This window comes from Ammospiza nelsoni, chromosome 12 (assembly GCF_027579445.1).
Source record: "Ammospiza nelsoni isolate bAmmNel1 chromosome 12, bAmmNel1.pri, whole genome shotgun sequence".
Lineage (NCBI taxonomy): Eukaryota > Metazoa > Chordata > Aves > Passeriformes > Passerellidae > Ammospiza > Ammospiza nelsoni.
In genome coordinates, this window is record NC_080644.1 from 7,702,741 (window position 1) to 7,824,636 (window position 121,896).

At 53.6% G+C, this 121,896-nt stretch overlaps 9 protein-coding genes across 11 annotated transcripts; 4 read left to right on the forward strand and 5 right to left on the reverse strand.

Annotated features, from left to right (window-relative positions):
- Window positions 1–11,349: 11,349 nt before the first annotated feature.
- On the forward strand, window positions 11,350–21,785 carry LOC132078748 (BPI fold-containing family B member 4-like). The gene is made up of 15 exons (XM_059481057.1): window positions 11,350–11,461; window positions 12,196–12,310; window positions 12,748–12,852; window positions 13,470–13,625; window positions 15,378–15,441; window positions 15,792–15,855; window positions 16,294–16,385; window positions 17,402–17,575; window positions 18,151–18,204; window positions 18,767–18,934; window positions 19,036–19,103; window positions 20,162–20,204; window positions 20,692–20,755; window positions 21,089–21,165; window positions 21,714–21,785. The coding sequence occupies exons 1-15, from the start codon at window positions 11,350–11,352 to the stop codon at window positions 21,735–21,737; spliced, it is 1,380 nt and encodes a 459-aa protein (XP_059337040.1). The 3' UTR covers window positions 21,738–21,785.
- Window positions 21,786–25,995: 4,210 nt separating this feature from the next.
- On the reverse strand, window positions 25,996–39,530 carry BPIFB2 (BPI fold containing family B member 2). The gene is made up of 17 exons (XM_059481128.1): window positions 39,492–39,530; window positions 31,757–31,829; window positions 30,822–30,938; window positions 30,521–30,611; window positions 30,155–30,259; window positions 29,886–30,023; window positions 29,418–29,463; window positions 29,108–29,168; window positions 28,763–28,854; window positions 28,462–28,638; window positions 28,073–28,114; window positions 27,787–27,951; window positions 27,172–27,239; window positions 26,836–26,881; window positions 26,519–26,582; window positions 26,341–26,417; window positions 25,996–26,064 (listed from the first exon to the last, which is right to left on the reverse strand). The coding sequence occupies exons 1-17, from the start codon at window positions 39,528–39,530 to the stop codon at window positions 25,996–25,998; spliced, it is 1,470 nt and encodes a 489-aa protein (XP_059337111.1).
- Window positions 39,531–40,915: 1,385 nt separating this feature from the next.
- On the forward strand, window positions 40,916–48,432 carry LOC132078813 (BPI fold-containing family B member 3-like). 2 transcript variants are annotated; one of them, XM_059481141.1, is made up of 17 exons: window positions 40,918–40,963; window positions 42,042–42,153; window positions 42,428–42,532; window positions 42,713–43,196; window positions 43,534–43,635; window positions 43,742–43,864; window positions 44,204–44,267; window positions 44,700–44,760; window positions 45,124–45,203; window positions 45,808–46,017; window positions 46,143–46,196; window positions 46,275–46,445; window positions 46,835–46,902; window positions 47,195–47,237; window positions 47,622–47,685; window positions 47,808–47,884; window positions 48,119–48,432. In XM_059481141.1, the coding sequence occupies exons 2-17, from the start codon at window positions 42,057–42,059 to the stop codon at window positions 48,191–48,193; spliced, it is 1,878 nt and encodes a 625-aa protein (XP_059337124.1). In that variant the 5' UTR covers window positions 40,918–40,963; window positions 42,042–42,056; the 3' UTR covers window positions 48,194–48,432. The 2 variants fall into 2 exon arrangements, with proteins under 2 accessions (XP_059337122.1, XP_059337124.1); XM_059481139.1 differs by having other exon boundaries at window positions 40,916–40,963; window positions 42,428–43,196.
- Window positions 48,433–54,568: 6,136 nt separating this feature from the next.
- LOC132078611 (BPI fold-containing family B member 4-like) lies at window positions 54,569–62,392 on the forward strand. Its single transcript, XM_059480859.1, has 12 exons — window positions 54,569–54,580; window positions 56,219–56,327; window positions 56,583–56,768; window positions 57,221–57,635; window positions 58,069–58,173; window positions 58,617–58,763; window positions 59,039–59,102; window positions 59,726–59,786; window positions 60,404–60,495; window positions 60,580–60,622; window positions 61,332–61,386; window positions 61,552–62,392. Exons 2-11 carry the CDS (start codon window positions 56,234–56,236, stop codon window positions 61,361–61,363), a joined length of 1,239 nt encoding a protein of 412 aa, XP_059336842.1. The 5' UTR covers window positions 54,569–54,580; window positions 56,219–56,233; the 3' UTR covers window positions 61,364–61,386; window positions 61,552–62,392.
- A 6,915-nt stretch (window positions 62,393–69,307) lies between these two features.
- CDK5RAP1 (CDK5 regulatory subunit associated protein 1) lies at window positions 69,308–75,888 on the reverse strand. Its single transcript, XM_059480794.1, has 13 exons — window positions 75,648–75,888; window positions 74,947–75,050; window positions 74,450–74,484; window positions 73,674–73,774; window positions 73,332–73,542; window positions 72,500–72,620; window positions 71,990–72,220; window positions 71,639–71,736; window positions 71,473–71,528; window positions 71,227–71,357; window positions 70,210–70,359; window positions 69,669–69,809; window positions 69,308–69,545 (listed from the first exon to the last, which is right to left on the reverse strand). The coding sequence occupies exons 1-13, from the start codon at window positions 75,886–75,888 to the stop codon at window positions 69,465–69,467; spliced, it is 1,701 nt and encodes a 566-aa protein (XP_059336777.1). The 3' UTR covers window positions 69,308–69,464.
- Window positions 75,889–76,909: 1,021 nt separating this feature from the next.
- On the reverse strand, window positions 76,910–83,749 carry LOC132078657 (bactericidal permeability-increasing protein-like). The gene is made up of 15 exons (XM_059480927.1): window positions 83,635–83,749; window positions 82,715–82,814; window positions 81,979–82,107; window positions 81,404–81,559; window positions 80,956–81,019; window positions 80,459–80,522; window positions 79,926–80,017; window positions 79,585–79,761; window positions 79,327–79,386; window positions 79,035–79,202; window positions 78,688–78,755; window positions 78,419–78,461; window positions 78,008–78,071; window positions 77,438–77,514; window positions 76,910–77,173 (listed from the first exon to the last, which is right to left on the reverse strand). The coding sequence occupies exons 1-15, from the start codon at window positions 83,747–83,749 to the stop codon at window positions 77,126–77,128; spliced, it is 1,425 nt and encodes a 474-aa protein (XP_059336910.1). The 3' UTR covers window positions 76,910–77,125.
- An 854-nt stretch (window positions 83,750–84,603) lies between these two features.
- On the reverse strand, window positions 84,604–92,008 carry LOC132078634 (bactericidal permeability-increasing protein-like). Its single transcript, XM_059480894.1, has 15 exons — window positions 91,894–92,008; window positions 90,974–91,073; window positions 90,163–90,291; window positions 89,415–89,570; window positions 88,999–89,062; window positions 88,501–88,564; window positions 87,963–88,054; window positions 87,622–87,798; window positions 87,364–87,423; window positions 87,072–87,239; window positions 86,725–86,792; window positions 86,456–86,498; window positions 86,043–86,106; window positions 85,473–85,549; window positions 84,604–84,866 (listed from the first exon to the last, which is right to left on the reverse strand). Exons 1-15 carry the CDS (start codon window positions 92,006–92,008, stop codon window positions 84,819–84,821), a joined length of 1,425 nt encoding a protein of 474 aa, XP_059336877.1. The 3' UTR covers window positions 84,604–84,818.
- Window positions 92,009–95,894: 3,886 nt separating this feature from the next.
- LOC132078530 (bactericidal permeability-increasing protein-like) lies at window positions 95,895–104,039 on the reverse strand. 2 transcript variants are annotated; one of them, XM_059480743.1, is made up of 15 exons: window positions 103,896–104,039; window positions 102,843–102,957; window positions 102,461–102,589; window positions 101,871–102,026; window positions 101,447–101,510; window positions 99,479–99,542; window positions 98,931–99,022; window positions 98,591–98,767; window positions 98,333–98,392; window positions 98,040–98,207; window positions 97,693–97,760; window positions 97,424–97,466; window positions 97,011–97,074; window positions 96,441–96,517; window positions 95,895–96,176 (listed from the first exon to the last, which is right to left on the reverse strand). In XM_059480743.1, the coding sequence occupies exons 1-15, from the start codon at window positions 104,008–104,010 to the stop codon at window positions 96,129–96,131; spliced, it is 1,440 nt and encodes a 479-aa protein (XP_059336726.1). In that variant the 5' UTR covers window positions 104,011–104,039; the 3' UTR covers window positions 95,895–96,128. The 2 variants fall into 2 exon arrangements, with proteins under 2 accessions (XP_059336726.1, XP_059336725.1); XM_059480742.1 differs by having other exon boundaries at window positions 101,871–102,029.
- An 8,393-nt stretch (window positions 104,040–112,432) lies between these two features.
- Window positions 112,433–121,547, forward strand: KIAA1755 (KIAA1755 ortholog). Its single transcript, XM_059480828.1, is given in 14 exon segments — window positions 112,433–112,478; window positions 112,481–112,629; window positions 113,118–114,405; window positions 114,514–114,678; window positions 115,218–115,341; window positions 115,641–115,758; window positions 116,389–116,475; window positions 116,560–116,676; window positions 117,006–117,104; window positions 117,345–117,493; window positions 118,373–118,511; window positions 118,782–118,904; window positions 119,505–119,696; window positions 119,776–121,547. Coding segments are annotated over 14 exon segments (3,783 nt in total). The 3' UTR covers window positions 120,763–121,547.
- Window positions 121,548–121,896: the final 349 nt, after the last annotated feature.

The following is a 121,896-nucleotide window of genomic DNA, read 5'->3' on the forward strand; positions in this document are numbered from 1 at the left end:
TTATAGCCTTTGAGTGAAATATTGTGGGGAATGTGTGCCCAGCTGGCATCAAAGGCTGCTTTGGTTTGGGAATCTGCTGACAGGGACTTGAACTGGCATCAGGACAAGCCTTTGTGAGCTTTTTGTGAAGGTTTTAAGCTGTTTTCCCTTAAGGCTTCCCCATTTCATCAGACAGGGCTGATGTGCTGACTGACACCAACAAAGCAGCGCTCTGGAGCTTTCCCCCAGCCTGGGTGTGTTTAATCAGCAGTTCCACAGATGGGAGCTCCTGGGACTGGTGTCCTCCCAGAATGGTCTGGAAGGTCTTCCCTCCCTTATCCCTGGGGACTGCTGCTCCTGGTTCTGCTCCTGGAGCAAACACTCAGCCAGTGTGTGGAATGAAGTGCTTGGCATTCCTCAGGCTATAAATATTGGGGGAATTTTTCCTCTCTCAGGGCAGGAATCCCAGTGGTGCCCAAACCAGGCATTTGCTGCTGCCTGGTCAGGATTTTTCTCTGCCCTCACCAGCTTTCCCTTTGCTCTGGCATTAAAAGAATGAAAACACCCTGAGTGGATCATCTCTGTCCCTTGGGATGTCACTCCTCACTGGCAGCTCTTGCTGTCAGGCCCTGCCGAGGCACCAGCACTTTGCAGCACGTGCTAAAACACCCCTGCCTCCCCTCCCTGTCCTGGTGCTGGAGTCTGGGAGCAGAGCCACTGAAGTGTCACCTCCATGAAGTGTCACCTCCATGAAGTGTCACCTCCATGAAATGTGTTTCTGCTCCTGCAATGCCTTCCTGTGTCCTTAGTGTCCCTGTGAATGTCCAGACCTGTTTAGCATCTCATCAACTTCTTGGCTTAGGAGATGTCCTCTGGCAGAATATCCCACGTTTTAATTGCTGATGTGAACATCCATTTCCTCCTGCCAGTTTTCCAGAAGCCCCAAATCCCACTTCTGCTGTGGCTGCCACAGTCCTGTTTGCTGGAGGGCTGGTGCCTCTGTGATTGTTTGATTTTGCTTCTCTTCCTGCTGCCCTCACCGTGGTGCTGCTCTGGGGTGATGGCTGCATGTACTGTACCCTGTACCCACTGTACCCTGGGCTGTCTGCAGGGCTGGGATGTGCTGCCTGTACCACTCCCAAAGACATTCCATCTTTCCATGACCCCTGCACCCTTTCCTTTTTCCCATCCCAGTCTCCTGGCAGCACTCAGAACACCCAAAGCTCCCCTGCCTGTTCTGGACTCTGTTGTTTCTGCAGCTGGATAGGAAGAGTTTTGTCTGCACCCTGTATCTGCTGCCAGTTGTTAAGCATCAATATTTATAGATTTTTTTTTTTAATACAGCTTCTGGTTTGTGCATTTTGTTTATAGGAGGAAAATTACAAATGAAAGAGTTCATGTCCAAACTTGCCACTATCCAGAGCTTGAACGTCCCTCTCCTATCTCTGCTGGGCTGTTAGGAGTGGGAGATTTGGTGGCTGGCTTCAGAGACCAGCTTTGGCTGTTTAGAAAACATACATTCAATAAATCATAAGGGGAGCAGCTGCCGTTCTCTGCTGAGCCAAGGCACATCAGATAAAATATTGCTCATTTATTTGGTTTGGTAGAAATAAAGTTGCTGTAGTGGAACATCATTACAGACTGTTCTTAATTCACCTCAGGGCTATTTCTAATAGCAGCACGCAACTCTCCTGTGACAACCTGAGTGAATGAGATGGGTGTTTTGATGTCAAGCTGAATGTAAGAAAGGTTTTAGGAATCAAAGCTTTGAGAGAGAAATAACTACTGTTTGTGCTGTGATACTGGAAGAAGTCCCTGTTTTATTATTAGCACTATAGCTATTGAAAGCCCTGACACTTGTTCCTGGGGGATTTGAAGCAATTCAAGCCGTGAAATACTGTTTCAGCTCAGCCTTTTACAAGTCACTGCGTGTCGGTGGAGCCGAAGGTGGCTTTGATCGCTGGTGGAGGCACCCAGGGCTGGCGTTAACTTAATAATATTAGTTTGATTTTCTCAGCTGTGTGGCAGCTGGGAGCCCTGCAACCACCCAGCCGTGGTGCACAGCAGAAATCTGCTGCTGGCCAAGCAGGAGGGCTGGGGAGAGGCTGTCCAAAGGTCTGAACTCAGACCTGCTGCTCTGCACAAAGGCAATCAGGGTCATGCTCAGTAATCGGGCCATGACATCTGTAGGGATGGTTCCTACTGGTCTGGAAAGATGCTGGAGACTGTTACTTTAAAAATAAAAAATAATCAAGTCTCAGGATGTCTTATCTCCTCCTTGCATCAGGGCTTGACAAAAACAAGTGAGAATCTTGTGGCTCTGAAATTCCCACTGTATTGCAGTGGGACAAACAGGCACTGCCATGGTGTTTGCTGTGTTATGTCCCTAGTACCCTGGGTGAGGCAGCAGGCATTTCACCTTTCTTTGGTGTGGAATGCTGCAGAGGGGAGCCTTGGATCCTGCTCTGCCACAAGTGTTGCTTTGCCCTTGCTTGTCTTACCTATTCTCTAAAAAATAGAGGAAATTGATGGAAAATGTGTATTTGCTCCAGCTCCCAGGAAAACAGCTTGTGTTTCTGAGAGTGTTCCAGCTCACAGTGCAGGAGCAGGGCTGGATTCCTGTGTGTGAGCTGTGTTTGGCAGCCAAACCTGTGCCCTTCACTGGGATGGAGGTGCAGTGCTGCTGTCACTGACACTTGGTCAAGGCAGCACCATCACCCCTCAGTCCTGGGGTTTCCTCACCAGTGGCTCTGGAGGGCCCTGTGTCAGAGGCACATGGGGAATTCCCTGTGAGTGACAGGATGCTCCTGGTTCCTGGGAGGAAATGGACAACAGGAGGGAAGGATTTGCAGGGTGCTGGTGTTACCAGAGTTTCACACACAGCACATTTCAGGTGCAGCAACGCTCCTGCTGCCCATGGCCATCCCTCCTCTGACAGCCCAGCCTGCCCCTGCTCACAATAACTTCTGCTGGAAGAGAAAAACCAATTGCATCCTGAAATAGCAAAGCTGGAGGAGCAGAGCTCTCCTGCTGGCTGCTGCCAGTGACCTTGATTCCGTGTGTGAGGCCTGCAAAGTGTCAAAATTCAATGGGAATATTTATACTGAGCTGCATGGCACAAGCTCAAAGATCCCCAGCTCCTCATTTCCATCTGACTAATTTCACATGGCCGATAGGGGAGTCAGGTTTTTTTATTCAGACTCTCTGCTCCGAGTAAACCTCCAGAGTGCTTCTCTCTACATAAAAGTTGCTCAAAATAGTGGTGATGGAGCTGTTTAGTTCAGCTGCATTTCCATGCTATCGGTGACTTTGTTAACAGCAGGCCCCTGCAGACACTGTCCCTTTGATGCTGGGTGCTGGATGGCACATTAAAAATCCTTAACTTGGTTCTAAAGCCTCACTAAAAACCCTAGTGGGACTTTGATGTTGAGAAGATTCCACTCAAAGCACCCAAAGCCTGTGAAGCTCCCCAGCCTGATCTCGGAGGCAGGACAGCGAGCGGCTGCCTCGGGCGAGAAAATATCAGTGGCAGCAAAAACGTGTAGTGATTATTTACAGTCTGAGCATCTGCAGTCAGGAGAGGCTGTTGGAAATTACCAGATCCTGGTGATGCTGTGAAAAACCCTGTTCTTCATTTTGAAGACAGTTTGGAGGGCTGCACGCCGTGGTTCACTGTTTGGGTATCAGGGTGATCAGCTGGAACACCTTGGTAGAGCACATGGTGATTTCACGTACAAATTCCAGTTGTAAGCACCTCTGCCCCCAAATGGTAACAGAGGGTGTTTCTTGCTCAGGGATGGGATGTTTAAAGCAATTGTGGAAGCTTGTTTAGGTTTTAATTAGCATTGCAGTGGGTTTTGCACCATGACACCTTCCTTGCTGCTGTGCAGGTGAGGGACACAAGGCTCTTTCCCACAGAATGTGGGGTGGCTGGGGCCTTTGGCATGGCTGTGCCAGTGAGTGAGTCCCTTTGTGCATGAGGAGATCTGCTGTGGAGCTTCTTAACCGATGTTGTCAACAGATCAATCTGTGCTATTAAGGTTTTGCTTTTAGTGTGTGAGTGAAATCATCCTCGAGCTACATTGTTTTTGTAACTTAGAATGGTTTGGATTGAAAGGGACCTTCCAAAATTATCTAGTGCAGCCCCTCTGCCATGAGCAGGGACATCTACTACACCAGGCTGCCCCAACCTGACCTTGAGCACCTCCAGGGATGGGGCAGCTATGGCTTCTCTGGCCAAGCTGTGCCAGTGTCTTACCAACCTTATTGTAAAAATAACCCCTCCTTATCTCTGGTCTAATTGTTCCCTCTTTTAGCAAACAGGCTCTGCTAAAATGTCTGTTCCCAGCACTCTGAGTGTCTGTGATGTGTAGTGTGAGTTACCTGGCCCTGGCATGTGTCCCAAGCCCCTGGGCTGTGCCCATGCTCAGGGCTGGCATTGCACTCCTTGCCATGGGTCAGGTCGATATCAAATACCTCTTCTTAGTGAAAGGGGAATTAAATGCTCTCTCTCTATTTTGTCTTTATTACGTTTGGTGCACAGTAATCGATCTGCTTGCACCGGGAGTTGCTTTAAGCAGCTTTATCCCCTTCATGAACCTTTTCCTGCGGAACCTTCCCAGCCAGTGCATTTTCCGTTCCAGCTCCAAACCCCCAGCGTTCCATCAGCGCCCTCCTGCCTGCCCTGCGCTGCCCCGCGCCCCCTTCCCTCCCTGGTGACCGGGGGCAGCCGGAGGTCCCTGCCCGACCCGGGGGTCCCTGCTCAGGCCGGGGGTCCCTGCCCGACCCGGGGGTCCCTGCTCAGGCCGGGGGTCCCTGCCCGCTCCGTGCCCCGGGGGCCGCTCGCCGCCAGCAGGGAGCGGCACAGCCCAAGGGAGCCGCCCTGAGCTGCGGGGGCCGCGGGTTCGAGTCCCGCGGTTCCAGCCCCACGCTGGGGTCCGAGCCGCTCTCCCGGCTCCCGGAGTGCGCTCCGCGGCCTTTCCCCGGCTCTCCTCTGCCCTACGTGGGTGTATTTCACCAGAAACCCTCCAGGCTTGTCCCCAGGTTAGCTCTGGGCCCGTGCACTCCCCACGCCCGTCTCTGCTTCTTTCCCCCTGCGAGAGCCGAGGTCCTTGCCCATCCTTTGCATGGGAATGGCTTTTCCGTGTGGAAGCATGGGGGCCCAGGGAGGATGTGTGGGAAATGTGGCATCTCCTCGGTGCACACGGGATGGGATGCTCACAAATACCGGCACCAGCTGTGGGTGTGAACTGGGATTCTGAGCCCTGTCAGAGGCAGGACAGCCGCCTACCTGTGTGGTGTGACTCTGTTCTTTGCCCTCCAGCCTGCTCGGGATTTTAATGCCTCTTTGTCCTTTAATGCCTTTTTGTCTCCTTTCAGAATCACGTTGGTTGTTTTGATGTTTCTGCCCCAAGACAGAATCGACACACCATCACCAAACTGATGGAAGGAAAACGGCACCTGGGTGAGTTAGACCTCATCCGTGCTTGTCAGTCTAATTAACTCATCAGCAAGGTTTGTTTAACATGAACTTACTCTCTGGTTTCAGCTGCAATTTCTTTAGAGCAGTCGGTGTCTTCCTAGATATAAGCATTTATTTCCATAACGCTGACTCCAAACCCTGCCTGCCTGCAGGGCTGTAATTTATCCCCCGAGGAGCATCTGGACAAAGCAGGGTACTAATTCTGCCACCTGTGCTGATGATGTGTCCAAAGAGACCGTGTCAAGTCTCTATTAAAAGCTGTGAATAAGACAGAAAGCCTGAAATCTTTGCTTCTAGAAGATGTATGAATGTAATATAAAGCTGCTGTTAATTCTTCCCAGGGATTAATGGAGACTATCAAGGACAATTTCACTCAATACTGCTTTTCTTTTTGTAAAGCAAAGCTTCCCCAAACCTCAGGCAAGGCAGAAACATGACTTTGAGTCTGTGTCACTATCCTTCAGTCAAATAGAATTAGCTGTCTTTATTTAAAAAGTCTTCACTGGCACCACAGTGCCAACACTTTCTGAGACAACAAAATGGACAGAAATCCATTTTCCAGACTGAGAGGAAGGCAAAAAAATAAATTGGAGGAATGAAGAGTGAGGAGGAATTGAGGCGTTCACAGCACTCGCAGTGCAAGTGATTGGAAGTGATGGGAAGAAAGCAGGAGAGGGATTCATTTGCTTAAAACATAGAACTGGAATTGACTTTGAGGTGCATGTTGCATCACTGAGGAACCCAGGCTCTACTGGGGGAGTGCTGGGCAACAGCAGGAAGGGAGGGAGGATAGAGAGATGCTGGTGTAGGTCAGCCACTGCAGAAGGCAGGGATGGCTCTGGCCATGCACCCCAAACACGGGGCAGACAGCTGGTGTGTGCCCTATGGTCCGTCCTGGAGGCTCCTGGCAGTCCTTCAGGAAGGTCACAACCTCTTCTGCTCACCAAGTGTGCCTTGTGTGGGGCCATCTGAGAAAGGATGCCCCAGAGAAACCCGGAATGGGCCAAATCTGAAAGTCCAGATGCAAAACACCCCCCCAGAAAGGTGCTCAGGGCAGCAATTTGGCTGCCCTGACAGATACTGATAAAATATTGCAAAACTTGGTGAGGCCAGTGCCTGTCCAAACAGCTGGGAAGGGATTTGCAAGGCTGCCTGGGCTTCCCTGGGTGTCCCTGTGAGCCCTCCAGCCTGAGCTGCTGTCAGTGTTGTATTGGGGAGCTCTGGGCAAGGTTTGAACACTGTCTGCAGAAGTGCCTCCATTTTTGCACTGCAGAGTGTCCAGTGAGTGATGGTTTTCTGTGCATTTCTTTTCCATCTCACTGCATCTGCCTGATGAAGTTTGTCCCTTTTTGCAGGCTGATAACATTATGCTCCTTCTGCTTCTGTCGGCGTCTCAGAAGAAGAAAATTTCCTGTCTATAAAATTCCTGGAGACATTGATTTGTGCTTATCTCATGGCAGTGATTTTACTCGCCTTTGCTGTTTATGCTCAGCATTGCAGATGCTTCCAGAAATCAATGCTGCTGCTCTGCCTCCTCCTGACAGGCAGCTCCTGGCAGCTGCTGCTTGTGCCTCTGTGTCCTTCTCCCTGTTTTCCCTGCCTGGGCTCTCTGTGTGGTTCTGTTCCTGCTTCTTGAGTTGCCCGAGTAGGAAACTGCAGGGCTGAGTGATCAGACACGGGCACAGCTGCAAAGGAGGGCTCTGACGTCTGCCCACGCACGCCCTGCCACGGCTCAGGGGTTTGTGTGCCAAGCAGCAGCCCCAGGTCAGCCTGGGCTTGGCAGGGCTGGCTGTGCTGCAGGAGTGATGGGTATTAATCAAGCTGCTCTGCCCTCCCGGGCTGCTGACAATGGGAGCTGCTAAACCAGCCACTGTAAATCTGGCCCTGGGGATTGTGGGTTCTGTCAATCCTGGGCTCAAGTCAAGTCCCAAAACGTGAGGAGGATTTGAGTCCTTCAGTTCTTGCTAAAACCTTCCAGGTCCTTTCTAGGAGATTCTAGTTTAAGTTTTGGCAAATCCTCTTGCTCAAAATTAGTTTTGGAGCCTGGCTCTGGGAAGATTAATCCATCCCAAACCAACCAGAACACAGGTGACTCCACAGAGACAGTGCTGCACTAATGCCATGTTCCTGGTGCTGAATTCAGCGTTTTACACTGCATTGGGGAGCTCAAAGACAGCTCCTTCCTTCCACTTCCCTGAGCAATTTCATTAACAAGAGCAGGAAAAAATCTCCCCTGAACAAACCAGCTCGCAGTGAGGCAGAGGAACCAGAGCAGTGAGTCACCCTTTTCCATTGCTATTTTCCAGGCTCTGGGCTGAGCTGCCCCTGACTGAGGTGCCTGTCCCCCTCCCAGGGCAGATCTGGTATGCTGCCACATTCCCCAGTAAAATCCTGGATGGGAAAAACAATTCATCACCCCGACTTCAGCATTCCAGAGACCAGGCTGCGAGTTCACAGCCCAGCTGCAGTCAGCACTTAAAACTTATTTTGTTCCCCCTGCCCTTTCCCAGTTTTTGTTCCAGCACAGCAGTTTGCTGCGTCATTTTCCTCCCCAAGTGCTTTCTCTTTCCCCTTGGGCTGCTGCCTTCTTGTTGGCATCAGGGAATTACTTCCATTGACATCTGGGCTGAGCAGTTCATTAATGTTCACAGCATCCCTTTGGAAGCAGTCACAGATTCCTAGGAGGTGTCCCTGAGAGGGAAAAGGCTGAACATCTGTACAAAGCAGCTCAACCCCAGGCTGCAAGCCCTACCACCAGATTTAGGCTTTTTACCTCAAGAGAGAGGATTCAGTTTATGTATACTCTAAACAAGGAGTTACTATTTGCCTCTTAAAGAATTTTAACACGCTGAGGTTACACATTTTAGTTTTAGTTTTTATTTGTCACATAGCAGTGAAGGAAAGCTGTGCTCCTCTAGCCTGCAACCTCTGAAATGTCTCAAAACCACCATCTGTCATTAAAATGTAGTGCAAAAATCCTGATTTTATTTCATCTTCAGCTTTGCTCAGTATTTTAATTTGACCTGTAGGGCACAATTCTCCTAAGTTTTCCCTAGGCTTCCATGGTTCTGAATATTAGAGAAAAAAATCAGTTAATAATATTTTAAAAACTATTACATTTAATTACTTTAATATTACTCTTCTAAAGATCCTGTTGCTTTTTAACCTGCCTTCTTGCAGAACCCCAAGCCTGGGGCAGTGCAGGATGCCAGAGGCTGCTGTGGAGCATTTCTTCTCTGTGGGTGTTGGTCTTTCCTTGAGCCCTTCTGCTTTCCAGCAGTTGTGTTGAGACAATCTCTTCTACAATTTCTTGCGATGCTTTATTTTAATATATCTTCCCTTGTCACTGCAGGACTGAATCCAGCCTCCTGGTAAGTGATATCTAAATCACTGCTGCAAGGAGAGGATGAAATATGGGTGCATGAGAGGGGAGACAAGGGATGTGACTGAGGAGGAAAAAGTCACAGAGCAAGAAGAAATATGGCCAGGGTGTGTAAAATGGGCTGTGTTCCTCACAGCTGCTGTCAGTGCCATGGTTCAGGTGTGGTGCAGGACGTGAGGGTGTGGAGATGGATCCCATGGAGCAGTGAGAGGATCCGATGGGATCCTGGCTCTGCTGGGCACGCACACATCCACAGTAGCTCAGGTGCTTATTGCACACACAGGAACACTCTGAAACCAGCTGGAGATCCACATTTGTTCATGCTCAGCAGCTGGCTTTTGGCAGCAGTGATATTCCTGCGCACTGGAGCAGTGTCATGGACACCTCACTGTGGGTGTGCTCATGGTGACTGCTCAGCCTGGTGCATTTGGATCTCTGAAAGGGGACACAAAAGGAGCAGCACGGATGGGGTGCCTGTTAAGATCATCTGGTTCATCCCTTGTTTTTGGGACTAGACTGCCACCAGCACATCAAATGCAGTGCTGGTTGAGTGTTAAACAAAACAAGTGTCTGTGACAAGCCAAAGTTTGCTCCATTGAGCAAAGGGCAGCACATGCTGAGGAACCAGTGCAAGCACTTTGCTGCTGCTCCTGAAACACACCTCGTGCAGTATTGAAGTGAATCTTGAGTGTATTTTTCTGCCTTCTGTATTCCCAGGGGACAACTAGCCTTAAACTCACTGTGGTGGTTGCAGCTTTCTCCTAACTTCAGCTTAAACATATCAGCCTTGTTTGTTCCTGTGCCAGCCTTGTCCCTGAGCCCAGGCAGCTCCACTCCCTCTCTCCTTCCTTCTCCTCCGCCGTGTTTGTGGAGGATGATTGTATCTCTGCTGCTCCCTGTTCCATGAGGCTGAGCACACCAGCCCCTCTGCAGCTCCCCAGCTCTCAGCAGCCCTTTGCTGCTCCCCACGTCCATCCCAGCTGAGCACGGGTGACCAGACCCAAACAAAGTGCCCAGATAAGATCTTCCCAGGGCCCTGCACAATGGAAACTTCTGCTATCCCAGCCAAGGCATCTGCTGAGGGGTGAGAGCCTTATTCCTGCAGGATGAGACTTTCCTTTGAAATCCATGCTGCTGCTACCAGTGTTCAGCTACCATAAGTGTTGCTTATTCAAAACTATGTTAATCGTTGGCTTTGTGCATTTCAATACAACTTCACTTTTTACATGGCACTTTACAGACCCATCTGAAATCAATCTAAATGCCAAGCTTTATCAGGTCTCTGCAACTCTCAGCATTGCTGTTTGTCATGAAAACAATTTCCCAGGAATCCACTTGAAACAGGAATGAGTCTTAAATCTGACACTTTGCCAAAAATAGATATTCTAGGTCTAAGTCGTCTGGAGCCCTGTTCCTGTGCTCTTTCTGTGCTGCCTTCCTGTATGGGAAGTTACATCAGCCTTCTGCTAGGAGTCTTCAGTAATTCTCACTATTTCCTAAAAAGGTTGTTTTTAAGGTCATAGGGTCTCCATTGGATGCACTTGTGCAGGGCACCCTTTCTAGAAGGGGATGGAGTGGCCCGAAAGCAGCATCTGGAGGCCGAGTGAGCAGCGACTCAGGGGTTGGTGATGCAGTGATGCTGCCTTGTTTCTAACAAGAAAATTGGTGTCTGGGTGGTGCTTTCCAGGAGCAGGAGCAAAGGGATGGCTGATCATGGGGCAGGGAGGCTGAGCAGAAGAGGTGTGTCCACTTGCTGCAGATTTTATATAAGGGATGCTACCTTCATCTCAGCTGTGGGGAACAAAGGGACATCACAGAGCCCCGAGGAGTCCAGAGGAGCCTGAGTGGAGCCAAGAGCCCATCCCAGCTGGCTGCAGCTGAGTCAGGTAACGTCCTCCAGGTGCTGGTGGTGTGGTGGCAGGGTGACAGCTGCAGTGGCAGGGTCCTCATGCTGGAAGTGCTTGACTGCTTTGGTTGGAGATTGTGCTGGGCACCAAGCTCCTGATCACCTCCCTATGTCTGCTATGTCATAATTAAATTTATGTTAGTAGTTATTAAGTTATAACTTCTAGCTGGCTTTTTTTTTTTTTTTAATCACTTGTGCTTTAGTTTATTGCTTTTGAAAGGTAGAAGGAGCACAGATAATCCTCAGATGCTTCCCTTGGCAAAGCCCCTCACCAAAAGACCTGTACCTGTGTATTGCAGGGATACAGAAATAGCTTAAACATCAAGTTTGGCTTCTTTTGTGTGAACATTTTGGGCCAGTCACAAGGGATGAGGAAAGTGCTTTTATTGACCCACACATGGAGCCTGTCCATGTGTGTGGACATGAAGAAGGTTCTCTTGCTCTGGGCTTGAACAGAGTCTCCTATGATCCAGATAAAGAGTAAAGGAGGGATTCCTTTCTTGACTTCTTTCCTCATAAAGACACTGGGGCCGCTTCTGAGAGTTTTTTCCTCACTGTCCCCTCTGATGTCTCCGTTGCCAGCAGGGGAATCTTCTGGAGATGAAGGTTTTGAAGCTTTTTGGGATCATATTTTTCTGTGGCCTCCTCTCACCCTCGCAGGAAGTCTTGTCTGGCCTGTCCTGTGCTGTGAGCCCGCGGGCGATGCAGAGTGGTAACTACAAAAAACACCTCCAAGTTGTGTTTGCTTTGAAAGCTCTGTGGGGCGTAAAACTTCCTGAGTTTTACTCCCCATCATCTTTATTTCATAATTCTCAGGGCTGCAGGCTTTGCTCAGAGCCCCTGAGAGCCATCACCAGATTCATGGGTCAGGGAAATCTCTGCTCCAGAACTGGGGCACGTTTCAGCTCCAAGCAGCAACACAGAATTTCAGGGCTAGATCTGGGTTATTTCCTCTTTTTTTCTCAGTTTCTCATTTCCATATTGGAGCAGCTGATGTTTGACAAACAGCTGCTGTGAAGTAGCAGACATAATAATATTTGCAACGTTCAGGCTTGTTTCAAGTTGTTTCTACTAAAAAAACTCCAAAAGCCGAAAGCAAAAATAAACAGGCAAAAATCAACAAGTAAGAACCTCTTTGACAAAGGGGAGATGAGTTGTGAGTGGAACCCAGCCTCTGAGTGGGGTCACTGGTGCTCCTGGCAGTGCACAGCCAAGCTGTGATGTTTGAATTGGAGTCTGGGATGCTTTCCTGTTTACTTCACCAAGGGCAGCTTTGGTTTGTTGCACCAAAGTTGTAAAATACCATCCGTGTGTTATTTTACTGCATGGAGACAGCTGATGTCTCTCCATGAGGAGTCCTGGGGAGTGGAAGGACTTTGGATGGGTCTGTCTGAGGGGGCAGAGGTCACTGCTGCAGGCTGGTCCTCACACAGAGATGTTTTCCAGTTCTCTCAGATGCCATAATTCATAGTGGGCTCATCCACCAGCACCTGCAGGGTCTCGTGGTTCCCAACATCATGGGTGAAGGGAGTCAGCTGAGCTCTCCCACCAGCATCACAGAGTAAGTGCTTCCCTGCGAGTGCTCCTTCAGCATCACTTCTGAACAAGACAAGCTGAGCTGTCCCTGGCAGGGTTGGCCTGGGCTGATATCCTTGGTTTATTGTGGTACTGAAATTCTGACCCAACAATGTTAGTGTGGTCCCAGCAAGGGACCCTGCAGGCTGTTGGTGCAGAGTGACAGCTCTGGTGGTGTTGTTAATGCCTGGCAGCACTGAGAAAGGCAAAAGGCACCACAGAGGGGAAAAAGCAGACAGCTCTCCAAAGTCAGCTTCCACCCCAGTCTTGTTCTAGGCTTCTTGTAGCCAGCTGTCCCTTACCCTTGTACCTCCATCTGAAGGTGTCTGGGGAGCTGTGGGTGCTGTGGGTCCTCCCTGGGTGCAGCTGCTCAGCTGCTGGGAGGTGTTTTTAATCTGTGCCAGCCCTTGCTGTTGTTCACAGCCTGCACCTCATCAAGGTCCGGGTGCCCAGGCTGTCGGTGGTGCTGCTGCCAGGGATCGGGGTCCAGCTGACCATCGGGGCAAAGCTGCAGCTCAGAGGCAACTGGTGAGTGGGGATTCAGTGAGGGAAGCCCCTACCCTGGCGTATTTTGCATCTCTTAAGGATTAACAAACACTTGTTTGTTACCTATAATAAAGTCACAGAGCAAAACAGACACCAAAATGTCACAGATGTGTTTTATGACAAATCCTTTCTTTAGGATTTTTCTTCCTGAGAAGCGGAGAGACCTCAGGAACAAAATACAAAAAATGGTTATCTGCTGCTGTGGAATGCAACAGGTGCATCTGGGATTGGCTCATGTTGGATGTTTCTAATCAATGGCCAATCACAGTGAGCCAGCTTGGACTGTCTGTCCGAGCCACAAGCCTTTGTTATCATTCTTTCTTTTTCTATTCTTAGCTAGCCTTCTGATGAAATCCTTTCTTCTATTATTTTAGTATAGTTTTATTATAATATATATAATAAAATAATAAATCAAACCTTCTGAAACATGGAGTCAGATCCTCATCTCTTCCCTCATTCTAAGACCCCTGTGAACACAGTCACACCAAAAGATGACCTGTGGCATTGCAGGAAATGGAAAAGTCTGTTTCTCCTGGCTTTGGTGAGTTTCTGTGTGTAGAGGCTGAGAGATGCAATAATCCCCTTTGCTTTTTTTGCAGCTTGGTTGGCCTGCTCTCAGAACTCATTGATATCTTAGTGGAGGTGAACATTACTGCAAACATTAAATGCACGAATTTTGAATCTGGCACGTTCCAGGTTGTCACTGAAGACTGCCTCTGCATTCTTGGGGCCATAAAGATCAAGGTCCTTTCTGGGTAGGTGCCCGTGGATTTATGTTTTTGTTATGTGCAATCCTCTCCTCTTTATTGACATGTGCAGTGTGCCAGGACACAGACAGTGCTCGCTGATACAGAGCCAGGCCTCAGGGATGGAATTTCCTCCCTATTGCCAATGCCAATTGCATCAGTGGGATGAGGGTTAATTTGCTCTGTTTGCCTGTGGAAATTTTAAGATGTGAAGCATGAGGTTTGGTACCTTTCCCAACACACTTTCTCTAGACTTAGCTGGAGAATTGATATCCAAAGGATAGGAGTAATGGGGCTGGGAGGATTCCAGGAAAACAGGACCATTACATTCCCTGGTTTTGTACTCTGCCTTTGGCTGCTGTCCCATGCCTGGCATGTGGAGTTTCCCTCTGACTGCTGTGGTTGTGTGTAATTCCATGCAAATGTCCCATCTCTTGCTCAGTCTTATTAAATTCTTGACAGCAAGGATTTGCTGACTTCATGTATTGATGAACTCAGCTGTAAATTGATAATGGGAAATATTTTCTTCTATTGCTTTTGAATTACTTACTTTTCAGGTTCATCTAAATTCTCCTAATTAATTTTTGCATTATGCATTATATTTCAATCAGTGCAGCAGCTGATTTGAAAAATGCTGTGTGAGTGAACAGAGGAACACAACTCACCTGCTCTGAGGGTCATGGTTTGATTTTTAACAGGATTAAAGTGATGATTTGCAGGAAGTGAACTCCTAGGGGGGTGAGGGAAATGTAGATATACACAAATGACTTCATGGCAGCTCCTCAGATCCATTTGTAGGCAGAATTTGGGCATAAATAAGAGGTGCTCTATGAATTCCTGCTGTCTGGGTCTTGCCAACTCAACAGTCCAGAAATATATTGATTATCAGACAAAACTGCCTCTGTGCTGCTGCAGGCATCACAGGTCCTGAGTGAGTTATTCAGCAGCAGTGTGGAAATGTCACACAGCAGATTTCTCCTCTTGTTATTCCAGATGCAAATTGTTTGTTCCCAGTAACTAACATGAAGATATTTCCTAACAGCTCCCTCTTCCCTTAACTACAGCACTGATTTAAATACCTGAGGGAGATACCAAGCACAAGGTTAGACTGTGAGAGGCTCACTCTTTTCATGCAGTGAAAGCTCCCTGAGAGCTGAAGGAAAAATTTGCCTCACAGAAAGGGTTGTCAAGCACTGGAACAGGCTGCCCAGGGAAGTGGTAGAGACACCACCCCTGGAAGTGCTAAAAAATGTGTCCATGGCACTTCAGGATGTGGTTTAGTGGGGAACATGGTTGTAGTGCAGAGCTGATGGTTGGACTTGATAATTTTAGATGTCTAGATGTCTTTTCCAACCTTAATGATTCTGTGATTTTCAGCAATGAGTGAAATTCTCTCCTTAGTGGGGTGAGGAGAGAATATATATATATATATATATATATATATATATATATAAATATATATATATATAACACACATATATATAACATATATATACATAACATACATATAAAATATATAAATAAATATATATAAATATATACATACATACACACACACACACACACACACATATATATATATATATATATATAATATTGTATCTCCAGCCCCTGCTCTGGTGAGCATCAGCCACAGCACTGGCCCTGAAGGGATGACTGAGGGTGTAGGAGAATGCAAAATGAAGGCTGGAGATCTTTTTGTCTCCTGTCCTGGAGCGTTGTTTGTGCTGATTTGCAGTTCTTTTTCCTTTTTTTTTCCAGCTTGCTCACCCTGTCAGTGAATGAGCTGGTGCTTCGCCAGCTGACAGCGACTCTGCCCGCTTTGGTATGGCTGAGGATTGTCCTCCTATCACAGCTGAGGCACAGAAATACTGGGGAAAACTGGTTAAATACTGGGAAATACTGGGAAAAACTGGTTGTGAGGCCACAGCAAGATCCACTGCCTCTCTGTGCTGCTCTCCCACATCACTGCTGTCTGTAGGGCAGTGCCTCAGATCAAAACTCCCCTCCAGTGTGGTCCCACAGCTCCAGGGATGCTCCAGTGCCCCAAGCCTTTCCCAGCACCCCAGCTGTGTCTATTGCCATGCAGCTTTTCCCCTGGTGGGGAAAGGAGGGCCTGTGGGCAGGGTCGGTGGTGAGCGGGGTGAGCAGTCCCATGTGTGCTTTGTGTTGCAGCTCTGCCCCGTGGTGGATATTGTGATGAACCTTGTGAACATCCATCTCCTGAGCACTCTCAATGGTGAGTTGCTTGTGGAGGGTGAGGCACTGCTGCCCCGTGTTTCCCACAGTGGGAACAAGACCCATTTACCCACACCAAGTCCATCAGTGCATCAGGAGAAGTCCAGCACTTCTGCAGGGCTGTTGGTGAGCCTGGAACTCACACCCCAGCATTCCAATGAACTGCTCCCACCTAAGCCCTCCTTATTCCATTTCTATGCATCACCTTTGGATTTTTCTTATTGTCTTTGATGCTCTTTTTGTGCTATATCCCAAAGGCAGATCCCACCAAGCTGAATTTGGGGATGTTCTGGCCTTTTGGAGTATCAGCAAGCACCCCTGAGCCCTGAATGCTTGGGCCTGTTTGAGGGTGTGGGGGCCAGGGGAGGTTGTGTTGTTGCTGATTTCCAGGTGCTGTAACAATCCTTTGGTGCTGTAACAATCCTTTTCCTGTGTGTAGCCGTGATCCCCGTGGGCACAGCGGGAACAATCCACTACCAGCTGGCCAGCATCCCCTACACCTCTGGCAAGTTCCTCGGGCTGGATTTAGATGTAAGTTAATGCTGGGCAGCAGGACCCTGGGAACCTGGCTGTGCATTCCTCGTCCCGTGGGAGCTGTAGAATCCCATGAGGAGCTGGGCTAATGATTTGTCCTGGAAATGCACCTCCAAATGTTTAGATCTTTATCCAAATCACCACCAAGTGATTGTGTGGGCTTTTCTTCTTGTGCTCTGTATGCCAACCCACCCTGAGTTTGCCCCAGGCTGTGTCTGTTGGATGTATCTGCTGGGATGAGCAGTTCTCCTTCTCATGGCATGAGTTGTTCTCTTCATTTCTCTTGCCCTGCAGACCTGCTGCTGGTGCTTTTTGCCTCTGCTGTTCAGTCTCTGCAATGGGTGAATGCTGAACCAGGCTAACAGATACATTTTTTACTTCTGTCTCACTGTGAGGGAAAAAAAACCCAAACAACAGAAAGCAAGCTGCTTGCTACCAGGAGAGCTTAAAAAAGTGAGCAGCTGGACAGAAGCCAGTGGGACATGAGCACTAAAGAGGAGTTTGTGATAGCAAACACTGCAGCCTGTGAAACCCATGCTGCTGAACTAACTTTGGTGAAATGACTTCATTGGGAGGAGCCTTTGCCCCCAACCCCCCCGGATGGTCAGAACCAGTCTCCCTAGCAAAAAGCCAGTGTCAGTGTGGATGTCTGTGCAGCTGGAGGGTGGCTGGGGCAGGTCTGGGATCACTGTGGGATCACAGCCCCATCACCCCTCGGTGCTTGGAGTGAGACCTCAGGGATGGAGTGAAGCACTGATTTGTGATGTGGACAGTGTGTTATTAGCTAATAATAACATTTCTTATTAGCTAGTAATAAATTTTCTGGTGTTAGCTAATGGCACCTCAGTTACTCTGGCTCACCCTTGTCAGCTCCTTCCATCTATGAAACAGAGTCACCTGCTCGAGTCTGGTGCTTTCCTGAGGGATGTTCATCTGGCACCACTGCCCTCCTGTGAGATCTGACTGTGCCTTGAGGCTTTCAGGGCTGATGCCTGTTTCACCTCTCCTTGCAGGGCGTGGTGAAGCAGGTGGGAGGCAGCACCATCCCCCACGACTCGTCCCCCTCTGCTTTGCCTCCCCTGATGGACCGACTGCTGCTCTTGGTGATGCGCCAGAGCTTCCTCAATGCAGTCCTGTCCCTGCTGCTCCAGCTGCCCCCACAGACCTTCCCCTGCACGCCAGACGTGGTGAGTACAGCAGGGCAGTGTTTCATGCTGGAACGAGTGACAAGGGACAGGTAACGGCTCCAGGGAGGGCTGTTTGTGCCTGTCCCTGGCTGTGTGCATTGTGTGTGTGCTGACCCCAGCACTGCCTCCCTCCTGCCCTTCTCAGAGAGCTGCAATAGCACCTGCACTGCCCAGCTGTGCTCTTGTCTGCAAGGACACCCCTGGGGACACCAGTGGAGAGCAGCTGTGCACTGCCTGTGCCGTGGACTCCTGCAGGCTGTCAGCCTTTCAAAGAGTCTGCAAAGTGCCACAGAGAAAAGACATTGCATGTCCATGTCTGCAGTGCCATCCCCTGGGTGTTTGCATTTCCCATGCCTCTGATCTGTGCTTTCCATGGGAAGTGTTGGGGTCCACACATGGCAGGTGTTGAAAGCCTCTGGGGAGCATCACCTTCCACCTTAACAACTACCAGGAGTCACCCAGAGAGCACTGGGGAGAGTGGGGGGCTCAGGGCACTGTGGGATGGGGTGGCCCAGCAGGATGGGTGTTGTTGGTGCTGGGTTGTTGATGGGTGTTGTTGTTTTCTGTCCCCTCAGTTCTCCGGTGCCAGCCGCCTGCGCGAGGCCGTGTGGACCATCGCTCCTGCTGGGGTGAGCAGCTTGCTCTGGCTCAAGGGTTTGTGTAAAGCTCTCCAGGATGCACCTGGGATGTGCCATCATGCCCCTCCCAAAGGTCCCCAGTCTCCTGCTCCCCTTCTCTTGCACCTGAGCCTGTCCTGCTGCCTGACCAGCTGATGGGAATGGGAGAGGGACTGGGGCTCTGCACAGCCCTGCCCTGCTCTCCTGTGTGCCATTGTCTGTTCCAGCCTTCTCCTGCTCCCTGAACAGGGGAAATCCTTCTCTCAGCCTGTAGCCATTGCCATGGAAAGCTGACAATTATCTCCTGTTTCCTGTGTATCCCATTTCTTGGGCACCCTCTGACACCCACAGCCCCCTCTGTGTCCACCTTGCCTTCCTCATCCCTTCTGCCCTCGGCATGGAGAGCTCATCCATGCTGCTGGACCTGTAATTTGGCTTGTCCAGGGTGTGTGTGACCTTGGGGAGGCCCTGTGGAGCCATGGGGCTGTGAGAGTCTGCCCAGGGACTGCCAGTCCCTGCCTGGCTGTTGTGTGGGGTGCCAGCAGCCACCTCCATGCGTCCCCAATTCCCACAGTGCTCCGCCTGCAGTGGGACCAGTCCTCTGAGCATCAAACTGGTGTTGAGAGGGAACCCGCTCATCCTCTTGGAAGAAAACAAAGCCAGTGTCAAGCTGTCAGTCCTGATTCAGCTGTTTGGTAACCACTTAGATGGATCCATCCTCAACTTCCTGCTGCTGAAGGCTGTAAGTGTGCATGGAGCTGCCTCAGAGGGGTGCAGCCAGGGTGAGAGGTGGCTGGGATGGGGATGTTTCCATCTGCTGATCCTCTCCCTCTCTGCCTGCAGGACCTTGCTCTAAATGTCCGTGTGTCCATTGTTGGGGGCAGGCTGATGCTGCAGCTGGCCTTGGGCAGGTGAGCTGTCCCCTCACACAGGTGGGGGCATTCTCTGTGCTGCAATGTTGGCTCTGGGGCTCCTGCCTTGAAATGTTTTCTGTGTCTGTAAACTAGACATTTCATCTGAATGTGAGAATTTCATACCTGACTGATGGCATAAGGTGGATGGGGTAGTTCAGGAAGGATTGCAGCAGTTGGAAAGTTTTAAGAGGCTGGAGGAAAAGTGTGTCAGTTTTATAACAAGGAGGAATGAGGTAACCTGAATAATTGCAAGACTGTCAGCTTGACTTTGATCCTGGGCAGTGGTTTGAAATGCCTGATATTGGACATGAATGATAAAGCAGTAAAGGAAAGTGCTGTCATTAATGCCAGTCAAGGCATGATTAAAGATTGGAGAGCATTCCTTATAGCAGGAGGTTTGAGGATTTTGGGCCATTTAGGTTGTCAAAGAGCTGGATTTAGAAGCAAAATTGGCATAGCTTGTATGCAGTGATATAGGGAATAGAAATGCGTCAAAAGGCTTTTAATTCAATAGACAAGGGTATAACAAGATTCAATAGAAGTAGAAAAGAGAAATTGAAAGTGGAAATAAAGCATCCATTTTAGGTATGGATAGTTGTGTGATTGCAGTGATAGATGAGGAGCTGTAGCAAATTCACCAGACTGTGTGCTTTTACATAGAATCACAGAATGGTTTGGGTTGGAAGGGATCTTAAAGATCATCCAGTTCCAGCCCCCTGCCACGGGGTTCCAGCAGCTCTGCTCCCAGCTGGGCAGGAGCTGTTTCCTTCCTGAAAGTGAAGGGAGGGAGAGGGAAGGTGCAGCCAGGAGCTGTGTGTGCCCTGCTGCAGTGCTGCATCGTTGACAAGCAAATTAAAATTAGGTTAAGCTTTTATTTTCCTGTTTTCTTTTCTCTCTTGCAAGTGTGCCAGCCCCTGTTTTTCATGTCACAATGCAGGTGTCCCATTGTGGGTCTGTGCCCAGGGGCTGAGTGTGCTTGGAGGCGGCTGGGTCTGGCTGTGAGCTCTGGCTGGTGCCTTGTGTCTGACCTGCTCTTTGCTCTCCTTTCCCTGCAGCACTTCCCTCTCCTTGGAGTCTTCTGATGTTGGCATCAGTGATGTAAGTCTCTAACACTAGTCTGGGCCTTACTGGGCAGGGAGAGCAGCCGAGCATGATGTCCTGTGGCTCCTGGGGAGGGAGGGAGCCAGGCAGTGGCTGTGGGATGCTGTGATGGATTGCCCCTGCTGATGGTCAGAGCTGTTAGCTGCTCTGTGGTGTAGGTTGTAGCAATTCCTCTGTCACTGGGGTTTCTTTTTCCCTTCTGCCTTTTCTAATAAAGAAAATGTAAAGCTGAAATCTGTTTGTTTATTCACCTCTGCTTGGGCAAAGCTCACACTGAGCTGCAGCAGAAGTGTCACGAGGCAGAAGTTTTTCTAAAGGAAGGATTGAATACAAATTGAAGAAAAAAAGTAGATTCACTTCAAAGAGAAGAGAGACTGTTCTTTTGCTGTGTCAGTGGGCAGTGGTTTGCAGTCCCAAGGGTCCTGCTTGCTGCTGGTGTGGGCCAGGCAGTGCTGCTCATGTGGTTGTTCCTTCTCTGATTCAGATCTCCACCCTGAAGCCCCACTGCAGCAATTTGCTTGTGGAAACGTTCATGCCTGCCATCAATGGTAAGGTGACCTGGATGGCTGCAATGATGGGAGCACTTGGAGTTGTGGGCGAGGAGGGAAGAGGGAGCTCTGTGTGTGTGTGTGTGGGTGGGTGGGTTTGGAAGATGTATAAGGAGTGCTGGAGCCATTAAAACCCTGAAATCCCAATTTTGAGGATGTAGTTAAAAGTCCAGCCTTATATTTGCACCATCCCACCCCAGCATCGGTTCTGGCAGCAGTCAGTGATGGAGAACTGAGGAAAGCCAAGCACACAGTGGTGGCTGAGAATCCCTGCTCCCTGTGCCCTCCCTGGAGCAGCCCTGTGCTGGGCTGAGGACCTGTCTGTCCCCGCAGGTGCCCTGAGCATGGGGATCCCTCTGCCCAAGGTGCTGCGCATTCCCCTGGTGAATGTGGATTTCCAGATAAAAGCGGTGAGTGCTCCGATGGTTGCTCCTTCCTGTGAGGCTCCAGGGCCGGTCACAGAACCCTGCTGGTGCTGCCTGTGTGTGCAAGGGCTGTAGAACTCAATCCCTGAAAGACTGACAGGGCTGCTCTGTCTGACCTCCCTGGCCAGGGAATGTTCCTGAGGATGTGATGCCCACACAAGGTGTGGGCCCAGCTGCACCATGAGCAGTGCTCAGGCACTGGGGCACGTCCCAGTTCCCTGTCCAGGCCCACTTTTCTTTCTGAAGAACTCAGTGGGAGCAGCTCTGATGTGGATCCAGGCATTCAGACAAGCCCTCTCCAGTGGCACCATCCAAAGAATCCTGAATTGCCCCAAGTTCCAGCCCTGATCACCCTGGAGGTGTCCTGGAGCAGCCAGAATATTCCCCAACACCTCCCAAAGAGTTCTGTGCCCTCCTTATTACAAACTGGACATGAGGACTTCTGCAGGAGGGTTCTGTCTTTGCTGTGTGTTGTGAACCAACATCCCTTGATGGGAAATAATGTGTTTGTGTTTCTCCCTGCTCTCCTCCAGGGCCTGATCGTGTTTCTGGTGTGAGCTGTGCAGCCGGAGGCATGGAGAGGACTGTGGGGGCAGAGAGAGGAAGAGAGCAGCAAGAATGGAATGCCAGCATCAGCATTATCTGCTTTTTTTTACTAAACTTGATTCAAGGCTCTTGATAATACTTTAAAATACTTTAAAATGAATTGGTTTGTGTGAGTACAGTTTGACACTTGCAAACCTGACTGGCAGCTCTGTGTACAAACATTTATTTAGAGAAGCTGGTGTGATTTTGGGGTCACAGTCACAGCAGTTGAATGTGGTGCTGAAGTGAAATTGGGAAATTTGTTCTGAGGTAAAATTTTTCCTGGTAGAATGGAAAAGTGAATTTGTTGCATGTGGCTTCTGAAGTGAATGGCCCCATCCTTGTCCAGGAGGATGTGAAGTGCTGAGTGGGAGCTCAGCATACATTTGTCATGTAACTCTTTTAATAAATGTTCCTACTTTTTTAGTGCTTGGAATGAGGTTCTGGTTTCTGATGCTTCTCAAGGTGAGCTTCTGTCCTGCCTCCACTCTGGGACCTTGTTCCTTTGTGACAATCAATATTTTGGGTTTGAAAAGTCTTCCCACTTTAACTTCCTGAGAAAAAAAATTGAACTTTCAGTGGCTCCCCCTGGCCTGATAACCTGCTGACCAAATGCTAATCCACAAGCAGAAATCAAAATTAAATCGAATTTCCAAAGGTCATGAAGCATTTCCAAATAGAATCTGGAGGGAAAACTTCCTTAGCAGAGGACCTAGAGGTCTGACAGCCCTGGAGAACACCCATGTGCCTGCCAGAGCCATGTCTGCTTAGGCTGATGTCACAGCCTGTTGGTCTCTGCATGTCACAGTGATAAGAATCCCAGCATTTTGGATTTTAAAAAACCCAAATTATTCTGTGTTAAATAAATTACAAGTCTCAGGTTTTAAATGGCCTCTCCAACCCCAGTTTTTCCCAGCACTGGATGACATGACAAGTGTGTGAGTTACTGCTTGTGTCCCAGAGGCTGTGGCAGTCTGGCACTGAGCAGGTGAGGGATGGGGCAAATTCCACCCTGCATTTCTGCCTGAAGGAAGGAACAGCTCAGTACTGTGGGGCCAAACCTGTCCTGCTGCAGGAGCTCCCAGCATCACCGTGAGATGCTGCAGAGGGGTCTCTGAGCATGGCAGAGGAGGTGCTGGGCCCTTTGGGGGTCCCTCTTTGTGTGAACTGCCCAGCACTCCTGAGCTGTGCCAAACACAAACCTGGTGTCACACACTGTCACCACGTGGCTGGTCTGCCTTGTGTCCGGCAGAAAGACTTTGGGTGGGTTGAAGACCATTGAAGATGGGTGTCCTGGGGAGTTCAAACAGCTCTTTTGGCTCCCAGCATGGTGCAGGCTGATGCTGCCTGTGGTGCTGAGCTCCCCAGGGTCAGTTCAGCTGCTGGTGACACAAGCCTTGTCCTGGGCAGAAATGCTGCTTCTGTGTAGTGACACTGAAGCCCTGGGCTGGGTACAGCCCCATCACCAGCTGGACCCCAGTGGGGTGAGGTGCCAGCAAGAGTGAAGGCTGTGGAGCTTTGGAGCCTGCTCAGGAGCCAGGAGCAGGAGCTCAGAGCCCTTTGCTCGTGTTCTCTGACACCAGCACACCTTGGAGCTGGCAGAGCAGGCTCTGGGCTCTGTGGGACCCTGTTACCTGCAGGATGGGATGAGGGACAATTCCCCTGTGCTGGCATCTGCTTTGTGCCACCCCAGGGCTCCTGCACTGCTGGGACTCGGTGTCTCCATCCATCCTTTTGCCCACAGGTGGCAGAACAGGCTGTGTTGGTACAAGGTTTTGTTCTGGCTCCTGAGCAAACACCTTCTGGACTGAGTAAAGTTTACGGCCCCTTTTCATTCCCGTTTGGGCATCACTTCTGTGTGTACTCTGCTCTGCTGGGAGGCATTCATTTCTTTGGCACCTTACCGAGGGCTCTGTGATCTGGCACGGTCCCAGGCCTCTGCTTGCCTTGAGAAAGAAAACAGTGTGGCAAGAATGAGTGATGAGAGCTTGCTGCTGCATGGAGAGCTGGTACAGCAAGCCCAGGGTCACAGAGAAGTGGAAAAGTCATCTTGTTTCCCTGGGAAAGGCTTTTCCTCTTGGGCTCTGGCCTCCATCGTGCTGCTCATCACATGGGACTGAGGGGGAAGCAGTAGAGGAGCCTTTTCCAAAGAGAAGGCAGCATCTTCTCAATGGCACTTGTCACTTCTGCAACTTGTATATCTAATGCTCTGAATTTCTAGTGGCTTTAGGAGTATATCCAGAGCAGGAAACTGCAATCCAGAACCCTTAACAGCTGGGATAATCCTGTTCAGGAAAGTTTCTTTAACACTGGAACCTTGGCAGGCTGGGAAATCTTTTGCTGGGTGAGCAGCAGGAGGGGTTGCCAAGGACTGACTGTGCTGCTGGTGGCTTGAGGGTTTGTTGGAGCCCTCTGTTATTGCTCCACCAATGCTCCTGGCAAAAGCTTCACCCCTCTACTGTTTTGTGGGGGCTGGAGAAAGGGTTTGTTCCCCCTGCTCTGGGGTTTGAACCATCTGGCTGGTATGTGCTGCTCCATGTGCAGTAGTGAGGGAAGCTGGGGGTCACCAGGCAGCTCTTCCTGCAGGACTGCCCAGGAAAGTGATGGATTCTGTGTTTGCCAAGGGGGCTAATGCAAACAATTCTTTCAGCATTCCTTTTCCCTGGCTGTGCTGGGGGTCTCAGTAAATGGGGTGACTGGGGGGAGCAGCAGATGACCCTCATTGTCCAGCATGAGGCAGCTCTAAGCTGTGGCTATTCCCAGGTGGGGCTGGGAGTTGTGGGTGCAGCTCTTGAGACTCCAGCCCTGCATTGGAGAGCCAGAGTCATGCAGTGGAGCTTGGAGCCAGAATATTCCCTGCCAAAGAAATGCATCTTTTCACTCCTGTAGCTTATTCCTTTTGGGAAACTGGTTTAACATGTATTAGTCAAAGAATAATGGTTGCAGCTCTACCAGGAAGCTTTTATTAGGAGCTGTTTCTGCTATGGCCAACCTCAGGCATTAACATCATTAGTCAGGTCCCCACTCTGGGCACATAAAACTTCAGGGTTCTTTACTCCTTGCAGTAAATCAAGCTGGCTTGTTTTGTTTGTTTTTCCTATTTCTGAGGCTTTGAATAAGAAGGTTTTGAAGTGTTTTTCAGCAGCGTCAGAGGCTAGAAATGATGGGTATAGTTGTAGCAGTGAAAGCAGATGTAGATATAATTAATAAAATTTCGTGGTTATGTGAAGCATCTCTGTGGGAGAGCTGAGGTGGGAGCTGCATGATCAAGGGTAAGGATTCTCCTCCTGGGCTGCACGGTCAGGGATGAGGATGCTCCTCCTGGGCTGCATGATCAGGGACAAGGATTCTCCTCCTGGGCATCAGCACAGCCTCATGTTCTCCTTGTCTGGGGTGGATGCCAACATCACCCTGTGACTGAGTGACTGGGGCAGCTTTTGAAGCTCTGTTACCACCCACCCTCCCCTTTTGGATGCCTGTGTCTGCTGTGGGTGTTTTTTCACCCCTTTATGTTCCTGAGCAACCGGGAGATGTGTTTGGTCAGTAGGAAAGAGCATCCCAATGCCAGTGAGCACAGCGCCGGCGCAGCCCAACGCCTGCAGTCACCTCTCATTCAGCATCTCCTCTGTGATGAGCTTCCTCAGAAGCAAAGTGTTGAAAATATAACTGCCTTCAGGTCTAAAATTAGAAACCGTTCTGCAGACTGATTTCCTCCCCCTCCTCTTCTTTCTGACCCAGGAAACTCACCAGCTGTAATGTTCCCATAGTAACACGAGACATGGAGGAAAAGCAGATGAAAGATCTCTCCTTGTAGGGACTGTGTTGTTCTGCAGCTGAGAGGCACGAGTCTGTTTTGCATCCTCGTAAATGAGTGGGATTAATTAAATGTAGGGTCTGGACATGATGGGCAAAATTTATCTGTTTATAGGTGCAAATTGTTGAGGGGGGAAAAATGTCAATAGTCACACCAACAAATGCAGAGTTAAAGAGAAATGTTTAATTAAAGCACAGAATGTTGTTACAATCCATTCTCTGTGCAACAAAACTACCAGGAGCAGGGCTGGAAGACAAAGCTGCTAGTGCAACACCATTATTATCCAGAATAAAAAACCATGATGTTTTAGTAAGGAAAGACAGAAGATTTTCAACATTTCAAGCAGTGGCAAACCACGGAGCACGGTGTGAGTCAGTGGAATGATTCTGCCACTGCTCTACTCCAGACACCGAACTTCACTCCCAGGTTCTTGCCTCTCCAGTCTTTGCCTCCAGCTGGAGGTTGCAGGGGATCAAGACATAATCCTGAGCAAGGAAGGAAGGAGGACTGAGCATGGTGCCTGTGTGGCTTCATCAGCCCACACAGGGCTTCACCATCACCCCCATGGCCCCAGCCACTGCCTGTGTCCATGGGGCTAAAGAGGGGCTGGGCCTGTTTAAGGCAGTGGAACTTGGTCCTGAATGTTGCCAGGGCTGGACAATCAGGCTCTGATTTATTCTGGAGCTGGGAGGTTAGCATTGCTCCCAGGCTTCCTTTAAATCAAGCACAGCAGGGAGCAGTTTAAATGTCTTATTTGTTACCTTGTGGATGGTGATGTTGACATCGATGTAAGTGAAACTGGCGATGTGGGGCAGGAAAACCCCTTGTCTCAGGACCTCTGAGAGAAAGAAAGAAAAGGGAGAGTTGCCAGCTGGGTGCTGCCTGGGTCCGTGCTGAGCTTCCCACATGGCAGCACCCGCAGAGCTCCCATCTCCTCACTGTTTATCTGGGCTGGCACCTCCTCACGGAGTGTGGGCAGGAACAGCTCCTCCAGCAAGGCAGCCTGTGGGGAAAGGCAGGGTCAGCTCATGGTGTGGGCTAAAACAGGAGGAGAGGGGCAGAGACCCGTGAGAGGGTCCTGATGCTCACTGCACCTCTTCCCATCCCACAAGGACTCCACTGTCCCTCCCATCAGGTGCAGCAAGCACCCAAAGTCAGTATTCCCACATTTCCCTGCCCAGGATGGCTGGGGCAGCTGAGGGGCACCAGGCTCTTGGAGGATGGTGCCAGGAGTGGCCACAGCTGGAGGTACCCACCAGTATAGGACCCACATCAGAGGTGGCCAGGCTGAGCTCGATATCCCTGGAAAACAAAGAGCAGCAGAGGAGCTGCTGGTGCTGAGCTGTACCAAGCAGCTTCTCCTGTTTCCCCAATCTACCCATCTGGGCCTTTGTGGGAATGTGGAAGCTGCAGTTCCCACTTTTCTCTCTAGCCATGTTTCTGGAATTTCACTGTCTCCCTGGGGAAGAAGCCATGTCTGCAATGCCCAAACTCTAAAATCTAAAACCCTCCCCTGCCCAGTTTGGCTCTCCTTTCCCTGCAGTGAGTGGGACGTGTCCCCTGGGGCTCCTGCAGGGCAGATGGGTCATTACTCTACAGCTGCCACAGAGATGATCATCCTGGTGTCAGCGACGCTGATCTGGAGCCTGGCAGTCACGTCCTGTGGGGGAACAGAGGGCAGGATCAGTGAGGAAACAACCCCACTTTGGCTTTTTGGGGTGTGAGGAGCCCATCCACGCCCTGCCTCCTGCAGTGTGCTCCCTGCATCCTGCACGATGCCACATGGGCAAACAGTGCTGATTTAGAGAAACTGGAGTGATTTTGGGGTCACAGTCACAGCAGTTGAATGTGGTGCTGCAGTGAAATTGGGAAATTTGTTCTGAGGTAAAATTTTTCCTGGTAGAATGGAAAAGTGAATTTGTTGCATGTTGCTTCTGAAGTGAATGTCCCCATCCTTGTCCAGGAGGATGTGAAGTGCTGAGTGGGAGCTCAGCATACATTTGTCATGTAACTCTTTTAATAAATGTTCCTACTTTTTTAGCACTTGGAATGAGGTTCTGGTTTCTGGTGCACTGACAAGAGGAGCACTGTGATGGAACAGGCTGAGCCAGCCCCTGCAGAGGCTGCTCTGGGGCTCAGAGGAAGGGGCAGTGCCTGTGGGCAGCAGGGGCACACTCAGCACTTGCTCCCCAGGCCTCCACACCCACCACGTTGACACTCAGGAAGCTCTGGAAGGGAGATGATCCTGCGCCAATCTGGGCAGTGAGGAAGAGCTGCACGATTGCTTTGTCCTCCTCCAGCACCACGTGAGGAGAGCTCCTGGTCACAGCTTGAAGCACCACTGGCAGGTCCTCTTGGAAGAGGGAGCCCATCTGCCGAGGGAGTGGGGATGTTTCTGGGCATGGCAGCATCCCTGTGCCCCAGGGTGGGCAGCTGGGGGACACAGCCCGAGCTGGGCTTTTGCCTCTTGGGGGTACAGGGACAGCAACACACCTGAGTGATCCTCTCAGCCAAGGTGGCCGTGGTCAGAGAGCTCTGAAACACAAAGCACAGCTCGTGATCAGAGCCATGGGGCTGCTCCAGGGCTCTGTGCAGCCCCTCTGATGAGCCCCATCCCACCCCTGGGTACGTGCAGGAACTCTCCTCACACCAGCCATGCCAGGAGCAGCGTGCAGGTTACTCCTCATGGCAAACTCTCCATGCTCCATTAGACCAGGAATGTTTTTAGGAGCTTGGGGGTGAGGGGCTGGGACTCCTGCAGGTGCTTGGACACACTCAAATTTCTGTGTAGGGTTTGTTGTTCCTCCAAGACATTCCCAGGGCAGGGCTGTCCCTCCAGGTGTGTATCTCCCACTCCTTCCCTCCTCCCTTGTTCCACTCACCAGGAGACTCACGTTGAGGGCTCCAGACTCTTCCAAGGCAGAGAACAAACTGGTGTAGAAGTGCTCAGAGAAGGCCAGGATGAGGTGGGAAGGGCTGGATCTCGCTGGCTCAGGCATGCTGAAAGGCACAGGGCTGACAGGCAGGGGGATTGCTGCCCCTGCCACTTGGAAAGTTGTCTGCAGCACACGGGCAAAGAGAAAATGAATTTCAAGTGTCTCAGGGCTGTAGCACTTGGTGGAAGCAGTAGTCCTCTTCCAAGGACTGGAGCTGGGCTGTAAGAGCTGGAAAGTGAGGACTTACTTGTAAAGAGATGATGATTCCCTGCTCAGAGTACATGGGGGCAGCCAGGGGCAGGTACTGGACTTGGCAGTTGGGTGTGATGGGGAATGGAGCTGCAAATGGAGCAGAGGGATGCTCAGGAAGAGGAGGGAAGGAGTGTCAGGCTCTGGGAAGTGTCTGGGTTTTTACTCTGGTTTCCACAGTAAAAAAGACGGAGAGAGCTGGGCAGAGGAAGTAGATCCCAGGGAGATGATGGCAGCAGAGCCTCTGCTACTGCAGGGTAGGAACTTGTCCCACCTCATAATCTGCTCCAAAATGCTCCTTGAAACCCTCAGTCCACAATGGGACTGAAAGCCAACTGCCCACCTGCCAGAGACATCAGCCGTTCATTTGGGAAAAGCAGCAACTTGGAGACTTCCAGACAGATCTGTGGAATAAAGAACAAAAAGAAAAGAGGTGATAGATGGACATGGGGGTCTGTTGGCACTGGGTGTCCCCAGAAAGTCTCTGAGGTGGGTGCTGCCATTGGCTGTAGCAGGAGCCAGGGGACAGTGGCAGTGTCCAGTGGGCACAGAGCTGTGTGTGGGGGGAATCTGGAAAAGCACCAGACACAAAGTGCTCTGATTCTTACAGACCTGTACAGTGCTCTCTTATCCCTTTACAAACTCTGTCTTACTTTTTCAACGTTGATCTGCTTGTCCACGTCTGAGCTCGAGGACTTGCTGGGTAAAAACAACAGAACAGAAGTTAGGAGAAAACCAGATCAGCCAAAGGTGGATGAGTATCTTTTATGTCACCCAAAAGGCACCCAGAGACAGAATTACCACTGTTTTCTATCAATCTATGATTACAATTCAGAATCACAAACTCCTGGAGAATTGCCACTGGACCTACATTAAAAGCATTCCAGCTGCACAGCTCTAAAAGTAGCACTCCCTTGTGACAGACTGAAACTCCTTAAAATGGGGAAACCACCCAAAAGTAGAGCAAATCTCCTCCCATGAAGGGAAAGTTTTAGTGTTGGCCTTTGTTAGCTTTGAGGGCAGTGAGCAAGTCTCAATCCAATGCCTAGAAACATTTGTGCCTCAGTTTCTTCTTTCACCCATTACCCAAACCCCACAAGGAGGAAAGCTGTGGGGCTGACCTGTCTGTCTCCTCGGTGCTCTGCACCTCCTCCAGGGTGGGTTTGCAGTCAGAGGTCACCACCTCCAGGTTCCCTTCGGGGTTCATGTCCACGTGGAGGTCTGCCAGGACGGACAGCCTCATCTCCTTGGTGCTTGAGCTGGGGAGGAGAGGAGAGGGCTGGAGCTGAGGTGTGCTGCTGGCCACACTCCCCCCAGGCCGCGCTTGCTCCTGCAGGTGCCTTCAGCCAGGAGCTTGGGTTGGTTCCAGCCTGGCAGCCCCAGCACTCACGGGGCAGATGAGACGCCCAGGTCCACCTCGATGCTCAGCCGCATCCCTGTGTCAGGGATCAGGGTCAGGGAAAACTTGTCAACTTTGACAGAGATAATTTGGTTCCTGCTGGAGCAGAAAGGAAGGTGTTGGAAGACCAGCACAGACCCTGAGAAACCCCAAAAGTTCATGAGATCTGCACTGATAAATCCACACCCTGAGAGCAGTGTTAGTTCTGCTGCTGCTGGGCACCAACAAAGGAGCCAGGATCTCATTTCTAAACCTCCTGGTCTGCAGCAGGATTTTTGTTCTCACTGGCAAAGTGCCTTTTTTCCCAATATTCAAACACCAGTGTGGGTATGGCAGGGGCAAGAGAGGGCAACTCACCTGCTTGGAGAGGTGGGAGATGGGGCTGGGGCTGAGTCCATGAGGTCCCTCCTGAGGACTGACTCTGCATGTGGCTTTGAAACTTCAGCAACTGTGAAACAGGGCAGATGTTTTGTGAGAGCCTCTGGAGCTTGTGCCCTGATGGACAGACTGAAACCCATTTCCATCCCTTACTGACCCCCTGCTGCCAGCAATGGGGCAGGGGGTGAGGCAGGTGAGCTGAGGAGTGGCATCAGATTGTGGTGCCAGGGTTTGGTGTGGAAGGTGCCAGTGGCTGCTGCTGGCATGGCTCTGCACTTACGGTATCTCAGCCCAGAGGGGGTGAGGATGCCCCCACAGTCGGGTGACCTGGTGCTGTGAGCTGGCACCAGGAGGCTCAGGAGGACGCTCAGGGTGCGCAGCATCGCCATGCAGGCACCTGGGGAACGAGGAGAGAAAGAAGAGGAAGAGGAGGAGGAGGAGGAAGGGGGCACCCACAGCAGCATGGTCAGAACAACGTGGCCTGGCCACTGAGACACAGAGCCACAGATCAGCTCCTTGACGGGGGCTGTGGTGTGGAGTTTGTCAGCTCTGGTGCAATAACAGCCCGCAGCTCTCATGTGGTGTCTCAAAAGCACTGACAGAAGGTTCAGCCTTGAAGAGCCTTTGTAATCTTGTGAGCTAGAACAGTGCCTGCAGCAATATCTCACTTACTGAGGAGCACAGAATGGCCACAACTGGTATAAAAATAGCAAATAAACAGAAGCTAAAATTAATAGAGGAAGGAATGGAAGTTATGGAGGAGTTATAGAGTCAAATGAAAAGGTGAAAGTGTTATCTGTGTCTGAAAACATTTGGGAATCGTTTATAATGTCTGTAATGCTCTTACAATGTTACGAAAACAAGTAATTCAGAAAGTTTAACCTGCAGGAAACATAAATATTTATCTCAGTCTTTGCAGAAAGCATCACTTCTGGTGAATGCTGACCCTTATGGAGACACACAAAAGTAGGAGCAATGCCTGTATCAAGTTATTCAGTTTGCAAAAGCATCTTTACCTCTCCTGGCTGGTCTTCCCATGCTTCTGACTCAGTCTGTGACTTGCTGTGGCCACACTGAGAAATCCTGCTGGTTTTATATATCCTCCCAACCAAAGCTGATGGGGCAGGAATTGGCAAAGAGGGCTGGGAACCAGGACACTGGGGGGACATTTCGTTTTTTGTACCATTTTTATTGTTTCCCCATAGAATTGATTACTTTGCCTGTTGACCTGGCGAGGTGAAGGATTGAACAGCAGGTGCTGGGGCAGCTTGTCTTCACTGTGGTGTGCCTGAGGAGCACAAAGAAAGGCCTCTGGGTGGAGGGTGCCAAGAAATCAAACATTGTTAGAAAGCAAACGTGGGTTTCTTTGCTCTGCAGCCACCCTTCCTTCTGAACACCACAGGGACAGCAGTCCCTCTCTGCTATGGACACGCTGAGAGAGCTTGGGCTGTTCAGCCTGGAGAGGAGAAGGCTCCAGGGAGACCTCTGAGCCCCTTCCAGTGCCCAAAGGGGCTCCAAGAGAGCTGCAGAGGACTTGTGACAGGGCCATGGAATGACAGGACAAGTGGCAATGGCTTTAAACTGACAGAGGGCAGGGTTATGTTAGAGATTAGGAAGAAATTCTTCCCTGTGAGTGTGGTGAGGCCCTGGCTGCCCAGAGAAGCTGTGGCTGCCCCATCCCTGGAAGTGTCCAAGGCCAGGCTGGATGGGGCTTGGAAAAGTCTAGAGGAAGGTGTCCCTGCCCATGGCAGGGGATTGGAACTGGATGAGCTTTAGGGTTCCTCCCAACCCAGACTGTTCCAGGATTCCATGAGAGGCTGCTGTGGATTGTATCACTCTCCTGGCTCAGAAGCTCAGACCAGAAGAGATGAAGCTTGAACATGACCTGAAGGAGATCCTGGCAATTTATTAAGGAATGGGTAAGGATTTACTAAGGGCTGGGTAAGTCTTTTGAAGGTAACAGAAGTGTTTCTATTGGTTCAGCGAGTTTTAGACCAGACAGAAGATCTGAAATGGCCCATGTGCAATAATCCCTTCCTCTCTTAAACCCATTCCCCATCAAAAGCCACTGGCAATATTCGTTACAATTGGCTGAGAATACAGTCAGTGGCATCCACTCTCTTTGACAATATCTCCACAAAGAGTGAAACCCTTCATGGGAGGGAATAAAACCCTCTCCTTCGTGTGCTTGATGTCCATCATGTTCTTCTGCCTTCCTTTTGGCCTGGAGGACAGAGCATGGCCCACCTGCAAACACCATTACACACACACACCCTGCATGGCCTCACCAGCTCCCCTTTGTGTTCTGGCTTCCCCCCATCCCTCCCCATGAGCTCAGCATGACCAGTGTCCCAGAGAGGGTTGAGCTGCCCATTTTGGCGCTGGGGTGAGGTGTTCAGGGTTTGTTGAAACACCTGCAGCCTGGGCAGCAACCATTGTCCTTTGTGCCTCAGTGATGTGAGGAGCCAGGCTCTGCTCCCAGGTGCATCTTGACACGTTCAAACACCCCCAGCATGGTGTTGCTTTCCTGCTCAGCATGGCAGGGAAATGCCAAGAAAAGCAGCATTCCAGCCACGCTGTGCATTTCCATCGAAGGCATCCTGGAGCAGTGTCAGGAGGAAATATGAAGATGGAGCAGCCTGCCAAGGGAGAGCAGGATTTACACTTCCACGCTGGTGTAGGCGGCCCATTGAGAGGCAAGAAATGTGCTCAGAAAAGTAAATCCATCGAGAAGGTTGTAACCCTCAGACGAGTCCCCTGCGGCCACAGGAGGCGTTTTGTGGGATCTGACTTTGGCAGGGACGTGGACACAGCCTGGGAAAGCCTCTGAGAATTGAGTGTTTGCTGTATTTTAGAGCAGCAGTTGGGAATTTGCCCCTGTGGTTCCTTTTCCCAGTGCAGGTGATATCACCAGCTCTTCCTGAGATCAGGGATTTTCTGGGGAGCGTTATTATCTGTTCCAGCAGTGCAAGGGTTGGGGATAAGCTGCCACCACGCTGCTTAGAGGTGGATTTTCTCCTCCTGAAGAGCTGTTCTGGACCTGATGATGCCTGTGGAGGCTTAATTAGATGTCAACTCACAGCATAATGACTGATCAAGTTACTAGCACAAAAGTGTCTTTCTGGCATGATGTGCTCCTTGTCGGGAGTTATCCATAAATCTTACACTCCTGTTAGATAAGATGTAAATCTCCTTGTCTGGGCTTAGCAGCAGGCCACCAAGCACAGCTCTGGGAGGGAGGTAATGACGGATTAAACCTCATGACAAGTTTTATACAGAAATGAAGAGAGGAAATAAATTACTTTGTGCTGCATTACCTCACCAGGCTGAGCTCCCAGAGCTGGGTCCTGTTGGGTGGGGTACCCAGGAGGGATGGGGAGGACACGGTGGTGACCAAAGGGACAGCAGCAGGCTGGAGGAGGGTTCTGTGCAGCCTGTTTGCAGCCTGGTGGGATGTGTGGGTGTCCTGTGGTGGAATTAGGGCAGGGTTGGGGCTGAGGGGCCCATTCTGTGGGCAGGTGCAAGTTCTCATCTTCACTCTAACCCTGCCTAAAATCAGTAAGAATATTATTGAGGGTACCACAAATTTCACTGGGTTATCCCCCAGCTGAGCCCCCCAGTGTTTGCACAACCCCACAAACCTCTGGGTTGCTCCTCCAAGAGTCACAATTACATGTGTGTCTGAAGGAGCAGAATTTGCCGCTGCCCATCTTAGGTTTCTTCTCACTCCCACTTCTGTCTGTACCATGTAATTAAACAGATGAGGTTTTTCCTTTGGACTCAGTGCACAAGTCTCTGTTGGCTGGGAGCTTTCATTTGGGATCCAAGAGTGAGAGCTTACCCCGACTTCCAGATTTATCAGTGAAATTATTTATATTGGCAGATGTTGCAAACCCTCAGGGACCAGCTCACACAACAGTATCCCCTTTCATTCTTTTGGTTCTCCTCCTTCTCAGTCAGCTTTTGTAGACTGGCTGTTCCTTACCCAGCAGGGGTCCTGGGTGTGCTGGGATGGGATTTGTTAATGGAGATGTTTTTTATGGTACACTGCAACCCCTCACCCTCCAGCACAGGCTCTCCCCTGGGGGGTTTGTGCTGAACTCCTCATATTCTGCAAATCCTCCAGCAGTCCCAGCTGCTCTAAATGGGAGTGATGTTCTGCAGAAAATGGCAGAGGAAGCTGTGAAATAAAAGCCCAAGACCAAGGCCGGGAAAGGCATCAGGGGTGAGTGATGAGCCGCAGCTCCAGCCCGGAGCAGGGACAGGCAGGGAAAAGGGGGAGGCTGGGAAGTGTCAGCCCGGAGGCAGCCACCAATCACTCCCTGCTAACGAGTGGGATATTAAAGCTGGTGATTTTCTGCATGGCTGTGTCTACAAACACACAAAGAAATGTAACTTAAAGGCAACAAAGCGCCTCAGCTCCTGCCTCAGCACTGACCGGGGCAGGTGTGGCAGCTCTGCAGTGTCCCAGCTTTTGATGTCCCAATACAACCCCCCAAATTTCTGAGGGATCAGAGCCAGTCCTCCATCCCCCAGATCCATGCTGGATGGGGGCATAGAGACGTTTTGAATGCCAAAACAATTTTTTCCTGATTTTTTTTCCAAATTAGACGGTGTGATTTTTCACTGGGAAGAAACATGTTTCTAAATTTAAAAGTAGATTTAAATGGAAAGTTTGAACAAGATGGGAGAGAAAATGGTAATGAGAATATCAGCAAGAGGTGACTTTGCTGTAAGCAAAAATCCTGGGCATCAGGCTCTGACTGTTCACCAGCTCTTTTCCTCTGTCTTTCCTTCAGGCTGAAGGTGAAAAGTTTCTGTCTCTGGTGATCTTTCTGGTGTTCTCTCCTGGCTCAGGGCTCTTCATGACTTAGTCCAAATGGGAATCACTGGGAAAAGGTCAATGGGAGCCAGTGCCCATGGGGAAGCATGGCTGGGGGATCTGGGGGCTCACTCATCCCTGGGGTTTATCCTGTGCTCACCAAACCTTGCTCTGAGCATTTTTACAGCAGGAACATGGAAATCACAAACCTGATGGTTGGAGGGTGGCCGGGGCAGGACACCATAGGCACCCCAAGATTCAGCCCCAGGAGCTCCCACATCCCCTTTGTCAGTGTTAGAACAATTCCCCCAGCAGGAAAATCCCAAAGGACACATTGCTGGTTTGCCAGGATTGGCAACTCCTCAGGGGCAGGTCACAGCACTGTTGGAGGTTTCAGTCTTCAGATTTGGATTTCTGCAGCACACAAACAATTTTTGCAGTTCTTTTTTCCCACTAAACAAAGATTTTATGGACAAATTCAGACCAGCTCTAGTGTGCTATTCCATGCAATGTGCATATTTGTCTGCTTTGTACTCCCAGACTGTCAGAGTTTCTTTTAGGGATGTAAACCTTCAGCTTCATTTAAAACCAGAAGATGGCATTATTGAGAAAAGGTTTGCAAAGAGAGAAAACACATTTTATTAGACACGAGGCAAATTTTGCCCTAATCCGTACCAGATCAATTTCTTTAGCCAGTGACTTTCCCACCTTTGATCTTCAATAAATAATTATTGCAGGGTGCATGAGGGCTCTGAGGGTGATGATTCTCCCTGCCCAGCCTGCAGCCCAAGCTGTGAGCCAGGTCCTTCACAGCACCCTTCAGACAGTGCTGCCAGTTCTGGTAAGTCCCATCCTCCTCCCATCCCTGTTTCCCAGAGCTCATCTCCTCCTCCCTCTCCTCCTTCTCCTTCTCCTCCTCCGCCTCCTCCTTCTTCTCCATGCACTGTAACACATTTCACAGTTTTGCCACACAAAGGAGCTTTCAGACTGGTGAAAAGCAGCTTTTCCAGCCATCCCTGGGTTTATGCAGCAATTGCAGTGGTGCTGCTGGAATCCCCCTTGTCCCAGCCTGACAGGCAGGGATGTGATGCTCAGACAGATCTGCCCTTGGGGTTGAGCCCTTCATTCCCAAAGTCTTGTCAAAGGGCAGACTTGCAGCCCCCAACACATCACAAAGTCAGTCCATTTTAGTCAGATACCTGTGGAGATCTGGCCCTCCTCTTTGCTCAGTTTAAGGCAGGTTTAATACAGAATAACCCAGTTCAGCCAAGGACAGAGGAAACTGAGGCAAGCCCTGGTTTGTGAAACCAACAGTGGAGGCTCCTGGTGTTTGTGGTCTGGCAGCCTCAAAGCTCTGCTCCCACTGGAAGTGTATCCTGAAAATGAAAATGTTATTTCAAGGAATAATATTTCAAGGAATAAGAAATGATAAATCAGCCTCCTAAACTGTTTTCCCCCCAGGTACAAATGCTCAGAAAGGATCCCTGCTCCCAATGTGCATTCTTGGAGAGTTTTGGCCACCAGTAACTCTCCTGGATATGGCACCTGTGGGATGAGACCCTGGCACATTCCTCCAGTGCCCAGCACTGCTGGGACAGTCACTTGTCACCCTTCCATTGCAGAGGACCTGGAGGAGGGAGGGCTGGGCAGTGCCTCCAGCCAGGCTCTGTCTGCCCAGTCCTTCAGAGGCAGGAGGGACCTGCCTGCATGCACAGAGCCACAGCAAAGGATGCAGACAGCTTCTCTGAGGCCTCCTGGAGCATTGTTCCGTCCTCAGAATCAAACCCCCCCTTGCTATCACAGTTCTTTGCCTTTCTGAAATCTCCAAAAATCAACACATCTTCCTTAACCACACCCGAACCCAACTGAAATGGCAGCAAAATTCTCCACCTTGCAGCATCCATTTATCTACTTAACTCATGGGGGAAGTATGCCAAAAGCAGAGACTAAACTAAAATACACAAACCCAAGAATTCCCACCCTGTTGTTTTTCCCTTTGGGTACTCCCAAATCCTTTGGTGGGCAGGGAAATGCTGGAGATGCTGGCAGTGCCCACCATGGCCAAGGTGTCTCTGGCAGTGTCTCCTGCTCATTTCAGGGGTGCTGTGTGCAGGGATCCTGTCTGACCTGCTGGACAGCACCTACAACATCAGTGGGGACAAGGCAGGGACACTGCCATGGTGGCTTTGCCATACCCAGGGCCACCCCTGGACTTGGTGTCATTAGTCCATCACACACAAATACAGAATCAACTGTTAAGTCCCACCCAGGTGCTTTTTTTGGTGGATTTTTTAAAATTCACAGAAAATGTTGGTACTAGACATGCCTGCCACTGAGACCCAAGGGATGGGGACTCTGTGGCTGCACTCCCCAATCCCCACTGTGACCAGGACTCATGGGAGCAGCAGGGTGCTGGTATTCCTGGGGTGTCTCTTCCTTTCTTTGGCTTTCCAAGAGTTTGACTCCACACACTGAAATAAAAAGGCCTCATGACCCCGTAGTGAGACTGTCCTGCTGAGCACTGTCAGATCCAGCTGGGCATGGCTGGGCAGAGGCTGTGCTCTGAAAGAACTGAATCAATAATAAATTTATTTATTTATTTGTTTGTTTTATTTATCCCTAAATAAATCACATTTGCACTGTCAGGATGCACCACCCACACTCCCACAAGATGGGTGCGAGAAAGTGACCCCCTGCTCCCAGGGGGCACATGTGTGAGGGATGAGGGGTGTGCCCAGGGATTTAGGACCCCAGAAGGAGTTAGGTTTGGGCTGGTGCTGGTATTTATCAGCTGCTTCCCTGATATCGATCCCGAGTGTGTAACTCACTGACTCCTGGATAATTTCTTGTCATTAGCAAGTCAATAAACAGCTTTGATCCTGATTTCATCGAACTGACATGATTTGAACATCTCTTCCTGGTGACAGGAAGCTGGCACTGAATTGAGGATATCTTTGGAAAGATTTTTGTGGGTTTTTTTAGGAAATTACTCCCAGGAAAACCTGCTGGAGATGCAGGCTCCAAAAACCCTGTCTGTTCTCCACAGGGATTTGTTCTGCATCATGTGTAAGGAATCATTCTCCTTGGGAGTCCTCAACTGTGAGGAAGGAGCTATAAAACCAGCTCCCCACAAAAACTGGGGTTTGTGACGCCTCTCTTCATGTCACTGCAAGCATGGGACAGATCTCCCTTTTTGTTCTTGTGTTAGCTAACAAACAAATTGAACAGTTTGAGTCTCAAGCCTTTGAGCAGAGCAAAAAAATGAATCCAAATATCTGTCTACAGCTTTCCTAGAGAATTCAAGGCTGGGCATCTCAGAGAGCACCTAGTTAATTTTTCATGAGGCAGCTCTGCTGCTGAGCCACACTGTCATGTCCCTGGTGCTGGTGCCCTGGGGTGGATGTGCAGCCTTGTCCAGAGCTGTTCCCTGGAGCCCTACACAGACCCAGAAGCCCTGATCCCTCAGCAGCAGGGATGTATCAGTCTCTCAGTGGTCCCAGAGGGATGGCAGGGCAAACCTTGGTTTCCTCAGGCAGACAGGCCATGTCTGAATGATGCCATCAATGAGAAAGTAGAGCAGATCCACCTCATTTTCCAACCATAGCTAGGACATTTCCCCCAGCCTGCTCTGACTGGAGCCTGCTGATCAAGGTCTCAGACCCTTCTTGGGGGTACGTGACCCTTGCTGTTTGCCTGACAGCTTCATTTCAGGTGATCCAAGCACAGAACTGAGGCAAGCATGTCTGTTCACACCAGTCCTATTCTTCTCCCTCTGACCAAATCCGTTCTGGTTTCTGTCCTCACTCAGTAATTTGGCTCTGTGCTCTTGGGGCTTTGAAAGTCACTTTAGCGAGACCTGGACATCACCATGTCAATCTCTTTATGGGAATCTGCTTCAGTTTTTCCAAAATATCCAATGGTCAGAGACCTCTGCATTCAGCAGCCACTGGGGAGAGGCCAAGTTACTGTCATGCCTGAGAGGTCACTGGGCAGGAGCTGTTCCCAGAGCTGCCACCCTGCCCCTTCCCTGTGCACTGACCAGTGTCGGGGCTGTCTTCATGGTAATTCAGGTTTTGGACAGTGGCTCCTGGACCATGAAGCGATTCAGGATAAATGATAACTTAATACCATCTTGTTAACACCCTCGTCCATCTTATCAAAGGTCATGATCTCACCATGACAGCTGGGCTTTGTGCTCCAGAGGTCCTGGCTGATCAGGTTGCAAGGAGAGTGACAACTCCTTCAGTGCTTTGATTATCTTTGCCACCCCTTCCTTGGCCTTTAACTGAGGTATTTTTTCAAAGCTGGAAATAATGTGTGTCCAAAGCTGGCTAATCTGCTGGAAATATTTATTTCCAAGTTTACAGAAAGTATTAACACTGAGCAAGCAATTTTTCTGGATTATTTTTCAGCTGAGCTGGGGACCAGCCATTGCCATCCACTCCTGTTGTCAATGCGGACATCAGGGAGTGAAGAGTTCACCCCAGTCCCCTCAGCTGGTGCATTCTCCCTTCAGCACAGACAGCTTTTGCTGGGCTTGTCAGGATGTGCCCCGTTTGGTCTGGGGCTCATGGAGGGAGGTTTCTTTTCCCTGCCCCAAAGAGCTGCTGCAGTGTCTCTGTTCTCCTGGGCAGCAATCAGGGCAGGGGCCTGCAGAGAGCTGCAGGGAGGAGGCAGAAGAGCCTGGGCAGCTGCAGCACATCTGTTGCATGGGGTGGTGTGCCCACAATGGGATCAACGATCCTTCCAGATCTTCAGAAGGATCCCAAACCAACAAGTTCTGCCCTGGCAGCTTCCAGGTCAATGGCATCAGACTCTCAACAGAGTCTTCCTGTTAAAGCACATCCCACCTCCAGGCCTCCGGAGCACTCTAAGCAGAGGTGATGGACTTGGAAGCAATTCCATGCCAGTTAGATAAGGACAGCATTTCCCAGTTAGGTGGTGTCTCTCCAAAGAGTCTGTCAGCCCAGGCTGTCTGTTAGGCTGTGATACTGATCAGGCTGTAGGCAAGTTGGATGGGAATGCTGGGCATGTCCTGGTGGCCTGGACAGGGAATATCCAGCTCTATTAATATCTCCACAGTCTGTCTTTACACTGGAAAATGTGTGGCCTGGTCCTTCATTTATCATAACACATGGCAGATCCCCACACAGGGGCTTACTGCTCAGCACTGCAGCCCTGAGAACTGCAGGAGTATGAGCAGCCAGGGGTGGTCAGTGTTTTGACAAGGTTTTCAGTCGAACATCAATTTTATTTAGAAGGAAAAAAGAAAGGTATTTTATCAGGGCATGACATCTCAGCCATGTCCTCATCCAGGCAGGATGAAAGGATGATGAACCACACCAGGCACCCAGGGCTGGCTGGGTCTGCACCTACAGGTTGCTCAATGATTTACCTAACTCCTAATATCTCCAAGGAAATATTTGCAGTGGAAGTCACCAGAAACAAGACCTTGTTTGTTTTGCTCCCCACCAATTATTTTGGATGTCCCAAATGACATCACCTGCATTTTTCCTGCTGTGAAGCTCTATATATGAAGATCCTGGGTCCCCTTGATCTTCAGCAGACAGGGACATTGGCTGGAGAGAGAGCTTGGTCAGGTAAGAGCAAACTTATTCCTCAAAAAGTGTGCTCCTTGCTTCTGCCTCTGCAAACCCTCAGTGTTCCTTTGGGAGTGTTGGCCTTTTAACAAAAATTGTTATTCTTGCCTGCTGCTTACCTGAATCCTGCTCTCAGAAGTAAATGGTGCCTTTCAGTGCAAGTTTCTCCAGAAGAGATGTGCATGTTCATTGGATTTGCAGTCCTTGCAGAAGAAAGGGTATTTCAGGGTTTTCATAAACAATTATCACTTCAATTATCTTTGGTATAACTCGATTATCTGCCATAGATTTCTAGCTAAGGTGAATTAGACCTCTCACACTTGTTTTGATCCCTTTTTGATGAGTTATTTACATTTAAATAGATTTGGAGCAATGAAGTTCATTTTGGTTCTTTAAAAAAAGAAAAATAAGCTACTTCAAGTTGTAGGTACCACAGAAATATTTCAATGACATTGAAATATTAAAGTTTACTTTCTCTTTCTTACAATTCTATCAGGTGTTTCCATGCAGAAGGAAGCCTCAGAATCTGATGTTTGTGCAGAAATCATGACATTCTCCCTGGAGGTTCTCTCCTTGCTCGATACATTTAGTGTATTTATACTCTGTAGATGTTGTTGTTTTTCTTCTAGAGACAATCATGTTGTCAGAAATGTCTTGTTTTCCCCTTCTGTGGCATGCAGGATGTGTTTCTTGGAGAAATCCCCATCCAGGATGGATGAGTCCCAGATCACACAGCTCAGTCGTGCATTGCTCCCCAGCACTGGGGGGTCACAGCAGGAGCATCCCAACCACCCTTTGCTCTCCCCTTGGCCGCTCTGGCCATCGGTCTTTGGAGTAACTGGTGCTGACACTCTGGTTCCGTCCGCAGGAAAGAGCCACCAGGAGAGTCACTGTCCATCATCACCATGTGATGACGAGGCAGGAGAGGTGCCAGCAGCCTCCTCCCTGATTTTGTCTTCCCTGACAGGAGTTCCTTCTTTCTCCCTCCCTCCTTTCTCCTCCCTCCCTTCTCTTTCCTCCTTCCATGGGCTGGTGCTCGCTCTCCCAGCACTGCACTCATGGCAATCACTTCCCACAGCTACCAGGACCGAAGATGTCGGTGTTGTGGATTGTTGTCCTGCTCAACAGCCTGCTGATCCCTTCACAAGGATTTATAATCCCATTATCAGTTGCCAGACCAGATATGAATGGTAAGTGTATGTAAGAGACAGGATTTATCCTTCTTTTGAGGCCAGTTCTGCTCTTTTTGTCTCTTAATCATACTCAGAAAATCAGAAGCTGGTGCAGATCTGCCCAGCAGCTGTGGCAATGCAAGTAATTTGCATTTATAAAGCAGTTTGGAGATGGCACTTCAGTTACTTTACAGAGGCTGGTGCCTCTTTTGTATGAAGAGGGAGAGGGGAGGGAAGAGCCAGGCTGGCACACCTTGTGTAGCTCACAGTGACCTCTGATTCTGTTCTTCAGGTTTTAAAGGTTCACCAGCCAAAGATGTTCCCCAGAGAGCTTCAAGTGGTCTCCTTGATGGCAATCTGCTTGGTGGTCTCCTTGGAAAAAAAGGACTTGTTGGAGGTCTCCTTGGTGAAAACGGTCCTGTAGGTGGTCTCCTTGGAGAAAGAGGACTTGTTGGAGGTCTCCTTGGTGAAAATGGTCCTGTAGGCAGTCTCCTTGGGCAAAAAGGACTTGTTGGAGGTCTCCTTGGTGAAAACGGTCCTGTAGGCAGTCTCCTTGGAGAAAGAGGACTTGTTGGAGGTCTCCTTGGAGAAAATGGTCCTGTAGGTGGTCTCCTTGGAGAAAGAGGACTTGTTGGAGGTCTCCTTGGCGAAAATGGTCCTGTAGGTGGTCTCTTTGGGCAAAAGGGACTTGTTGGAGGTCTCCTTGGTGAAAATGGTCCTGTAGGCAGTCTCCTTGGAGAAAAAGGACTTGTTGGAGGTCTCCTTGGAGAAAATGGTGCTGTTGGTGGTCTCCTTGGTGGAAATGGTCTCCTTGGTGGAGATGGTCTTCTCAGTGGTCTCCTTGGCCAAGATGGTGTAGTTAGTGGTCTCCTTGACCAAGATGGCATCCTGGGTGGTCTCCTTGGCAAAGGTGGTGTTGTTGATGGTCTCCTTGGCAAAGATGGCCTTGTTGATACTCTCCTTGACACTGTCCTTGACCTTCTCATTGGCAAGAATGGTCTCCTCGGCAGGAACGGTCTCGTTGGCAGCCTCCTTGGCAAAAATGGTGAAGAACTCATTGGGTGAGTGCAAGTGGGAGATGGTGACCCTGAGCAGCCTGGTGTGTCTGAGGCATGCTGGGGAAAGGAGGACCTGTTCTGGAGCCTGCACACACAGGGCTCCCTCCCTCCCTCCTCTCCTGGGGTGGGTTCATAAATGGGGGTTCATCTCTTGGGAGTGAACTCTGCCTGGCATCTCAGGGTGCTTTGTATGTCCCACAAACTGCTCCTGACTGGTGGGGATGCCTGATGACCCAGGAGGAAGAGGACCCCAAAAGCACAGCTGCAGTGCTGGGGGCTGAGGGGACAGGGCTGTGCAAATGTGCTGTTCACTGCCTTTTTCCTTGTTGCAACCATCCAGACTGAGAATTGTGAACAACACCCTCCCCAAAATCAGTCTGCGCTCCCTGCCGGGCTTTGGGCACCAGGTGGACTTCAAGACGCAGCTGCTGGTAGAGAGCAGGTAGGGCATGTCCATCAGGGGATGGCTTGGGGCAGGGGGCACCATGTCTTTGGAGAGAAGATGGTCAGCAGTGTCCTGAGCTGCCTGCTGTGCTTCCCCTGGGCAGCGTGCCGGGCCAGCCGCTGTGCCAGCAGGTGGAGGTGGATGCGACCATCCTGGTCCGGGACACGTGGACGCCTCACCAGAACGCTCTGAACTGCGAGACTGTTGACATAAACACCCATGTGAGGTAGGAATCAGGTGTGAGGGAACATCTGTGTGAGCGGGTGGCCCATGGCCAGCCCGTGGCTCTTGTGGCAGTGGGACACCCTGGTGCTGTATGTGATTGATGGCAGCAGCTTTCTGCCTGGTGCCTTGAAGGTGATCTAGCTGTCGGGCTCAGAGGGGAACTGTTGACCTCTTTCTAAAATTTTGGCTAAGAAAAGAACATTTCTGGGTGTCGGGAACCTAGCGCTGGGCACTGAGTATGGACAATGCAAGCAAGGCCTCACCTTTCTCCTGTGTGAGGTCTCCTTACTTTCCAGCACTAATCTTTGTCTCCTGCTATTTCCTATTTTCCTGTTACCAGACCCAGAGTGCCAGTTCTGGAAGAGCCTTTGAAACGCCTGCTCAGCAATACCCTGAAGGATCTGGTGAGTCTGCAGAGCCACCTTCATGCACAGAGCCGGGTGGGCAGGCAGCACTTTGGGCAGGGCAGGCAGGAGGCCAGTCTGCCCCATGGATGTGGATATTTGCACAGCTGTGAGCTCAGCTGAGAGGTCAGCCTCTCCTCCTGCTGAAAGGCAGCGCCAGCACCAGTGCCAGGCTCTGCTGGCAAACAGATTTCTGAGCAAGGCACTGGTTTAGCAGCCACTAACCCAGGTGAGACCCACGCTGGCTCAGAGGGGTGCTCACCCACAGGATGCTGAGTCCTGTGTGATGGAATGTGCCCCCCAGCACTGCCTGCAGCAGCCCTGCCCACATGTGCAGCCCAGCAGAGCCCCCTGTCACTGTCTGTGTTGGTGCCATGTCACCCACTGGTGCAGCGGGTCCCAGGACCCTCTCACTCCCCTCTGCTTCCCCAGGGCTGCAACATCATCAACGCCAAGCTCAAGGTGTTGAGTTCCCTGCTGGGCTCCAGGAACCGTAAGTTGACACCTCCTGTTTTCCTCCTCCCTGTCACATCCTGCCCTTAGCATTGCCTGGTTTCTTACATTCAGTAAATACAAATATTTTTGTAATTTTCTAAAACCACAGCTCCCAGCTCAACCCCAACATTCAGTTTCCCCGCCCCAGCAGTGGTATCCAGCTCTTCCAGCAGAAACCCACTACCGGAATTATTGCTTTTAGAAACAACACTGTTGCTGCAAAGTATTGTTTTCTAGTGGCTTTTCTAGCTGGGAATGCTGTGAGTGGGAGCTGCTGATGTTCCAGTAACTCCTGGGACCATGGGATTTGGCAGAATCCCTTGCCATTGCAGCTGAAGATCTTTCTTCCCTGTGTTCACAGAGGTGCTCCCCCTCGGGGCCCTGGGGGACTTGCCCTCCTTCTCCATCCTCAGTGGTGATGCCATCCAGGTGGATCTGAATGTAAGTGCCACTGTGTTCCCTGTTCCCAAAACCTTTGACTTTATTCATTGGAACATGGTGGATGTTTATCAAAGGCTACTCACATTTCAGCTGCCTTCAGGCACTGTTCACAGGAAGGTTCTGATAAGTCTGCTCCAGCCACATCCCTGCTATTGCCACTGCTGGGTCTTGTCTTTATTTTTTGCCTGCTAATCCTTGATGGTTGCATGATCAAGAGTGGCTTGATGCTACTTAATTAAGCATAATTGTAGCACTCTCATAGTTTTTAATCAGAAAAGTTTAATTTCATACAGGAGCAGCAGTCACTGCTTGTAGGCATGTTCTGTTTATGAGTGGTTTGTCAAAGTTTGGTAATTGACAGGGACCAGAATCATGCATAAAATATCAGCAATGTGTGTTTCCAATCAGGATACGTGGCAGTGTTTCAGTGGGGAAGGTGCAGCAGATGCAGCCCTTGCCTGTGCCAGAGCAGCCTGGAGCAGCCCTGTCTCATTTAATGCAGACAAACCTCATGGGAGGCTCTCCCCGAGGTGCACAGGCAGGCAGAGTGCCCAGTGCAGCCTCTGAGCCCCACCAACGCCCCTCCCTGCTCTGTCCCCTGCAGCTCCTGTCTGAGAATGGCAGGGATGGTGTGACGTCCCCCATGCAGGAGCTGCCCCTCAGTGCCAGCCTGCAGCTGGCCACCGGCCGCCGGCCCCGGCTCAGCCTCTCCCAGGACACCCTCAGCGCCCTGCTGGAGCAGGGCCAGGGCCAGGGCGCCCTCAACCTCAGCATCACCAGCTTGGCGGGCAGCAATTCCCCTCTGCAAGGCCAGGTCAGTGTCCTGCTTGCCCTTGGGTGCCCACCTTTGCCTGCTGTGTTTGTAGGGTCCAGCTGAGCCTGGTGTGGGCTTTGCCCAGCCCCTCCCAGGCAGCAATGACACCAGTGCTGTTCCCACAGGTGACCCAGAGCAGCTCGCTGACCGTGTCTGCCCTTTTCCCCTTCATTCCCCAGGTCAGTCACCTTCTCCATTGCATTGGCTCCAGCCCCTCACTCACCCCACCCCTGCCCTGACCTCCTCTGTCCCTGCAGCTCAGCCGGGCCCTCCCTGGCTCCCTGCCCCTGGAGCTGCGTGTCCGAGTGAGGGATGAGCCAGTGGTGGCTGTGAGGGATGGAAGGGCCACTGTCACCCTCAGAGCCACTATTGACGTCTCCAGCCCTGCCCTGCAGACCCCCCAGGGGCTCCTGTTCTCCGTCGATGTGGTGAGTGAGCTCCTGGGGGATGAGAGGCCTGGAACAGGGCCATGGCTGAGGCTGGAGCACTGCTGGCATCCCCTTGGCTTGCCCTGCCCTTGGCCCTGCAGCGTTTGTGCTTTTGAATTTACTGCATCATCAAAGCGGTGATGCCCAGCCCTTTAAACAAGCTCATAAGCAAGCACAAAGTGTAAGTGAAATGTTTCAGGAATAACACAAAATAAAGACAGGAAGGCAGGCCCTGGGGAGAGAGATACATGATGCCATCTGTCACGAAAATGTGGCTCCTCGGCACAGACAAGTGTTTTTTCTCAGAATGGGTAATTTACAAATACACTTTTCAGTCTTGGGAGCTGTGCAGGGGAATAACCTCATTTCTTTCATTGTTCCATTTCCAGGACATCGTTCTGAACATCACGCCATCAGTCTCTGATGGCAAACTGCAAACCTCCCTAGCTCTTGACAGGTAGAGCCCAGCTCTGCAGGTGGGGGGCTCTGTCTGGGGACAAATGGGGCTGGTGGGGGACAGTGATGTAGACATGGTAAAGATGTCAAGGGCTTCTGGAGCCTTCCTGCCTCCTCCCAGCCCCAACCTCCGACCAACTGCGTGGTTGACGTGATGAGAGAATTGTAAAAAAGTTGTTCTAATTTTAAAATCCTGCATCTTTATGAGGGTGAGAAAAGTTCCAGGCCAAGAAAGGGCCTGGGGGAGGCTGCACCAACACACCCCAACTGTTCCTTGTTTTTATCTTTTGTAGCATCAACCTGACACGGTTCCCCCAAAGCCTTGATGCTGCCAGTGTAAGTGCATGCACTGGGTGGAGGTGCTGCAGTGAGTGATGCAATGGCCAGAGGCTCTGTGTGGGAGAGGAAATCCACAAGCTCATTCTTCACTTTTCATCCTTCTACTTCTCTTGGCACAGGGCAATTTCCCTCTGCTCTGCAGATCCCCTGTGCTCTACAGCAGTGACACTTGGGTGTATCTCCTCACTTGGGGGTGCTTGGAATGGGGGAGGAATAATTAAAAAGAAATTAGCCAAAGAGCATACCCACCCTCAGTCCTGGGAGTGTTTCAGTGAAGGAGGATTCCTAGTTCTTGTATTCGATAACAAACTGAGCAGAACTCAACTGATCACCCTGGCATGGCCCAATAACCATTGCTCTGACACATCCTCTTCCCTACAGGCCTCCTCGCTGGCAGAATGGCTCAAGAAGGTCCTCACAGCTGTATATGTGCCTTCTGTTCAAGGTATGGGGGTCAGGGTCCCCTCTCATCTCAGATCCAGCTGGATTTGAGGCTCTCCCCCTCCCTTTGCTGCCTTCATTCTGGGTTTCATCCCTGTGATGAGATTCCTACACCTGTTTTTGCAGATGCCCTCCGTGTGTCAGTCCCACTGCCCAACGTCCTCAACACCAACCTCAGGAACGCTGAAGTTGCCATCACTGATGTAAGGATTGAGTTTTCCCACTGTGCTGTGTCCTAGGAGTGGGAATGTGTCCACCCAGGGCTGGGACATGCAGATCCCACAGCCTCACACCACCCTGGCCAACCTCATTTCCCATGGGCTGCTCTCAGTTTCCCTCTGCTGGTTTTCCACAGGAAAACTTCACCTGGGACACAGCAAAAAGCTGGTGAAAGTCTGAATGAGAAAACTGAGTTGTTTTTGTTCTACTTCTTCCAGGAGGATGAGTTTTCCGGCCAGAGCACTCTGGGAAGATCCTGCTCGGGGGGAACCTCATTGCTGCTCCCTTTCTGAGGCAGCACATGCACCCCAAGCCCTGCTCTGCTCCACTCTCTCCCTCTTCCTTTCTCTCCAGTGCTGCTCTGTGCTGTGGCTGTGGCCTGAGCAGGACAGGCAGCAGCCTCTGGCTTGGCTGGTGGATGTTTGGGGGTTCCTGTGGCCCCTTTTAACATCCACAGCCAGGAGGCAGAGCTCTTAGGCACATAGGCTGCTCTCGTATTGCTCTTTCAATAAAATCTCTCCCTGTCACAGTATTTTCCTCTCTGGATATTTATTTATATGATTTTCTGGCTCCCCACAGCTGTTTACCTGCTCCATGCCCCTGTGCCACATGGCACACAGATGGGTGGGGAGGCTGTGCCTTCAGAGGACAAACTGGGACCTAGAGAGAGCATTTCTGGAGCTCAGCCTGTGGCACCAGGTGTGAAGCAGCCTCTCAGAGGGGCACTGGGTTGGGAGCACGTGGGTGCCCTGAAGCCCATCTCTCCTGCCTGACTGGTGGGGGGCAGAGGAGAGTTTGCAATGCAGTGCTGGCACAGCTCTTGCTGATCTCTCCCTCTCCTTTGGAGCCCTTTGGAGCAGCTCCTGCTGGCAGCAGGTCCCACATGGAGCCTGCTGGTGCTGGTTGTGCAAGGCTCTGCACAGATAACATGAGCACACACTCCATGGGGATTTATTTAGGTGTGTATTACCCCTTTGTTGTGTAAGACGCACCAGGCTGTCAAAAAAAGCATATTTGATCTCACAATGGTATTAAGTGTTGAGGACACCAGAACAAAGGTGCCCTTATGGCCAGGAGTGGCTGTGGAGGTGTCCCAGCACAGGGGTTTTTTGGAGGAAACACCATCTGCTGGGAAGGAGCTGGCAGCTGCAGGATGGGTGGGACAAGCCTCAGGAATCACTTCTTGAGGTTCCTCAAGCAGTAAAGGAGACAAAAATCTCTTGGTACTATTCCAAAGCCTCCTCACGCACTTGCTGGAAACTTTAACAATTCCCCCTGCTGTGGTAACCTGTGTGTGCCAGCACCTGGGCAGGTGCCAGCAGGGATTTCTGTGGAAGAAACAGATTTCCCAGCACTTTCCTTCAGGTGAGTGCAGCCTCACATGCTGCAGCCACAGAGTCTCACGCACCTTTTCCTTCCCTTTTGCCCTGGGCTCTTGGGAACAGTGCTGCCTGATACTGGCTGTCCAGCAACCTGCTGCTCAATGCTTTTCCCGGGTTTACAAGTCATTATTTATAGTGGAATATATGAAACTCACAAATGGTGTTTTACACCTTCAATCCACTGGCCAGCTTTGGAAATTCAAGCACCTTTCCACTTTTCCTGCAGCATCCTCACCGTAGAAGGATCTGCTGTGTGGGTTAAAGCAGAGGTGCCCATGGACCAGCACAAGGTCTCACTTTAGGAGGACCTGAGCAAAGCCAGGCTTGAAATTCAGGATAAGGTCAGGTAAATAAAAGGAGTTCAAAAAGGGGTGCAAGGTACTGTGAGCTTTGTTTTACCCCCAAACCTTATGATATACTCCAGTGAGCCAAGAAAAAACATGGGAATAAATACAACAATAGTAGGAATGGAGTGAGTAATTCCAGTTTATATTTAGTGACTATATTTAGTGACTATCAGAAAATAGGTCATTATAGCAAAATGAAAACCCTTTTCTGAGAATCCATTCATTTAACATGAAAGTTTAAGGAGGTTTTGTGTAGTGCTATCCTTCTGAAGTTCTGGTTATTTTTATCATTAAAAGGTTAAAACCAGGCCATTTTAATAAGAAGGGCCAGTGTGAGTCACTGATACAATTTCAGCCTTAATTTGCACAACTCACCTGAGGGTGAGGTGGGCTTAGGTTGGGCTGTAAAGGAGTAAAGTGAAGGAGTAAAGTAAAGGACTTTTGAGTGTTGGTGGGTCACCAGTGCCACTCTGGAAGTCAGGGACCACTGGGGGTCCTTTGGGATTGACCCCCTCATTCCAGCACCACGACCAGCCAGGAAAGGCAGGGATGGCACAGGGAAGGGGAAGGGCACGATGCTTGTGGGCAAACCTACCCCTCCAAACTGCATCGGGAATAGTTTTGTTTTAAATGCTATTAAAATTTCAACTGGCCGGGCTGTTGAAAGGGGAAAGCTCTGGAAGTGCCGCAGGTTTGCAGGGCAGGGGAGGCTCCTGGGCTGCCAGGGAAGGGCAGAGCAGGCGGCAGTGCCGGAGCCTTTGCCCGTAGAGGGTGCACGAACTGCGCTCTGCAGAGCCGCTCCCGCACAGCCCAGCGCTCGCTGCGCTTGGATGCCCGGCAGAAGCAGAAGGAAAAACAAGGCAAAAGAGCCAAGCCTCTGATAAAACTGGGAAGTAACCTAGAGAGGAAAATAAATGAGAAAATTCGGTGTCTTTTGGCATTTCTGGTCTGACTGGCCTCTGATTCCCCCAACCCTGAGAATTGCTGGAGCCCAGGTGTGCTTAGAGCTGTCACCAGCAGTGTCCCTCTTGCTGATGGTGGCATTAAAATCAGACTCCTGAGAGGGTGAGTGATGGAGGTGTCCCCTGCTGGCATGAACCACCTCACCATGAAATTCTGCCAGCCCCAAACCACGCCCTGCAAATGCACCAGGGCATTTCCCTGTTACAGCCCTCCCTCCCACCGTGCCTGCAGGTGACACTAACCATGTCACAGGGCCAGTGCTGCTGGTCCCTGTGCACCCCTCACACAGCCACAGGGAGTGGTGTGCGGCCCCAGAGATCCCAAGGCACAATTCTGTCCCATGTGCCATGTCCACAGGTTATTTTAATGGACACGGCACCGGGGTCTTCTGAGACGTGAGCACATAGTGGAGGAACCACTCAGCCTGAGATTTGCTCTGCTCATTTGAGGAGACTATACACCAGCAGATAAAAGGCAGCAATAAATTTCCCATCGGCTATTTTGGGATGCAAATTACAGTTATCTCATGCAAAATCCAAGCAGAAACGATTCACTCTGCTGCTGCAATTGCCTTGCTCCGGGAGGTCTGTGCTCCATGCTATTCACAGGGAATTGTTTAACAAGACCCATTTACTTTGCAGCAGGTTGTTTTCATGGTGCTCCTTTATTTTTCCACAGCCTGCTCCCAATTGTGGATAATTTATTGGCAAGTGTCCCGAACAGACTTCTTCCTAATCTGGTAAGTCGGAAAAATAAAACATTCTGGGAAGGAGCAATGATTCTGAAAAGATGTGGTGCAGCTCCCTGTGGCATCACTGGTGCCTGGAGCAGGAGCAGACCCACTGTCCCAGGCTGCTGCATCCACCCAGTACCGTGGGATCAGTGGGAGACATTCCATGGCTCCACCAGCTTGGGAGAAGCTTCTCCTTCCTTCCCAATGCAAGGTTTTCCCAAATGCTGAGAGTTCCTAATGATGTCCTGGACTGTGCTATGGACTCATGGAATCTCTCTCCTCCTGAAAGACCCAGGGTGTTTCTAGCCATCCCCCTTGGGCTCCTGGTTCTCCTCCCTTCTCTGAGGAAGGTGCCCAGGGCCAGATCCAGAGCAGGGCCACCATTCCAGGTGCCCAGTGCTCCCATTCCTAGGGAAAGCCTGGCAGAGCTAAGCAGGGCTGTGTATCCTTCTCTGGCTCTGAATATGGGTTCCCACCATCCTTCCCCAACTCTTGCAGCTCTGCCCAGTGCTCAGCATTGCCCTGGGACTCGTCAGTGACCAGCTGGGACTCCCAGACTGTGAGCACACAGTGGGTCCTTGTCCTGCCTTGTGCCGTGTGTTATCCAGTCCAGCTGAGGGAGGACTGGGACACCTTTCCCTCCTCTGGAACTGAGACACCTTTCCCTTCTCTGCTCCACCCTGGCCCCAGATCTGCCAGGAGTAGGGGTGCACAGGAGCTCCCTGCCCAGAGCTCTTCTGGATAAAAAGAATCTTCAGGCAGGGAGGGGGATTTGCAGCAGAGTCCAGCAAGGAATCACAGATCCCTTCCTCTCCCTTCAGCACTGGTATCCTTGGATTTGCTGGGCAGCATCCAGTACACCCTGTCCAGCCTTCCCCTGGTAGCTGGCCAAGTCTCAAGGTGGATTTGAATGTGAGTCCTGCATCTTCCCCTTCCATCGGTGCACAGGGCTTGGGATATTTCCCTTATCTTCATCAAGGTCTCCTTCAGCCATGTGCAGCTGGGCAGGGGGCTGTGGAAGCTGGCAGAGCTCCTGGCTTCACGCCTTGCTCTCACCTCTGTCATGGGAGAGCACAGCAGGGTTTAGGTTTCACAAACTTTTGGAGAAGGAAGTGTCACGGGGGTGAGGCCGTGCGTGCAGCCCTTCCACAGCGAGGGAGCGTGAAGCTGACCGTAAAGGCAAATATTGCAAACATTTGGACCTGTGTTTCCTTCCCCCGTGACTCCAGATTGTCATTGGGTGTGTGGCTGGAGCCAGAGAATGTCCCCAAACTCCCATGGGCCCCCATGCCACCCCTGCCACCCACAGTGGAAGCCACATCCTCCCACTGGGCCTCCTGAACTTCTGCAGCTGAGATATAGCTGTGTTGCAGGAATTCAGGATCAGACTGTCCTGGAGAGCAGCACTGTGCAATTGCTGCATTGGTGGGCAATCTGCTCTGCAGCTCCTGGTCACTGTTTGTGCTCCCACCAGCAGAAACTTTTCATTTTTGTGTGTAGCCAGATTCTCAAGGGATACCCTGAGCCACATGAATTGCTGATGGGAATTGCAGTCCCCACAGCACCAGTGGTGACTTTAAAGAAAAATACAGGTGATCCAGCTCACAGCTGTGATCCAGCTCAGAGCTGGAACAGAGGTGATGGTGATCCACCCAGATGATGGTGATCCACCCAGGTGATGTCCCTCTGCCTCCTGAATAACGTGTATGAAGGAGCAGCTCATGCAGAATTTCCTTCCGTAGTTTCCCCTCACCACAGGGCAGTTTCCCCACAGATGGAAAGCCCAGTTTCCCTGGGCTGCAGCCTGGTCAGAGGCTGGAGGAGCCACCCCAGCCCTGACCTCTTTGTTTGACCACAGGACACCTTAAGGAGACAGGGGCTGCACGTAGAGGGGATGGAGTTTGGGGCTGAGACCTGGGGAGCAGTTCAGCAGTGACCTCCCCTCTGTGCTGGGCTGGTTTGTGTCCCATAGCTGTGCTGGGAGAGGGCATTCTCCTCCCAGGCTGCTGAAAATTGACCTCACTTGCCTGAGGATCCTGAGTGTCTCTCTACACCCAACATGGCTCAGCAGCATCTTGGTGTTATCCCTGTAAATGTTGCATCCTGCCTGCATTCTTGAGCAGGAGGAAGACACGTGTGTTTTCCATGGAACATTGTGTTTCCAACTCTTTTGTGGGTGCTTGGAAGGGTGTGGGTGTACTTTGCATTCTTGTGCTCAGGTTCAACAAAGGCCAGCCCTCTCTGCAGCCACAGCAGGTGCTCAAGCCTGTGGGGGTGGCCAGCTCTGGTGACAGCCCTGGGCTCAGGGGGGAGGGCTGCAGCCCCCTCTGTCCACCCCCAGCTCAGGGGGTGCAGAGCTCTGCCAGCAAAGGCTGTGTCAGACCCAAATGTGTCAGACTCTTCATGGCCCGGGCCCAAAGCTCTGGGGGACCTTGGTCGTATTGGGCACCCATCACACCCTCACCTGCCCTGGGCTTCGTCCTGCGAGCACTTAGGGCCCAGGGGGGAAAACACTCAGCAATGCCCATGAACTCTGCATGAACCACATGAAACTTCTGCAAATTGAAGGCTCCAAAGGCACCCATTGCTCCTGGGTGAGAAGGAGTAGCTGGGACAGCTGCAGCATCACTGCTTGTGAGACTGTCCTGCCCTGGTCCAGCCCAGATCCACCCTGAAACACACATGGAACATCAAAATCAGATTTTCCTGTCATCTTTGATGCTCCTTTTCCTTTCTCCTCCATTTATTTCCCTGTTTTCTTTTATCTGGTGTCTCTCAAGCCTCCTTTAAACTGTGGAGCTCTTCCTTGGACACACAGCCAGCTCCTGCTTGCCTCTGGGGCACAGGCAGTTTTCTCAGAGCAGAGGGTGCACCACAAAGCCATGCTCTCCTTCATTTGTTTTGCAATTTGTGAGGTTTCTGTACGTAATGAGCTCATTGGGAGGTAATTGCTCACCTCTCACTGTCCTTGGACTCATTCTGCTCAATTTGATGGTGCAGAGCTGTCCTGAACCAGCCCTGGGACACTCCCCAGAGCGGGTGGGCACCACAGCCAGGGTGAGGGGTGATGCTGCTGGCCACAGCAAGGTGTGGTGCTCAGGCTGCTGCAGGGGTCACATTTCACAGTCAGCAAAAGGGAGCTGTCCCTGCTCCATCCTTTCCTTGGCTTTCCTCATTCCTGCAGCTCGGGTATATAAAAGCAGCTGCCAGCAGCCGTGGCCATGGGCAGCTCCACCTCGACATCAAAGGGTCCAGGTAAGTGCCACTGAAGGACCGTGGCCACCGTGCCAGCTCCATCAGGCGACCTACAGCACAGAATAACTCAGCTTGAAATGCAGGAATTTTAATGATGCTTTCCTTTGATTTCTGTAGCAGCATTTAATCATTTATGAAAATTAATTTTTAAAGCTAGCAGAGCTCTTGCTTGTTAAATTCCACGTTTATTCCCGTTGTTGTTAAGTTTGTGATAATGACTAAGCTGGCAGAAAGGACTGGGAGTTTTTTCATGATCTTGGTGACCAGAATTCAGAGCAATTTTCAGCTCTCCAGACCTCATCTCAGCTGGTGTAAAATAAGTGTTTATCTGCAAAGCCAGACGTGCCTTTTGCATGTGCAAGATGCTTGGCTCACTGAAATGTGCATGACCGAGGAGCAGCACCCTGGCAGATATTGTTAATAACTGCAGAGATAGGTGCCTGCATGGTCACGTATTCTCTAAGAGCTCTTCTAAGAGCCCTGACATCCATTCTGGCACCCTTTTGCAATGCTGCACACGTCTTTCAGAGCCCCTCCAACAAATCCCACTGATTTTATTTGACACGATTTTCAATAGAAGCTGCTCGAGCCTCTCTCCTTCTCCCCTGTTCAATAATCACAGCTACAGGAGCTGTGCATCATTACGTGCTGATCAAAGGGAAAATGTAAAAGACAGTCGAGTGAATTAAAGTCTAATTTAATTGTGCCGAGAACTGTCATAGAGGGGGTTTTTTAAAGTATCTGGAAGAGATAAAGAAGTTGTTCAGTCTGACCTAAATAATGTTATTTCTCAGTGCTGAACCTCTGCAATCTGCACCCTGTACATTGTTTTTCTCAGAAGGGACAAGCTGAGGTGTCTGTTCAGGACATGAGCTGTCCAAGAAAATGCTCCTAGAGCTGGGACCCCTGGCAGTGCTGCAGAGAGACATTTTCTCATTTCTTTCCATGCATAAACAAACACTCCCCAGCCTGCACTGTCACCCTGAGAAGCCCAGCTTGGGCAGGAACAGAAGGTCCTTGAAGGTACTTTCTTTTGGCTGGGGGTAGATCAAACACAGGGAAAACAGACTCTTTTCACAGCTTGAGTGGAACAAGATGAGAGAAACAAACAACCTGCCCACGGGAAAGCGAGTCTGATTCTGGCCATGCTTTGAGCTTTAATAACACAGGGTGCTCTTCACAGCGGGCAGAAGGACACGGCTGTGACACTCGTCATTTTTTATTTGGCTGTGCCCCTGTGAGTGTTCCTCTTTCAGGGCCATTTCAGAGTGGTTGGAAGCCATCCGTCTCTCTCAGTACAAGGTCCTCCTCCCTCATCTCCATCCCTCTTCCTCTCTTAAAATGGCATTTTCACTTCCCTGCAGTGTCAGGCACCCAGCTCTGCATGGGGGGACCACGGCCAGGCATGGAGACATCGATGGCTCTGGGCTTCCACTGCTCCCTCACAGCCAGAATGGGAAAAGAGGGCTGCAGGTCAGGGCTGGGTTGGAGGGCATGGTGTCTGGAGGCTGTATGCCCAGGTGGAATCTCCCCGCCAGCCCAGGGCGGTGTACATGAGGGATGGAGAGCTGCACCAGAGCCCAGGCTGTCAATACCCATGTGAAACTGGTGTTTGGGCTGATGTTAGTCTTCCCACAGGTGCTGTGCCAGGACATGCCATCCTTTTGGTGTCTCATCCTTCTCGGGGCCCTCCTGTCCCCCTCCCAGGGCCTCCTCAACCTGCTGAACCCGGCACAACCCAGCGGTGGTGAGTTCAGAGATGTTCTTTGTTTCCAGGGCAGAGTCACAGCACAGTCCTGTGCCATTTTGTGCTCATGGCACGTCCCTCTGCTCATCACGGAGCTGCCTCCTGGCAGGCCCATCTCCGTGAGGAACACAGATTTGTTCAAGGGTGCTCAGGGCTCCCTGTGAGCCCTCTGAAGTGGCCAAACCAACCTTCCCTGTCAATGAAATCCTCCCAAGAGTGGAAGTCCAGTCAGTAACTGGGACTCTCTTGGTGCAGGTCTGCTTGGCACTGGTCTCATTGGTGGAAAAAGTGGGTTGCTTGGCACAGGTGCCCTTGGTGAAGGAGGGCTGCTTGGCACAGGCCTCCTGGGCAAAGGAAGTCCAAGTGGAGCAGAAAGTGGAGCTCCCATTGGTGCAGGAACTGAACCCAGTGGAGGTGGAATCCTTGGCACAGGCCTCCTAGGTAAGAAAATTTGGCAAAGGGAGGGTTTGTGACCCTAACCCTAGGCAGAGCAGTAGAAGCAGCCTTGATCTAAGGCTGGTTCCAAGGAGAAAGCTGTGGAGGAAGCCATGTTGTGGTAGTTTTGTGTTCCTCTTGGGATGCTTTTCACAACTGCAGTGTGCCTGGAGCTCGGGGCTTTGTGGTTTGAAAACCCTAACCCTAGCTGAAACCCTAACTCTAGGCAGCAAACAGTGTCTTAAGCTAAGGCTGGTTCCAAGGAAAAAGCCATGGAGGCAGCCATGTTGTGGCAGTTTTGTGTTCCCCTTAGGATGCTTTTGCAGTTGCAGTGTGCCTGGAGCTGGGGGCTTTGTGGTTTTCAGAACCCTAACCCTAGGCAGAGCAGTAAAAGCAGCTTTGAGGAGGGTGTCTGGGTGGTAAAGGACAGGATAGTAAGGAAGTTCTGTCTGTTGCAGGAGGACAGCCTGGCAGCAGTGGGCTGCTTGGCACAGGCATTCTTGGTGGGAAAGGCCTCGGAGCAGGACTCCTTGGTGAAGGACTCGGCACAGGACTCCTTGGTGGAGAAGGACTGGCCACAGGAATCCTTGGTGGAGAGGGAGTTGGCGCTGGAATCCTTGGTGGGAAAGGCCTCGCAACAGGCCTCCTTGGTGGGGAGGGACTTGGCAATGGTCTCCTCAACAATGGTCTCCTTGGCAATGGCCTCCTTGGCAATAACAGCCTTCTTGGAGAGACAGGTCTGCTTGGCACGGGGCTTCTCGGAAAAGGAGGTCTCCTAGGCAATGGAAGTCTGCTTGGACTCGATGGTCTTCTGGGTGAAGCAGGAGGACTGCTGGGTGGTGAAGCCCCCCAGAAGATGACACGCTTCGCCTGGTGAGTCAGAAGCCCCATGGTGGGGCTCACTGCAGGGTGGCCCATGACATCCAGGGGATCAGACCTTCCCTCTCATACAAACCACCAGTCCCAGGCTCACAGCTCACATGAGAATCTGCCACAAGGGAAATTCCAACCAGAAATGGGAAAAGTCTTACCTGTGGGAGTCATGTGACACTGCCATGGGCAACACAGCAGGAGGGGCAATCTCTATCTGTGGAGATGACTGAGACTCAGGAGGACATGGCCTTGAGAAACCTGACCATGCTTTGAGATTGGCTGTTTGCAGAGTGGGAATTGGTCCTTCCCCGCCCTCACTTTTACCTGGGAATATCCACAGGTCAAACAATGAGCAGGAAGAGATGGGACTGTAGGATCTGCTCCTGCTGGTCCTGCCATCTCAAGGTGGGTTTGCCTTGGTGTCAACCCCCAGGCTGAAGGTGCTGAACCTCGAGAACGCCCGAGTGTCATGGAAGGTTCTTCGTGGGACTGAGCTTGTGCTGAACCTGTACTCGAAACTGGTGCTCCGCTTCCCAGGGTGAGTGAGGCTGGAGGGTGAGGCCATGAGGATGCTGGGGAGGATGAGACACTCCTGAGTGCTGGACAAACACCGAGCAACAGGCTGGTGAGAAAAGCTGTGCTGCTGACTCTCCCTGGAACCATTTCCAGCTGTCCTCACTCCACAGACGCTCACCATCCGTGGAAGCATTCAATAAACGTGGATATGGCTCTGGAGGCCATGGTTTAGTGAACATGGCAGGGGTGCTGGGTTGATAATTGGCTTCTTGATCTTAGAGGGAAATTCCAGCCTGAATAATTCTATGGTTCTGTGATCTGCTACAGGAGAAGGAGCCTGAGAGAAGTCCCAAAACAGAAGCACTGTCCCAGCCAAGGCTCTGCTTGCAGCTCTGCCCCAGGCACTGGTCTCTGGTGCTGCTTTGACTTCCTCCATAACCTTCCACACCACTTCCTCTTTTCCAGGATTTTTCAGTTTCTGAGTGGATCCTCAGTAGAAGCAAACATCACATCACACATTGCCCTGACCCAGGACTCCCCTGGTGACCTTAAGCTGGTGCTTAAGGATTGCAGCAACCTCCTTGGTGGCTTCAGCGTCAGCCTGAGGAAGGGGTGAGCGTGGGGGTCAGTTGGGGCACTGGGGCAGAACTTCAGTCTCAAATCTGGGCACGGATTGACAGCCTAACAAGCAGATTTTGGGATTCAGATAACAAAGACCTGAGCATCTGTAATACCTGCTGAAGCCTGGGGGAGCTCTGGGCTTGCAGCATCTCTTGTCAGAGAAGAGGAGGGGACTCCTCTAAAGAGGAGCTCAGTTTTTTCTTGATGTCAAGTCCTGGGTTTTGACAACTTCCCTGGTAATTTTTGTCTGTCTTTTCCCTCCCCAGCCTCCTCACCAATCTGGTGAGCAGCTTGCTGAACAAGTCTCTTAAGTCCCTTGTCCCTGCGCTGGTGAGTGTCTGAATATTCTTTGCTGTGAAGTTGCAAAGAATTTCAGCTGCAGTCAGTGCTCCTGCCAGAACTGCCTGGTAGATTTACACACACACAGAATCACAGAACAGTTTGGATTGGAAAGGACCTCAAAGGTTAATTAGTTCCAATCCCCCTGCCCTTGGCAGGGACAATATCCATTTCATATATATATATATATATATATATATATATGTGATGCACAGATACATACCTTCAGCCCATAAGTGAGTTACAGAAAATTGCTGATCTTCCTCACAGTCAGAATTTATTTGTTAAGAGTAATTTCAATTTCATCATGTGATGTTATGGGGTAATTTATACTCAGCTGTTCCCTGTGGGACTGAAAAGAAGCAACAGCCCAGTTTAGAGCAAAGTGGCATTTTAGAGGATCTTTTACCTTGTTCAGTAGAACCTGTGCCATTTTAAGAAGGGTGCTGAGCAAATCATATAGTTCTTTTTCCATGGGAGAGCCATGCTCTAGGATGAAATCAGGATGTTTGTCCCATCCTGATTTAAATCTGTGGAACTCAAGTGGTACTGGGGAGTGTGCTGCTGCACCCACAGTGTTCTCACCAAGACTGTGCCACTTGTTGTCATTGCAGCTCTGCCCATTAGTGAACGTGTGGGTCAGCATCATCAACATTAATCTGCAATTCCTTAACCGTAAGTCATTATATTTTCTTTCCTATATTAAGTTTCAGGATGACCCTGGGGGTTTGTGTGTCTGGCCACCTCCACGGGCAGCAGGTGTCCTCAGGAGAGCTGGAGCTGTGCAAGCAGGGCTCTCTGCATGGAGCAGGAGCAGCTTTTCTCTGCTGGCAAAGCTGCTGTGGGTGGCACAGTCCTGGCTCACCACCACTTCCAGACACCACAGCCCTGCTCTTCTTACAGGTGTTTTTCTAACCAGGGCTAGATCCAAGCTGCTGCCAAGAGTTGGCTATGCCAGGACCCCCAGGTGCAGCCCCACAGAGCCAGAGGGCTTCCCCTCCCCAGCTCTGTTCATGTCAAACCTCACACACCATTGCTGCAGACCTGTTCTTCCCAGCATTTCCCTTGGGATGGGATCTGCACCTGAGAGCTCCAGGGTAGCAGCTTTCATGGGAGCCTTTGAACCCCAGGGAGTTTGAGATCTATAGGAAGGACAAGGAGTTTTTCCTCCTTGCTGGGCAGGACAGTGCTCTCCCAGCTCTGCCAGGTGCTCTGGGTGGGCACAGGGCTCCAGCAGGCTCAGTGACCCTCAGACAGCTCTCAGTGCCCTGACAGCCTCTCCCTCTCCCCAGGTGTCATCTCCTTTGGGCTTCTGGGGAAAATCTACTCTGCCTTCTCCAAACTGCCAGTGACATCTGGGCACTATGTGGAGCTGGATCTGCAGGTAGAGCCATGTCCCATCCCATGTCCCCACACTGCTGCCCTCCCTCCACATTCCTGTGCTCTAACACCCCCTTGTTCTTTGCAGAATTCCCCATTCCCAAGCTCCTTCATCGACTGGCTCCTTCAGAGTAAGTCCAGCCCCAGGGCTGCCACGGGGATCCCCATGGGTGTCTGTGAGCCAGAACGGGGCAGCTGAAATGGGGGACACAGTCCTGGGGAGTGGCCAGGAGTGGGGAGGGCTCTCATGGCTCTGGGGTGCAGCCAGAGCTGCCAGATGCTGTGCATCTCTAAACAGCCCCACAGAGCACTTGCACCTCACAGGGCACAGCAGTGCTGGGGGTGTTGGGGTCACTGGCCCTTAGAGGTGGCCCCCAGCTCAGATGTGAGCAGCTTTGCTCCTGTGCAGTGCCAGGTCTGGAATACAGTAGCAAGAGAAAGTCTGTGCGCTCCTACTTGTGCCCTGCACAGCCCTGGAAAAGTCACTTCACCTCTTATAAAAGGATTTAATAATATTTGCTTAATAAGAGTGAATAATGGTCCTCAGGATGCTGCGAGGATTAATTAATATTTGCAGAGGTGATTGGAAGAGCTCTCAGCTTCATATGCATGGAAAGTTAATATATAGGGAAGGGAAGGAAGAGTTGGAAGTCTTCCCAGCTTCCCCAGAGCCGTATTCCTGAGGGCACTAAATCATCTCTGCCCATAAAGCTGGGGCCTCTCAGGCCCCTGGTACAGCAGGCACTGCTGAGCCTGTTCCTGTGCTGGGGGACACTGGGGACTGTCAGGCTTTGGGCACCTGGGGAAGGGAGTGCACTGACCTGGGCGTGTCTCCCCCAGCTGCAGGTGTCAATCCCAGCATCAATCCGTAGCTGCAGGACTGGCAGAGCCCTGGGTAAGGAGGATTGGCTCGCTGGGACCTGGCTCAGAGCTCTGCTGCCACCTGTGGCGGTGCCAGAACCTGGGCTGGGTGAGGAGAGCCCTGCCCCTGCTGCCTCGAGTGGGAGGTGGCAGGGGGAGCACAGGGCTGCCTGAAATCTCCACTCTGGTGTCCCTCCAGGTGCCCCTGCAGGCGATTCCCCAGGAGGAGGAGGGAAGGGAGGAAAACGACTTAGAAGGTGGAGAATAGACATGAAAATGGAGAAACCCAACCAGGAAAAGACTCTTTCTTCTGTTCTACGTTTCAGCCTTCTCAGATTTTGGTGTCTCTGTCCAGCCTAGAGTTATCTGTGCCAATGATATTCTGTGCCAATAATGATAAGTCAGTAATTAGCCATATTGATAATTAGCTGTGTCAGTGATCAGCCATGTTGATGACGCTGTCCCTCCTGGCTGTAATGGTCACAAACCACTTGTTATGGCACTCACTGATGAAGGGATGCCCTTGATCCCCTGGTTTTCCTTCACACCCATCCCAGCTTCACTAGGGGCTGGGGTTTTGGCCAGGTAATGGCTCAGCACAGAGGGAACATTCCAGGTGCTGGATGCAGACAGTCAGGCAGAGTTTGGTCACCTCAGGAATTTCATGAGACTGCACCAACTGCCCAAATCCTTCTAAGAAAGGAAGAGAGAACAGGGACGAATTCAATGAGCTGTAAACTCTTTGTCTTTGCTCTCCTTCTGCTTCTTGATTGGCTTACAAATTCAAAAGGGACTTTTGCTGTTTCCAGTGATTTCATACTGTTAAAAAGAGGCAAAAAAAGCCCCCAGCCTAATCCAGGCGCACACTCAGCCTATTTGTTCCCAAACAGCAACGCTTTGAACTGATCAGAGTGAATGCTATCCTGCCTTGTAATCTCCAAGTGGATTTGGACGTGCTGCATTGTGGGTGAGGTGGATTTGAGGCAGATTCACACCCTTCTGTTACTCCTTACAATAAAAATGATTTTTCTTCATCTGCATTCAGCACGTGACTTGGTTCCTTTCCAAACTGCCAAAGGATTTTTGCATTTGCAAGGGTTTTGTTATTTATCTCTCCCATCAGCTACAGGAGTAACTCACATGTGAGGAATATTGAATAGGTGAGTCTGCTGGAAAGGTGGGGAACCACAGGGGCTGCAGCTCCAGAGCCAAGCCTGAGTGAAGCCCAAACCCTGCCCAGGCTGCCAGACCCCCACTCTCACAGCTTAAAGTAGCTGCAGAAACATGGCCAATGTGGCAAATAAATATTCCCCTGATTTGTATTTATGCAGGTTTATTCTGCCCCTGTCCCTGAGCTGCTGGTTCTGTTAGTGTGTATTCCTGCTTGTGCCTGTTGCCAGTGAGCTGGGGCTGTTTGACATGAGCAAACACATCCCTGGGGCTCCAGGGGGACAGCTCCCCCCCAGGCTGGGGCTGGGACCCCCAAGGAGGGCAGGGGCAGTACCAGCAAGCTCTTGGGCACAGGAGCCTGCTCCTGGCTGCACTGGCATCAAACCTCATGCCAGGCTGGCTGTGCCACAGCCCTGGAGCTGAATGGCTGCATGGTGGGGGGGGCCAGGGACAGATGCCCAAGCCCTGCAGCCTCCAGACCCACTGGCACAGCACTGTGTGCCACCAACCATTTCCAAGTGTCCACATTGGCTCTGCTGGGCATTCCTGGTGGGCAACACCCACATCCTTCTCTGCCTCTGCCCAGCGTGGGTCCCTCTGCTCCTGCCCAGGGCCCCAGAGCCCCATCCAACAGGAACAGGGGAGTCCTGGTGCTGTTAGCTGAGAGTTTGCAGCCAGCATCCTCCTGGTACCACACTGCCGAGGCCAGGGCTCCTGCTCACATCTTCTGAGAGGCAAAATGTTCCTCTGAAAACCCTGGAGGTTCTCACTGCTCTTTTCCCAGGGTAATGGTGTGGCTGATGTGTCACCAGTGCCACAGGACCACAGCCCAGCCTCTTCTGCTGCTCCTTCAGTCCCTTTACCTCACCACTGTGAGTAAACCATACCCTGAGCAGCCAATGCCACCCCTGCCTGGCCAGTTAATGGCAGAGGTAACAATGCCAATGAGATGTGGGCACTGGGCACGTCTGGGCTGCACCAGAGCACCTGGCTGCAGAAACACCCACACCTGGGGGCTCAGGGAATGGGTCTTCTGATGATCTGTGTGTGTGCTCAGAGCACAGAGATGAAGGGCAGATGCCAGGTGCCCTTTGATGACAGTGGCAGAGCTCTGTCACACGGGGACAGGATGGGTGGCAGCGTTTGGCCCAACCTATTGAATCTGTAATGCCTCATTGGGCACCTTCAGTTTCCAGTTCCTAAGGAAACAGAAGGAGGAGGATGAAGGAACGTGCCAAGGCTCACTTGCTGTGAATGATTGCAAAAAAAGGTGTAAATATTTCCTCAGCAACCCTAGAGCCAAAATGCCAAAGCCCAAACCTCTCCTGGTGGCACAGTGCCATCAGGCTGTGTCCCACCTCTGCTGTCACCGAGGCAGGAGTGGGCAGCCCCTGGCCACTGTGAGCCCTGTGGGGACAGCAGCAGCACCTGCACTGCTCTGACCCACCAATATTAACAAAAACAGTGCCATGGGGCATGTCCCTGCTGCTGGCACCACCTAGCCCCAGTGTGCCAGGACAAGTGGCTCTGGAACAGCTCAGATCTTTGCCAGCTCTGGTTGCAAGGGCTCTGATGGGGTTTCTCCTGAGGTTCCTCTCACCCTACTGAGTTGCCCTGTGGAGTCAGGTCTGAGCCTCTCCCAGGCTTCTGCACCCACTGGCACCTGTGTGCTGTGCAGAGCACCCCAGGGTACTGTCAGCATTGCCACTGCTGCACTGGCTGCTGAGCATGGCATAGGGAAAGCTTTGCCACCAACACTATAAGGGCTTTTCAAAATTGAGTTTGGATAAGAAACTGTGGGAAGAATCTTCCCTTTAATGAAATGTCAGAATGTTTCCCATTTTTAAAGGAAAGTTGGTTGTAGAATTGCCTCCTGTTTGGTTCTGATAGCTTCAACCAAAGCCTCCTACTATTCTTTTTTAAACTTCCTGTAGTTAAATTACAGAAAGAAGACATAAAAAAAAAAAAAAAAGAAAAGGAGAAGGAACAGATTAAAAGACACTAAATAACCCAGAGAGCAACTTGTTTAGTCTCAAAACCCCATAATCAGTGAATCTCATTTCTGTTCCCATCACTGTCCTCATGGATGCAGGAAGGGGAGGAGGACAATCCTTTCTGGCTGTTCATTTTCACAGCAGTGTGCTGAATATTAATCACTCTCAGACCCTCTGCTGGAGGCACTGCTGCAGATTGCCCATCCTGCAGCCACTCTGTAATTCCTACATGGGATCCACAGCCAGGGTGGGTGACGGATCCCACAATGACCTCGCTCTGTGAGTGGCAAACACACCCCCAGCAGTGTCCCTGAGCACCCTGACAGCTCCATTAGACATGCCACTGTGCATCAGGCTGTTGTCATCCCTGGGGTTGCTCTCCAGGAATCAGACACCTTCTCCTCCTCCTCAATGCAAGAAGTCAATGTAAGGCAGCAAGGTTGAGATTCGGGTGTTTTCAACACTGATGGACCTTGCTTTTGACACCCTTGGAGCCATAATGAGAAAGCCTCAAGCCTTGTCCTTGTGCTGACAGCCCTGCCTGTCCCAGGCTGGCCACCCTGCCTGTCCCCAGGCTGGCAGCACTCCAGCCCCACGTTCCTGGTGGCAGGGGCAGCTGCCCCACACTGGCTGCTGGGGAAGGTGGCTTGGACCCAGCAGGAACAGGGACCCTGGGCAGGGACCCCTTGAAATAATGTGAAATAATTCCCTTTCACATTTCCTGGTGGAAGTTCTGCTGAAGGGGAAGAGCCCCTGCCAGGCACACAAAGCACAGAAAGCAGCCCTCTGCTTTTCACAGATACAGCTGTCCAAAGGAATTGCAGCACCTTCGCCTCACTGGAGGCATTTTAATTACTCTATTGACTCGTGCTCCTGAGAGCCCCAGACGTGTCAGAGCTCAGGCTGGGATCAGAGGGATGCAGAGAGACAGGGAGGGAATGCATGACCACCCCTGACAGCCCAGTGCTGCCCCACTGCTGCCCCACCACAGCCCCAGTGCCCTGCCCTGCACACTGAGTGGTGCTGGGCCATTCCATGCTGTCCCTGACCAGCATCAGACCATCTTCATGTCTCTGATCTGTGTCTGACTGTTAAATAACTCAGCAGCAGGGGAAAAACACTTGAAAAAAATATCTGGAAGATATAGAGCCATTAATGAAAAACATCAGAAAATAGATATCAAGTAATGACACCGCAATGAGAGCTTATTAATAGGAAAGGCTAAAGATAAAACTAATTTAAACCTGATGAGACAAGACATCTCATCTTCAGGAGAATGAGAAGTCAATAGTTGTCTGTCAGCAAAGGAAATAAATTGCTCACAAGGGAGGAGGGAAAGCTGCAGGACTGCTGGGCCCCAGAGAGCAGCAGTGCCTGTGACAGACTGAGATACCCTCTGAATTCACAAACCCCATGGCTCGGAGCTGCCACTCACCACCTCTGTCATTGTCATGCAGGTCACAGCCCAGGAGTGCTCCAGGGAGGCACACAGACATGGAGGGAGGCTGGGGACACACAATGCCAACCTGGGGGGGCTGCAGAGCAGCTTGGGGCTGGTCTGGGGTGCACCAAGCAATGGCAATGGAGAGCTCATTGCATTTCCAGCACAGCACAGAGTTCACCATCAACTGCAGAGGAGCCTGCAGGAACAGCTGTGCCTGCCCTGCCAGAACCCAACCACTGCCAGTTTCAGAAAGGAGTGAACTGTAGAACTGTTATTAGAAGTGGAAAACAGTTTTGAAAGCTCTTTAGGTTGCATTAAATCCCAAAGCTCTGTGCAAAGAGCTGGCTTCAGAAATGGTGATGAAAAACTGCTGAAGGAAAACTCCCTGAACCCCCAGCCCACAGCAGTCCCAGAGCAGGGAGGAGGAGGAGGCCTGGGGGAATGGGCTGGCAGGCACATGGAGCCTGTCTGCTGAAGTGAAAAGCCACAAGGAAAGAGGAGGAAAGCATTTCCCCTGGCACAGCCTGGCAGGCTGCTGGCATCACTCAGAGGCAATGCCTTGTCACCTGCCACCCCCTCAGCAGAGCAAGCTCCAGCTGACCTAAAGCAAACTGTGCTTACAGGCTTACATCAGGGAAAACATCCATCCTTCCCTCCACCAGCACCAGGACATGCAGAGGGAACACAGACTGCAGAGTTCGAGGCGTTCTGGGGGAGGACATGATACACCGTGGCCAGCTCTGGCACTGGGAAAAGCCTGACTGCTCTGCCCAAGCTGCTTCAAAAGTTTGGAGAAGGGAGCAAATTTGGGCAGGAGAGTGTAGGCAGTGATGGGGATCAATTTTGAGGCTGTCCTTAAACCAGTAAAAGCCAGTGCTGAGCAGGGAACAGGGGCTGTGAGCACCTGCTGCTCTCGGTCCCTCCACTCCCCGAGCACAGCCAAGACCTGAGGACAAACAAGTTTGTTCTCTGATGGGGGCCAGGGGAACAAACAGGCTCTTGTTCTCCCTGCCAGCGACCTTTCTGCCAGGTGAAGCTATTTGTGTGTGCGGGTGATGTCCAGCCTCACCCACACCCTGCCAGCAGAGAGGAAAGCTCAGGCTGTGATTTACGAAATTCCGGTGTCAGGAGACACCCTCAGGGCACGGCTGCTGGAGGAAAGTAAATGTCATCCCCGCACTTCAGGTCTGCACTGGGAAACCTGATCTGCCAAAAGCCTCCTGAGGTGTTTGCCCATGGGCAGGACTGACTGCAAGGGCACAGCTTTGACCTGCAGAAGGCACAGGTGTACATCAGGGAGATGGGAGGTCTGGGAGGGTTCAGGGCTCTCATCCCTGCTCAGGGTGGGAACAGAAACGTGCAAGAGCACAAACGAGGTAGGTGTCCAGCTTTCCCAATAGCTGGATTTAGGCAGCAAACCTTACAAGTGACACAGAACCTGCATCCCACCTCCAGGCCTCAAGAAAAACAACACATTCCTTCTTCCACGCCGTGCCAAAGGACTGACTCAGCCTCCAAGGTCACCGTAAGCACTTCCTAATGGATGCTTTGCTGCCTTAGAACCTCGGTCTTCATTCCCGAGACCTATAAAAACTAAGGAGGCGAAGCAAATGGTGAGTGCTACGGCTCCCCAGGGAGCCCGTGCAGTGAGCATTATCATCACCTCCTCATCAAAATGTAAAACCCAGCTCTCCTCCTCATTAGTCTCCCACTCTTAAAATAATGATTGTAAAAGGGCCACAGCTGGCCTCAAAGCAGGATGGAGGGGGGAGGGCACACTGTGGTCTGTATTTTCTACTTGGAATAGATGCTCCTGGGGAGGTCAAAATGAGCAGGGAAAGGTGGGTGTCAGCCCTTTTTCCAGAGTGCTGGCTTGGGCCCTAATCCCAAAATGCCTGGGAATTATGAGCTGAAAGATTTGCCATAGGGCAGTTAAATTTGGCTACTGATCAGTGGGCTTGATGAGCCAAGCATCTTGGCCTCATTGCCCATCACCTCTGAGGGCTGTTTGCTTATACATGCTGCTGCTGCCTTTGGGATTTCAACCAAACTGCTGCCTCTTCCTGAAACCCCCCTGGACCACAGGCTCATCCTCACTCACAACACAGGTTCAGGCCCTGGTTTGTGAACTTGGGCCAAATACACATTCCCATGTGGAAGCAGGAGGGCAGAGCAGCCCTGTGTGCCTGTCAGTCCCTCAGAGCCCACACAGACAGTGCTGTCTGTGCAGATTCACTTCCTGAGAAGGGACTCAGCTCTGATAATAAACAAAATGTATTTGTTTCTTGAAGCCTAATGAATATTCAGTGAACCATGCTGTTTTCAAAGAGAAACAATTATAGCCCAGAAAGAGCTGAGCAGGAGAGGTGGCTTTCGAGCAAAACCTTTTCACGTTTATTTTAAAATTCTGCAAATTCATGTTGTGACTGCCCTGCTACCAGCTGTTCCTTCAAAACTGGCCACTGGCTTGAGCCTTTTACAAGGATTTATTTTAATGACATGATTATCTGTATGAAAAGGGGTGATCCTTTCTCACATCTCAGTTTACTCACAAGTGCAGGTCACAGGTCCTTGTTTGAATTTCACAGAGCAGGCTGGAATGTGACATTGCGCAGCCAGGGTCAGCTGCAGGCTGATGAAAACAAGGAACTGTCAGATGCATTTGAAGAACTTACTGGCCATTTAAATCAGTACAACCACTTCTCTTGGTAAGCAAAGGGAAGGACATCCATAGATGTTTGGATTACAAAACTGCACCCCATGTTTTAAGCAGCCATCTCTTCCCACGCATTCGCCAGGCCTGGAAACAAGGAAATCTTCTCCAGACAAGATCCAATCCTCCCCAGTACCAGGGCAAGGCTGCATTCCTTCAGCCCCAGACACAACAGATTCACTGGAGCACGTTAAACACCATTTTTCATTCCACAGTCCAGTGCCACATTCCAACACACAAATGTGGTGTGGGTTCTTGCATCCCCTTTCCAAGCATATTGCCAATATTTTGAAAGAATTAATTAATCTTCTGTTACTTCAGGCCTTTCTACCCTTTGACAGTACTCCTGTCCCTCTCCAGCAGCTACTGGGGCTATGTTTTGTAGGTACTACCAGCTTTTGCAGCTCCTAAATTCAGCTGAGCTTGTAGGAAGGAACTGCTCTGCACATCCATCTCAGGCTGGGCTGTGCCAGAGGACGTGATCACAGTCAGAGGACAGACCTGCAGCACTCTGAGGGTGGGACAAGCGTCAGGGCAAGTCAAAATACACAATCTCACAGTACTTGGATTTTGCAAGTTCACACACAGCTTCTATCCCTTTGAACCTGCACACACTATGACAGATAACTTGGCACCAAAGCAAAAATATATATGTATTTTATTATTCCATAAATAAATTTTAATATACATATATATCTTCCTGGTTCTACCATATCTCTCCACCTGACCACAGTTCCTTGTTTCTTCATGGAGAACATGTGCTGCTTCCACCCAGGGGCAGCAGGGATCCCTCAGTGAGAAGCAGCAGCACGGGACAGGGTGGTCCGATAGAGCGGAACTCCCCGCAGGGTCTGCGAGCTGGCAGAGGTTACCTGAAAGAAACAGCACAGGCCTTCAGGCACTGGGGAGGATCCATTCTAATTTTAGGCTCTTCTGGCAGCAGCTGCCCTAGAGAACAGCACTGAGCAAGGAATTGAGCACTGCAGGTAGGTCACCTTCACCATCACATAGTCCCCGGGCTGGGCCCTGCCTGGAGCCCCGGGCTCAGCAGCATCCTCCAGCTCGGCGTCGGGGAAGATCACCTTGATGTTGCCATCGTTCCTCCCACACAGCTCCGAGGCAGAGCGTTTGCTGGGCTGGAAAGAGGACAGGGAACATTACCTGCACGGCAATTGCTCTGATTCACTGCTGGGCCTTATTGCCTCAGGAATTAATTGAGCACTATTGATGGTATTAAACCTACATTAACCAAGCCCTGGAACAGATCACTGTGTCCAGAGCTGCTGGGTGACACTCACACACCAAAGCACAAATTCTGTGCTTGGCCAGAGATGCATCCCTAACTGATCCCATTCCCTGCGCTCAGCTCAGTGCTCTGGCAAAGTCAGGCTGTCTGTTTAAGTGTGAAGAAACGGTCTTGGGAGTCCTGGGATTACAAGGGGAAAGTGAGAAGGGAAGGCAGAAGTGGTGACTGCTGTGCACAGCCTCAGATCCAGCAAGAAAGGAGGAGGACAATTCCATTCCAGGCCCACTCACCCCTTCCACCAGCACCAGCTGGGCCTGTCCCACCAGTGCTGTGTTGGCCCTCGCAGCCTCCTCCCTGAAGGTGGCAATGAGCTGCTCCAGCCGCCGCTTCTTCACATCTGCGGGGACATCGTCCTGCAGCCGGTGATGTGCCCGTGTCTTCTGCACACACAGAGCCAGAGCAGCCCCTCAACACCCAGCCTGAGCCCAGAGCCTTGGCTGACCCCATCCAGCCCCACTGCTCCTCCAGCAACAGCTTCCCACATTCCAACAGCATTTCAGTTTGTATCACAAAGGAACTATTCCAGTGCCAGCCCTGCCCTCACGCTCCTCACATCTTTCTTCTCCACCTTTTAGGCAGAGGGTCTGATGCAGGGCACTGAGTATCAGTGGCTGTGAAAGAGTTTTGCAGCTCCTGTGTGGGATGTGCCTGTGCCTGTCTGTCCATAGACAGGCAACAGATTCTACTACTTCCAGTCTATGTACTGAATGGTGATCTAAATCCCTTTGCTTCCTTAAGTTTCCCAACCTTCTGTCCTCTTCCCCAGCAGTATCATACACTCTGGAGAGCATTCTAATGGAGACTTACCAACTACCCACTCTTCTCATGGAAATACCTTCTCAAAAATTCACCACTTCTCTCCAGACTTGACTGACAGACCCTCATAGCTGGGCTCCAGCCCAGCACCATCAGCACATTCTTCATCAGCAAATAATGTATTTGCAGCCTCTGCTGACACAGTTGCTTCCCTGCAATGACCCTGGAGCATCTTCAGAGCCAGGTCATTGAGCAGTTACCAACCCTGACACTCCTACAGAGAAGCTGGAAGCCTCCCAGGCAAAATAGCCCTTGCAGAACCACATACCCTACAAGTGCTACCCGGGACAAACAACATCTACCAGCATACAAGTCTTTGGGTATGATTTTCATCAGCTTTTAAAAAAATATGTTATTGTGAGAAATAGCACTGAGGAGTTTAGGGGACACAGCCAGAGATAACAGCCTTCTCCACCAGTGCCTGCACTCACCTGTCTCATGCTGTAGGCAAACAGGAAGCCAACATTGTAGCGGACTTCCTGCAGCAAAGACACCGTCTGCAGGTGATCCTCCTCTGTCTCTCCACAGAACCCAGCGATGAAATCACTGCTCAGGCTCACTCCTGTAAGACACATACAGCTGTACACTTCCCTCATGGAAGACAGGACTGCTGCACTTGGGAAAGGACAGTGAGATGCAGCCATGCCAAGTTCAGACCAAGCCAAAGGAACACGTACCTGGAATAGAGTCACGCACGTGGTGCACGAGCTCTAAATATGCTTCTCTTGTGTATCTGCAATGAACAGCACATGGATTTACTAAATGGAAACCCACGACATCAGTGAGGAGAAACCAGCAGGCAAATCAAAGGGCAGGACACAGGGCTCCTCATGGGTGACCCACCCTCGCCGCATGGCCTCCAGGACTCGGGTGCTCCCACTCTGGGCTGGGAGGTGCAGCTGTTTGCAGATGTTGTGTCGCTCCTGGATGAGCTGCAGGACCTGTGGTAAGTGATCAGATGTCTCAGACAGCTTAACTGTACCTGGGTGCCAAGGGAAGAGTACTCCCTGGTTAAAAGCCAGCAAACTGCAAACCTGCCAGCTTTAGCCCCAACATCCAACTCCCAGGAGCTGCTGTTCCCAGTTTGGGAACCCACAATCTCTTTGTTTGGGAAGGCAGCACAGCCCATACCTCACATTTCAGAGCTGCCTTGCTGCCTGCAAGCAAAAGCCAAGGTGTTTATTTTACACTTGCCTCATCGGGAAAATCCTTGGGGTGTGGAGAGGTGAAACGGATCCTCATTTCTGGATCAATCCTAGAGACCTGGTCCAGCAGGTGTGAGAAGCGCAAACCTCCTGCTTTGGCTTTGTACACTGTGCTAAAGCCACGGCTGAGGGCTGGGGCAGCCACTGACTGAAACTGCACCTCAGACAGGTCTCGAAAGCTGTTCACATTCTGACCCAAGAGCGTCACTTCTTTCACTCCCTACAAAATATACAGAGAGGAAGAAATATAACCTGGACAGGATGGCTGAGCTGCAAGGGTAGCCATGGTTTTACTGCAAGGAGTTTCTGACTGAAGCCCTCCCATGCCTGTCTGTCATGGACTATTACAAGGGGACTCCAAAAGCCAGTGGTGGAGCCCCACCACAACCTCATTTCTGCAGATAAAGGCACAGGTTACAAGTACCACAGAAAACATTGTTACCAAGAACCACCCTTCCTCCCACAGGCTTGGGACAGGTGGGAGGAGGCTCTGCCTCACCTGATCCGAGAGCATCCTCACTTCCTGCAGGATGGAGGCGATGGGGCGGCTCCTTTCCCGGCCTCGGGTGAAGGGCACGATGCAGTAACTGCACATGTTGTCACAGCCCCGCATGATGGACCTGCCCAGAGGAAAGCACAGGTCACCTCCCTCCTGCAGAACCATCCACACTGCATCCTGCCCAGGATGAGCCCAGAACTGCTGCCTGCAGCCAGCTCCACACACACACCATCCACACTGGATTCAGCTTGCCCTGAGCTAATGCCTCCTGATTTTTCATGCACATTTTCAAGAAAGCTGGAGAGCTAATGAGGCACAGACTGCCACTGCAGCCTGGCAGTGATCAAAGATCTTTCTACATCCCACTCTTGCAGAATGACACTGTCCTTCCACACACTACAGCCACACTGAGCAGAGTCTGATTTCATGTCTGACAATGTTATCACCAAAACTAAACAATCAGAAGTTACAATGAGTGGAGCATTAGAAGAAGGAATAGCAGAACCTGGGGCAGGGGACCACAGAAGGAAAGGGATGAGAGAAGCATGGACTTCAGGAAGAGACAGTGGCACAGAAATCACTCAATGCAGCATCAGGCTGAGTGTCAGCATTCCCAAAGGACAGAAAGAGAAGTCCACAACAGCCAGAGCTCAGGGCATGCTCTCCAGGGCTCAGTCACACAGCAAAGCAACAGCAAAAACAAACACAAACACACACACACTCAGTGCAGCCAGGCACTGCATCTCCTGGGCAGCTGCTGTCACTGACACATCTACTCTGCACAGATTTCCAAACCAGAGCCACGAAACAAGCACTGGGAAAAAGTACTCACACAAATGCTGTTGTGCCACCTGCACTAGTCTGGACAGGCAGAATGTCAGCATAGGTCTCATCCAGGGACAGCAGGACGTTGGCAGCTTGCTGGCCAGACTCTGCCACTGCCAGCAGCCGGGGAAGATCACGGTAAGCATCAGGGCCTGCCACGACATCGACCAGCTTCTCCCTGTGCAGAATCTCCTCCTTAAGCCTCTCAGCCATGCATCCTGCCAGCAAAGGAGAAGGCTGCTCATGAGGCAGTGCTCTCTGTTACTGCCCTGCAGCCCTTCCAGCTGCTTTTACCCCAGGCCAGGGGGGCTGCTGCCAGCGGGACTCAGGCCATGCAGCCCGGCCGTACCCAGGATCCCGACGCGGAGCGGAGCTCGAGCCTGGGGCCGCCAGGCCTTCAGCGCCTTGAGGTGCTGCAGACGGTTCCAGATGGCCTGCTCTGCCTTCTCCCTGGGGAGCCAGCACAACGGGCTACTGCAGCTGCTGCTCCTGCTCTGAGCCCCAGCCTGAGCGGCCCAAGTGCTCTGTCAGGAGAATTCAGCTAAAGCAGGGAATCTAATGGCACCTGAGAGTGCGTTTGTGGTGTGCGGATTATGTCTTGGCTCTGTCTTATCTGCTATCACTTTGCTTGCCTGAGAGCATCTCCACTGCAGAAACACTTTAAGGACTAAGCTCTTGGGGACAAAAAGTGCCTTGGCCACACTACAAAGTACCCTGCAATAAGCATTTGGTGTCTTCTGCATTCAGAATAAACAAGGAAAGTTCCCTTTATATCAAGTTGCCCATAAACATATTTCTCACATTTTTAAAGTACAGACACTGCACTAGAGAGTCGCTTCAAGAGAAGACAGAATATTTTAAAATAAAATCATTAATTGTGCAGGTCTCTCACTGCCCATGACATATACACAGAGATTACACTACCAAAGAACTTCTCACTACCCAGAGAAGCAATTCATGGCACAATGAATGTTGTAAATCATAGCACCAGCCAGCCCTACCCTCAACTAAATAGCCAGTTTTATACCTGCATACTCCTTTCCTCATGCAACATCTTTATTGCCTTGGTTTTCAAATGGTAATTCCTTAAAAAGTGTCCCAAACCAGTGACAAATATCTCCTTACCTCACGGAACAGGTGACAAGAAGAACCACATCTGCCTAAATCAAAAGCAACAAAAAGAGAAGAATCTATCAAAACCAAAAAATAAGTTCTCATGCCCTGCCCCGGTAACCTAAAGATGTAGACTCTAAAACTCACTTAACTCAGGGAAAAAGACCTACCTGAGCACACAGAAGATTTCAACAAAAAGAGTTGCACGAAAGAAACAGAAGACAAGCAGAGTCTTCACTAAACGGTAAAAGTAAACTCAAAGAGGAGACAGGAGGATCCTGCTGTGTCCAATTCCTCTCCAACTGAGACACAGCCCAGTAGTTTAAAGAAAAAAGACAACCCACAGCTTTCTAGCACACTTGTTAAGCAGCTTCCTTCACTTCACAGAACTCAGACTGCAAACCTCCTAACATCCCCCAGGGTTGCACTCCAGAGAAAAGCTGGGACTTGCAGGCACAGGCAGGGCGTGAGGGCTGGGCTCCAGGAGAGCTGCCAAGGTGCTGCCTTACCTCACTCAGCTCCTTTGTCCTGGCATAGCCATTCTTCTGCAGGATGGCCCAGACGATCTCGGTGTCGCTGACATTCATCTGGCAGCCGTAGGTCTCCAGGTACACTGCAACACAGGCCATGTGACACAGGAGCCTGCTCAGCTCCCATCCACAACCTGTCCTAGCCCCTGCTCTGCGGGAGCAAGCCTCAATCCACCATTGGAGCCAGGGAAGCAGCACAAAAGCTGCCTGCACCTGCAGCCCACAAGGGATAAAAAAGGGCAGGCTCTGGGAAACTCGTGTGCTCTGCAACACGGCAGGGCTGGGCTGTGACTGCAGAGCAGCAGCAGCAGCAGCAGCTGTGTCCTTACCGAGATACAACACTCGGGGCAGTGAACACCATCCCCGCCAGGGCACCACCTGTGCCACAGCCCCACTGACAGCCCAGCACACACTGCGGGCAGGCGCCAGAGCAACCTGCTCTCTGTCCAACGCCGTGGTGGTAGAACACACACGACTTTGCAGCCAAGAACTAAACTCTTTCTAGCGTCAAAACCCCCTCAGGTCCCCAAAAGCAACCAAACATCCCATTTTCCCCACTCTGCTCCGACTGGGAAGCACCATTGTCTGCACCGGCCTTACGGCTGCCCTTGACCCGGCAGCGAGGCCACAGCAGGGGGTTCGGCTGACCCAAACAGCTCCGACCCCGAAGACCCACAGACCTTTCGGGGCACCGGGGATAGAGCCCGGCTCAGGCGGCAGCTCTGGCGACGGTCCCGGCTGCCCCGCGGCAGCTGCCCTCAGGAAGTGCCGCAGGTCGGGCCCCGCGGGCAGCGCAAAGCCGCGCCACGCCGGCCGCTGTCCCGGCCCGCAGCGCGCCCTGCGGGCGGCCCCGCTGCGGGGAGTGGCCCCGGACGGGCGGAGCAGCCCCGCCGCCCGCAGCGCTCGGGCTCCGGGCAGCATGGCCGCGACCGGGGGGGCGGTTTGGGGACGGACCGACCGGCTGGGGAAGGACCGGCCCCGCCGTGCGCCGACAATGCGACTCCGCCGCCGCCTCCGCCCCTCGGCGCCGCGTTCCGCCCCGCCGCCATTCCGGGCCCGCCCCACTGCTGGGAGGCGCCGCCGCGGGAATCACAAAATGAACTAGGCTGGAAAAGAACTCCGAGGTTCTCGAGTTCAGCCTGTGACCCAGAAGCACCATTTCAGCTAAACCAGGGCGTTGAGTGCCATGTCCAGTCTTCCCTTAAACACCTCCAGGGACGGTGACTCCACCACTTCCCTGGACTGCCCATTCCAAGGTTCAATGACCCTTCCTGTGAAGGAATCTTTCCTAATATCCCACATAAAAGTCCCCTGATGCTGCTTAAGACCATGTCCTCTTATCCTGTCCGTGTTCCCTGGGAGCAGAGCCTGACCCCCGCATGGCTGCTCCCTCCTGTCAGGGAGTTGTGAGGGTGAGAAGGTCCCCCCAGAGCCTCCCTTCTTCCAGGCTGAGGCTCCCCAGCTCCCTCAGCCTGGGATGCTCCAGCCCCTTCGCCAGCTCCATTGCCCTTCTCTAGACATGCTCCAACACCTCCATGTCCTTCTTGAAGTGAGGAACCCAGAACTAGAAAAAGGACTTGAGGTGTGGGCCTCACCCACGCCAGGGGGACAATCCCTTCCTTGGTCTGGCTGCCCCCTGGCTACAGGCCATGTTCATACAGGCCAGGATGTCCTTGACTTTCTTGGCCACCTGGTGCTCATGTTCAGCTACTATTGACAGCACCCCCAGGGCCTTTGCCATTGTGCTTTTTTCAACCACTCTGCCCCAAGGCTGGAGTGAAGGCAAAGGACAGTGGGACACAGGTGAACCATGATGCCTCACCATGGCCATGAAAACAGCCCAACAAAGTGGCCCTGATCCAGCTCCAGCTCCCATCTGGTTCTGTGTGGCCCAAGGTGCAGACAGTGACACCAAGAGCAGAGCCCCAGCACCAATGCCTTTATTGCTGCTCAGAGGGATGAGGGGAGGGGGTGGCCCAGGGCACGGGACCCCCAGCTCATGGCAGCACCAGGTGAGGCCATAGCAGGAGGATAGAGAGTGCAGGCCCAGGCAGCAGTGCAGGACAGTGGCAGGACTGGTGGTCTTTGGCTCAGGCAGGGAAGGGCAAAGTGGTGAATGGAGCAGATTTAGTGTTGAAGGGCTCTCATCACCACATCTTCATCCCTGGGGCTGGAAGCGAACGTCTGCTCCAAGCAGCAGGAAATTCTGGGAGAAAGAGAGAAAGTGCTGGGCTGCTACAGGCCCTGGCAGCTGCACTGCCCAGCAACCAGCACATCCCTGAAGGCAGAATGGATTGGGACATGTGCTCTGGTTTGCTGCTGGGCCATTGGGATCTCAGTGAAGAGCACCCTCCCATTCATCACTTTCCAGCACAGCCGGGGGAACTGGATTTGGAGGCTGTGCTGGTCAGCAGGGCTTTGTAGGCAGCAGGTGGGCCCCAGCTGGAGCCAGCTGCTCCCGCTCACTCACCTGGTGGAACCTCACAAGGATATTGGAGAGCTGAATTCTGTCCAGAAGTGGCAGAGGGAAACCCTCATCTAAGCGGGCTGGAAAAGACAACACATGTGTCTGCATCGGGATGGCAATGGGAGTCAAGGGAGCACAGAGCACTCAGAGAAGGTGTCCCCCTCCTTCCCCCAGCCCTTTCCTCTCCTCCACTGGTCCTGGGGCAGGCAGAGGAAACTCCTGCCAAGCTCCACAGAAGGGCTGCCTGTTGTGCCAGGACAGCCCCCTTGGCCACTCCTGCCACCAGCCCCACTCTGGTCTGAGCTGCTGGCGAGGCAGGAGATGCAGGGACTCAGGGAGAGGGTCTGGAAAGCATTAGGATCTGCACAGGGCTCATATTTTCCATTGCGTTTGCTGCTGGGAGCCTGTCAGAGCAGCAAGAGGCTCCCTCCGCTTCACCGCCGCCTCCTGCACACACTTTGCCCTGCATCAGCCTTGGCAAGGAGGATTTAATTAGTGAGCTGGGACCCCTTGGATGGAGCAACCTGAGTGGAGGGTGCTCCAGCAACCCCATTCCCCTCAGTAGGTTCTCACCATTGAGACGTGGGAGGAGGACACTGGAAGACAAGTAGTTCATTATGGACTGCACAAATTGTACCTGGGGAGTGGGATGAGAGGGAGGAAAAGCTTTAGCCTGCAGGACAGGAGACATGCAGGTACTTCAGGATAATTAGAAAAAGGAGATAAAGAGTGGAACGGGCACACACTTTGCCAGAGACCAGCAGCTTTGTCTGCTCCCTGTGGCAGTGTGGGAAATGTTTGGGGTGAGAGCAGCAATGGATCAGGCTCACATCCCTTCCCAGCCTTGCAGGCTGAGGCAGGAGGTGGCTGCAGGGTCAGTGTGGGGTCCCATGTTGGGAGGCAGTGGGGAATGACTCTGTCCTTGCCCCCAGCAGGCTGCCAGCTCCATGCTGGGGGCTCTGCTTGTGGTCAAGGAGAGCTTACCTGGAAAGTGCCAACAGCTGAATCCTTCAGAGAGAGCCTGATCCTGCACAGGGACAGAAGTGGTGCTGTGGAGGATGTGCCCAGGGAGGGAGCGATTCCACCCATCGATGGCCATGCAGGTCCCATTCCCTCCAGCCCCAGCTCATTCCTTCCCTGCACAGCAAGCCCACATCCCAGGCACCTTCCCATCCCCTCTCTGGCCCTGGGCACCCAAAACAGAAAGACCCCCAGCCACCCTCTGCCCAGGCAGTGGCTGCTGCCCTCTGTACCTGCCCACATCCAGGCTCCCAACTATGCGGCCGGATCTCACGTTGATGACAGCGGACACGTTCCCTGTCTGGGGAGAGAGCACAGAGCTCTGGCAGTACTCACCCCACTTCAGCCCAAAGCAGACACCAGGGGAACGGCTCTGACCAACTGAAACACACCACTGCCCATCCAGAGGCGTGTCTGCATCCCGCATTAAACCTGGCATTTGTCAGCTCAGGAATTGTTCACCTGGGAACACCCTCACTGTGCCTGGACAGCACCTGGCAGCTCCCCTGGCAGGATCTGGGCAACAGGACAGGGCACAGCTCAAAATCCCTTCTGCCCCAGCACCACAGTCTGAACTCACCAGGCTGAGGAGGAAGAGAGGAGCCAGGCTGGAGTTGGGAAGGATGGCATAAGCCTGGACATCCACAATGGGCTGGAATGAGATTCCTCCTTCTCCAATAGTCAGGAATGGAGCAGTGGGAGTGGACAGCCTGAACTTCATTGGCATGTTTGGATACTTCTCCTCCAGCTGTATGGGAGATGGGAGAGGATGGGAATGATGGCACAAGCCCCCAGTCCTGAGGGAGAACACCTGGCTCAGAGCAAAGCCTGTGTGTGCAGGAGCTCTGCGCAGGCAGGGCCAGATTGCTCACCTGGGGAATGAAGGCTGAGAAGACAGAGGTGTTCAGCTTGAATTCTACATCCTTTGGGATCTGCAGGGAGAGGATTGTCACACTGGGGCAATGTGGCACAGAGGAGCCCACGGCATCCCCACATGCTGCCATATCTGACAGCCTCATCCCACAGCCCCCAGCTCTCTCACTGGGGCTTCTCCAGGATTGCTGGCTGCTCCCAGAGCTCCTCAGCAAATGGAACCTCTTTCCCTGCCCTGTGCCACTCGTGCCACTCACCATGGCCTCTGTGATTTCAAAGACCAGTGCCCCAGCCTCGTGGTAGGCAATGCCAGCTGTGTTGAAGAAGTAGCTGGAGGCTCCAAAGTAAACCATGCGCTCGTGATCCGAGGGGAAGGCCAGTGGCAGCGGTGAGAAGGGCACGGGGGAGCGGTGGGCCAGGGAGTAGAATTCACCCTGGGAGGAGGGAGAGACATGGAGAAGGGCTGCAAATAGCACTGGGGCTCACCTGCTGACTCACGCTGACCAACAGCATTTGCAGCAGGTACCAAAACTGTGGTTCCCACCTGCCTTTGGCAACGGCACTGGCCAAATCAAGTGTCCCCAGTGCTGCTTCTCACCTTCAGGTCCAGGTCCAGGGACTGTGTGGTAGCTCTTGGGGGTGCCACCAAGGTGTAATTTATCCCAATCTTGTCATCTATCCTGGCTGTGACTGCAAACACAAGGAAGAGAGGTGAGTATGAATGACATGGTTGAGAGCAGGTGGCCCCCACTGGCATCTGGGCAGTGCCATGATTGGGTTCCTCGTGCTTTAGCTCACTACCAAGTGCTCCTCTGCTCACTTCTGCTAGGAAGCAAAAACCTCCACTTTTACCCTGACTTTTCTCAGCCATCTCTTGGATCTGAGGAATGGCCATCATTGCCACTTAAAGTACCCTACGCCCGGACCAGCCCATGGGCACAAATCCTGAAGGAATTCCCTCAGCCAGACAGGACACCTAATGATTTGTATCATCTGAGAAGGTGCTCCTCAGCTCCCAGCTTGGGTGCCTTAACACCAGGACATGGGGAGCAGACACAAAGTAAAACATTCCTCATGGCTGGGAAAAGCCCGGAAGAACTGCTCCTAAATCCACACACAGCATCCCAGTACCTGGCAGTGTCCAGATGTATGTCTGGAGCTCATTGTGCACAGACTTGGCCACATTGTCACACACCTGTGGGACAGAAAGGCCACAGGGCTGAGCAGGGGCAGCCGGGTCACAGCCACACTCCCAGCTCCATGACAAAGCTTGCTTAAGTAAATGAGCACTGTGATGATTGCCTCCATTCATCAGGCAGCACATTAAGTGTCCAAGACACAAGCAGGGTTTATACCTACAAGCAATACCTTGCACCAATTCCCCTCAGCCCAGTTCAGCTCTGGGGAGACCCTTGGAAGGAGAATCTCATGTGGCCCATGCAGGAATGAACCATGCTGAGCAGCCAGGGCATGGCCGAGAAAGAGCAACAGAGAGGATTAACCCACCCACGGGGGCGCGCTCTGGCTATATTTCTATCCATATACTTGATCCTTTAAGGACATTAACCAGAAGCGAGGACTAAAGACAACCAGGAATCTCAGGGCCCTGCTGTTCAATGTTCACATACCATGGTCTCTAACTGCTTCTGCAACAGGGACTTATTACCCTTCTTGAATATGTTGTAAAACCACCTGCAGAGAAACACAGAGAGAAGCCTTGGCTAGCTCAGATCCATACTGCAGAAGGATGTGCCCAGGAAAAGGAGACAATAGAGAACATCATTCTCAAGCAAGACCCTGGGAACATCACTCCCACACCAATTTGGCATCTGGCTTTGTCCCAGGGTTTACATTTGAAAACAGACTCACTGGTAAACCCCACCCACCCCCTTAAATGTGCAGCCACAGCAGGAGAAATTCAGGCCAGATTTAAGACCAGGCAACCTCAGATTTGCCGACAAGCTACTCCTTACAGGGAGTACAGGGAGTACATTTCAATGGCAAAGCAACATTCCCATGGCATTCCCATATGGGCTAACACACAGCATTTCCAGAGCTTCCAGTGAAGTCACATACGCAAGCTTGCCTGAAAAGTGCAACCCAACTTTGGAGGCGCGGGCACTGCAGTCTGAGGTGCTGATGGTGGGCTTCCCACTGGTGTCACTGCCCAACCTCAGGATAAATTTGATCGAGATATTTTCTACCTTCAGGTCAAAAGATCCAGGTCCCTTGCTGCAGGGAGAAGGGGGATAAGAAAGGGAAGTTTGTAAATGCCAAGCTCTGGTGAAGACACCTCAAATCTACTTGAGGATGCATCAATCTGGATCACTCTCCCCCTTGTATGATGCATCCAGAGAAGATTGGAAAAGTGTCTAAATTCAGGGGAACCAAATTTCACTGGCACATAAACGGGGACAGATAACCTTTAAATAGAGGGAATGAGAGCAAGTAGGGGTGGTGGAAGAGACCTGAGGGCCCATGTATAGCTTGCTGTTCAAATGCCTTGTTTCTGCCTCCCACCCTGTTTTATCTAGGGAAGTAAAGTGACAGCTGCCCAAAACACAAGGGAGAGGAGAAAAAACCTGTCCAATTCCAGAATGGGAAACACAGAGTCGGTGCCTGAATAGGGAGAGGAAGAGCTGGCCACTCACATAAAGAGAAACTTCACCCAGCAGTCCCCATTCAGCTCAACAGAGGCATTGGAGATGGAGACCTGCAGGCCCACGTTGGAGATTGGGGTAATCTGTGAGTGTGGCAAGCGGAAACTGGGAATGTGCAGCCTAAAAATATAGAAATAAAAAGTCATGTTATAGTGGTTCCACACTCCCAAGCACAAGGCAAGGGAGGGAGGAAGTGAGACAATCAGAGAGGGAAGAAGGGTGAGCAGGATGGAGTCACTGCACTGGCAGCATTTCCAGCTGCAATGCTGCTGCTTCCAAGCTAGGCCAGGCAGGGACACACAGAGCAGAGCGGCACCTTTGGGAATGTGGCCCTTGCAGCCACCCAAGGCAGCTCCAAATGCTGCACTGCAGGAGCAGAGAGGCACCTGGGCAGCAGGGAGCTGGCATTTCCACAGGCACTGGGCTCCTGCTTCACATAGGAACGTGTGTCCTGGTCCTACAGGCAAGGTCACCTCCATTACCCAGACTGTGATTGCACACAGGCCACCCATGGCCAGAGTGCCATGACCCCAGTTCATTTTTCCCCTTGGGAAAGGAGTAAAACAGGAACCAAGGACATGGCCCACATCTTAGGGAGCTGTGGAGGGGACAGGATGGTCCTCACTGCTCTAGGTGCTCTCTACCATCACCCAAACCTCCATTCCATTGCCAGGGTCAGGAAGGCAGTGGGTGGCTCCAGGCCACTGGCGAGGCTCACAAGGCTTACCTGGAGAGTGAATAGTGCAATTCCCCCGATTTACCCGAGATGTTTGGCAGCTTCAGCTGGGCCAGCTCTTTCTCCAGGATTGCAATTCCCTGCTGTTGGGCTACAGGGACACAGGGACAGCATCACTCCACCATTCCACCACTCCATCCTTCCAGCCACAGGAGCTGCAGCACACACCGGGCATGCAGCAGAAGGATCAAAGGAGAGATCCAGGTGATGCTGCCTCCCAGGCTGGCTTTAAAGCAAACCTCCACGCACAGAGCCCTGTGAGCACCCAGGCAATGCTGCCTGGTGCCCTGCTTGCAGCCCCAGGGGAAGGTTGTGGCCACAGAAAGGAGGGAGGTGTCCTAGTCCTCACTCTCCAAGCAGTGCGCTGGGTGAGATCTGCATGAGGTCTGAGGCACTGGGATGCTCTGTGTTTCTCACAGAGTGCATTTCAATCCATAACTGTGCTCTGCTGGAGCCGGGCTCTGCCTGCCTCGATAAAACCAGCACGGGGCCCATCCATCTCTGTCACTGCCCCTCCCTAAACTCCCCAACTCCTCTCTCCTCTGCAGCTCCCTCCTCCAGGGCTCACGGCTTGGATGTGCTGTGGGACCAGCACTCTCCTGCTGTGCCAGCCTCCCACACTGCCTGGCTGCAGCTCCCTGACACCCCACAGGGCTGGGCCCCTCTTCAGGGGCTCCATCAAGCCGTGGCATGGGGGGCAGGCAGGTGCAGCAGGGAAAGCCCTGGCCGATGGTGCATTTGACACCCCTGTGCAATGATTTCCCCACCCTGTCCCTGTGCTCCTCACATGGGCACCCATGGCCAAGGATCCCCCATCCCGCCCCGGGACCCTGCACTTCTCACAGGGTACCTGGCTCCACACCTCTGCCACCAGCACAGCTGTCAGGAGAGAAATGAGAAGCAGAACCCACCGTAGTCCAAGCCTGCCTGGGTGATCCTCACCACGAAGCCGGGGTTGGTGGCGGTGGTGAGTGCCAGGCACAAGGTCAGTGCCCCACAAGCCACAGCCACGCTCTGCATTCCCATCCTGGCTTTCAACAGTGCCACGTTGTGCAGGGCTCTCCCAGCCCACACCACCTTTATATCCCTGCCAAAACAGGAACCTTGGGCAAAGGTGGTGTGAGGAGCCACGGGGGCCCCTCTGGGATTTCCTGCTTGGCCACCACCCTGCTCCACTGTGCTGCTGGCACCATGGGCACATGGCCCAGCACAGAGGCACACCTGGTGCCTCTCTCTGAAGGCAGGGAAGGAGCAGTGGAAACTGGGAGGCAACAGCCCCGTTTCCATCTCTCCGTCACTGCCAGCCTGGGAATTCCCCAGGCAGCTTGTGCCAGTGCCAGAGGCAGGACTGCTGCTGCTCTCCAGCCTCACACTGGCAGGTCTGTGGGCTGGGTACCATGATGGAAAACCCATGGACACAGGAAGAAAAGTGAGAGCAGCCTGCTTGAGTTTGGAGAGAACTCGGACAGAGAAATCATCAGTTCAAAATAAAACCTCTCTTACCCATTCCCAGACAGGACAAGTTCATTGTCACCCATAAGAATGGGCTGTGGTCAGGACCAGTGACAACTGAGGTTGTCCCTATACCTACAGGATCTTCAGCACAGAGAGGTCATGGTAGGCATCAGGGCCTGCCACGACATCGACCAGCTTCTCCCTGTGCAGAATTTCCTCCTTAAGCCACTGTGTTTTTTCCAACCACACTGCCCCAAGGCTGGAGTGAAGCCACAGGACAGCAGGACACAGGTGTTCCATGGTGCCTCACCATGGCCATAGTAACAGCCCAACAAAGTGGCCCTGATCCAGCTCCCATCTGGCCCTGTGTGGCCCGAGGTGCAGACAGTGACACCAAGAGCAGAGCCCCAGCACCAATGCCTTTATTGCTGCTCAGAGGGAGGAGGGGAGGGGGTGCCCCAGGGCACGGGACCCCCAGCTCATGGTAGCTCCAAGTGAGGCCCCAGCAGGAGGATGGAGGGTGCAGACCAAGGCAGCAGTGCAGGACAGTGGCAGGACTGGTGGTCTTTGGCTCAGGCAGGGAAGGGCAAAGTGGTGAATGGAGCAGATTTAGTACTGAAGGGCTCTCATCACCACATCTTCATCCCTGGGGCTGGAAACGAACGTCTGCTCCAAGCAGCAGGAAATTCTGGGAGAAAGAGAGAAAGTGCTGGGCTGCTACAGGCCCTGGCAGCTGCACTGCCCAGCAACCAGCACATCCCTGAAGGGAGAATGGATTGGGACATGTGCTCTGGCAATCCCTGTGGCAGTTTTTGCCCCTGGCAGGCTCTGGAGGCATTTCACAGCCACACCTCACTACAGCTTTTCAGCATCCCCATTGTATCCCTGCTTTGGGGTTTCCCCAAGCCCCCCCACAACAGGGGCTCTCTCTGCTCCCCTGCACCTACTACAGCTCCTTACAGATGAGCAGGCAGGGGCTGCATCCCACCAGGCATCACAGCATCCATGAATGCATTGCCAGTCAGGGAGAGCAGGGATTTGGGGATGACACTGCTATAAAAAGCAGCATTGGAAACTCAGACCCCAGGCTTAAGAACTGGAGAATGATGTGGTGCCATCCCAGACACCCAAAATGAAGCCAAGAAAAGCAGAGATCTGGTTTGCTGCTGAGAGCTCCCGTCCATCACATCACGGCACAGCTGAGGGAAATAGATATGGAGGCTGTGCTGGTAAGCAGGGCTTTGTGGGCAGCAGGATGGGCCCCAGCTGGCGCCAGCTGCTCCCTCTCACTCACCTGGTGGAACCTCACAAGGATATTGGAGAGCTGAATCCTGTCTGGCAGCGGCAGACGGAAACCCTCATCTAAGCGGGCTGGAAAAGACAACACATGTGTCTGCATCGGGATGGCAATGGGAGTCAAGGGAGCACAGAGCACTCAGAGAAGGTGTCCCCCTCCTTCCCCCAGCCCTTTCCTCTCCTCCACTGGTCCTGGGGCAGGCAGAGGAAACTCCTGCCAAGCTCCACAGAAGGGCTGCCTGTTGTGCCAGGACAGCCCCCTTGGCCACTCCTGCCACCAGCCCCACTCTGGTCTGAGCTGCTGGCGAGGCAGGAGATGCAGGGACTCAGGGAGAGGGTCTGGAAAGCATTAGGATCTGCACAGGGCTCATATTTTCCATTGCGTTTGCTGCTGGGAGCCTGTCAGAGCAGCAAGAGGCTCCCTCCGCTTCACCACCGCCTCCTGCACGCACTTTGCCCTGCATCAGCCTTGGCAAGGAGGATTTAATTAGTGAGCTGGGACCCCTTGGATGGAGCAACCTGAGTGGAGGGTGCTCCAGCAACCCCATTCCCCTCAGTAGGTTCTCACCATTGAGACGTGGGAGGAGGACACTGGAAGTCAAGTAGTTCATAATGGACTGCACAAAATGTACCTGGGGAGTGGGGAGAGAGGGAGGAAAAGCTTTAGCCTGCAGGACAGGAGACATGCAGGTAGTTCAGGATAATTAGAAAAAGGAGATAAAGAGTGGAATGTACACACACTTCACCAGAGACCAGCAGCTTTGTCTGCTCCCTGTGGCAGTGTGGGAAATGTTTGGGGTGAGAGCAGCAATGGATCAGGCTCACATCCCTTCCCAGCCTTGCAGGCTGAGGCAGGAGGTGGCTGCAGGGTCAGTGTGGGGTCCCATGTTGGGAGGCAGCGGGGAATGACTCTCTGTCCTTGCCCCCAGCAGGCTGCCAGCTCCATGCTGGGGGCTCTGCTTGTGGTCAAGGAGAGCTTACCTGGAAAGTGCCAACAGCTGAATCCTTCAGAGAGAGCCTGATCCTGCACAGGGACAGAAGTGGTGCTGTGGAGGATGTGCCCAGGGAGGGAGCGATTCCACCCATCGATGGCCATGCAGGTCCCACTCCCTCCAGCCCCAGCTCATTCCTTCCCTGCACAGCAAGCCCACATCCCAGGCACCTTCCCATCCCCTCTCTGGCCCTGGGCACCCAAAACAGAAAGACCCCCAGCCACCCCCTGCCCAGGCAGTGGCTGCTGCCCTCTGTACCTGCCCACATCCAGGCTCCCAACTATGCGGCCGGATCTCACGTTGATGACAGCGGACACGTTCCCTGTCTGGGGAGAGAGCACAGAGCTCTGGCAGTACTCACCCCACCTCAGCCCAAAGCAGACACCAGGGGAACGGCTCTGACCAGCTGAAACACACCACTGCCCATCCAGGGGCGTGTCTGCATCCCGCATTAAACCTGGCATTTGTCAGCTCAGGAATTGTTCACTTGGGGACACCCTCACTGTGCCTGGACAGCACCTGGCAGCTCCCCTGGCAGGATCTGGGCAACAGGACAGGGCACAGCTCAAAATCCCTTCTGCCCCAGCACCACAGTCTGAACTCACCAGGCTGAGGAGGAAGAGAGGAGCCAGGCTGGAGCTGGGAAGGATGGCATAAGCCTGGACATCCACAATGGGCTGGAATGAGATTCCTCCTTCTCCAATAGTCAGGAATGGAGCAGTGGGAGTGGACAGCTTGAACTTCATTGGCATGTTTGGGTACATCTCCTCCAGCTGTTTGGGAATAAGGAGAGGATGGGAATGATGGCACAAGCCCCCAGTCCTGAGGGAGAACACCTGGCTCAGAGCAAAGCCTGTGTGTGCAGGAGCTCTGCGCAGGCAGGGCCAGATTGCTCACCTGGGGAATGAAAGATGAGAAAAGAGAGGTGTCCAATCTGAATCCCGCTTCCTTTGGGATCTGCAGGGAGAGGATTGTCACACTGGGGCAATGTGGCACAGAGGAGCCCACGGCATCCCCACATGCTGCCATATCTGACAGCCTCATCCCACAGCCCCCAGCTCTCTCACTGGGGCTTCTCCAGGATTGCTGGCTGCTCCCAGAGCTCCTCAGCAAATGGAACCTCTTTCCCTGCCCTGTGCCACTCGTGCCACTCACCATGGCCTCTGTGATTTCAAAGACCAGTGCCCCAGCCTCGTGGTAGGCAATGCCAGCTGTGTTGAAGAAGTAGCTGGAGGCTCCAAAGTAAACCATGCGCTCGTGATCCGAGGGGAAGGCCAGTGGCAGCGGTGAGAAGGGCACGGGGGAGCGGTGGGCCAGGGAGTAGAATTCACCCTGGGAGGAGGGAGAGACATGGAGAAGGGCTGCAAATAGCACTGGGGCTCACCTGCTGACTCACGCTGACCAACAGCGTTTGCAGCAGGTACCAAAACTGTGGTTCCCACCTGCCTTTGGCAACGGCACTGGCCAAATCAAGTGTCCCCAGTGCTGCTTCTCACCTTCAGGTCCAGGTCCAAGGACTGTGTGGTAGCTCTTGGGGGTGCCACCAAGGAATAATCAATCCCAATCTTGTCATCTATCCTGGCTGTGACTGCAAACACAAGGAAGGGAGATGAGTAAGGAGATGGTCAGGAAATCTGGGAGCATATGGCCTCTACTGGCATCTGGGCAGTGCCATGACTGGGCTTCCTGGTGCATCAACTCACTACCAACTGCTCCTCTGCTCACTTCTGCTAGGAAGCAAAAATCCCCATTTTCCCCCTGACTTTTTCACAGCCATCTCTTGGACCTGAGGAGCGGCCAGGGTCCCCCAGCTAAAGTAGCCAAAGCTCCTGACAGTTGGTGAGCATTCTGAAGGAATTCCCACAGCCAGACAAGACACACAGTGATTTGTGTCTGCTAAGAATATGCTGTCCAGCTCCCAGCTTGGGTGCCTTAACACCAGGACATGAGGAGCAGACACAAAGTAAAACATTCCTCATGGCTGGGAATAGATAGTAAGATCTGCTTCTAAGCCCACTTAAAGCCCCCCTGTACCTGGCAGAGTCCGGACTTGCTTCTGGAGCTCGTTTTGTACAGACCTGGCCACATTGTCACACACCTGTGGGACGGAAAGGCCACAGGGCTGAGCAGGGGCAGCCGGGTCTCAGCCACTCACCCAGCTCCATGACAAAGCTTGCTTAAGTAAATGAGCACTGTGATGATTGCCTGCATTCATCAGGAAGCACATTAAGTGTCCAAGACACAAGCCGGCTTTATACCTACAAGCATCTGTTAGCAGCAATTTCCCCTCGGCACAGTTCAGCTCTGGGGAGACCCTTGGAAGGAGAATCTCATGTGGCCCATGCAGGAATGAACCGTGCTGAGCAGCCAGGGCATGGCTGAGAAAGAGCAACAGAGAGGATTAACCCACCCACAGGGGCGCGCTCTGGCTCTAGTTACATCTCTACCTCTGAGCCTTCGAGGACATTACCTACAAGTGGGGGCCAAACACAACCAGAAAACACAGGACCCAGCCTTCCACTGCTCACATACCTTGCTCTCTAAAGTCTTTCGCAACTTCCTCTCAATAATGCGGTGGAACAGGTTGTAAAGCCACCTGCAGAGAAACACAGAGAGAAGCCCTGGCTAGCTCAGATCCATACTGCAGAAGGATGTGCCCAGGAAAGGGAGACAATAGAGAACATCATTCTCAAGCAAAACCCTGGGAACATCACTCCCACACCAATTTGGCATCTGGCTTTGTCCCAGGGTTTACATTTGAAAACAGACTCACTGGAAAACCACACCCATCCCCTCAAATGTGCAGCCACAGCAGGAGAAATTCAGGCCAGATTTAAGACCAGGCAACCTCAGATTTGTCAACAAGCTACGCCTCTAAACAAGGCCACATTCCCATGGCAGGTGGGCTAACACACAGCATTTCCAGACCTTTCGGTAAAGTCACTTACGCAAGCTTGCCAGAAAAGCGCACCCGGACGTTGGAAATGGTGGCAGTGCAGCCTGAGGTGCTGATGGTGGGCCTCCCACTGGTGTCACTGCCCAGCCTCAGGATGATTTTCATGTTGACATTTTGTACCTTCACGTTGAAAGATCCATGTCCCTTGCTGCAGGGAGAAGGTGGATAAGAAAGAGACGTTTGTCAATGCCAAGGCCTGGTGAAGAGACCTCAAATCTACTTGAGGATGCATCAATCTGGATCACTCTCCCCCTTGTATGGTGCATCCAGAGGAGATTGGGAAAGTGTCTAAATTCAGGGGAACCAAATTTCACTGGCACATAAACCAGGTCAGATAACCTTTAAATAGAGGGGACTGAGAGCACATAGTGGTCGTGGAGGAGACACCTGAATGTCCATGTATAGCCCTCCTTTCACATGGCTTGTTTCTGCCTCCCAGCCTGTTTTATCCATCATATCTGGGGGAGCAAAGTGGCAGCTGCCCAAAACACAAGGGAGAGGGAGGGGAGGGGGAGGGGGAGGGGGAGGGGGAGGGGGAGGGGGAGGGGGAGAGGGAGAGGGAGAGGGAGAGGGAGAGGGAGAGGGAGAGGGAGAGGGAGAGGGAGAGGGAGAGGGAGAGGGAGAGGGAGAGGGAGAGGGAGAGGGAGAGGGAGAGGGAGAGGAGAAAAAACCTGTCCAATTCCAGAGTGGGAGACACAGAGTGGGTGCCTGAATAGGGAGAGGAAGAGCTGGCCACTCACATAAAGAGAAACTTCACCCGCCAGTCACCATTCAGCTCAGCAAAGGCGTTGGAGATGGAGACCTGCAGGCCCACGTTGGGGATCGGGGTAATCCGGGAGTACGGCAAGCGGAAACTGGGAATGCGCAGGCTAAAAATATACAAATAAAAAGAAAAGTCATGTTATAATGATTCCACACTCCCAAGCACAACGGGAGGGAGGGAGGGAGGGAGGGAGGGAGGGAGGGAGGGAGGGAGGGAGGGAGGGAGGGAGGGAGGGAGGGAGGGAGGGAGGGAGGAAGACAATCAGAGGGAAGAAGGGTGAGCAGGATGGAGTCACTGCACTGGCAGCATTTCCAGCTGCAATGCTGCTGCTCCCAAGCTAGGCCGGGCAGGGACACACAGAGCAGAGCGGCACCTTTGGGAATGTGGCCCTTGCAGCCACCCAAGGCAGCTCCAAATGCTGCACTGCAGGAGCAGAGAGGCACCTGGGCAGCAGGGAGCTGGCATTTCCACAGGCACTGGGCTCCTGCTTCACATAGGAACGTGTGTCCTGGTCCTACAGGCAAGGTCACCTCCACTACCCAGGCTGTGATTGCACACAGTCCACCCATGGCCAGAGTGCCATGACCCCAGTTCCATTTTTCCCCTTGGGAAAGGAGTAAAGCAGGAACATTCACCAAGGACAGGCCAACAGCTCAGGGAGCTGTGGTGGGGACAGGACGGTCCTCACTCCTATGGGAGCCCCCCAACCTCCCCACTCGTCCTGCCCCTCAACTGTGTTGGGGGGCAGTGAGTTCCTCTAAGGCACTGGCGAGGCTCACAAGGCTTACCTGGAGAATGAATAGTGCACCTTCCCTGATTTACCCGAGAAATCTGGCAGCTTCAGCTGGGCCAGCTCTTTCTCCAGGATTGCAATTCCCTGCTGTTGGGCTACAGGGACACAGGGACAGCATCACTCCACCATTCCACCACTCCATCCTTCCAGCCACAGGAGCTGCAGCACACACCGGGCATGCAGCAGAAGGATCAAAGGAGAGATCCAGGTGATGCTGCCTCCCAGGCTGGCTTTAAAGCAAACCTCCATGCACAGAGCCCTGTGAGCACCCAGGCAATGCTGCCTGGTGCCCTGCTTGCAGCCCCAGGGGAAGGTTGTGGCCACAGAAAGGAGGGAGGTGTCCTAGTCCTCACTCTCCAAGCAGTGCGCTGGGTGAGATCTGCATGAGGTCTGAGGCACTGGGATGCTCTGTGTTTCTCACAGAGTGCATTTCAATCCATAACTGTGCTCTGCTGGAGCCGGGCTCTGCCTGCCTCGATAAAACCAGCACGGGGCCCATCCATCTCTGTCACTGCCCCTCCCTAAACTCCCCAACTCCTCTCTCCTCTGCAGCTCCCTCCTCCAGGGCTCACGGCTTGGATGTGCTGTGGGACCAGCACTCTCCTGCTGTGCCAGCCTCCCACACTGCCTGGCTGCAGCTCCCTGACACCCCACAGGGCTGGGCCCCTCTGCAGGGGCTCCATCAAGCCGTGGCATGGGGGGCAGGCAGGTGCAGCAGGGAAAGCCCTGGCCGATGGTGCATTTGACACCCCTGCGCAATGATTTCCCCACCCTGTCCCTGTGCTCCTCACATGGGCACCCATGGCCAAGGATCCCCCATCCCACCCCGGGACCCTGCACTTCTCACAGGGTACCTGGCTCCACACCTCTGCCACCAGCACAGCTGTCAGGAGAGAAATGAGAAGCAGAACCCACCGTAGTCCAAGCCTGCCTGGGTGATCCTCACCACGAAGCCGGGGTTGGTGGCGGTGGTGAGTGCCAGGCACAAGGTCAGTGCCCCACAAGCCACAGCCACGCTCTGCATTCCCATCCTGGCCTCCTGCAGTGCAGAGCTATGCTGGGCTCTCCCAGCCCACACCACCTTTATATCCCTGCCAAAGTAGGAACTTTGGGCAAAGGTGGTGTGAGGTGCAACAGGCGGTGTCCCCAGGACTTCCTGCTTGGCCACCCCCCTGCTCTGCTGTTCTGCTGGCACCATGGGCACATGGCCCAGCACAGAGGCACACCTGGTGACTCCCACCCAAGGCAGGGAAGGAGCAGTGGAAACTGGGAGGCAACAGCTCAATTTCCATCTCTCCGTCACTGCCAGCAATCCCTGCCTGTGGCATCCTCAGTGGAGCAGAGCTGGGTTTGGCAGTGGCAGCAGAGCCTGACAGAGCCACATGTCTGCAGCCTGCCCCCAGAAAAAGATGGGAACAGCCTGGGCTGCCCAGGAGCAGGGTCCCAGCCCTGCTGCTCTCCATCTCTGTCCCTGTCGCACAGCTCTCCTGGCTACTCTGTGAGCTGCACCACAGGTCTGCCAAAGGCACCAGAACTGCCTTGGGGCACAGCAGTGGCTAAAGAAGACAGGTCACAGCTTCTCACCTCATGTGAGCAGATCCCAGGGACCCCCACACCCAGCAGGGCTGGCAAAGGAGCACCTGCCTGGGCTGGGCAGCTGCACCAGGGCAACTACCTCAGTGGGGTGGCCTGCACCTCCCGACCCTGTCACAGGGGTCCTGCACACAGCATCCACCAAAAGGAAGATACTTCCATTACCCCAAGATCAAACTCCAAAGACATCACTGCTGAGGCATGATATGTCCCAGCTCTTGTCATGATGGCTGGAGACAGGGGCAGGAGCTGGGTGCAGCCAGGCAGGTGGGAAGGGGGAACACCCCTGTGCCTACCCAGCCAGGAGAGCTGGGCTGCCTGGTCTCTCCTTGCAAGATAAAGGTAACAGAGGAAGAAATATTTCAGTCAATTTCATTTCCTGGGCTTGGTGTCCCAGCACAGCAAACCTATGGCTGCTGATGCAGGCAGATCTCATACTGGATCCAGGCAAGTCCTGGCTGCCAGAAGCAACATCCTTCAACCTGTGAGCAGAGCTCCTTGTGCCCAGAGTTTGTTTTTTGTCCAGAAAGAAACATGCAAGAACAGAGGAGAAAGGCAAAAGCCAAATCCCCAGCACAGCCTCCTTGGCATTGTGACCCTTCCTGTCACCCATCATCAGCTCTTATCTGGGTCTGGCTCAGTTCAGAGCAGGAGATCCCAAACCTGCCATGGTGACAACCCCATCTCACTGAAGGGCTGCATCAAAACAACATTCAAGATGTTCAGAAAGAGCATGGAGGAAGTAGAACTCTTCCATAAGGAGAAATGAAACTGTATAAGGAAGAGCATAGAGAGGACACAAAACCAGGAAGTCTTCCCCCAGGCTTTCAGCAAATTTTGAAGTTGAACTGAAAAACAAGCCTTCAAAGAGCCGAACTCTGACCAAACACTGCTGTGTTTGGCAGGGAGCAGCCAAAACCACATCTAAAGCTCAACATATGTGCCGGTCCCGGTAGTGCTTCCTGCAAGTGGTGACAGAGGGAATGGAACATGAAATCCTGCCCTGCTGGCCCCAACCCTTTGGACAGGTAAAGGCTTCTCCTGCTGAGCTGCTCTGCCTCTTCTGGGAGTGTGGGGTCTGCTCCACCAGGGAAAGGCTGGCTCCCCCAGGCTGCTGGAGAAGGAATGGGAATGGTCACATGGGAACCAGGAGCCCAGGAGGACAGGGACTTGCAGGAGTCCTGTGCTGCTGCTGTCCTTTGCCCAGGACTGCAGGTCAACACCCTTCTCTCCACTGTCCATAGCTCCCCCCTGCTCCCCAGGTCAGAAGTCCCTCTGTCCCCACACGCTCCTCAGCACGTGTGGGCAGTTCCCCATCCTGTCCCAACTCTTTCCACATGTCTCTCATGTGCCATGGCTCAAGACCCCCTGTAGCCATGTGGTGTGGATACCAAGTACTACAGGGACCAGCCTGGGGTTTGCTCTTTGGGCTCTGAGCAGTGCAGGCACATCTGCCATCTGCAAGAAAATCTGAATACATCTTTGTTCTGTGGTGCCATAACCTGCTTGTTTGCCATCTGCAAGGAAATCCGGACACATCTGTGTTCCCTGGTGCCATTACCAGCCTGGGAATTCCCCGGGCAGCTTGTACCAGTGCCAGAGGCAGGACTGCTGCTGCTCTCCAGCCTCACACTGGCAGGTCTGTGTGGGCTGGGGAACCATGATGAAAAACCCATGGACATAGAGGAAAAGTGAGAGCAGACTGTCTGGGGTTCAAGAGAACATGGAAAGAGAAGTTTTCAGCCCAAAATAAAACCTCCCTTACCCATTTCCCAGACAGGACAAGTTCATTGTCACCCGTAGGACTGGGCAGTGGTCAGAACCAGTAGCAACTGAGGTTGTCCCTAGACCAACAGGAACTTCACCACAGAGAGGTCACGGTAGGCATCAGGGCCTGCCGCGACATCGACCAGCTTCTCCCTGTGCAGAATCCCTTCCTTAAGTCTCTCGGCCATGCATCCTGCCAGCAAAGGATCAAGCTGCTTTTACCCCAGGCCAGGGGGGCTGCTGCCAGCGGGACTCAGGCCATGCAGCCCGGCCGTACCCAGGATCCCGACGTGGAGCGGAGCTCGAGCCTGGGGCCGCCGGGCCTTCAGCGCCTTGAGGTGCTGCAGACGGTTCCAGATGGCCTGCTCTGCCTTCTCCCTGGGGAGCCAGCACAACGGGCTACTGCAGCTGCTGCTCCTGCTCTGAGCCCCAGCCTGAGCGGCCCAAGTGCTCTGTCAGGAGAATTCAGCTAAAGCAGGGAATCTAATGGCACCTGAGAGTGCGTTTGTGGTGTGAGGATTATGTCTTGGCTCTGTCTTATCTGCTATCACTTTGCTTGCCTGAGAGCATCTCCACTGCAGGAACACTTTAGGGACTAAGCTCTTGGGGACAAAAAGTGCCTTGGCCACAGCACAGAGGGACGCTCTCGGGACCGAGCGCCCGGCGAGGGACGGGGAGGCCGCGCTCCCACCTCCGCCCCTTGGCACCGCATCCCGCCCCACCGCCATTCTGGGCCCACTCCGCTGCTGGGCTGTGCCGCCGCGGGAATCACAAAATCACAGAATTAATTAGGTTGGAAAAGAACTCCGAGGTCATCGAGTTCAGTCTGTGGCCCAGAAGCACCATTTCAGCTAAACCAGGGCACTGAGCGCCATGTCCAGTCTTCCCTTAAACACCTCCAGGGACGGTGACTCCACCACCTCCCTGGGCTGCCCATTCCAAGACCTAACAACCCTTAATGTGAAGGAATTTTTCCTAATATCCAACATAAAAGGCCCTTGGTGAGGCTTAAGACCGTGTCCTCTTATCCTGTCTGTGTTCCCTGGGAGCAGAGCCTGACCCCCACATGGCTGCTCCCTCCTGTCAGGGAGTTGTGAGGGTGAGAAGGTCCCCCCTGAGCCTCCCTTCTTCCAGGCTGAGCCCCCTCAGCCTCTTTGGTGCTCCAGAATATCCCCTGGTTCCATTACTCTTCTCTGGACATGATCCAGCACCTCGATGTCCTTACTGAAGTGAGGGACCCAGAACTGGACACAACACAAGCCCTTCCCTGGTCCTCTTTCCCCACAATGGCTGATACAGGCCAGGATGCCCCTGGCCTTGTTAGCCACCTGGTGCTCATGTTCAGCTGCTATTGACAGCATCCCCAGGGCCTTTTCCACTGTGTTTTTTCCAACCACACTGCCCCAAGGCTGGAGTGAAGCCACAGGACAGCAGGACACAGGTGTTCCATGGTGCCTCACCATGGCCGTGGAAACAGCCAAAGCAGGTGGTCCCAATCCAGCTCCCATCTGGCGCTGTGTGGCCCGAGGTGCAGACAGTGAAACCAAGAGCAGAGCCCCAGCACCAATGCCTTTATTGCTGCTCAGAGGGAAGAGGGGAGGGGGTGGCCCAGGGCACGGGACCCCCAGCTCATGGCAGCACCAGGTGAGGCCATAGCAGGAACATGAAGGATGCAGGCCAAGGCAGGAGTGCAGGACGGTGGCAGGACTGGTGGTCTTTGGCTCAGGCAGGGAAGGGCAAAGTGGTGAATGGAGCAGATTTAGTGCTGAAGGGCTCTCATCACCACATCTTCATCCCCGGGGCTGGAAGCGAACGTCTGCTCCAAGCAGCAGGAAATTCTGGGAGAAAGAGAGAAAGTGCTGGGCTGCTACAGGCCCTGGCAGCTGCACTGCCCAGCAACCAGCACATCCCTGAAGGCAGAATGGATTGGGACATGTGCTCTGGTTTGCTGCTGGGCCATTGGGATCTCAGTGAAGAGCACCCTCCCATTCATCACTTTCCAGCACAGCCGGGGGAACTGGATTTGGAGGCTGTGCTGGTCAGCAGGGCTTTGTAGGCAGCAGGTGGGCCCCAGCTGGAGCCAGCTGCTCCCGCTCACTCACCTGGTGGAACCTCACAAGGATATTGGAGAGCTGAATTCTGTCCAGAAGTGGCAGAGGGAAACCCTCATCTAAGCGGGCTGGAAAAGACAGCACATGTGTCTGCATCGGGATGGCAATGGGAGTCAAGGGAGCACAGAGCACTCAGAGAAGGTGTCCCCCTCCTTCCCCCAGCCCTTTCCTCTCCTCCACTGCTCCTGGGGCAGGCAGAGGAAACTCCTGCCAAGCTCCACAGAAGGGCTGCCTGTTGTGCCAGGACAGCCCCCTTGGCCACTCCTGCCACCAGCCCCACTCTGGTCTGAGCTGCTGGCGAGGCAGGAGATGCAGGGACTCAGGGAGAGGGTCTGGAAAGCATTAGGATCTGCACAGGGCTCATATTTTCCATTGCGTTTGCTGCTGGGAGCCTGTCAGAGCAGCAAGAGGCTCCCTCCGCTTCACCACCGCCTCCTGCACACACTTTGCCCTGCATCAGCCTTGGCAAGGAGGATTTAATTAGTGAGCTGGGACCCCTTGGATGGAGCAACCTGAGTGGAGGGTGCTCCAGCAACCCCATTCCCCTCAGTAGGTTCTCACCATTGAGACGTGGGAGCAGCGTACTGGAAGTCAGGATGTTTATTAAGGACTGCATCATTCGTACCTGGGGAGTGGGGAGAGTGGGAGGAAAAGCTTTAGCCTGCAGGACAGGAGACATGCAGGTACTTCAGGATAATTAGAAAAAGGAGATAAAGAGTGGAATGGGCACACACTTCACCAGAGACCAGCAGCTTTGTCTGCTCCCTGTGGCAGTGTGGGAAATGTTTGGGGTGAGAGCAGCAATGGATCAGGCTCACATCCCTTCCCAGCCTTGCAGGCTGAGGCAGGAGGTGGCTGCAGGGTCAGTGTGGGGTCCCATGTTGGGAGGCAGCGGGGAATGACTCTCTGTCCTTGCCCCCAGCAGGCTGCCAGCTCCATGCTGGGGGCTCTGCTTGTGGTCAAGGAGAGCTTACCTGGAAAGTGCCAACAGCTGAATCCTTCAGAGAGAGCCTGATCCTGCACAGGGACAGAAGTGGTGCTGTGGAGGATGTGCCCAGGGAGGGAGCGATTCCACCCATCGATGGCCATGCAGGTCCCACTCCCTCCAGCCCCAGCTCATTCCTTCCCTGCACAGCAAGCCCACATCCCAGGCACCTTCCCATCCCCTCTCTGGCCCTGGGCACCCAAAACAGAAAGACCCCCAGCCACCCCCTGCCCAGGCAGTGGCTGCTGCCCTCTGTACCTGCCCACATCCAGGCTCCCAACTATGCGGCCGGATCTCACGTTGATGACAGCGGACACGTTCCCTGTCTGGGGAGAGAGCACAGAGCTCTGGCAGTGCTCACCCCACCTCAGCCCAAAGCAGACACCAGGGGAACGGCTCTGACCAGCTGAAACACACCACTGCCCATCCAGGGGCGTGTCTGCATCCAGCATTAAACCTGGCATTTGTCAGCTCAGGAATTGTTCACTTGGGGACACCCTCACTGTGCCTGGACAGCACCTGGCAGCTCCCCTGGCAGGATCTGGGCAACAGGACAGGGCACAGCTCAAAATCCCTTCTGCCCCAGCACCACAGTCTGAACTCACCAGGCTGAGGAGGAAGAGAGGAGCCAGGCTGGAGCTGGGAAGGATGGCATAAGCCTGGATATCCACAATGGGCTGGAATGAGATTCCTCCTTCTCCAACAGTCAGGAATGGAGCAGTGGGAGTGGACAGCCTGAACTTCATTGGCATGTTTGGGTACATCTCCTCCAGCTGTGAGGGAGTAAGGAGAGGATGGGAATGATGGCACAAGCCCCCAGTCCTGAGGGGAGAACACCTGGCTCAGAGCAAAGCCTGTGTGTGCAGGAGCTCTGCACAGGCAGGGCCAGATTGCTCACCTGGGGAATGAAGGCTGAGAAGACAGAGGTGTTCAGCTTGAATTCTACATCCTTTGGGATCTGCAGGGAGAGGATTGTCACACTGGGGCAATGTGGCACAGAGGAGCCCACGGCATCCCCACATGCTGCCATATCTGACAGCCTCATCCCACAGCCCCCAGCTCTCTCGCTGGGGCTTCTCCAGGATTGCTGGCTGCTCCCAGAGCTCCTCAGCAAATGGAACCTCTTTCCCTGCCCTGTGCCACTCGTGCCACTCACCATGGCCTCTGTGATTTCAAAGACCAGTGCCCCAGCCTCGTGGTAGGCAATGCCAGCTGTGTTGAAGAAGTAGCTGGAGGCTCCAAAGTAAACCATGCGCTCGTGATCCGAGGGGAAGGCCAGTGGCAGCGGTGAGAAGGGCACGGGGGAGCGGTGGGCCAGGGAGTAGAATTCACCCTGGGAGGAGGGAGAGACATGGAGAAGGGCAGCAAATAGCACTGGGGCTCACCTGCTGACTCACGCTGACCAACAGCATTTGCAGCAGGTACCAATACCTTGGCTGTCACCTGCCTTTGGCAACGGCATTGCCAAATCAAGTGTTCCCAGGGCTGCTTCTCACCTTCAGGTCTGCATCTAGGGACTGGGCGGTAGCTCTTGGGGGTGCCACCAAGGAATAATCAATCCCAATCTTGTCATCTATCCTGGCTGTGACTGCAAACACAAGGAAGAGAGATGAATAAGGAGATGGTCAGGAAAGCTGGGAGCATATGGTCTCTACTGGCATCTGGGCAGTGCCATGACTGGGCTTCCTGGTGCATCAACTCACTACCAACTGCTCCTCTGCTTGCTTCTCTTTAGAAGGGAATAAACTATTTTCCTCCTCAATATTTCTCAGCAATGTAAACCATCTCCTTGTCCTGAGAAGTAGCCAGGGTCCCCCAGCTAAAGCAGCCCGAGCCCCCCAAGTCCATGGGCACAAATCCTGAAGGAATTCCCACAGCCAGACAAGACACACAGTGATTTGTGTCTGCTAAGAATATGCTGTCCAGCTCCCCGCTTGGGTGCCTTAACACCAGGACATGAGGAGCAGACACAAAGTAAAACATTCCTCATGGCTGGGTAAACTAGGAAGAACTGCTCCTAAATCCACATACATCCCCCCAGTACCTGGCAGTGTCCGGATGTATGTCTGGAGCTCATTGTACACAGACATGGCCACTTTGTCACACACCTGTGGGACGGAAAGGCCACAGGGCTGAGCAGGGGCAGCCGGGTCACAGCCACACTCCCAGCTCCATGACAAAGACTGCTTAAGTAAATGAGCACTGTGATGATTGTCTCCATTCATCAGGCAGCACATTAAGTGTCCAAACCACAAGCCAGATTTATACCTACAAGCATCTGCTTGCACCAATTCCCCTCGGCCCGGTTCAGCTCTGGGGAGACCCTTGGAAGGGGAATCTCATGTGGCCCATGCAGGAATGAACCGTGCTGAGCAGCCAGGGCATGGCCGAGAAAGAGCAACAGAGAGGATTAACCCACCCCAGAGAGGCAGGGGCACTGACTGCCCTGAAGCTGAGCTTTGCTGAGCTCCTACAGCTCTGTGTGCCAGGACAGGAGAGTGCATCCCTCTGCCTCTGCCATCCGCAAGTGAAGCCCTGGCATTTGTGGGGATTTTATTGCAGGCTTATCACTACCCTGGGAAATTTACTGCAGGGCACTGTCCTGCAGATGGCTGAGGAAATCTGCACAAGCTCTTTTCAATGTTTTCACTGTAACATCACAGGAACCACGGGCAGGATCTGTCTGTCATCTGTCTGACTGGGCATGCTGCCCACAGAGCTGATGGTGAGATGCAGCGCTGCGGAGGGGCAGCGACCACAGTGACAGAGATGAGGAGGAGGAGGCAACACAGCTTTGGGCATGGCCTTAGTGACAGCAGGTTGCAGCTCTTCGCTGTCCCCAGTGATATTTTTCTGTCTGTGCTGGAAATGCTCCATTGCTGCCTGTGAGGATGTCGCTGCAGGCAGAAGAATGCAGTCCCAGTGACCGGGATTTCCCCATGACCCGCATTTCCCTGTGACCTGGATTTCCCTGTGACGGGGATCTCCCTGTGAGTGGAGTCCCAGAACCGGGGACACTAGAACTGCCCAAGCATTGCAGCAACAGCAGGAGGCAGACACAGGCTGCCTGGCCTGGGCTGAGGCCCAGCTGTGCCCAGGGTGCAGCTCAGTCCCTGCTCCTGCCCTCTCCTGCCCATTGCCCCTCCAACCATGACTCCACAAAGAAAATGAAGAATGTGTGTGGGGCAAAGGAAGTTTGGAGGAGGAGCAGAGGGAAGTGGGGTCCCTTTGCAGTCCCAGAGCTGTCCTCCTTCCAGGTGACAAAAGAGCAGAAAAGGCCTCTGAGCCCTGGTGTTGCTCCTGTTGCCAGACCATCTGCTGCCACAAACCCCAGGGGACTTGGGAACGGTATTGCATGGAATTGGGAATAGTGCCTGGGCAGGATGGGATCTGCTGCAGGAATGGGATTTGCCTGTTCTCCAACTGCCTCCTTCCCAAGCAAGGTTCACATCCAGAGAGGCTGTAACTCATGCCAGTTATCCTTGTAGTAATTATTGCTAACAGCTTGTTTCCATGTCTTGTTGCAGGTCTCCTGCACGTCAGTGTCTGTAGTAGTCAGCAGTACCAGAGCTCCCTGACCCCCCTCAGTAAAACAAAACACCAAATGTCTGAAATCCAGGAATGAGAATTTTCCCCCAAGTGCTCCCCAAAGCCCTCCAGAATATGGCTGGTTAAAGGACAGCTCTGATCAGGTTACAATGAATTTGGCTGAGACATAAGATCTAATTAACTGACCACATGGAAAGAAAAGTCTTTGTTAATTAGGAACCAATTATGCTGGGCTTTGGCAAAGTCTGCAGGTTTCAAATTCAGCCTGAGTCAATCTACCTTATGGAGTCTGCAATGCCCATTCCTTTGGTTTTACTGAATTGGCAACACAGTCATGTGCTCTGCCTCTAGTTACATGCCTACCTCTGATATCCCTGCCTCTGATCCTTCTAGCACATCAGCCACAAGTGAGGGTTAAAGATCACCAGAAAACCCAGGGGCCTGCCCTCCACTGCTCACATACCTTGTCTTCCAAAATCTTTCGCAACCTGGACTCAATAACGCTGTGGAACAGGTTGTAAAGCCACCTGCAGAGAAGCACAGAGAGAAGCCCTGCCTAGCTCTGATCCATACTGCAGAAGGATGTGCCCAGGAAAGGGAGAGCCTAGAGATGGCAAGCACCTGGGAACATCATTCCCACACCAATTTGGCGTGTGGCTTTTTCCCAGGGTTTACATTTGAAAACAGACTCACTGGAAAACCCCACCCACCCCCTTAAATGTGCAGCCACAACAGGAGAAATTCAGGCCAGATTTAAGACCAGGCAACATCAGATTTGCCAACAACATGCTCCTCACACGAGGGCCACGTTCCCATGGCAGAACCACATTCCCATGGCAGGTGGGCTAACACACAGTGTTTCCACACCTTCCAGTTAAGTCACATACCCAAGCTTGCCTGAAAAGAGCACCCGGACTTTGGAGATGTGGGCACTGCAGTCCGGGGTGCTGATAGTGGGCTTCCCACTGGTGTCACTGCCTAGCCTCAGAAGAATTTTGATGTAGATATTTTCCACCTTCAGGTCAAAAGATCCATGGTCCCGGCTGCTGGTGGAGGGGGATGAGAAAGGGAAGTTTGTAAATGCCAAGGCCTGGTGAAGAGACCTCAAATCTACTTGAGGATGCATCAATCTGGATCACTCTCCCCCTTGTATGGTGCATCCAGAGGAGATTGGGAAAGTGTTTAAATTCAGGGGAACCAAATTTCACTGGCACATAAACTAGGACAGATAACCTTTAAATAGAGGGAAATGAGAGCACATAGGGGTGGTGGAAGAGAGACCTGAAGGTTGATGTATAGCTCTCCTTTCACATGCCTTGTTTCTGCCTCCCAGCCTGTTTTATCCATCATATCTGGGGGAGAAAAGTGACAGCGCAAAACACAAGGGAGAGGGGGAGGGGGAAAAAACCTGTCCAATTCCAGAGTGGGAGACACAGAGTGGGTGCCTGAATAGGGAGAGGAAGAGCTGGCCACTCACATAAAGAGAAACTTCACCCGCCAGTCCCCGTCCAGCTCAGCAAAGGCGTTGGAGATAGAGACCTGCAGGCCCACGTTGGGGATCGGGGTAATCCGGGAGTACGGCAAGTGGAAATCACGAAGGCGCAGCCTAAAAATATACAAATAAAAAGAAAAGTCATGTTATAGTGGTTCCACACTCCCAAGCACAAGGCTAGGGAGGGAGGGAGAAAATCAGGGAGGGAAGGAGGGCAAACAGGATGGACAGGGCCAACATGTCAGGGATCTGTGGAGGGGACAGGATGGTCCTCACTGCTCCGGGAGCCCCAACCTCCCCACTCCTCCTGCCCCTTGCCTGGGTCAGGGGGCAGTGGGTGGCTCCAGACACCTCTGGCAGGGCTCACCTGGAGAGCTCATAGTGTACCTTCCCCACACGCAAGACACGAGAGTCCCCCGAGATATCTGGCAGCTTCAGCTGGGACAGCTTCCTCTCCAGGGTTGCGATCGCCTGCTCTTGGGCTTCAGGGACACAGGGACAGTGTCACTCCACCACTGCCACAGGGGCTGGAGCACACACCGGGCATGCAGCAGAAGGATCAGAGGACAGATCCAGGTGATGCTGCCTCCCAGGCTGGCTTTAAAGCAAACCTCCATGCACAGAGCCCTGTGAGCACCCAGGCAATGCTGCCTGGTGCCCTGCTTGCAGCCGCAGGGTTAGGTGGTAGCTACAGAAAAGACAGAGGTGTCCTAGTCCTCACTTTCCAGGCTGCCAACCAGGTGAGGTGTGTGGGAGGTTGGAGGCACTGAGCTCCTCCATTCCCAGTACCAGCAGGTGAAGATGGATGGAGCTTATGTCCCAGGGAGCAGCAGTGGGTGCTGCACCCCAGCCTCCGTCTGGGAAGGGGAGTCACGTTCTCTCTCACACGGCTGGCAGAGCTGCCTGGTAAATGAGCTGTTTCTCACAGAGTGTATTTCAATCCATAACTGTGCTCTGCTGGAGCCGGGCTCTGCCTGCCTCGATAAAACCAGCACGGGGCCCATCCATCTCTGTCACTGCCCCTCCCTAAACTCCCCAACTCCTCTCTCCTCTGCAGCTCCCTCCTCCAGGGCTCACGGCTTGGATGTGCTGTGGGACCAGCACTCTCCTGCTGTGCCAGCCTCCCACACTGCCTGGCTGCAGCTCCCTGACACCCCACAGGGCTGGGCCCCTCTGCAGGGGCTCCATCAAGCCGTGGCATGGGGGGCAGGCAGGTGCAGCAGGGAAAGCCCTGGCCGATGGTGCATTTGACACCCCTGTGCAATGATTTCCCCACCCTGTCCCTGTGCTCCTCACATGGGCACCCATGGCCAAGGATCCCCCATCCCGCCCCGGGACCCTGCACTTCTCACAGGGTACCTGGCTCCACACCTCTGCCACCAGCACAGCTGTCAGGAGAGAAATGAGAAGCAGAACCCACCGTAGTCCAAGCCTGCCTGGGTGATCCTCACCACGAAGCCGGGGTTGGTGGCGGTGGTGAGTGCCAGGCACAAGGTCAGTGCCCCACAAGCCACAGCCACGCTCTGCATTCCCATCCTGGCCTCCTGCAGTGCAGAGCTATGCTGGGCTCTCCCAGCCCACACCACCTTTATATCCCTGCCAAAAAGGGAACTGCTTGTCACGGTGGTGTGCGGAGCCACGGGGGGCGTCCCCAGGACTTCCTGCTTGGCCACCACCCTGCTCTGCTGTTCTGCTGGCACCATGGGCACATGGCCCAGCACAGAGGCACACCTGGTACCTGTCACTGAAGGCAGGGAAGGAGCATGGAAACTGGGAGGCAACAGCTCAATTTCCATCTCTCCGTCACTGCCAGCAATCCCTGCCTGTGGCATCCTCAGTGGAGCAGAGCTGGGTTTGGCAGTGGCAGCAGAGCCTGACAGAACCACATGTCTGCAGCCTGCCCCCAGAAAAAGCTGGGAACAGCCTGGGCTGCCCAGGAGCAGGGTCCCAGCCCTGCTGCTCTCCATCTCTGTCCCTGTCGCACAGCTCTCCTGGCTACTCTGTGAGCTGCACCACAGGTCTGCCAAAGGCACCAGAACTGCCTTGGGGCACAGCAGTGGCTAAAGAAGACAGGTCACAGCTTCTCACCTCATGTGAGCAGATCCCAGGGACCCCCACACCCAGCAGGGCTGGCAAAGGAGCACCTGCCTGGGCTGGGCAGCTGCACCACTACTTCAGTGCAGTGCCCTGCGATAGTCACTTCCAGACCCCTTCCTGCACAGAGCAGCCATAGAGATGAGGAAACATCCATCACCCCAGGATCCAGCTCCAAAGACATCACTGCTGAGGCATGATATGTCCCAGCTCTTGTCATGATGGCTGGAGACAGGGACAGGAGCTGGGTGCAGCCAGGCAGGTGTGAGGGGGGAACGCCCCTGTGCCCCCCCAGCCAGGAGAGCTGGCTGGCTGATCTTTCTTTACAGGACAAAAGTGAGGGAAGAAGGAATGATTCAGTTACTTTCATTTCCTGTTGGGGTCCAGGCACAGGAAACCCATGGTTGCTGATGCAGGCAGATCTCAAGCAGGATCCAGGGAAGTCCTGGCTACCAGAGGCAACATCCTTGAGCCAATTAAGGATGTTGTGAAATGCAGCTGTTGCTCAAGCACAGTAATCCCTTGGGGCTGCAGCCTCAGGAGACCCCAAGGGATGAGGCCATGTAGTTTGTGCTAGAGGAACTCGGCACGTGAAGATCAAGGAAAGAGAGACCAAGGCGTTCTGTTCCCCTTTGCCTTTTGTTCCACAAGTTTTCAGCAGGGTCACTTGCAGGCTGCCTAGCAGACAACCAGTAAATGCCCACCAGGCTTCTATGAGTGGCTAAAAAAGGCTTTTCAAAGGGGCACTGCAGTCACTGTCAGCTCTGGGACCTGAGAAACAGGGACATGGCAAGGATGGTGCCTGCAGAGAGGGACCAACCACCCAAGGAAGAGCTGTGTCCCACCATCACCACCCACAGGCTGTGAGTCTCCATCAGTGCCGGCCCAATGCATTGCTGGGAGCCTGGAGACTGTGAGCAAGCTCCTTGTGGCCAGAGCTCCTTTTGCCAGAAAGAAACATGCAAGAACAGAGGAGAAAGGCAAAAGCCAAATCCCCAGCACAGCCTCCTTGGCATTGTGACCCTTCCTGTCACCCATCATCAGCTCTTATCTGGGTCTGGCTCAGTTCAGAGCAGGAGATCCCAAACCTGCCATGGTGACAACCCCATCTCACTGAAGGGCTGCATCAAAACAACAACATTCAAGATGTTCAGAAAGAGCATGGAGGAAGCAGAACTCTTCCATAAGGAGAAATGAAACTGTATAAGGAATAGCATAGAGAGGACACAAAACCAGGAAGTCTTCCCCCAGGCTTTCAGCAAATTTTGAAGTTGAACTGAAAAACAAGCCTTCAAAGAGCCGAACTCTGACCAAACACTGCTGTGTTTGGCAGGGAGCAGCCAAAACCACATCTAAAGCTCAACATATGTGCCGGTCCCGGTAGTGCTTCCTGCAAGTGGTGACAGAGGGAATGGAACATGAAATCCTGCCCTGCTGGCCCCAACCCTTTGGACAGGTAAAGGCTTCTCCTGCTGAGCTGCTCTGCCTCTTCTGGGAGTGTGGGGTCTGCTCCACCAGGGAAAGGCTGGCTCCCCCAGGCTGCTGGAGAAGGAATGGGAATGGTCACATGGGAACCAGGAGCCCAGGAGGACAGGGACTTGCAGGAGTCCTGTGCTGCTGCTGTCCTTTGCCCAGGACTGCAGGTCAACACCCTTCTCTCCACTGTCCATAGCTCCCCCCTGCTCCCCAGGTCAGAAGTCCCTCTGTCCCCACACGCTCCTCAGCACGTGTGGGCAGTTCCCCATCCTGTCCCAACTCTTTCCACATCTCTCTCGTGTGCCATGGCTCAAGCCCCCCTGCAGCCACGTGCTGGGGCTACCCAGGGATGACAGAAGTTGAGTTGTGGCTGTGAGCAAGGACACCAGCCATTTTTGCCATCTGCAAGGAAATCCGGACACATCTGTGTTCCCTGGTGCCATTACCAGCCTGGGAATTCCCCGGGCAGCTTGTACCAGTGCCAGAGGCAGGACTGCTGCTGCTCTCCAGCCTCACACTGGCAGGTCTGTGTGGGCTGGGGAAACACCAGGGAAAACCCATGGTCTCTGTAAGAAAAGTGAGAGCAGCCTGTCTGGGTTTGGAGAGAACTTGGAAAGAGAAGTCGTCAGCCCAAAATAAAACCTCCCTTACCAATTTTCAGCCAGGATGAGTTCATTGTCACCCACAGAATTGGGCTGTGGTCAGGACCTGTGGCAATTGTGGTTGTCCCTAACCCAACAGGGACTTCACCAGAGCTTGGAGTAACCCTGTCATCAAGGTGTGGGGAGCTGCAGCTCCTGCCCACTGCACCGCACGTGGTGCCAAAGCCTGATGCTGTCCACTGTCACCTGCACATCTCTGACAGCCTCTGACCCAGCAGCAACTAAAATTACAGCTGAGGAACATGTGGGGGCTCCTCCACTGTTGTTTTCCCAGCTGCAGGCTCAGCATGACCCAGCCTCATCTGTTCTTGGAGCTGGGAGGGCTCTGGGCCAGCATGGGGTCACTGCTGACACCAGCCCTGACCACTTCATCCAACACAGACAGTAGGGACACCCAGAGACCCCAGAGCTCACACACTCAGAGCCCCATGGGGCACAGCCAGCAGCAATGTGGGCATGGCCCCTGGACTGGGGATGTGGGCAGGAGCCACCAGGATCCCACCAGCAGCCAGCCCCAGAGACCAGCCCTGATGCTAGGCTCATCATTCTCACCCTCCCTCCACCCCAGCATGCAGTGACAGCCCAGGGGACCCTTGGGACCAGCCCTGCACTCAGTGTGTCTCCCCCTGCCAAGGGCTGCATTCCCCCAGACAGGCGGGCTCCTCTCGCAGCACGCCAGCTTGTGACACAGTCTGGGAGCCTCGTGGGAGACAAAAGGGGACACAGAGAGCCAAAGGGGTTGATTTTGCAGAAAAGTAAAAATAAAAATGCAAGAATGGTGACCTCGAGCAGAGCCTAGGGGGATCTGAATGGTGGCTCTGTGCCGGCAGAGGGGCAGGGCAAGAGGCCACATGCAGCCTGTCCCAGCAGCTGCTGAGGACAAACAGGACATGGAGAACAGGAGCAGCAGAGGAGGGTGAGCTCATGGGCTGAGGGGCCCCGGGGGCACCCGGGTGGCCCCCAGAAGCTCTGCCTTTTGCTGGACTTGTTCCCCAGCACCCTGACAGCCTTGCTGTCTGGGGCTGGCCAGAGGGCATGGGGAACTGCTCTGGGAGAGGTGGGGATGCAAAGATGGACCTGCTGGTGACCTCTGAAGGTGGTCCTGGCTGAGCACAGGTGGCAAGAGACACCTCAAGGTGCAGGTGGGGAGCTGCTGCTCTGGGTGCAGGGTGGTGGGGTCCCTCTGGGCTCAGCTCCACATCTGTCTCTTCCTGCTCACCAGTACCACAGAGGAACCATTGTACTGGTCCAGGACACAGCCACACTGTCCTCCTCCCTGCCCTCAACACCCTCTCCTGGCCCTACTATCCATTAAGAGATGCAAGAGCCACAGCTCTTGGGTCCATTTCAGAGGTGACCATGCAATTAGAAAAGGTCACAGCCTTGCATTCACCTTCCCCTGCACTTAGAGGAACTATGAAAAACCTGAAGCTGCTGAGTGAACTAGCACAATTACAGGAGCAATTGGCTGCTGGTTGGGATGGGAAGCTGGTCCCAGCTGGCACTAGGGATGCTGCCCAGCTGGTCCCAGTTGGCACTGGGGATGCTGGCTTGGAGCCAAGGGCCAGTCCTGTGGTGGGCTCAGCTGGGCACCCCAGCCTGGTAGCCATGGCCAAGCCTCTGCCCACCCACAGGACCAGCACTCGTGATCCATACGGGCAGTGGGAGACTCTCAGCAGCTCCCAAGGAAATGGGAAGCAAACGCGAAGGCCTCGCTGGCGCCGTCCTCCCTCCCACACGCCAGCAGCCCAGCTGCACCTCCTCCCGTCTCGGCTTGTTTTCACAGCGTGTCCTTTGGCCGCTCGCTGATCCCTGGACAAATGTTCACTAGCGAGACAGCCCCGGCAGGCTGCAGCCCACGCCGAGGCCGTCCCACCCGCCCCGGTGCTTTCCCAGCCCCAGTGCCGGCCTTGAGCCCATTCCCACGAATGCAACAGTGGAAATGATTGCAGCCTGAGCAAGGCGCAGGGAGGCTGAGAGTGCTGGGAGTTGTGCAGGGCTGGCAGAGCTGGTGATGCTGTGCCCACTGTGCATGGGGCTGGGAGAGCTGTGCCCAGCATGCCTGGGGTTGGGAGAGGTGTCTGTGCCCAGGACTGGCAGGGCTGTGTGAAGCAGCATTTTGCCTTAGGAGAGAACAAATCTGTGGCTTTGGCTCTCATGCTGGTTGTTTTTGTACAGTTCTGGTTGCTGAATCCCATGATCCTGCCCCTCAGTAGGTCCTTCCCATCCCTGGAACTGTTCAAAGTCCCAAGAGAGGCACTCACTGTCCTGATGCTGCGCTTTTGGGGCAACTCAGGAATGGGAACTGGGAGCCACGGGATCCATCCAGGACACCTACCACTGCCGAGGAATCACACTGACCCTGGGTGGGTTGGAAAAGAGGGGCACCCCCACACAAAACGCCTGTATGAGCACATCTGCACACATGTACAAACACATGCGTACACACATGCACACGTATACACACATGCACATACAGCTCTGCGTGTTCCCGGTGTGTTCGAGAACCCTTCTCCTGCAGCTGCTCGGGGGGACGGCGGGGGCTGGGGGAGGACCCCCGGTACAGTCCCCTCCTGCACCCCTCGGGGTCTCTTTCTCCCTCTACTCCGACCCCATCCCATCCCATCCCGCCGGGGGCCGCCCCCCGCCCGCGGGGACACAAAGGGGATTGTCCCCGGGGCCGCGGCTCGGGAGCGTGCGGGGGGCTCCCGCCGGCGGGCACAGGAAAGCGGCCCCGCCGCCCCCCCGGCTCTGTCCGGGCCACCCCCGCCAGCCCTCTCCCTCCCCTCCCCCGCCCCGCCCCGCTCCCGCTTTCTTCGCCTTTTCTTTCTTTTCTTTCTTTTTGGGTTTTTTTTTTTTTTTTTTTGTTTCTTCTTTTTTTCCCCCAGAAGAGGCGCGGCGGGCGGAGGGGGCCGGGGGGGCCGGGGCTGCCCGCCCCCGCCCGCGGCTCCGGAGGCGCCGGCGCCGGGAAGAGCCGCCGGCGGAACGGGGACCGGCCGGGAGCCCCGGGCCGGGAGAGCCTGCGAGGAGGAGGAGGGACGGGACGGTCTGTGCCGCGGCCCCCGGCCCCTCTGCCACTTCCTGGGAAACATGGTAATCCCTGGGGTAATCCCTCTCCGTGCCGCTGCCCCTCCCCGTGGCTGCCGGGTGGGCACGGGGTGGGCACGGGGTGGGCAGCGGGAGCGACAGCACAGGGAGGTCGGGAGCGAAGGGGGAGGGAGGTGCAAAGGCAGAGGTGGGTGTGGAGGTGGGTGTCAGGGCAGAGGCGGGTGGGAAGGCAGAGACAGATGTGAAGGTGGAGGTTGGGTGTGCAAGGTTGGGAATCAGGTGTGGAGGAGGCCGTGGCCCTTGGGCAGGTGTGTGCGGGGCTGCATCCTGCGAAGCTTAAACTTCCCTGCAAAGTTAGAGAGGGGGATGGCGTGCAGCGGCCGGGAGCTGCCGTGCCAGGGGACGCTCGCAGGGCCATGGGATCGCTCCCACCGCGGCCGGCACGTGCCGTTGCCCCGGGCTCTGCTGAGCGCGGCCCCGCTCTGGGCCGGGCCGAGCGCCTCCATCGTGCCCTGCCAAAGCTGGTGACAGCCAGAGGAATTGGTATTCAGGACTGGTCCCAGGCTCAAACCTCTCCTTCCTGAGCAGCGGGGAGAAAGGAGCTGGAGCTGAGTCACTCTGTGGCTTCGGGCATGGGTTAAACAACTTTACCACACCAAAACCTCAAAGCACAGATCGTCTTGTTGATGTAAACCAGTTAAAAAATATGGGTATTTGGGGAGAAATATCAATCTCTATTTAACAGCGCTTTGGCTTATTAAAATGGAAATAGCTTTGCAAATGTAAATCTCCTTATGCTCCCTAATGCCTTTGTTCCAGCTCCCTCCCAGCGGGTGGAGGGGCTGCTTTTGGATTCCTATGGGCTCCTGGCCGGCCGGATGCAGCTTCGCCGACAAACTTGGAGCTGCTGCACCATGGTTACCCCAAAAAACCTCCCCCTGTGATGAAGTGCTTTGTAACACTCCATGAAAACATTTTTAGTCAGTAATTCCAGGCCAAAATAATCCCCAGCACAACTCAGGCTGTGTCTGGTGCCTCTATCAGTCCCTGGTTCTCTCCTGACACTGGCTCACGCTGTCCCTGCCACTGGATGAAGTCCTGGGTGATAAGGCAACAGGAAACAGCTTCAAATGGTGCCAGGGGAGGGTTAGACTGGATACTAGAGAAAAATTTCTTCACCGAATGAGTGTCAAGCACTGGCATGGGCTGCCCAGGCAATGTGGGAGTCACTATCCATGGGAGGATTAAAAAGACTGTTGGAGGCAAGGCAGGCAGTTCTGGCTCATCTCTCATGGCAGCATTCAGAGCTGGATGGATCCTCCTGTGCTGTTGTGGCTCCTCACCTCAGTGTTGGGATGGGGAGGAAATCCAGCTGGGTAGCGCTGGGCAAGGAGGTGGTGGGCATCTTGGGTTCAGCACTGGGGACCAGGTGGCTGCACCAGGGCCCCACTGGAGCAAAATGGAATGGAGTGCTGGGCTTTGCCCTTCATCAGGGATTTTCCACAGTAAGGTCTCCAGTCCATTCTAGGAACTGTACACAATAAGACAAAGCTTGAGGAGAAAGGTCCAAGGGCAGAAAGCCTGGACAGGAAACACAGTGGCAGATCAGGGCCCTGAGAAGGGACTGGCTTGCCTCCTCTTCTGCCCAGCTCTCTGGTTTCTCCTGTCAGGTGTAGGGGCAGGAGATTCCTGTGCCAAGACATGGAAAAAAAGTCAGAAATAATTAACCAGAGCATGACTGCAAAGTGCTTTAGCTAAAGCGCATTAAAACTAATTAAGCTGGATTAACCATGGCCCTTTTGTCTCTGTATGGGCTCCTGGACCAGGTATTAGCTGCCTGAAAGTAATGCTCACCTTGAGCTAATCCCACCAGACTTCCTGGGTGCTCTTACGGGAGCAGGACCTGTCTGCTTGGAGGATGCTCCTCTTCCCCACTCGCCTTGACAGGTATGCCAGACTCATCCTTGAGCTGCCAGGAGCGCAGCCCGGGCATCACAGGAGCTGTGGGATGGCTTCTCTCCATGTACCAGCCGTGCCACACAGCCTCCAGCTCCTGCAGCACTGAGAGAATGAACTGGGAACTGCTGGTCCACAGGCGGCACAGCCCCAGTGTCCTCACCCTGCTCTGGGGCAGTGTGGGAGGATGCAACACGGCAGAACACTTCCCAGAAAATACAGGAATAATTCTGAGTTTGGCGAATTCAGCAATGAGTCTGGACCAAAACACCCTATCCATCTTCAGATGTTTGTCCTTCCTCCCATCTGCTGCATTCCTGCAGCGAGCTGCGGAGCCCGGCGCAGCCCCACGATCTGTCTGGTCTGACTCCTCTCAACCCCTCGGCTGCTGCGGCTCCTCCGCCTCCTCATGGCTGGCGGCCGAGCAAGGCGGCTGCAGCCTCGGGGTTTATCCCAGGCTCCTTAACCACAGCCGGGCGCTGGGAACCGGACCCGCCCCGCCTGCGCCGTGCTTGCTGTGCTCCATCCCGGCTCCTCCCGTTTCCCTCCCAGGAGCGTTTGGAGCCCCTGAGCTCTGCAGCATTGCCAGTGTGGGCGTCCCAGGGCCCCGACAGTGGCACAGCGCAGCGTGGGATGGTGGGCAGAGAGCGCGGGTCAGGCGGAACGTGTCCCCGCTTCGGGGCCACTCTCCCACCAGCGACACTCGCCTCTCTCCCGCAGGATGCCGGGTCCCTGGATGCGGCGGTGCAAAGTGCTCTCCAGGCCCTCTACCCGCCCTTCGAAGCCACGGCCCCCACCGTCCTGGGCCAGGTGTTTCGGCTGCTGGAGACCAGCTACCAGGGGGATGGGCTCTGCTGCCTGCTCCAGTTCCTCATCCCCGCCAAGCGGCTCTTCGAGCGCCTGCGGCAGGCAGCCTGTGTAAGCCCCCGTGCCCCACCACGGTGCCCCCGAGAGCCCCTCCTAGACACGGGGGTTTGCCCCAAGGAGTCCTGCCTGCATGGGCACGCTGCCCTGTGGGCTTCCTCCCTGCATGTCCACTCCTGGTCCCATCCGCTCCCTGCAGAGGGGACCATGGCACACCCAGCTCCCTGGGATTTGTCCAGCATATGTGGTCTCTGCAATAAGGGCTCTGAGGTCATCTTGTCTTCATCCTAGAGAGGCTTAAGCAGGGGTTTTCCCTCTGTAAGCACACGGGTAGACTCCACACTGTGGGAATAGCCATGGATCAGGGTGGGCTTGCAGGGCTGTGCTGCAGGGCCTTGGCTCAGGGACGTGCATTGGGTCACCAGGCTCTTTCATCTTAATCATGGGAGGCACGGGGCCAGGCAGCAAGAGCGTGTGGGGGTGGCTGGGAGGCACAGAGCTGGCAGGGCTCCCTCATGCACTGTGTTCTTCCTCCTTCCCAGGCTCCCTACTTTAACCGCATCTTTCTCCATGAAGGCTGGCCCTTGTGTCTGCACGAGAAGGTGGTTGTGCACCTCGCACCGCTCAACCCCCTCCTGCTGCGCCCCGGGGACTTCTACCTGCAAGCAGAGCCCTGTGAGGAGCACACAGCGCGTGTCACCATCAAGCACCTCTCCCTGGACCTGCGCTCCGTGGAGGAGACACCTGTCCCCGAGGCCACCCACGCTCTGCTCTTCACCAACGCATGGCTGGAGGAGGTGAACAATAGCTGGGCCGGAGCTCCCCTGCACACCTGCCTGGTGGCCACCGAGAACGGCGTCACCCCACTGCCATGGAGCCGGATTGCCACGCCTGAGTTCACCGACAAGCCCAGGGCTGGAGCTGACAGTGTGCCCACTGGGACCTGGTATGAATCTGCTCCTGAGAGTGCACCTGGGACACTTGTGCTCCATGGCACAGTGAATGTCCCCACGCCCTACAGCAACGTTGTGGGCACCATCCCAGGCTGCAAGGCCACCTCTCGGAAGTCAAGCCAGGGACGATACCCGGGACTGATCAAGGTAGAGCAGGCAGGTCTGCGGAAGAAGCCAGCCACGCTGCCTGTGCCCAGCCTCAGTGAAATCATCAGCCAGAACCTGGAGGGGGAGTATGTGGACCTGCTGGAGCAATCCCAGGAGGACTTGGACGTCCTGACCAGATCCCTGTTGCCCACCTGCCTTCCAGGGACAATAAAGGCTGGGGCTGATGAGATGCTCCCCTGGGCGAATGGGGGATCAGGAGCAGATTCTTGGCCCTGTGGGGGAGCACTGAGCTCAGAGGAGCGTCCCTGCAGCCCGTGCCTGGGGAGGGAGATAAGCCAAGAGCCAGAGTCACATGGGCCAAAGTGCCGCCAACGTGACTCCTACATGGCCGCGCTGCAGAACCCGGTGAGCTTTGGCTCTGGGCTGATGGCAGCCATCATGGAGGAGCCCGGCAGTCCTGGCTCCGAGCTGCCCCCCGCCACCCCCCGTGAGACCCCCCCACAGCACAGGAAGGGGGCAGGCAGCCCCATGCTCCTCACCCGCCAGTCCCGCCGAGCGGCTCCTGCGGTGCCGGAGCGAGGGGGGTCGGTGCAGCGGGGCAGCCCCCGGGTCCCCCCAGGCTCCAGCCACAAGTTCTCCTTCCTGAAGGGCACGCGGCTCGGGGCAGCTCCTGAGGATGAAAAAACCAGCAGCCAGCACGAGGGGGCCTGGAAGAAGATGTCGGCTATCTACTCGCCCAGGATGGGCAGAGCCAAGGCAGCAGGGAAAGGTACCATCCTGTGGGGCTGCAGCACCTGACCAGGCTCTGCTGAGGCTTTGTTATTCCTCTGCTTCGCTGAGTGTCACCAGCTTCCCTCTCCTCTATCCCTGTGCACAGGTACGAATGCAGCCACTGCTGCTCCTGTGGAGGAACGGTCTCTGGAAAGTTCCAGCTGCAAGAATGGTCCCTCTGTGCCCAGCACTGGCCCTGCTGGTCGGGAGCCTCCGGCCTGGCAGGACCTGCACGCTGGGCTGCTGCGCTCAGGCATCATCTGCCTGCCAGGTACTGCTGGCACCATGAGCCTGGGGAATGGGAGGGAGAGGCCTCTGGATGGAAACTCAGGCTGCTGGAGAGAGTGTTTTGCAGGAAGGTTTCAGGGCTTTGCTGGAGGCCAGAAATACTCCAAGCGGAAAATTTTTTTTCAGCTGGGCAAAAACATTAAAAACATAAATGCAGGCAGCCTGTGAAGAGCAGCTGCCCCGGTCCCAGCCGCCCCAAGCCCTCCCACACCATTCCTCTCCAGTGAAGCTGTTCAGCTTTAGCTGCCAAACACTAAACATTTGGCTCCTTCTTTTTCCCAAGAACCAAAAAGCATTAACAAAACTCATCTTCTTCTCAGGAAAAATGTCCCCATCAGCTCTGGAATTCCAGACATTCATGCCATGAGCCCCCCTGCACTGGCTCTCCTCCTCCCAAAGATCCAGAGGGGCTGCGCCATGGCAGGCTGAGCTGAGGCAGCACTGATGGTTACCCCAGCCCATTGTGGGGTGCTCAGGTCTGGCAGGTGGCTGCCAGAGGAGTCACTCACCCTTTCTCCACAGGGAGCTCGGACAGGCTGGGCAGGGCCCTCCTTCTGGTGACCACCAGTGGCAGTGCCTGGCGGGCTGCGTGGTGCTCAGCTGCTGAGCTGGCAAAGCTCATCCTCTGCCTCTGCTCCCTCCCCAGGTAAGAGCCAGCAGGACCTGCCAGGGACCCTCAGCTGCTGCCTGGCTCAGGGCTCCCAGGCCAAGTTGGGATGGACACCCAGCATCCCACACACTCTGGTTTGGGCACATCCCCGAGGTGCCTGGACCATGCCCCTGCCAGAGGCACATGCTCTGAGCCCTTGGCAGCGACATCCCACAGGGATGAGGCCACTGCCTGTGGGTTCCTGCCTGCCTGGGGGTGCAGAATGCGGGAGGGGGCTTCGAGAGGGCCCTGCCCCAGGGAAGGACCCCCACTCCTGCTGTGTTTCCCCTCGGTAGGCAAGAAGTGAAGAATGGTGAGAGGCGAGAAGCAAAGGATGCTGGGCTGACGGTTGTGGTGGATGCCCGGAAGCAGCCGCCCGCTCCCGTCCTGTTCTCAGCCCTCCGCTCCGTCCAGGTATGCCAGGCTCTGTGTGCCTGTGCCATAGGCATGCCAGGACTGTCCCTGTCTGGGAGGGAGTGCTGCCTCCCTTTGGGGGTCCCTCAGAGCCTCCCCTGTGCCTGCTCTCCATGCAATCCCCAAAGGTCCCTTCTGAGCCCTGCCATCACCCAGCAGGCATCACCAAGAGCCCTCCAGCATCCTGATCTGTGAATTCACCAAGAAATGGGCTCTGCAGTGACAATCCACTGTCGTGGCTGAGTCCTTGTGCCAGTGCCCAGGTAGTGCCACAGGAGTGCCCTGTGCTGTCCAGGGGCTATGGGGTCCCCCCTGCCACAGCCTTTGTATGCCCAATAAAACCCACACTGGCCCAGATGCTCATCACATGGAGAAATGTCGCTGCTGTCAGAGAAGGGGCTCACTCATGAGGCTCTTCCCATGGTCCTTTGCCAGGGAGGCAAGGTGGCAGGGGACAAGGTCATGGCCTGAGGGACATGTTTCCATCTCCCACACCAGTGAGAGTGGGAGCCTTTTCCTTTGCAATGAGCTCACCAGCCTCAGCTGATCCAGGAAAGTCCCACACTGCCATGGGTGACCTGAGGGCTTTGTGTGGGGTTTGCCCTGGTCATTCTCCCCTGCCTCCCACAGAGTGTGTCTCCAGGCTGCATTCACAGCTTGCTGCTCCTGGCTGAGAAGGAGCTGGCCTCCCACCGTGAGAAGCTGTCTGGGGTGCAGGTGAGCCTGTCCCTGTCCCCTGAGCTGGTGCAATAGGGGGTTATTTCCTGCTCCAGGCAGCCTTACAAGCCCTGTGCCCTGCAGGTGGAGATCCTGACATCGCTGAAGGCTCTGGGCCGCCACGTCGACAGCTCCCAGCTGCCCCCAGAGCTGGACGGTGCCTTCCCCTACTGCCACGGCGAGTGGGTTCAATTCTTCCAGGTGTCTGTTACCACGCCATGAGCCATTGCCTCACCTCCCCCATGTCCCTCTGTCCCCACTGCGTCTTATGTGTCCCATACACATCCCTGGAAAAGCAACAGGGAGGGCTGGGAGAGGGGAATGAACAGGAGAGCTCTGAGCACAGGAGGGTCAAGCTCCTTCCTATGTGCTCCTGCCTGCAGCTGCCCATCCACCTCCTCACTCCCTTCCTCATCAGCTTTAACCCAGTGCCTCACAGTATTTCCTGCTCTGTCCTGGCACTTCTCCTCCTCCTCCTGCTCCTCATGGGCAGGCTGCCCCCACTGACCCACACTGTGTGTCCCCCACAGAAGCTGCAGCCCTTCACAGCCAGCCTGAGGCGGGCATCGGAGCTGCTGCAGCACTGCATCCAGGAGCTGCGGAACAACAACGCACTGGCTGGGACACAGGTAATGGGTGGCAGCACCACAGATTGGGGACATTCCCAATGTGCCCATCTGCAGTGCAGCCACAGCAACATTTCCCTCCAGTTCCCCAAAACTTGGCATAACCATTCCCAGACTGGCTGCTCCTGGCCACGGGGCTGTTCCCTGTCCCCTCTGTCCTGCCTGGGGAGCAGCCCCTGTGCTGGCTGAGACTGCAGGTGAGGCCCAGGTGAGACACTTGTCTGACCCTCCCCTCCTCCACAGGATGCGGCTGCAGGCATCAGGAGGCACCAGGAGCTGATGCAGAAGGTGCTGAGTGACGCTCAGCTGGGGCGGGTGCAGCGCGAGGGGGGGTTCCTGCTGGCCCGGCTGCGCAGGGAGGCCGCCCGCCTCTGTGCTTCTGATCACGTCAGGTAGGATGGGACAGTTCCACTGCCAGGGGGTGCCAATGCCAGAGACCCTGCTCCTGCTGGCCGGCACAGCCACCTCCCCATGGACAGCCCGGTCCCCGTGAGCCCAAGCTATTGCCATGATCAATCCTGCTCTGGAAGCATGGACCACATGTCTGGGACAGCCCATTGCAGGAGTCCCCTCATCCTCACTGGTGCCAGATCCCTGAGAGGGTCTCCTGCCCCAGGCCAGGCCAGATCTGTCACTATGCAATGCCGGCAGCAGTGCCTTGGGCTGGGCTCGGGAGAAGCCACTAGATGGGGCCAAGTCCCGGCCGTGCCGCGCCCGGCCAGCTGTGCTGTGCTGTGCTCCTCTGGCCATGCCGTCATCGTCCGGTGATGTGCACTTGTCTGGCCGTGCCACACTCATCCGGTGATGTCACAATCTGGCCATGCATGGCTCCTCTGACCAAGCTGTAGTCATCCAGTAATGTCACCCCACCTGGACGCGCCATACTCACCAGTGATGCCGTAATCTGGCCGTGCTGATGCTCCTCCAGCCATGCTGTAACTGGGCCATTCCATACTCACCCGGTGATGTCGCTGTCGGCCGGGAATGCTGCACCCATCTGGTGATACCGCACTGCTCCAGTCACACCATGCTGCCCCATGCATTGAGGCAGCGCTGATCCACTGCTCCCTCCTGCTCCCTTCTCTCCCTGTACTGATACACGGGGCTTTCCCATCCCGTGGTCCTTGCTATCCGTTTGCTCCATGGGTTGGGAAGATGTCCAGGTGCTTGCAAGGCTGGGGTCAGGAGCTGGGCAAGAGACCTGCTCCTCTCCACTTTGTGCTCACCTGGCAGTGCCTGGCACTGATGGCCTCCCTCCTCCCAACCCCCAGGAGTGGTATAGAGTTGGCTGAGGGCCTGTATAGTCAGCTGGAGGAAGAACTTCACAGCCTTGTGTCCCAGTCCAATAGCTGCCTGGCGCGCCTGCATTTCCTCCGCAAGGTCCGGGAGCTCGAGGCTCAGTTTGGCAAGGTGAGCTGGGTGTCCCTGGGGTGCCACAAGTTGAAGTTGCCCTCTGTGGTGTTCCATGGTTGAGTGTTTTGCTCATGTTTCCTTTATTTCTGATGATGATAGAAGCCTGGAGAATGGCAGGATTGCCTGAGGTTTGATTTTCATTACGGGCGACTGTGTGTGACTGAGCCTGGGCTGGGATGCTGGGCTGGGGCAGGAAGGGGAGGTGCTGTGGACATGCTGCTACTGCCATGGCTGATCTCTCCTGATCCCTGTTCTGCTCTCTCACAGCTGGGGTCCTGGCTGGATGGGGAGGCAGCAGCTCGGCTGCAGGAGATGGGCACTGAGGACTGGAGTCCCGACAGCTGCCAGGGCTCCGCCGAGCACTTCAAGGAGTTCCTCACCCAGGCCACAGTATGTCTGCAAGGGCTTTACTGTAACAGACACCCCCTGGGTTTGGAAAGAGGCTTCTGGGCAGAACTGAGTGTCCCTGATCTATTGAGTCACACTGCATTTGCACACTCAACAGTTGGGGCCTGTTGAGTCCCCAGCATTGTGGGGACTCTGGGCAGTCCTGCTCCTGTGAGGGGGTGGCTGCACTGTTCCTCAATGTGTGCTGGGCTGGGACTGCTGTCCCCAACCCCTGCTGCACTCCATCCTTTTTCCTACAAAGCCTGGGCATCCATCAGACAACAAATAACATAATGATGAGGATCTTCTGGTTCCCCTGGATGTGTAGGCCCTTTAGTCACACACACTGCCGGGAGGGTGAGGCATGGTGACCCCACTCGGGACAGGAGGTCCATTGGGTGCATTTTAAACCAGGCCAGGGCAGAGCAGAGATTTGGAGAATCCCATTGCTTTGTTAGTTCTCACTTGCCCAGAAGTGTTTCCCATCCAGCTGTAATGGTGATGGATGGGCTAATGGCAATGCCAAGTGCTACCTGCAGTGCACGTACCCCAGGTCAGCACCATTCCCAAGTGTGGAGCTGTTCCTTCCTCCTGTCCCTGCAGGCTCGGTACCAGCATGGCCTGACCCTGTGCCAGGAGGCAGCTAAGGTCCGAGGCAGGATGTTCCCTGAGGCAGATGCCCTCCAAGTGTCTGCAGCCCTTTTCCAGTCAAAGCTGATGAGCTTCTCCCAGCAGCTGGAGCGGCGGCAGGCAGAACAGGAGCTGCTGCAGGAGCTCGTCCGGTTCTCCAACAAGGTGAGTGCAGGGGATCTCCCTCAGCAGGACGTGGTGCTGCTGGTGGCCACGAAAGCAGCCACTGTCACCTCTTTTGCAGGTGGCAGGGCTGAAGCTGGACTGCCGGCAGTGCTCGGCCCGGGCGCAGCGTGGGGAGGGCCAGGCACTGCGCTGCCTCCAGAGATCCTTCCAGAAGCTCTCGGTGGAGTTCGCCCTGGAGAAGCTGAAGGAGATGAAGGCTCAGGTGCGCAGGATGCAGAGCAGCCAAGGGTTGGCAGCCTGGACAGAGGCACAGCACAAGTACCAGGAGACCCGGCAGATCCTGGGGGAGATGCTGGCAGAACTGCAGGAGGCCTGGGGAGCACAAGCTGATGGGCAGGGAGACTCCTCCAGCCCCCCCAGCCCAGGCTCTGCAGCTCCTCACATGGAAGTCCCGGTGTGCAGAGCAGCCCCCAGCCCCGAGCCAGCAGTGCTGGGGGGCAGGGGGTTGGCAGAGCAGCCAGAGACCAGCACTGAGGGGCCAGGACAGCCCCAGGGGCCGGGACAGTCCCAGCCCAGCACCACTCCTGCCTCCATGCTGGGTGTGGAGCAGAGCTCTCTGCAGCCCCACTGCCAGCTGGAGCCTCAGGATGCCCACACCTCTCACCACCACGTCTCTGCTGACACCCCCCATCCCAAAGCCAAGAGCAAATCCAGCCTGGGAGCGACAGGACACCTCACCCAGGAGCGCAGCCAGCCCCGTCGGAGGCGTCCCGTCACCCTGCCTCCCTGGACACGCTTCCCAGGAGCTGACCCACCGTGTCCTACTGCCGTGCCCCAGGGGACTGCCTCAGATCCCAGCACAGCTGGTGCACCAGCAGGGCCACAGGCAGAAGCTGCCCAGTACTTCCAGATTTCCAGCCAGAGCAGTTTTTCCTCTGAAGACTCAGATTCACAGAACTCCATGGAAGAAGCCCCAGCAGCAAGCCTGGCTTTGCCTGGGGACCTCCAGAGTCCCAGACCACCCTGCCCATCTGAAAAGGGCCACCAGATCATTTACCTGGAGAACCACCACAATGAAAGTTCAGCTAAAGCAAATGCCAAGTAACCAGTTCCTCCAGTTGGGGCTGTTTCTGTCCAGCTGCATAAGTCTCGATCACAGACTGGACGAGACTTCCCATGCTCAGAGATGGGATGCTGGAACTTCTTACCCCACCCTCGGTCCCAGAATCTTTGGTTCCCTGTTCTTAGTGTTCTACCTGCCATGGATCAGCAGTAATCCCATCACCAGCTCACAGGGCTCATTCACAATCTACCAGATGTGTACCAATCCTCCCATAGAGTGCCTTTATCCCTACCAGTGCCAGCCTTGTCTCAGGCAGTGGGGAGGGTTCCCACATTAGATGCTGTGCCTGGAGCATCCCAGGGGAGTGCAGACCTGTGAGATGTTCCTGTCACTCATTGTGCTCCCTGCTCCACTGGATGATTTTACCATCCCTGTGCTGCTGCTGCAGCCCTGGCTGAGCCCCAGCAGTGGGCCCTGGGTTTGTGTGTGCTCATTAACACAGGACTAACTCCATTAACATTAATAAACCTGAAGAGAAGCACCTGGATGGTCCTCATGGAGGAGAATGAGAAGTTGTGTCCCACCGAGAGCCAGCTGCTGGGGCTCCAGGTTCCAACTGCTCCCACCACCCCAGCACAGTGCCCACAGGCACCTGGTGCCACCAAGAATGCCCCCCGTGCCCCCTACATGGGCTGTGCCCACAGCCTGGCTCTGCTACTTGCTGCCAGCACCTTGGCCCTGCTCAAAGGACCCTTTTGTAAGGGTTAAGTGCCTCAGTCTCCGGTTCTCCCTCTCAGTACACGAGCACAGTGGTGTCATCCTGCCCAGCCTCCCCACTCTGTTTTGGGAACGCGCTGTCCCGAAGCCTTTGGGACCCGTTTGCTCTGGGTGCGACCCTGCCGATCCCAGCCCGAGGTCCCCAGAGACCCCGTCCCCGCAGGCACATCCCTGCTCTGCCTGTTGGGGCAGCCGGGAGGGGGTGATGGCAGGCGGGACCCCGGCTGGCGGGGCCGCCCCCCTGGGCAGCCACAGCATGAGCTAATCAAGAGACATCAGAGGAGAAGCGATCTCTGCCTTGGAGGCCGTTCCAGAAAAACACCCTCCTCCTCCTCCTCCTCCTCCTCCTCCTCCCAGCGCAGCACGGGCACGGCTCGCACCCTGCGGGATGCTGCAAAG

What these genes read in the sequence shown, in the direction of transcription:
- LOC132078748 (XM_059481057.1), top strand. Translation starts at nt 11,350, where the DNA reads ATGAAGGTTTTGAAGCTTTTTGGGATCATATTTTTCTGTGGCCTCCTC. An exon ending in CCCGCGGGCGATGCAGAGTG is followed by an intron (nt 11,462 to 12,195) that starts GTAACTACAAAA and finishes GATGTTTTCCAG; the next exon opens with TTCTCTCAGATGCCATAATT. An exon ending in AAGATCAAGGTCCTTTCTGG is followed by an intron (nt 13,626 to 15,377) that starts GTAGGTGCCCGT and finishes TTTTTTTTCCAG; the next exon opens with CTTGCTCACCCTGTCAGTGA.
- LOC132078634 (XM_059480894.1), bottom strand. Translation starts at nt 92,008, where the DNA reads ATGGGAATGCAGAGCGTGGCTGTGGCTTGTGGGGCACTGACCTTGTGC. An exon ending in CCAGGCAGGCTTGGACTACG is followed by an intron (nt 91,074 to 91,893) that starts GTGGGTTCTGCT and finishes GTGTCCCTGTAG; the next exon opens with CCCAACAGCAGGGAATTGCA. An exon ending in TCTCATCTTTCATTCCCCAG is followed by an intron (nt 87,240 to 87,363) that starts GTGAGCAATCTG and finishes ATTCCCAAACAG; the next exon opens with CTGGAGGAGATGTACCCAAA.
- LOC132078611 (XM_059480859.1), top strand. Translation starts at nt 56,234, where the DNA reads ATGCCATCCTTTTGGTGTCTCATCCTTCTCGGGGCCCTCCTGTCCCCC. An exon ending in CTGGTGCTCCGCTTCCCAGG is followed by an intron (nt 58,174 to 58,616) that starts GTGAGTGAGGCT and finishes CCTCTTTTCCAG; the next exon opens with GATTTTTCAGTTTCTGAGTG. An exon ending in ATGTGGAGCTGGATCTGCAG is followed by an intron (nt 60,496 to 60,579) that starts GTAGAGCCATGT and finishes TGTTCTTTGCAG; the next exon opens with AATTCCCCATTCCCAAGCTC.
- LOC132078813 (XM_059481139.1), top strand. Translation starts at nt 42,057, where the DNA reads ATGTCGGTGTTGTGGATTGTTGTCCTGCTCAACAGCCTGCTGATCCCT. An exon ending in ATTCCCCTCTGCAAGGCCAG is followed by an intron (nt 46,018 to 46,142) that starts GTCAGTGTCCTG and finishes CTGTTCCCACAG; the next exon opens with GTGACCCAGAGCAGCTCGCT. An exon ending in TCCTGTTCTCCGTCGATGTG is followed by an intron (nt 46,446 to 46,834) that starts GTGAGTGAGCTC and finishes TTCCATTTCCAG; the next exon opens with GACATCGTTCTGAACATCAC.
- LOC132078530 (XM_059480742.1), bottom strand. Translation starts at nt 104,010, where the DNA reads ATGGGAATGCAGAGCGTGGCTGTGGCTTGTGGGGCACTGACCTTGTGC. An exon ending in GAAAGATTTTGGAAGACAAG is followed by an intron (nt 99,543 to 101,446) that starts GTATGTGAGCAG and finishes TCCGTCCCACAG; the next exon opens with GTGTGTGACAAAGTGGCCAT. An exon ending in ATACATCCGGACACTGCCAG is followed by an intron (nt 99,023 to 99,478) that starts GTACTGGGGGGA and finishes TTGTGTTTGCAG; the next exon opens with TCACAGCCAGGATAGATGAC.
- BPIFB2 (XM_059481128.1), bottom strand. Translation starts at nt 39,530, where the DNA reads ATGACCTTTGATAAGATGGACGAGGGTGTTAACAAGATG. An exon ending in CTGGGCGTCTCATCTGCCCC is followed by an intron (nt 30,024 to 30,154) that starts GTGAGTGCTGGG and finishes TCTCCTCCCCAG; the next exon opens with CTCAAGCACCAAGGAGATGA. An exon ending in GCTTCCTGAGTGTCAACGTG is followed by an intron (nt 27,240 to 27,786) that starts GTGGGTGTGGAG and finishes GTTCCCCCACAG; the next exon opens with GACGTGACTGCCAGGCTCCA.
- LOC132078657 (XM_059480927.1), bottom strand. Translation starts at nt 83,749, where the DNA reads ATGGGAATGCAGAGCGTGGCTGTGGCTTGTGGGGCACTGACCTTGTGC. An exon ending in CCCTGGACCTGGACCTGAAG is followed by an intron (nt 79,762 to 79,925) that starts GTGAGAAGCAGC and finishes CCCTCCTCCCAG; the next exon opens with GGTGAATTCTACTCCCTGGC. An exon ending in GGGAGCCTGGATGTGGGCAG is followed by an intron (nt 78,462 to 78,687) that starts GTACAGAGGGCA and finishes GTCCCTGTGCAG; the next exon opens with GATCAGGCTCTCTCTGAAGG.
- CDK5RAP1 (XM_059480794.1), bottom strand. Translation starts at nt 75,888, where the DNA reads ATGCTGCCCGGAGCCCGAGCGCTGCGGGCGGCGGGGCTGCTCCGCCCG. An exon ending in TGAGGATGCTCTCGGATCAG is followed by an intron (nt 72,221 to 72,499) that starts GTGAGGCAGAGC and finishes TATATTTTGTAG; the next exon opens with GGAGTGAAAGAAGTGACGCT. An exon ending in TTGCCTACAGCATGAGACAG is followed by an intron (nt 70,360 to 71,226) that starts GTGAGTGCAGGC and finishes CTGTGTGTGCAG; the next exon opens with AAGACACGGGCACATCACCG.